This window comes from Carassius carassius, chromosome 45 (assembly GCF_963082965.1).
Source record: "Carassius carassius chromosome 45, fCarCar2.1, whole genome shotgun sequence".
NCBI lineage: Eukaryota > Metazoa > Chordata > Actinopteri > Cypriniformes > Cyprinidae > Carassius > Carassius carassius.
Window position 1 is genome coordinate 18,735,668 of NC_081799.1, and position 124,854 is coordinate 18,860,521.

Below are 124,854 nucleotides of genomic sequence, written 5' to 3' on the forward strand. Positions count from 1 at the left end.
TTAACACACCGCATACTCAAGAACATCAAAGCAAATGCTCAGCTTACATTAATGTGTAATATCAGAAAAGAAAATTCAGCTAACAATTGTGTGTACATGTGAGTTTCTCTGTTTTTTCATCAATCAAATCAATAAACCTGACCAGCAAGGAAGGCAGTATAGCACTGTTCTGACACACCTCTGAACCTGACCATGTTATACACGGAGCATAGAAGAGAAAATAATAATGATTAAAGAAAATCAGCTAATCAGCTGTGTTTAGGTCAGCGTACAAAGAAGGAAAAATTAAATTCAGCTCATTTGAGTGACAGTATTAAACCCCATCCTCTCACACTGACATACAGGCAAAGGAAGGAGCAAAATACTTTCAGCTGAAAAACACCATTCTCACACACACAATCTGTGTGTGACAACTCTCTCTCTCTCTGTGTGTGTGTGTGTGTGTGTGTACTGTACTTCAATTCAATCAAATGTCATGAAGTCTTTGGCGGAAAGCTAAAGGTGATTGCTGATAGGCTGTTTCAATCAGCGGCACCTGCACAATCCAATCACGTTTGAGAGGAAAACGAGGGTTTCTGAGATTTTTCTTGTTTCCTTTTTCTCCGTCCACACGGAGACGCGTTTCTGTGAATACGCACAAATTCTTTATCGGATAGGCATTTCGTCCACACGGATACGGCGTTTTGGAAGAGTGAAACCGATGTTTTTGTTAAACAAGTGGATAAATTTGAAAACGCCACCTTTGCGTTTTTGTTTGGACAGCGAATCCATAGTTTCTGAAACGATTACGTCATCAGCCCACGTCTCGCCCCTAGTCAGACACCGCTACGTCATGTAACAGCAACAAAAACATGAACAAACACTGAACGATTGTCTTTTTATTAACTAACATTAACACAGATTAATAAATGTATTGTTGGCATGGCATGTTGAATTAGAACATTGTCAAAGCCTATAAGTGTCAAAACAATATAAAATACATACACACATACACACACACACACACACACACATATATATATATCTATATATATATATATATATATATATATATATATATATATATATATCCTATGTAAACAAGTAATTGTTACCTATGATGTTACTTTATTGAACCAGCTTTGCATAGATTATAACACCTCTGACATTCTGACATTCTAACTCCCAATTCTCACCTTAAAACTGTTGCATCAGAATTGTGAGATGTAAATTTGCAATTGCAAGAAAAAAAATCATAATTGTTAGATGAAGTCACAATTATCTTTTTTATTTTCATTCAGTGACGGAAACAAGTTTCCATTTTATTTAGCCAAAACTATACTTAGATTCTCCATTTGGTGCTAAATGTCATCATCAGAAAGAGGGTGTGAGTGCTGCCCAATTTGACCTAGTCTAAAAAAAACTGCAAAATGGCAATAAAAACTACAGAACATGAAGTTACAGCAATAATGGATGTGCACTTTCTACCATTAAAACTGCTCAAACTTGAGTTTGGACATTTGGAGAACTCTGGAGGAAAAACAAGCTGTACATCACATCATCAATGTCACTATTAACAACCCAAAAGGGGGCTAAAAATATAAACAAGCATTAAAATAATACAAACAACTAAGGCTTAAGGGAAATCTTATTTTTATTCACCCCCTAAAGTGATTTTCTTTGAAGAATCTTGGTTCCCATCTGGACAATCCAGGATATAATAGGTATATATATTAGCGTGATTTTTACTTTCTACACCCTAAAGTTAAACATTTATAAAATCTTATAACTACAAGGCTATTATCCTCAATCCTTATCCAGTAAATCAGGAACAAGTGGAAAAGTCATGGGGCCTTTCAAATACATTGCATACTGTCGATAATGGTGGTTAAAGAACAATCTGGTTCTTCAAGTGAACATGATTTCTTGATAAAGACAAAGTGATGCAAGGATCCATTGAATAAGGTCACATTGATTTTGCCAAGTAAGACATGTTCCTGGATCAACATCTGATGATGATACTGGATCAACATTATTGTCCAAAAATATAGACTTAACCCAATCCCCATACCCCCAAACCTAAACCTACCCATAATTTATTCTTAAAATCAATGGGAAATTATAGCTAATTAACAATGGTGTAGAAACACCTAACCCTGATTGTAAGCCTAAAACAGATATTTCCTGAAAAGTTATATCTCAATTCTGATTGGTTGATTGTAATGTTGTTCCAGGATCAACAAGGATGTTGATCAAGGAACATGTTGTACTTGGTGAAATCACGCTCGCCATTGAATAACCTTCTCATCTAGTTTGTAGTGATTCAAATCCCAGTTCAGACACTTCTTTTTCCGCACTTCTGCTCTCCATCTAAGCGGCCCATATGGTGATAAGTGTGTCAACTGGGCTTGTGCCGGTGGAAGGCAACAGAGAAATGGGACACGCAATCCTTCTCAGTCCAACCCTTGGTGCCTGCTGTTGAGTTTTGGGTCGTGAGCTGGCCGCCGTCCCTTCACACATGGTGGGCTGTGGGGTGAATCAGAAATTCACACGGTCACAGAGCTTCCAGCAAACAACCCAGCTGACTAAACACTCACACAAGGTCACGGTATCAGTGCAACCACCTAAGGGCCAGAAAAGCGATGGATGGAACGAAGGTATGACAGGGTCACAAAGCAAGAACTTTTTCACATCTTAAAGGTATGTGAGACTGACTGAGGTTTTCTTTAAAATAGCATATTACCACACTATGTATAGCCATTGCATGTGAATGCACAGTATGCTTGGAACGACCTTGTTCATTTGCTTAAATGTACATAAAATCAGAACACTCTAAGTGGGCTATTGTATTCGATAATGAAATGCAATTTACCAATACTCAGGCAATGGCAAAACAGACAGCATTTTGGTTAGTAAACACCTATAGAAACTAGCTTTCAAGATATCTGTCTGGTATGAATAATTTTCAAGGTTTTCGACATGTGACAAATAAACCAGACGCAATGTCCATTTGCTTCTTGTCTCATTACTTGTTTGGATTGGCAGAAACAACTTAATGTTGAACTAAAATGCAAAATAACTGGATGAGAATATGCCTACACTAGAAATCCACTGCAAACATAACTTTAGATCAAATGATGTGAAGAGAGTACAAGACACAATAAAATCACAGCTGTATAGGCTTATTATTATTATGACCACAGCTATCTTTCTGAGAGTGAGTCTGTGGGTGTGTGTGCTTGTAGGGGTGACAATGTGTCAAGCTGAATGCATAATTCAGGTGGACCGTCTTCAGTGATGATGGGGGAAGCAACGGGCAGGTCAACACAGACTGAAACATGACAGGAAAGTAATACAGCAGCAAAGCATATTTTTCCAGTCTGACAGGCCAAAGTTTATTTGTGTGTGCACAGTTACATGTCAGGAATATTTGATGTGCCTGAAAAGCAGTGTTTAAGGTGAAGGTGGACTAGAGATGACTGGAAGTGGGAGAATAAATTGCTTAACTTGAGTTTGAGCATTTGGAAGACTTTGGAGGCAAAAACTATTAAATGTATGATTTTCTGAGATGCTGATCACAAATGTCCCTATTAGCAATGCAAACATAGTTATTGTGACACCAGTGATGTATTAAGAAATTAATTTTAACCTAAAGTGCGCTCTTTTCCATAAAAATGCTCTTTAATTTTGAAACAACAACAACCTAGTTTCAACTGTTGGTAGATTTGATATATACAGACTCATTTCTTTAAAACTACTACACGTATTTTGTTGGAAACATTCAAAACTTAATTAAAGGGATAGTTCATCCAAAAATGAAAATTATGTCATTAATAACTTACCCTCATGTCGTTCCAAACCAGTAAAACCTCCATTTATCTTCGGAACACATTTTAAGATATTTTAGATTTAGTCCAGGAGCTCTTAGTCCCTCCATTGAAGCTGTGTGTACGGTATACTGTCCATGTCCAGAAAGGTAAGAAAAACATTATCAAAGTAGTCCATGTGACATCAGAGGGTCAGTTAGAATTTTTTGAAGCATCAAAAATACATTTTGGTCCAAAAATAGCAAAAACTACGACTTTATTCAGCATTGTCTTCTCTTCCGTGTCTGTTGTAAGACAGTTCAAAACAAAGCAGTTTGTCATATCCGGTTCGTGAACGAATCATTCGCTGTAACCGGATCTTTTTGAACCAGTTCACCAAATCGAACTGAATCGTTTTAAACGGTTCGCGTCTCCAATACGCATTAAGCCACAAATGACTTAAGCTGTTAACTTGTTTAATGTGGCTGACACTCCCTCTGAGTTAAAACAAACCAATATCCCGGAGTAATTCATGTACTCAAACAGTACACTGACTGAACTGCTGTGAATGAGTCAAGAACCGGTAGCATCAGTAGTTCTTTCTGACAGTTCGATTCAATAAACCGGTTGAAGAAAACGGTTCACCGGTTCTTTTGTGCTCAACATAATGGCGTCATTGGCGATGACTGCAAGCCTTCGGTTTACCTGGGCTCATAACATTAGCGAAGAAATCAGTTCAGAATCAATCACCAAAAGAATCAGTTCAGTTCAGACGCTCTGTGTGTCAGTCTGCTTCACGCTGAATCACACATGCGCAGTATCATCAGCTCCTCGGTTCTTGAATCAGACACGTCTGACAGAAACGGTTCTTGACTCGTGAACAAGTCATTATCTGGCTCGGCTCGATGTTCATCTTCAGTTCTCTCTTCACAGCAGTTCAGTCAGTGTACTGTTTGAGTACATGAATTACTCCAGGATATTGGTTTGTTTGAACTCAGAGGGAGTGTCAGCCACATTAAAAAGTTAACAGCTTAAGTCATTTGCGGATTAATGCGTATTGGGGATGCGAACAGTTTAAAACGATTCAGTTCGATTTGGTGAACTGGTTCAAAATGATCCGGTTACATTGAATGATTCGTTCACGAACCAGATATGACAAACTGCTTTGTTTTGAACTGTCTTACAACAGACACGGAAGAGAAGACAATGCTGAATAAAGTCGTAGTTTTTGCTATTTTTGGACCAAAATGTATTTTCGATGCTTCAAAATATTCTAACGACCCTCTGGTTTCACATGGACTACTTTGATGATGTTTTTCTTACCTTTCTGGACATGGACAGTATACCGTACACACAGCTTCAATGGAGGGACTAAGAGCTCTCGGACTAAATCTAAAATATCTTAAACTGTGTTCCAAAAATAAACGGAGGTCTCACGGGTTTGGAACAACATGAGGGTGAGTTATTAATTACATAAATTTGCAAATTGGGCGAACTAACCCTTTAATGTGCAAGTACATCAAACCATTTTTTTTTTTGCCTTGCCTTTCCTTGCCTTACATTTACATTGTAGAGCTGTTAGAAAGTATTTCTATGGAAGCCTGTTTCTGCCACTGAATAATAATAATAATAATTATAAAAAAGGTAATTGTGACGTTTTTTTCATCGCACTAATTCTTCTCAGAATTGTGAAATGTAAATTTTCATTTAAAATATATCAAAATCAGAATCAGAATGAGCTTTATTGCCAGGTATGTTTACACACACAATTAATTTAGTGACAGAAGCTCAACAGTGCAACAGAATGAGATTGACAAAGACAGGACATGGATAAAAAGAAGAAGAATATAAAAATATACAAATGATGGTGGAGTAGAACTGTTTCAGCAGCTCCTGTGGCAGATTGAACTTCCTCAGCTGGTGAAGGAAGTACAGCCTCTGCTGGGCATTTTTCACAATGGAGTCAATGTGAATGTCCCACTTCAGGTCCTGGGAGATGGTGGTGCCCAGGAACCCGAATGACTCCACTGTTGTTAAAGTGCTCTTAATGATGTTGAGTCAGGGGAGAGCAGGGGGGTTTCTCCTGAAATCCACTATCATCTTCACAGTTTTAAGCAGACTTGTCAAATGACTTCATGACCACAGACGTTAGAGCCACAGGTCTGTATTAATTTAGTCCTGTAATTTTGGGTTTCTTTCGGACAGGGATGATGGTGGAGCATTTGAAGCATGAGGGGACTTCGCACAGCTCCAGTGATCTGTTGAAGATCTGTGTGAAGATCGATGCCAGCTGGTCAGCACAGGATTTAAGACCCTTCTGGGCCTGGTGCCTTCTTTTTTTGTTCTTTCTGAAGACCTGACGTATATTATCTTCACTGATTTGGATTGCAGGGGGGTCGGGGGTTGCAGGAGGTGTGAATGTCTTTCATTTGTTGATTCTGCACAGTGCTGGGGGGTGGTGTCTTGTAGTTGATGATCTCTTTCAGGCCTTTCCATACTGAAGCAGGATCACTGGAAAAGAATGGGTTCTTCAAAAACACTCCAATTAGTGAGGTCGAAGCAGGCTTGTAAATCCTGCTCTGCTTCATTAGCCTATCTTTTTACAGTCCTTAAAACAGGTTTAGCTGATTTCAGTTTCTGCCTGTAGGTCGGTATAAGATGAACCAAACAGTGATCAGAGTGCCCCAAATCTGCTCATGGAACAGAGTGATATGCATCCTTTATTGTGGTGTAACAGTGATCCAATATATTACTATCTCTGGTGGGACATGTGATGTTCTGTCTGTATTTTGGCAGTTCACGAGAGAGACTGGCTTTATTAAAGTCCCCAAGAATGATTAAAACAGAGTCCGGGTGTTGTTGTTCTGTGTCTGTGATCTGATCAGTGAGATTCTTTAAAGCTGAGCTCAAGTGCGCTTGCGGAGGAATGTGAACGCTCACAAAAATGAATGAGCAAAACTCCTGCTGCGAATAGAACGGCTTTCAGTTAATGAAGAGCACTTCCAGTTCAGGACAGCACATCTTCTTTAACACTGTTACATCTGTACACCACCTTTTGTTGATGTAAAAACATGTCCCACCGCCACGTGATATCCCCATTGATTCTGTATTGCAACCTGCTCTAAAGAGCTGAAAGCCAGGCAGATGGTGCTCGCTGTCCGGAATGGCGTCATTCAGGCAGGTTTCTGTGAAACACAGAGCAGCAGAGTTTGAAAAATCCTTGTTAGTCCTGGAAAGCAGAAGTTTGTTCATTTTGTTGGGTAGAGAGTGGAGATTCGCTAGATGGATGCTAGGCATCGGCGTTTGAAATCCGCGCTTTCTGAACTTGACGAGCGCCGGCTTTCTTTCCCCGTCTGGGCATCCTGAAGTGCTTGATCAGCGCAGCTTCTCCACCGACTACATCGTTCAGTAAAACGTCTAAAAAATTGAAATCCAGTAGAAGATGTTGTGGTGTGTTCTACCGAATGTTCAGCAGTTCATCCCTGGTGAAACTGATTGTGTTTGATAAACAAAAAAACAGTACAAACATTGGAGAGCCAAGCACTGAAGCAGCCATGTGAGGCGCCATCGCTAGGTAGTGTCTACTATTGTTAGTTCATGAGACCGTATGGATGATCTAATGTTAAGAAGTTTAACTTTATTGTAAAATGTTACCAAATTTTGACTTCAGAAAGCATTCCTGTATTAATCCATTACATAATACAACTGTTTGTATGCACACATAGATGTGAATATCCATGAGTGTGAATGTGTAAACAGTCTTGACTGCAGTGAGGTGCTATCTTACAAACAAACCTTTCGAAAATGCAATTGTTTTCCCACCTCTTTGTTTTATTAATTTGCAGCCTGGTACCACACACTTTTTGTTCTTTTTCTGAAATAACAAGAATTTTCTGCTCTCTCTGTCTTCTTCTGATAAAAACAGTGTTGGGCTAAATTATGACTTTGATTCAAGGTTCTAGGCTGTCAAACCTTCCCTGACAGACAAACCTAAACATATACAAAAAACACTGACTGTAATTTTGCCATTCTAGTTGACCTCCAGTCCCTCAAATCCGGTTCCTATTTCCAAGCCTGTAATCACATTCATAAATATACAAGGAATACATGCTATAACAAAATAAATACATTTAAATACATTTGCTAAGTTTCACATCACAGTGACATGCATTTAAAATTAGACACTAAAACAAAAAACTGGTTAGTGGTTTAGCTATGCAGCGAGATGTGCTAATGACTCAAGTGTTTACAGTGTTTTTTTTTCTCCAGTACTTAATGATGTGGCGTGCCCCTCTGATAGCAAAGTTTAGTAGAAGAGAGAAAGTCCACGTCCCGTGAGTCATGAAAACCGGCGTCGTCAGCAGTCCACTCCATCTCCCTGTATATTCATTATCCCTCTTTTCCTGGCAATTAGAACTGATCTCTCATCTCTTCCTGAACCAACACCATCCTTTCCTGTGGTGGCGGGAGAGCTCTTACACCTTCCTCATGTGTCATGGCTTTTGTTTGTGGCTGCAGTATGAGAGAAAGGAGCTGATGTGATGTTTACAAATCTATCTATCTATCTATCTATCTATCTATCTATCTATCTATCTATCTATCTATCTATCTATCTATCTGTCATTATGTCTACGTATGTATCTATCTGTATTTATGTATGTTTGTCTGTCATTATGTCTATGTATGTATCTGTCTGTCTGTCTATCTATCTATCTGTCATTATGTGTCTCTGTATGTCTGTCTGTCTGTCTGTCTGCCTATCAAAATATGAGTATCTATCATTCATTTATCAGGGAGTTAGTTTTTTCAGTCTGTCTATCACTTCATCTATCAATCAGCCCCTCACATATTCTTAAGGATACTCTGTTTACATGGTACATGCATATTGATTAACATATCTGTTGGGCGGTGTGTCACGGATGCCTGTAACCTTGGCAGAGCTGAGCGGGACTCCCACGGACCGCACAGCACATGTGCTGTAGCTAAAAGTGCACCAGTCGTTGAAGTTCACAAAATGACTCATATTTTTCCTCAGAAAGGAGCAATTGTATAATTTGGCAAGAAGAGTGAAGGCAAGAGCCCATCTGTTGAAAAGGTCGAGATCTAAGCTTCAAATTTGGATGTTAGGAAGCTAGAGTACAAAACATTCGTTATGAGGCAGAAGTTTGTGGGATGGTCAATGAAAGGTCACCAAAAGGCCAAAAACCCATCAAGATGATCACTTATATGCCAGGATAGAAAGTCATATTCACAGCATAGGCTGCAAAAAATGATTTCAAGTTCAAATCTCTAACAATTGCTCAAAAGCTCTGTAATATATTGAACATGAAAGTGAGAACATTCCTGGAGTCTGAATCCAAACCTTTTGCCTCTAGAGCCATAAACTAATTCTTGTTTATGAATAATGAGGACCTGCGGGGCTAACTTTTAAGAGTAAACAGCATTAGCTTGGTTCCCAATCATTTTAGTATGACGTGATAAAAACAAACTTGAGACTACTCTCAACTTAGTGTTCATAATACACTAGTTCAGTCTGTGCTACAGTACATATGGACAGTAATAAATGTGTTTTTTTTTTGTTTTTTTTGAGAGAGAGATTTCATGGAGTTAAACCAGTGGAAGAATGGGATCTACCTAAATTGACATGTTTATTGCCTTATAAAGCTATACAACCCTTTTTCTTGATCTTTCATATTTTGTAGACAGAGTACTATTTTTTTTTTTTAGAAATGAATTTTAAGTAAATAAAAAGGCAGTCAAAAGAGTCCAATCCCAAGTTTTCATAAGAAGAATAAACAGTGTAGGATGAGTTAATAGGGCTAATTAGAGAGAATATGGCAAGACCAAAGAAATAACAAATAAATTGCTTTTAAATTCAGATGGTGAACTCAACAAGACTGCAAGGTTTTCAAAACAAGCGAAAGGACAGACTGGACTCTGAAAGAAAATCAACATCTGACATCCCTACTGAGTTCACAGTTCTTAGTGCCCTGGAGTGTGACCAGTTTCTAAATGTCTTCATCAGCACTTTAAAACAACGGGTTTGTTGCTGCACCTCCCGGAGACAAACAATATTGTGTGTCAGTTGACCAGGTTCCTCTGGGAGGACAGGCACAGACTGCATGACTCCTCCTCTCATGCAATGTTGTTTGTCTTTCTTTTCATGCATGTCTCATGCTTGCTTGTAATTCAGTGTCTGTTTACTAATTAAGCACTGTAAATGACCATATTTAAGACAGTCTAAGACCATATTTACCAGTCCTCATTTATCCATTCTCATGTTTTTCCAAACCATAGTTGTTCAATGGAACAAACATAAAATGTTCAAGAAAATCTAGCCTGCTTTTTCAGTATAGTGCAATAAATAAGCGACCAATTAAATGTATTACGAAGTAGAATGTGATTAAACTGCAGCCTTACTTTTCTGCCTGCTGGAGATAAACCAAAATGGAGAAAGGAAGACACCACTGGGGAGGTAGAACAATTTATATTTATCAGTGTCCATCCTATACTGGGTCCCCTGAGGGAGAGGGAGGGAGGAAAGGAGGAACATCCTCTTTACTCTGGATTAAACCCTAGTACTTTCTGGATTGTGTGATCCTGATGTGACAGGTGCTTTTGTCAGATGACGCTGGATAGGGACATTAACCCTCTTTGCCCTACACAGAGACATACAGGAATCAGGGACATTAACAATCTCACCTTACACAGACACAGAGATTTACGGCTTTTCACTGTGGCCACTTGACAGTGGAAATACATATCCTAAAAAAAATACATATCCTAAAAACAAAACCATATATTAATTATGGTACACTATAAATTCATTTAAAACACTAATTTACCAATATTGATGAGATATTTATAATATAATAAATATTTCTTTCCTTGTGTCCTTTAAAGGTGCCATCTGTCATATCTGGCAAAAAAAATCAAGTCATACTCCACATTCCATACCAGATGGGGGCAGTATGCCTCAATAAAGTGAATTGGTCTACTCTAGAGTAACAAACGAGAAACGGCATAGGCTCTATGCTCCGCCCCTACCTTCACAACAACCCTAGAGCATAGCTGAAGCCTATAAGACAGCGGTTCTCAATTGCAGTCCTCGCGCCCCACTGCTCTGCACATTTTGAACGTTTCTCTTAGCGCTTCAGACATTTGTTCTATTCGAACATAAGTGCCCTGCGAAGTGGACATCACAGGATATTCAGCCATGATTCCAGTTCGAAGCGAACGTAGCTATATGTTCCAATCAAAGTGCATTGAAGTGTGCAAGACGTGAATTTAAATTGTATTGATTTACAGAGGTATATGATGTCACAGTTGTCCATGTTTAAAGACGCTGCACAGCACAAATCAGTGAATGAATGTTTCGATGTGAGGTAAACTTCAACAGATTTTCCCTGCTCAGAGAGTAGGGAGCAATGAACATTTGAAAAACAGTTCATGCACGGAGTTCATTTCTAACGAGCTGATTATCTGAATCAGGTGTGTTAAAGAGAAACGTGCAAAATATGCAGAGCAGTGGGGCGCGAGGACTGGAATTGAGAACCGCTGCTATAAGAGGACATTTTGCCTCCAGAGGAACGATGGGTGATGTCAAGTGATTTTGAAACATGACATCTTCAAGCTACTCCCCTTCACCTTTACCAGTGAATATGTTCATATTTGTTTTGTTCATATTACATTGAGTTGTATATACAAAATATTTGAATTAAATTAATTTGACACACAGCATTTTGTCAACATCATTGGTCAACATCAGACAGCTGATGTTGACCAAGCTAGCGCCAACCAACATAACCAGAGCAGGTTATTTATGATATAAAAAAATGGGTAAGTTATAGCTAGCTAATTATCAAACGCAGCTACGGTTAGCCATCGCTAACATTAGCACGTTTATAGAACAGCCTTCGATACATTTCTATGTTATAACTTCCCGAAAAAAAAATACACAAACATATAAAACAAACTTCTAGCGAAATACTAACAGCATCTAACTTACCAATCCAAAAGAAATGTTGCAAGTTCGGTGTCGAACCTCATTTCTTTCAGGTCCATCAGTTGTCTCCAGCGATTGAAAGCAGTGCCGATGTTTACTCTGGTTCGGCTCCTTTTCTTATCGGATTTGATTTGTGATTCCGAGCGCGGTTGTTTCCCTGTAGCGGGTGGTGGTCTCTTGCCAAGGGCTTAAGTCATCCTTCCGCTCTCTTCCCTGAACTGAAATGAAGTAGTGGGCTGTACTTTCCACACGATTGACATCAGGTTCAGGTACGCCCACAAGCCGTGCGAGTTATTCGTGTATTGCAGGTTGGCTGGTGGTTATGTTGCCCACATACCGCCTCCCATGGCCGAAACTGGTATTACGACACCTGTCGGGCCGGGGCTAGTAATGCTAATGCTAATTAAGGTTGATATCTCTGCAGCACTATGACTTGACATTTTTTTAATGACATCATCGCCCTTATTTCTTCTCATACTTTTGATGCGTGTAGATAATTTTTTGGATATTTTTACCTCAATTTTTGCACATGGCACCTTTAAACATTGGAGTGCATCACATGGATGACTTTAGTTTATCATGATCAAATACTCAAAAATATATCACTAAATCCCACCACACACATGATAGCTAATACAACTTAAGTGTTTATTTTTTCTTAAGACTGCATCTTGGAAAACAAAAGCCCTAAAACAGGAAGAGATCGCTCCTATCTTTCTGTCGTCAGCGGGCAAGTGAGAGCAGACAGGTAGTTTCATCTGCTCAGAAAGAAAACATTGGACCCAGATTTCCTTGTTGATGCAGGTCTGCCTGAGGAAGAGAGAGCAGGATGGAAACAATTTTAAACTGAAAGTGAGACGGGAGAGGGTCTCACTCCGTCTTTCATTTGGTCCTAAAGACTAGTGATGGGTCGTTCGCGAATGAGGCGACTCTATGAGCCGGCTCTTGTAGGTGAACGATGGGAGCTGGCACAACAGCGTTTGAAAACAAAAGCAGGAAAATGAGTCTAAAGCACAGCCGCATTTGGAATCATTTTAATGATCATCAGCCCCTCGAAAGTAAGGCAGCTTGCATTTCTGAATGCAAATCTCTCATAAAATAAAAATATGATCAGCATTGTGTGAGTGTTTGTGTGTTCATGCTAGTTATACAAAACATAACTAGTGAGATAGTTCATGCTGACTATATAACATGCCAAAAAAGGGACCAGTTTAATCCTTTCAGTTATTTATTTTTCTTTAATATGGGTTCTATTATGTTGTTCAGATTCAGATTGTATTTGTTTTGTAATGTTGTTTCTATACATTCAAAAGTCGTAATTTAAATGCAAATGTTTAATAGTATTCTTTTTTCATAACAAATCAATGCATTTTTAAAGAAATTGTGAGAAATTGTGAGTATGATTTCATTTAATAATTTAATTAGAATTGTTTGCACACCTATCTTAGTCAAAACATTATTGTTTTTTAAAGAGCCGTTTGTGAGCCAAAAGAGCCGGCTCTTTTCAGTGAGCTGAGTCAAACGAGCCGGCTCACGAAAAAGAGCCGAAATGCCCATCACTACTAAAGACTCTAGTGATGCTGATTCCATTCTGCTAATCGGTTCTTTTGAACTGTCCATTTTAATGAACGCTTTTAATGCGTCACAGCGTAATTGCGTCATCACGCGCTCACTGACATCCATATGCTAAAACGTTCCAAGAAAGCCACATTGATGTTTATGTTTTTCTGTTAAAGTTAATTCATTACGGTGTTTATTGCAATTCACTGTCTCTCAGATCAGTTTCATCATGATTTAGCTCATAAAACGTACTAAAATCCATTTGAACAGTTTAGGCTATTTTTGCAGTTTCTAGGCTATTTAGGCTAATAACATTAAAACCAACTCTTATTCACATTGATCAAACTTTCACGCCTTTAAGTCACAAACAATACGCTTTATTTTTAAACATGCATGCGATTATTAAAATGAATTACTTGCCTTTCAGTTTTCTTTACGAATCCAAAAAAAATCGACGGTTCTCTTTTCAAAAACTGCTCGAGATCTCGTCAGTCGCAGCCATTCAACTGATTCATTGAAAGGATCCGATTCGCAGGAATGGCTCTTTCACGAATCGGGCATCGCATATACCCTCCTCCACACCTCCCTCCCGTAGTGCTCCAGCTTTCCGACTCCTGAAGACACAGGGGCGCCTGTCATCCGTTAACCACCCGAGCATCTCTAGCATCCTAAGGCAGTTTCTAACCAGAACAGTCATTTGACTCATCGTTTAAGTGCTATACAATACCAGAAGGCTTCTTTCCCGTCACATCGACTGATATTGTAAAACTTTAAATGCTCGTCTGAAAGCTTCTTGCGGCAATTATAACTGCTAACTGAAGCTTATATGAAACATTTTTGTCTGACATCTCTCGGAGTCATCTCTCTTTTAAAAAAAGAAAATATTCGGGGATGTGAGACTTCCATGTCGGCGATGTTGTTTTCCATCTTAATCGATACCTGAGACCAGGGGTTAAGAGTTGAGAATTTGTAGCCTGTTTGATGTGGGTCGTCTGAAGATCATTAAAACAAATTAAACTTTTATCACATATGAAACGGATTATTAAAGATGAGACGCTTATTTTGACTATCACAGTGGGATAAAGTGCAGCGCATCATCACCGCACCTTCAGGATGTTCCGGCGAGGTAAGATCAACATTTTAGATTATATAATTGTATTTTTTGGTGCAGTTCAAGCAAATGCATGATGCTGAAAGTAGGTTACATTTCTATTCAATGTGCGCGTGACTGTTCCACGCGTATCCGAGTTTATATATCTGAAACTCGTTATGAGGTTTATAACCAGGTTAGTTTCAGGTATGTCTAGCTCTTAAAGCATTTGGCTGTGCCCCGGTGAAATATTATTACACGTAATATTATTCTTAAAAATAGAAAAGCGATGCCGCACTGCAGCTGACAACTACTAGAGCTTATTTACTGCACGCGCTTAACTAGTAGGCTACTAGCAAATAACACAGTTGGTGATCTTTTTTAAGACTAGAGAGGCGGTACATGGCGACAGGCGCCCATGGGACCACTGTTTGTGAACTCTTATATGCTGCACGCACATCAATAATTCATAGATGCGTGAATTTTGCTGTCTGTGTCAGTACTTAATACGTGGCATGCAATGTGGACACAAAATTGAAATATATTACACTACTGTCTAGATATCAAAACAAAGCACGGAATAATTCAAGAAACATCCAGGTCATGAAATTTGATGGATCAACATAAGTGTGCCCACAGAGAGGTGCTGTTTTACCTTTGTTGACATTTTACCCCCCGTGTATTTAATCTTACTTATGTCTTCTTTCTCTTTCTTGTTCTTATTATTTGTAGCTAATTATTTTGGATTATAATATTTGAGCAATTTACAATTTTCTTGACGTGCTCACACACACATACAGACTTCTGAAGCTGACATTGTAAGAACTTATAAGAGACTAAATGGTTTTCATACTAAAACAATATTTACTATATATTTGACCCAAATTTCACCCTCACTTAAACCTGTTGCATTATTATATCTAAAGCAAAAACAAATCCAAATGCCTTCACATGTTGGTTTTTGATGCGTTTTACTATATTTTAAAACCTTTACCTGTACACATAGTTTTTTAGCTACATAAGCGAAGACCTCTCACAGATTCAATGGTTTTCATATTAATATAATGATATTAACAATGCCCTAAACTTAGCCTCAAAGAAACTTGACATTAGTAGATGGAAACCAAAACATGATTTTGCTTGTTTTAAATATCGAACCACTTTATATGTCCTCACAAGTCAATTTTGACATATTTGTGAGCACAACCCCGACTTCTTACCTACACACATCAGTTTTATTTTAAATATTTTCCAGTATCAGCAAGAACTACTTTAATTTGCATATTTTGTCAGCGGCCTTGGCGTCTGCCATTCTGCTGTTATATACCTGCCTAAAAAAAAAAAAAAGTTCTCCATCCAGTTATTTTTTCCTCTGAGGAGTGACAGCGGAATCATAACACTTTTACTAATGCTCAGCCTGCAGCTTCAAACCAGCCTGCTCTGGGAACCGCTTCCTCATTTTCTCCTCATTACAAAAGAATGTGTGGGTTTGAGTTGAGGCTAAAGATGGGATGGAGAAAGAGAGAGGGGGGATTTGTTTTTGTGCTTAAAGCATTCTGCATCAGCGGTGGCACTGAGCCCCTCCTCAATGCAAACACAATACAAACAATAAAATGATAAGGAGTTATCACTGTTTAATGTTGCCGCTCCTAGCAGTAGGGGTCTGTGCTTACAGCCCCGGGGTACAGAAAAAGGTCTTGAATGCATAATAATGGTGAGCAGCACAGATGTGTTTACAGGAGAGCTGTATGTCTATGTCCGATAGTGTGTGGTTTTTACTGCTTACAGGGTTTTGACTGGTGGTGACACATTATAGATCAACAAAATTCCAATTAAACCTGCATTAAGTGGGTGTCTAAGTGGAACTGGCTGATACTTGTTATCGGTTTGTACATTCCTTGGGAATGAAACCCATGATCATGATGTGTGAGATGCCAGACAGACAGATAGATAAATTCATAGACAGATAGATAGCCATTTAGACTGACAGACAGTTATATAGGCAGTGAAATATGTACATATATGATAGATAGATAGATAGATAGGACAGGTAGTCATATATGTACATAGATATACAGATTGAAAGACAGGTGGATAGGTACATTACATTTACATTTATTCCTTTAGCTGATGCTTTTATCCAAAGCGACTTACAATTGCTATATATGTCAGAGGTCGCACGCCTCTGGAGCAACTAGGAGTTAAGTGTCTTGCTCAGGGACACATTGGTGTCTCACAGTGGACTCGAACCCGGGTCTCTCACACCAAAGGCATGTGTCTTATCCACTGCACTCTTAACACCACAGGGTTGCTCCAGAGGCGTGCATCCTCTGACATATATAGCAATTGTAAGTCGCTTTGGATAAATGTAAATAAATGTAATGTAGGTAGTCATATAATAGTTAGGAAGATAAATATACAGTATATAAAGGGAACGTTAACCCAATCCCAATGAACAATCCTTTTAAAAGGACAGGTAGAAGTAGCACCTTTTGGTAATAACTGCACATTTTACAGTGTGCTCAAGGTACTCACAATGGCACCATGTATGAAAATCACAGGTTTTTATAAGTGACAGATGAGCAAATTCATGTTTTCTTTCCCTAATGCTGCTTGCGAGTTCATCGAATCCCCACAGAACCATAAGATAGAGATGTCAAATGTAGACGAGATGATTCTGCGGGCCAAAAGGCTCCTGTTTTTTTGGCAGGTGAGACTGTGGATCTGAAGCAGCAGGAGGCCCACTAGCTGCTTGCCGTAATGAGCCTGTTTCTTTTTCTGCCCACTTCTGCGATACCCTCTCTTAACCCCAGATTGCTTCAGGTTCTCTACAATATGGCACCTTTTTTTCCATTATCCCTCTACCTGCGTGAGAGCCTCAGCCTCGGAGTAGAAGCAGCTGAGATTAAATAATGGTTTGAAACACAAAAAAATCTATTGGCTGAAGCGCAGTCAGGAAACAGGAGGCTACTTACCATACAAAGTGCTACTGGCTGGGCAGTGAGCCGGTGCGACTCGTTGGCCCATTTTAATAGCTCGTTCAGTTGAAAGCTCGTTTAGTCAGAGATTACACACACAGCCAGAAAGAAATAGAGCCACGTACACCCCCCACCTGTGGCCAAGAAAATCTCTCATCCCCGCCAGATTGTAAACCTGCTCTTAATGATGATTCAGTGCAAGTGTGCAAGTTCTCGCTCAATAATTTCTAAGCATTTCTATGTTTGTAGATGTCTGTGGCCGGAGGCATACATGCTGCATGTGACCAATATATATATACATACAGGGGTGCACATCATTTTTTCAGCTTGGTTCTCATAAGAGAACCTGGAGATTTGGTTTGGTCCTCAAACTGCATATAGCGTGACCCATTAATATAACTATAAAAAATGAATTAATAATAGGCATAATATTATTGCACTTTATTTCGTTTTTTTGAAAATAAAATAATAGTAAATAAACTAAATAACAGTGTGTGATAATATTATTAAAAATAAAAGGCAGTCCTAGTATTAAATACAAATACATTTATTTTACAGTAAATTTAAAAATAAAATGCTAATACTTACTACTAATTTCTTTGTTTGCCTCTTTAAGAAGAATCGCTTTATGTAATCCCCAATTTTAAGTCGCTTTGGATAAAAGAGTCTGAAAATAAATACATTAAAAACATTTTCATCATCATATTCAAACTTAAAATCAGCAGGCTTTTATTTTGGCGGGTAGTCGGCAAGTAAGTATACGCGCTTCCGGATTTAGCGCTGCTGATTAAAGAGCGTCAGTGGATGAATGTCACAGTTTTGCATTGTGCTTTGAAAACGGCATGACATAGCCTAGATTACAGTCTGTGTTCTAAAATGGTAATCGTGTATTAACAGCTGTCAAACATGTCGGTACGCAAATGCGCTCTGAGAACATATTTATATAACGCATTTTTTATTTTGGTCGCACCTGCGGACCACTTATTTGCACCCCTGTATATATAGCCTATATATAGAGATAGAGATAGAGAGAGAGAGAGAGACTACAATAAAAAAAAATATAGCTGCTATTATTGCTATAAAAATATTATGCAAAATATCACTGTTGCACTACTATTATTACTGTAATAAATCAGTATAAAATCACAAAATTGTATTTAAGAAAAATAATAATTAGAGATTGGGGGCACAAAAAACTTGGACATCCATAATAAAACTTTGAACATGTATCAGTCGAATTAAATCGAGAGAATTGCCTTGAGAATCAAACTAACCCATGTTGCAACTTCATTTTCATTACATTTTCATTAAAATATAAAGTGCAGTCACAGTTTGTGTAAAACAGGCTTAACTGCACAAGTATATGGGTAAATGCACTGTATTTCTAACATTATTCACTGAGTCATAGAAATGTTGTTCAGAAAAGGGCAAAGCCATGAACCCATTTGTATATGTGTCACATCTTCTTAAAAATGTTTTTATTCATCGCCGTTCACCTCATTGCTGGATAATCACCACAGTATGCTCATATTTAGTATTTCTAGAATCATAAAGATAGATCCCGACCAAGACTGACCCCTTTACTGTGTCATACAGATGATTATCCCAAACTCTCAGCAAACATTTGGCCCTCTTTTTCTCTTTGTAGTGTTAATTCAATCTGAAGGGTAGGAAGGCGCGGTCATTAGCTGATGATAATTAGGAGTCAACGAGAGAAAAAACAAACAATAATCTTTCGGCAGAGGTCTGCTGTGTCACCGCCTATTGAGAGATTAATGATGTATTAATGGGAGAAGAGGAGAACCGTACGGCGAAAGGTCATCTGTGACGTGAGCTCCCTTTGGAAATGGGGAGGCACGATGCTGGGTTCTGTTTGTGCTTGTCAGCTAGCCGTCTCCCTGTTTGTACAGTGGAGAAGAGTACTTCCTGCATAAGATTTCCATTTTATTAACTTGGAGTCGAGTGAGCTGGGGGTGAAGGTAGAAAATGATCCGGCTCTTTGTCAAATGCCTACAACTTTTAGAAACTTTACTTGACATAAAAGACGTAAAGGTCAAAACAAGGAGGTCTGCAATAGCTGGATAAAGCTGTCCATTAGTATTCCCATTCACCTCAGGCAGCTGTTTAGCCAGTGCAGGACCCCTGGATGAGATCCCTAAAAACTAAAAATCTACAATATATGAAACATTTGTGATTTTATATGTTCAGGGCTCAACAAGTAAGAATTGATCTACCAGTTAACCAGCCAAACTCTGACTCCTTGGTTTGCATAGTGTTTTTTTCCACTAAGGGACTACAAAGGTCTTGAGTTTATCTCTCTAAAGAATATTGTTGTTTTTATTAGACCGAGTGCAACTGCAGCTGTAAACACAGAACTGTATATCAGTTGATCTATGATAACACATTTTATTTTGACCATTTAGGGCTGTAGAGCAATATTTCAGGGACAAAGATTTTAATAAAATCGAAATCTAAATATTAGGTTAAAAAACCTAAACTTAAAAAACTTGCCTGGAAATAAAGTACTGTTTTTTCCGAAATATAAGTCACATTTTTAATCATCTGAAACGTGCAACAATTTATATTCCAAAGCAACTTATATAATGCAATTTTGTCAAGCAAGCAAAACACATATATTTTTGGCGAATGAGAGAGGTATGTGAGCCCAGGTTTATGTGTATAGCGCATTGCCCGCACGTCACAAGTTTTAGTTAAACTATGAATGAGTTTGTTTAGGCTTGGCGTCTAAAATGAATGTTGTTTATTAAGAATGCCACGATAATTTATGTTCGTATAATGATTAAAACTAATATACTAATATTTTGTAAAGCCAAAAATGATTACAATTGAACACTGTAAATATAAAAATGAAAGCTAATTAAAAAATATTAATAAATACTATTATAATATAAAATATTAGAGTAATACTAAAATAACTCTGAAAGGACTCAGTCGCTTCAACAATGGTCTAGGAATGTCTCTGCATACTTCACATTATAATAGTCACAAACTTACATGATGAACATCCCTGGACTATTTTGCCTGATCTGAAGTCTTCCCAGTCGATTTAATAAAGGTGAGTTAAAATGCAGAATGTGCTCATTTGAACTGCACCATCTGAAGTGAATACTTTGTCCATGAGGTTCTTAAATGATTTACTGCATTCAGAAAAGATGAGAGCTTTGCCTTGATCCCGACAGTTTAAAAACTGAGCGCTCATTATCACAGTGTGTTAAAAGACAGAACAAGGACGTCGGGTCTGGCACATGTATTTTACCCCTCTTTTCCTCCCAGATGTTTGTATCTCAACTGAAGGCAGGAGGAAAAACACACCTTGAACATCAAGAGCGTTTGACAGGAGCCATCCAGATCTGTGATTCGACATGGCAGCCTTCACTTTCCTTGAGACATGACGTAAAGACGTGTTCAAACACATCTCGGACTCCATAGAAAATTAGCTCGTGGAAATAATGAGAGGACGTTCTTCATGCCAAATCGGCGGCTAACATGTCAGCAGTCGCTTTGAGTGTTGGCCACGCTTTATTTTGGGAGACAAAACGAGGAAAGGACTCTCCATTTCTGTGGCATCTTTTCCTCTCTTCCCTCTATCTCTCTTGTCTTGTCTGACTTTTCCTGATGCGGCCTGACACCGAGCTAACAGAGATGGCTAAGCACGGCAAAGCACGCAGAGTTTATAGAACTGCCTGCTTATTTTCAACCTGTATTTTAGGGCACGTGTTACCTTCCTGCCTTAGGCCGGGCAGCCTGTCAGATAGTGTTCAGGGTGCTTTTCCCCAGTGGAGCCTTAGGCAGGCGCTAGTGCTGGTGCCAGAGCTGGTGCTCAGCCGGAGGATCTGACCTGACAGCACAGTGATGATGATGATGATGATGATGTACCTGACTCTGATACTTCTTAACCTACACACAAAGACATATAGCGCTTTACCTACACTGAAAAACAATGAGTGTAGGATTGACTTTGAAACAGTTTTTATTTAGAAACTGCTAGTATATTTCACAAATGATTACAAACTAACAGCACTGAATTAAAAGTGACAATTTGAAGCTGAAAAAAGAAAAAGAAAACATTATTGTAAAACACCTGTAATCAGCCATCACAGGTTACGAATTATAAATTAATATGGTTCTTCTATGGCCTCACTGCAAAAACAACTTTTTGGAAAATTTATTTTTAAGAGTGAAGGAAGTATTAAATTGATTAAAAACGACAGTTTAGACGTTTTTAATATTACAAAAGATGGCTATTTTTAAATAAATGGTGTTTTTTTAAAGTTACAATTTTTCAAACATTCTCATGGTTTTCTACAAAAATATTAAGCAACACAACTGTTTTCTTAACTGAAAACAATTTCTCAATTAGAATGATTTCTTAAGGATCGTGTTACACTGACGACTGGAGTAATGATGCTAAAAATTCAGCTTCGCCATCAATAAATTACATTTTCAAATATTTTAAAATAGAAAATCGTTATTTCAAATTATTATAATATTTCACAATATTACTGTTTTTCTGTATTTGATCAAATCAATGCAGCCTCGTTGAGCATAGTCTTTCAAAAATAGAAAACATTTTTAACTGGTAGCATACTCCTTTAACTTTGATATTGGGACTGTCTGACAGCCTGCATCATATTTTTAGGAGCCAGACAAACATTTTACGTCTTTAAGCATTTAGGACTTGATATGAAGGATGCCAGATTGCATTTTTACCTCCTGCCTTTAGATGTATGTAACAGTGCTTTTATATAAAAAGTGCATTTTAAGATACAGTACATACATGTGTACCATTTTTCAACTTGCCTTTAAACGATTCCTTAGAATTATTTGCTGTTGTATCACAGCTTTGAAAACTATTCTTCACTTTCCAGATGAAAACAGTGAAAAAACCTTGTTTATACTTTTAGCTTGCAGTTATCATTTTGTGTGAAATTTCATGCTGTTTTATGTTTTCTTCCTTGTTGAATTAGTCTGTCAAAGAGAGTCTCACAGACTAAAACCTCTGCAGAGAAGGAAGGCAGGAGGAATGTAAGTGTTGTTAGGTAAACAGGTATCAGCCATTTCAGGTTTTGCTCTGTTGATTTGGAGAGCATCCTTTGTAGAGGAATGCAAGCCAGGACAGACAGAGAAGGAGGGAAGAGAAAGAAAGGAAGCAATAGAATAAATTCTATCACACCAATTGGACCAGCTCAAAGCAAATAATACCCACCACAATGTTTACTCTGGTAACAAAGTTATAAATGGCCTTTTCTTCTGATATTAAAGGTATTGTACATCCAAAAATCACAATTCTGTTATCACTGAAATTTTAGTAATTGTTAACTTAAAATCTTAGTGTCATTTCAAATGTGGTACAATGCATCTTGACAAAGCAACTTGTTTGCACATGCAACTTTTTCCTCAAAAAAAAAGAAAAGAAAAAGCTATTGTATAAATTCAAAAGAATTGAGTCACTTGAAACGTATGAGTCGCTTCTTTATGCAGAATTATTTTAGTATTTTTATATACTATTATTGTTTCTATTGATATATTTTTAATTATAAATTTAATTTAAAGTATAATAATTATAATATTAATTAACCTTTTTTCAGTTACAAATAATTTTTTTTAGTTGTTTTAGTAATTTAGTAATGTGTGTGTAATAAAATAGAAATAAAATATAAATATTATATATATATATATATATATATATATATATATATATAATATTTATATTTTATTTTATTTCTGTTTTCCTTCAATTAACAAAGTTTTTTTTAAAATAGTTTTAGTTAATTCTAATAACATAATACTACTTTTATGGTCATATTGTTTTTTATCATCCTTATCTGAAAGAAAGTCATATGTATGGAAACCTGTTTCCACATCAGAGTAAAAAAAATAAGAAAGGAAATTATGAGCAGAAATTTGAAATAAGAAATACATGCACACTGAGAAATATACTGTTGAAACTGTGAGATATAAAGTCACAGTGAGCTGTAAGTTCCGAATTGTAAAATATAATATTTAGTCACAGAAATACGGGAAACAGAGTCATAATTGTGAGATATACAATCCCCACTTTGTTTTACTCCAAGGCAGAAACTGGTTTCCATTTTGGTTTCAATAGGTTTGAAGCAAATTTCACAAATCTTTTCAGTAATTATTATAATTTTTTTTAATCTCAGAAAGTTTGAACAAGGTGAAACTTAGGCTTTGATCCTGATGGGTTGCACACATTCTCTTAGGAAATGCAAATACCAGTAACAAATATTAAATATTATATATAGACTCAAACAGGTTACTGTGTTTGCAGCCAACTGATATGATCATTGTACTAGTGAGCACATTTTGTGTGCACTGCCGCGTTGCCACAGAGGCTGGTGGAAATTGATACTGCAACACCTAGATTAGTCCATCTAAAGGAGTTCTCACTAACAGATAGAGTCTACCAGGAGCTGCTTTTTATAAATGGGATACAGAGATAAAGCGAGAGTGGAGAGCAGTGCCTTCCCTGTAGATAAAGATGTGAAGCTTTGTCTTAGATAGCAAGAACAATGAGGTGGTTGGATGTGTACATTTACACAAGTGTGTGTGTGTGTGTGTGTGTGACTTACTGCATGTCACTGCGATACCACTCCTTAGGGGAAAGTGAGGCAGAGACTGCTGGGAAGGCCTTGGGGACAGCTGGTGCAAATGTCAAACTAGAAACATGCAATTCTGAACTAGATAGATGTAACATCAACAGCAACAGCAGTGATCTCCTGAAAGAGAGATGTTGTAGACGTGCAACAATGCTTAGTAAAATAGAGACTATAGTGGTAGGGGAATTAAATCATTTCATTGAATTGGTTTCTTTGAATCAGTTCAGTCAGTGAATCATTCTGTAGAATAAAATAATTAGAATATTGTGGAAAAAGTACACTCAATATATTCTATGTAGTATATATATATATATGAATGTAATCCAAGTATACTACATTAACCATGTTGTCATTGTCATATGATTTACCAAAATCAGTGGCTTTACTTCACTGCCATTTACAACTCCTCTCCCTTGGCTTCATGGGATAGTAAAGTGTCCATCGCATGCACATTTCAGCATCTCTTTGGAAGGAATGAGTCATCTGTGTCCTTTTTTTTTGAATGTGAACATACTACTCTTTTCAAATCTGTTTTTCACTCTTTTCAAATAGAGTAAGTAGGGAAGTATGCAATTTCAGAAGCAGGTACGCTCTTTGTTACTGAATCACTAAATCATCCACTCAGTTCATTCAGTAGGTCCAGCCAATAAAAAGCAGCTTCACGTTCCACACAAAATGGTTCTTGCTCAGAAGTGCATCACACTTGTTTTTGCAAAATGTTGTGGGCGGTATTCAATCATTTATATAGGTATCTGGATGATTTTGTGTTTTGCCAGAAAAAAAAATCATTTTAATTTGTTGGTTACACGCACCAACCAACAGAAAAATTTTGTTGGTTTAAAAGTGGCTTCAGCTGTTTACGGAGTTGTTTTAGAAAAAAAAAGAAAGAAAAAAAACATAAGTGTGGCATAAACAGTTAAAAATATACAAATGAGATTGTACAAATTCATATAAATTAGCCATAAATTTGCTAAGATTTAAAATTTCCATGAAAATAGTGAGGAAAAACAGAAACAGGGTCATTTTCCAAACCGAGACATATGGAAAGAGGGGGAGAGAGAGGGATTGTTCAGTAGATTGCTGCTTTTTCCTTACTCCTCTGAGACCTGGGGTTTCAGTTGAGTCTGGTCCCTGCAGATGCTAGAAAGAGAAAAATGACTGTTAACTAAACCCAGACATGTCTACATAGATTCAGGTTGTACTGTAGGATTGTACCAGTGTGTGTCTGGAGGAGAAAGAGAACAGGGCTAAGCTTATAAAACAGCCATGTTTAAAGCCTAGTAGTTAACGTAGCTCACATTGTTTTAGCTGATATGGTTTCAGCTTGTTGAAAACCTCTATAAAACCCATCAAACTAGCCAATCGGGGTTACCTGCCTTGCTATCCACCTTATTTTTCTCGTAAGAGCAGGCGTGGCCGTCTGGAAATTTAAGGCTTCCGGAGTCATCGGCTTGCAGCTATTTTTAGCTGTACAAAACAGAATGTTTTGCAGCTTAATGTTTCAAACTGGTGTGTCTTACCATATTATTTAAATGTATAAATTATGAACACACTGGTTTGTAGTGCTTTACTGTTTTACCATTTACTGCACTTAGTTTTTCTTCTCATTATTCCCCTAGCGGTTAATTAACATAAAGTCTTGCACATTGACAGGAAACGGCTTACTACCGCATTGAAAAATAAGGTGGATAAGCTTTTCAGACTGGTCTGTTTGTTGGTTTTAGATGGATTTTGGACATTTTACAGCTGCTCAGGCATGGAGACCGCCTGCAGACCAGATAAATATCATTTTAACCAGGCTAGGAGTCAGACCATTATTAATCAGCTAAGGCTATCAAACCACCATACTGGAGGCTAGTTTAAACAGAGTTTCCGCTCTTTTCCCATCTTTTCCTCTCTCTTCTCTTCTTTAAAGTTTCAAAACTTTCTAATCATGGTTCTACTACAAATAAAACCCCAAAACATCATTATTACAGTTAGACCATGGTCACCACAAATTAACCATGGTTTTGCTATAGTTTAACCATTTTATTTGTAGTAAAACTGTGGTTATACAAATGGTAATCAATATGCCAAAATTAAATGGTTACTACACTTTTACTATAATAAAATCATGGTTCATTTTCATTAAAGGAGGCAACGAAACCACATGTAGGGCACAGATTATTCCCAATTTAATCATGAAATAACTAAATATGCTAGCAGCGCTAACAGGTGCTAACTGCTTGACATTACAAAATGAGGCAACAAAACCCCAGTTAGGGCACAGATTGTTGTCAAACTGAGATTTTGAGACTTTACTCCCAATCTAATCATGAAAGAACTTGCAAATTGTCACTAGCTAGTGAAAGAAGCATCACAGAAGCAAATAAAAGTTCCCTCAGGCCATATATAGGCCTTCATGTGTATTAACACTGTAGCTGTACCCTGTTTTAAAAAAAAATAAAAGTAACTCTGATGTGCACAGAAGCACAATAAGACCTTATTAAGCTCTCTATGGATAAAATAAACCTTTAATTATTTAGTAATCAAATTTATGAGAGAAAAAAAAACTATCAGCAGAGTACAGGACTTGTGTTGCCTGTGCCGCTGTGGAAATGAGAGATAGTTAAGGGGACTCAAGAGACCATGTGTCCTTTCGAACACTCTCTGACCTTGGCTATCGATTCCTCTGGCTTTGCCTGCCCTTCCTTAGCTGTCAGCGTAACTTTATAGCCCTTTAATGACCACTTCACCATCATCACCATGGTTGGCTGACATACCAAACACAAAATATGGGATTGAGCATGTTTCAAACAATATTCATACAGAAGGTGAGACATTGGTGTTTGCAGTGGAAGCAAGTTAACTGCTCAGTATTTCATTGCTCAGGGTTTGAAGTGCTATATAAACAGAGTGGTTGCAGACAAGCATTAAACAACACAGCTTTTCATTGATTTTGCGCTTTTGTAGTATCTAAATTCCATTACTGACATTAGTGTGCTGCTTTGTTATTAATGCATTGGGTGTTTTATTCAGTGTTTTTAATGAGGCCTTGTTTATTGATTGAGACATTTGTGCTATCGATCAGGTATGACTTGTCTGTAGTGCTTTACACTGCGAACTTCTGCTTTCTTTACTTTCTTGTCTGCAGCCTCTGTGTCTCTCACCCACTTTTTCTCTCTCACTCTCTCTGTTCCTGCTGAATTATTAAAGCATGTTTTGATTGCCAGAATGATTGGCTAAAACATTCAACAGCTAAATCTTCATGCTTTCCTCTGCATCTTTTCACAACTCTCCCTTTCTCTGCATCCATCTGCTATAAATTTCTTCAAAGTGTATTTAAAAACAACATGAAACTTGCATTGACCCAGTATGCCTTCCTGATAAATATCCATGGTCTTACATGGCATGTATGATGACATGTTAAACTCGACAAGAATATGTCATAGTCACATTAAAAAAAATACATTAAAATAAATTATTAATTTGAATAATTTTGCATCAAGACATAATTTTTTACTTAAAATAATTAAACACATTTTCCTACAAAATTCTCTATAATGTGAAATTTTTTTTATTACTAGATTGCAAAATTAATAATGCTCTTATTAAAATTTTATTCATAATTTAAGTAGTATTTGTTGTACTACCTTTATTTTTTAAAACCTACCTTTATTAATTAAAAATGCTATAAATGAATAACTATGTGACTAATTTATGCTAAATTATTATAAATGAATTAAGAAATTAAAGTAATATTTTAATATTCAATTTTTTCTAGGAAAGAAGTGCTGTATTACACTGAGAATCATCATTGAGAAAATTGAGAATAACCATGAAACAAAAATTAAAATGACTCAAAACTGTGACCAGTTGTCATAAAAATAATCTCACAATAAAATGAATCTAAATAGTCCTAAAAATACATTTATTTTTCTCTATTTATGCAAATATTTTATATATCAAGTAAAGAAAAAAAAAGCTGAAAATAACAATAATATATTTTCCTTGATTTTGAGGTGAGCTATGACTAAGACAGGTTTCTTGAGTGTGCATGATACTTTATTAATAGGCTTTCATAATCTTTTCTGAGAATTTAAATGTGACCATATATCAGAAAAGCAATCTTTTCAGAGGACGAAACTGATGTAAGTCAAGCTTGGAAACTAAGAGCAATGATGAAAGCCTCTACCGAAGCTTTCAGTGAGTCTGTTACTCCATAGATTCAGTTTTACAAGACTAAATATAGATCTTCCATGGAAATACTCCCCCGTGTCTGTAATTCCAGCACGGTGTGTGTATTTAAACATCATAAAGCAATACACCGTTGGCGTCAGAGCCATTGCTTACATAATGGACCGCATTAACTCTACATCTGCCTCTAGAGCCGTGAGGCTGCACAGGGTTTACATGCTCAGCTGTGCTCGTCTGGAGCTCTATTGTTGAGCTGAACATGAGTTCAAATAGTTTGTTTCTGTAAAGGAGTTTGTATGTTTTCTTGAACTCATTCTAAGCTTGGTTATGTTTGGAACAGCATAATAATAAAACACTATATGTATATATTTCTGCACTATGCATAGCATGCACATGGGAATTTTCTGTATGACGCAGACAATGACCTACATTTGCTAAAATGTGCAGTTTGCAGCAGATACTTTGCAGCTGACTCCACTTGACCTTCCATTTACAGTCTGACAAATAAACTAGAAGCATATCAACCGTGATTTTTGTATTTAAGAGATGATAACTTCTGAATTGTTCATGCGATGTAGTGAGGTAATGTGAAGATGTGTGTTACATGTGCATCATTGCATATTTCATATTATCTTGCAATATTAAGTAAATAAGGTAGTGAGCTATATGGTGGATGACAAGTCTCATTAAAATCAGCAAGAAAAACATGAATTATAATTTTAGTTATATAAACAAAAATAACTTTTACATTATTTCCATGACAGTTAATCACATCTAGTTGTAATCACATCTAGTTGTAGCCTACAAACATTATAAAGAATATATTATTATAATTATTATTAATATTAATTGAACAGTAATTAAAACGTAAAGTGCATTTTTAAGGCATTAAGTACACATTGTAATTTTAATACTAAATGTAATCAAAAATGTTATAAAATATGTGTTATATTAATAATTAATTGTCATATTAATACAAATATAATAATAAATGCAATCAGAGAGAATTATTTTCAATGAGATTTTTATTTTACATACTATTAAATCCATTATGTGAATTTAATAAATAGTCACTTTATTTAGTTTTTACATTTTATTATTATTATCACTTTATAATGGTGTTATATGGTGAATAACAGCTAGAAAATGTGATATTTCACATTAAAATCATGAAGAAACATGAATGAAACACATTTGTACATTTGTAAGGTATAATTTAAGTACACATCACTGTAATTTTAATACTAAATGTAATTAAAATATAAGTATAATATAAATAAGTATTATATTAATATTAACTAATTATTATATTAATACAAATATAATAATAATTGCAACCAGAGATTATTATTTTAAATTAGATTTTTATTTTGCATAATACTATAAAATCCACATGAATTTAAATAAAGGAATAAAGTCAATTATTTTATATATATATATATTTTTTTTGAGATTCACCCGTGTTCTACATCTAACAGCTATTGTATTCAATAAACATTTTTACATAATACAATAAACCAGAACTAATGACTGATGACCTTTGTTTTTGTTAATTCAAGGTCAACAACGAGAGGGAGTGAAACAGAGAGAAAAGAGGAGAATAGAATGAAAGAAAGAAAGATCAGCAGAGAGAGAGCACATCGCCTATTTTTTTTCAAGTGAAGGAGTTGGTTTTTGGCACGTTTATATGAGAGATATAAAGAGAGCGTGGAAACAGATTTTGAATAGGTCAGTAAGCGTAAAGCATGAGATTCTCTTAAGAACGGATCAAACAGCCTGCATTGGACTGTGACAGTGCAGGGACAGCTGTGTGCTGACAGTAGATTTACGTGCTATATACTTACTGACCACAGGGATTTCTTCCAGTAATCTGTGATGTGTGTGTGTGTGTGTGTGTAGCTTAGTACTGTTGTGTGTTCACAGAGGTCAATCATCTTACGAACGCATCATGACTAAGCTGCTGGTATTAAAGTCTTGAACTCGCTAAACGCAAGAAAAAAACAGAAAGCACCAAGCGATCCTTTAAAAAGACCGTGATCTCCGCTCAGATCATGACTGATGTAAAATATTATTTCCTTGATGGAGTCAACGTGCAGATCTTTCCTTTACAAGTTCCTCCTCCGTCTCTAATTCTGGCTCTGCAAAACATTCTGTAGCATCTTGGCAGTAATAATTATTATTAAATCCAATCGATCAGCCAGTGACGCATATCTTTCTGCTGGTGGGAGGAATGACTATGGCTAGCAAATAAGATACTGGCCTAGAGACAATTGTACTAAATAGAGATTTAACAGAACATTTTATAAGAAATGAAAGGAGGTTTTCTATATTTGAATCCTTTTATGTGTTTTAAGGCCTTTTGAAAATGACTCAGCCTTCTGAATTGTAATTATGATGTGAATTTATTTCAAGATTTCAGAAGCGTGCGCTTCCTCCGTGTTTGTTTATACTCTGTGTTCCCTTATAATAGGTTTATCGCAGGATTGGGAGCGACTATAAAACATTATTGTTTTAAGGAGACCGTTTTGAGAGATTAGTGCCGCCAGCCCTCATTTAACCATTTACCCCTCCACTCCATCCTTCTCATAAGATTGAGACATATCTATAGTTTTAATCCTACACTGAAAACCAGCCAAATGAGATGAAACACAAATGAGTCACATTTCTATGAACTGAATTATTGACCAGAACAAGTAAAAAATAAAGCTTCTGGCATGATAGGAGAACTTTTTAAGTTCCATTTCTAGTGATATATGGACTTATATTATTGAGCCAATCTTAAAGTATTGGCCAATAATGTTTAGCAGATTCCAAATCGGGTTCCAAATCTATTAACATTTTCAAAAATGTTTTAGTAAATATTTAAAGTATGTGTTCTTTTAATTTTGTTTAGGTCTCATTTGTCTTTATAATGTGTATAATGTCAGCTCTAAATCCATAATTGTTTCACATCTAATTAGTTAAACCAGTGGTTCTCAGCTGGTGATGAAAATTTATATTAAATTATATTAAATTGTTATATAAAATTAAATAATAATAACATGGTACTTACCATATAATTGTTCGGAATTTTAATTTTGTGTATGTCTCATTTGCCTTTATAATGTGTATCAGCAACTATAAAATCCATTCTGGTTGATTTCTAATTAACTTGTCAGATCAGGGGTTCTTAGCTGGTGATAAAATACATAAATAATGAAATACACATAATAAAAAAAAAAACCTAATATGCTACTTACCATATAATAATTGGAATCCTGAACAAAAACAGTTAAGAACCACTGACTTGGAAAACCATTTATGGTGGTTTAAAGAACCTAAAAACTTTGATCTAAAGGTGTTTATAGTGAGATTATTTTTCCTCAAAGAACCATATTGCCAACTCAAGAAACCTGTAAGGTGAAAATTAATCAATCCGTGGTGCTGCAAAGAACCTTTTTGCACTTATACATCTGGAAGCCGCGTGATTCACGCTTCAGTAATAAATTGATGTTCATGTGAATTTGCTGTGGCACTTTGCTTAAAAGAGCATTTATAGTGAGCTGATGAGCTGACAGAGCGTCTGATAATGTCTGCCGCATGTGGCCTTTCCATCTAGGAAGGATAGACGTCATATATGACATTTGGCTGTGATCTTAAGCAAGATATATGGCATAATTTATTTCCAGTTATGGACAGGTGATTTGGCAGTTGTCAGGGCCAGTTGTGTGCCAGCGGGCCCTTCTCACCCAGCTCTGAGGAAACAGATGGTCATGTGAGCTGCCAAATCACCGGATGAATGCGTATTTACAGTACCTGTATCTGCATGGAAACTCTAGAAGGTATTCTTTATCCACACTGTACTGGCTTTTTCTTATCATGTCTTGCCATATGTCATAGGTTGGACCACAAAACCAGTCTTAAGTGTCAGTTTGTCAAAATTGAGATTTATACATCTTTTGTTAGGATCAGACAATATTTGGTCGAGATAGAACTATTTGAATATCTGGAATCCGAAGGTACAAAAAAATCTAAATATTGAGAAAATCGCCATTAAATTTATCCAAATGAAGTCATTGGCAATGCAAATTACTAAACAAAAATTATGTTTTTATATATTTACAGTAGGAAATTTACTAAATATCTTCATGAAACATGATCTTTACTTAATATCCTAATGATCTTTGGCAAAAAATAAAAATATATCATTTTGACCCGTACAATGTATTTTTAGCTATTTCTACAAATATATCCAGCGAATTCAGACTGGTTTTGTGCTCCAGGTTCACATATGAAGTATGTCAGTTTCTTTCTGGGCTTCTTAATTATATACTGATAATGCGAAAATAGTTGTGCCTTTCAAACCTGTCTTGAAGCGTAAAAACACTTTCTTGAAGTGCTGAAGAGTATGCAGCAGAGAGAAGGAGAACAGAATGTGTGTGTTTTGTGTATCAGTGACTACAAGAGGCCATCATTTCCCATAGTGCCTCAGCTTGGCTTTGGTATTTATTCTGGTGCGGTGAGAGTGAGAGGTGAGTCTCATATCAACAGCTGTGCTCAACCTAGATAACACAACACATTTAAAGCACAGAAATGTCAACCAAAACACATCTGAGAGACTACACTATTATACCATGCAGATGTTCATAATTAAGGGCAGGAGCCCTTACATTCACACTTTCTGGTTGATAGATAAAAAGTGCCTAGGACTTACATTGGGGTCCGAAGGTCTGAGACCACATTGAAAACAGGATTGAAATTACAAATATGCATGTTTGGGGTCTTTTAAGATTTTTTAAAATGTTCTTTCAAAAGGAGTTTCTTTATCTAGGCTGCATATATTTGATCAAAAGGAAATTGTGAAATATTATTACAATGCAGTTTATTCCTGTGATGGCAAAGCTTAGTTTTCAGGAACCATACATCATTTTTGTGGAAACTGGTTATTGTTTTTCAGGATTATTTGATTAATTTTTTTGAAATAGATTTTTGTAAAATTATAAATGTCTTTGATTATGTGTCCTCCTTGATTTAAAAAATTTGTTTGTTTCAAAAGAAATTACTGACCTCAATAGTATGCATATACATACATACACGCATATATAAAAATAGATAAAAAATAACTGGTGGATTTTCACTAGTGGTCTCGAGCTACAATATAAATGGAGGAACCTGTATGTTGCCAGTCCTTTTCTCATCTTTCTGTTCTTCTGTTTCAGGCTCTTTTCTTATTTGTGTGAGTAAACATTTCTGGCAATGGCTGCTCTAGATTACCAAGTCCCTCTAAAGATTAAGTGAAAATCACGAGAGGATATCAGTGCCACTGAAACACACACACTCACTCACTCACACACACACACACACACTGCGGATACAGTTGAGTTAATTACTTTCCATGGATAAAGGCAAAAGCAAGATAAAACGAATGAGAAAGTGAAAGAGAGTGGTGGGGGAGAGCGAGAGAGAAGCAGCGATGATGCTTTCAGGCATTCGTTCTGTCATTTTGTTAACAGCCTGATCGATAGTGTGTCAGTGTGTCTTGTAACAGCATAACCTTAGACATATCCTTATTCACTTACATGGGAAAGCAATCAGCTACAACATGGTGCAGAGCACACAAATGCACATAAGTACATATTCAGGGTCTGATATAATCCCCTATATACAGACCTGTTGTAGCGATAAATATTAAAATAATCAGGTTCATGTTTTGTTATCCACTAAAAAATACAGCTGTCCTCAAACGTGTATGACTGCAGACCTCTCTGCATCTGCTGCTGTGGTCTCCTTGCTGGAAAAACCAGGTCAGAGCTGTCTAACTGTGTCCTAACCAGACGCTAAAGTCATGCAGTATGAGATTCTAAAATATACTGCAGTGCCATATCATAATTGTGCAAATTTCAGAATCTGACCTAAGCAACACTATGCTTCTATTCAGCACAGTTTGCATTTTAACTATATCTTTAAAATGAATTTAATTATTACATTTTAATGAGTGGCACTAAAAGCATGTCCAGTTTTGTAAAAACAGGTGAATCTGGCAACATTTTATTATGTTAATTGTTTTATGTGTTGTGGCAAATCAGAAATAAAATGACCTGTCAGTGGTGTAAATACTATGTAAATATGTAAATACTATAACTTAACCTATCCTCAATCTAATTGATAAGTTAACTTAAGCAAACATGAGATGAAAATGCATTTACTTAAGTTACCATGCATTTTAGCTTGCTTCTTCAAATGTTTGAGCTCTTTTATATTGACCAGTGTTTCATGAGAGTGCAATGCAGTACCAGGTGAGCTGCTGAGCAAGTTTACTACATCAGAAAAGCCACACTTATCAAAATTTGGTTATGTAATGTTATAATGTCAAAATGTATAGTTTCCAAGTTTTAAGGTCATTTAACTCTTTCTGCGCCAGTGTTTATTTATTTATTTATTTATTTATTTAAGTTGCCTGCCACTGCCAGCATTATTGATAATTCTCACAAAAGTTCTATGGCACCCAGAAAATTTGTTCTATAAATATCTGCAATATGTCAAAAAAAAAAGAAAAGAAAGAAAAAGAACAGAGCCTCTCCTTTGAAAAAGTTTTATTCTAAGCTTCATGCAATCTTTTTTTTATCAAAACAAGATGAAGTTTCATCAGCCTTCGACAAGTTCATGAAAATACCACCCTGACACAGAAAAGAAGATATTGTTGAATAAAGTAATTATTTTTGTTTTCTTTGCACAAAAAAGTATTTTTGTAGCTTGATAAATTTTAGGTTGAACCACTGATGACTATTTTAACAATGTCTTTACTACCTTTCGTAGTACCTTGAACGTAGTAGTTGTGTTGTTGTCTATGGAGGGTCAGAAAGCTCTCGGATTTCATCCAAAATATCTTAATTTGTGTTCCGAAGATGAACAATGGGTTTGGAACAAAATGAGGGTGAGTAATTAATGACAGAATTTAAGAGCTTCAATCAGATAGAAATATTGTTAAACATAAAAAGCTAAGCTATGTTTTACAGTAGGACTTCAGAACAAACAAACACAAAAAAACAGCTTGTGCTGAAATGCATTTAGCCTCATTGCCGTTTTTCGGTGAAGTGCTTAGCTGTGCCTTGTTAGAGCCGTTGGTGGTTTAGCCAGCTAACTGAAAACTAGCAGCACATGTTTCCCTTAGAGAGCCATAAAACCATTCAACCCCAGAGAGAGTCTCCCTCAGACCCTCAATGGACAGCTCATAAACGTATTGATCGGCAGTTAGCTGTTAACATTGATATGTTTCTAATGCTATCTTCTTTGACTCCATCACCTCATTAGCTTAGATGCTAATGCTTACCCATGCATAGCTAGGATGAATGCTAGGATAAATGGTGGCACAACATACTTTAACATAAACCTTGCTTCAGCTAAACAGTCAAAGTAACAAAAAACTACATTTTCTCTTACAGGTTGTTATCAGTGACAAATACAATTAGCAAAATCACTTTATAATAGCAAATATTGCTGATCCCAGCTTAGCACTTTTCCACAGAATAATCCAATCACTCTTATTCTCAAGATGTATAAATGTAGCTCACTTTCAGCAAACAGGGTCCACATACGCAGGTGTCTGAATATGTCCCTCGATTCTGGAAAAAGAGTCCAGAGGTGAAACAGAGAGGGGACGTTTTATGTAAAGCTGCTTTGTTTTATGCAGGATGAGGGTAGTGCTCTGTGGTCCTTTTGAATAATGCAGAGACGGGCTGAGCCCTCTGGTCTGTCATGGAAAGGCATAGGGGGATGTGATTAAAGATTTATACCCTCTTGGCCACTAGAGAGAGTCCACCCTGTGGTCTAACTTGGCTGAGGTCCTTTGTACTCCTGTCAGTAGGGTCATATATGTCCTATGAAGAAGACAGAGAGGACAGGGGCCCTGAATAATACAGATGTGAGGCACTGAAGTGGCCAATCGCAGCAGAGCTTCCTACCTAGTGTCTGGGTCGAGAATGCTTCTGGTGTTTAGTTTAAAGTAATTTTGTCTGCTAGTTTTACACAGAAAAGTATGAAAAGTTGTTTGACGAATATAATTAATATGATGAAAGATGAATATCAGTAGCATTTTTATGCTTTGTCGGTACCGAAGTCTATTCTGTTGCAATATATATAATGTAAGTGACAAATGCATCTGGAAAGGGTATTGCTGTAATTGTGCTGATAATTGTAAACGTTTGTTTAAGCATTTAGCAGGCTTTTAATATAATAAAAAATGAAAAGATACAAGATATGAAAAACAGAAAAAAAGCAAAAAATATATACATATGTGTATTCAGTTTAACTTACTAATTATTTGTGTTTATTTGTATTTCATTATTTATTTTTAAATGTATTATTTTCTATGTCATGCATTTATTTATATTTTCTTTGGGATACACATTATGGGCTGGAAATGTATCAATTCATTCCTTCCTTCCTTCATTCGTTTATTCATTCATTCATTCAGATTAGATAAAGATTAGATAAAAATCTATAAATCTTTACTGAAACTGCTACTTTAATTTCCAATAACATATTTGGTGATTAAAATAATAATAATAATACAAATCTAAATGAAAAATGTAAATATTGCCTTATATATCAATATTACCAATTGATATACATTTTTACTAAAATAAGTAAAACTAAAATCAAAATAAAATATACATTTATAACTCGATTTTTCAGCAAGTTGATATGATTCTTTAGGGTTTTCATGAAAAGTCTATAACATACTTTGGTTAAAATTTCTCAGTGGTAGTATAAAAAAACCACCCTTTTTACAGTGTCAAAATCCAAGTATAGGTCTCTGCAGGAAAGTAATGGGAGTTACCAGATGAGGGTGTTTTTACACTATGATAGCTGATTGGTTGATGTCATAGTGACGTTAGGTTTAGGGGTGGGGTTGGGTAAGGGGGATCATTCAGATTGCATGATCTAGAAACACCCAGCAGTTTGAGAACACCCACAAGGTGATAAACACCCACTTTTGCTCTGCAGAGACCTAAGTCTCTCAAAATCAGCTCTGTTTTCAGCAAGTTAGTCCATGTTGCTTTAAATGCTAATGAGCTCTGCTGACCCCGCCCCTCTCTTCCATGAGGTGATAAGCAAAATGTAAACTTCAGCTGCGAAACTTGCTAACTAGTAAAGATGCACCGAAATGAAAATTCTGCGCCGAAACCGAAAATTTAGGATGCACTTGGCCGAAAACCGAAACTGAAGCCGAAAATGGCTTCTTTTAAAAACGTATATATATATTGCTTGGATTTAATGGATCTGAATTGAAAAATCACAATATAATAATCAAACTTTTATTAACAGTTACATAACAAAACATAAAATATTTTTTACAATAAATATAAATAATAATTATTCTTCAAGTTTTATGTTCCATCAAATAAAATAGTTTTTTAAAAATTGTGCAAAAAAATCCACAATTTTGGAGATTTTTGCAGAACAAATGTTACATATTGCAACTTTGGTGTCCTCTCGTATAGGGCTGTCACTTTTGTGAAAAAAAAATCCTGTTCGATTTTTGAGACATAGGCAAAGTGTTCATTGAATCGTTAGTAAATTGCCTATATTTGGCGTTGATCCGTTTTTCAACGCCAAATATAGGCAAATCCACCGACAACTAAACAGGCATTAGGGCGAACGTAAAGAGGGCGCTTGAGACGCGCACAAGTCAGCAATGTGGACTGCCATAACATCAATGAAAAACATTACTGAAGGCTACATTGATATTATGCACTAATAGGCTCTGTGTGTGTGTGTGTGTGTGTGTGTGTGTGTGTGTCAGAACCTGCAGTTGCTGTGTGACGCGCGTTCGCTGCGAGCGTATAGTGACGAGCTGGACGCGCTCCGAGAGAAGGCCGTTAAAATCGATTCCCTGTTTTCGTTTTCGAAACTTGTGTTGGTTGGTCCGATCGATTGTGCAGCTTTTGTGACAAGCTTTTTTTGATTGTGACAGCCCTTTGACATGCTTAATCTTTGATAGGCAGACGCGTGATAACAGCTCGACCGTGAGTGAAACCTAAGCGCTTGCGCACGGATGGGAGGGGCGGGTGACATTAATTTTCGGTTTACGTTTTCGGTTGTTGTTTTTATTTCGGCCCGAAACCGATAATGCCATTTCGGCCGAAAATTTTCGGCGGCCGAAATTTCGGTGCACCCCTACTAACTAGCATATATTAGGAAAAGCGATTTTCAAAGATTCATAAAAAACCCTTACACACTTCTGTAGATGAAGCTGGATCCCGAATGATTCGTGTGAACATAAACACATTTAGGCAGATTGGAGATCGGCGCATTCCCTTCAAAACTAAAGTAACATTAATCCTCTGTGTCTTCAGCGGCTCAGATGTCGGGACAGAGTAAATGACGACTGTTATGTTCATTATTACATACAACAACAGAACACCTCAATCGCTTAGGAGACATTCTTAAGATAAGATAATACTGCCTTGTCAAGCAACTATCGTGGGAGGGGCATGTACAGAACTACGTAATTCTGACAAGAATCTCAGAACAGCCTGATTTGAGAAAGGGGATTTTAAAATAGCTACTGGGTGGATTTTTATCATTATAGGGTGGATGTGTACACACACTTCTAACACACATTTATGTTCAAACAACATGTAAAGTGAATTTTGCATCTGATGGCCCCTTTAAAGTTGAATAGAAATCTTTGAAAAACTACTAAACATGACAAAAGTATATAGCAAAAATGCTAAAACTTAAACTAAAACAAATATACTAATAAAAGCTCATTTAAAATATGAATTCATACTATGGTAGTTCATAAATAATAAAAAATAATGATAATATAGACCAAAGAGTGATACACAGACTGTTTCTAACCAGACCATGGACAACCCCGACGAACTCACCACAATCTCCCAAAAAATAAAAAAATAAAATAAAATAAAAAAATGAATGAAAAATGGCCAATTCTGTTCATATTTGCATTTATTATTATTATATGCTTTGAGAAACATACTTTTTTTCAGTGTAGTTAGTGGAGCGACAAACAGTTAAACTTAGCTAGAAGAGATGCATAGTGTGACGAGTGGGGCGGGGCCGAGAGACGTGGGAACAGGAGCGAGGCCGGTGGAGTAATTGGAAATGAGCGACACCTGGTCGACCCATCGGTCTCGAGTCCCACGGAGGAGATGGAAGGATATAAAACTGGAGTGACGACAGTGAAGGACGAGAGAGGACCAGGCCTGGACTTTATTTTGTGTTTGCTTTTATTTGTGCGCAACAGTCGTCTGCGAAGGGCTGTTGCGCTGTTTTGTGTTTATTTTAATTATTAAAGTTTCATTTGATTGTCCGCCGGTTCCCGCCTCCTTCTTCCCGATGAATATGAAGTTTGTATCGTTACACATAGGTTGACTTCTGAAGTATTTTGACTGAAGTTGGTGGACCGTGGAAGCCTTGTTAGTGAATAGGGAATAGCCTAATATGGAGCAAAATTCAACAGAAGGGCCCTAATACCCTTAACCTCTAGCCATCCTCGAACTCCTCAGCCTCTATAGCCCTTACGCAGCATATGCTGATGGATTTCTTAAAGTAACAATTTTTCACCTGTCGGTTGTGATTCAGATCCAAGGCTGAGGACGCGTGTCAGTGCTGCACTCTGCTCCTCTACCTCAGCCTCACATCCATCCAATGGACAGATTTAGGGCTGGGAACCAGCCTGCACATCTTCTCAAAATAACACTCTGCCCTTTTCACACAAAATCTGCTCCTTTCCTCCCCAACCATTACTGAGGGCCCACCTCTGAAAACACACACACTCTTGTAATGGAAACAATGGCCACTAGCTGCCTCAAGCCTTGAGAGATAACGAGAGCGAGCATGGTTTGGGAAGGTTAGATGTGGTATCGATCAGTTCTCTCGGTCTGAGACTTTTTACCACGCTAGAGTAATTGAGGATGAAGCAGGCGAAACATGGTGCTTTCACCGGCCACATCACCAGCTGTAGTGCGCTAATGGAAAGGCAGCTGCTCTTGTCAGGGCTTTCCTCCAAGTGTCCTAAGCACAGAATACTGAACAGTAAGTTGAGAATGTCTCATATACACATTCTATTTTCCCTTGAACCAAATCCAATTTTTCATCAAGCTAGGATTAGTTTCTCCCTAAAAATTAAAATTCATCATTTACTCACCCCCTCATTCTGTTTTGAAACCCGCATACATTTCTTTCTTCAGTTGAACACAAAAGGAGATGTTCAGAAAAATGTATACTCTGCTCTTTACAGTGGCATTTTTTACATTTACATTTGTGTTTATAAATTTGAACTTTATCTGAGTTTTAGGTAATGGCAAAGGTAATCTAAAATTAGCATGTACAATTAAATATCCATTATAATAAAAGTAATTATTTGTACATTTATTTAATATATTATCTGCTAAATACAACTATAAGGATATTATAAAAATTACAAATATTTTATTTTACAAAGCATTTTCTGTAAAGCTAAACAAATACATTTTATTGACATTATGCATATATTTTATATTTTAATTAAATATATATATATATTTCATCTTCCACGCCAAATCTATGATGACATCCATTTCACATTTACTGTATGGAAAAGAGCAGCGTAAACATTCTGCCCTACTTTAGTGGCCTATAGAAGAAAGCAAGATTTGGAATGCCATGAAGCTGAGTAGATGATGTCAGAATTGTCATTTTTGACCGGGTATGCAGAGCTACATATTTATTTGATCAAATAATTGTTTTCTATTCAGAGTCACCATGAACGATTAATGGCCATATGTGAACTGACACTGAATGAACAGATGAATTCCAAGGGCTGTGAATCAGACATAAAGGAGGTGACCTTGTCAAATCATCAAAGTTGAAAAAAAGACATACAGCATCTAGTGACATTCTGTGGTTTGTGTAGAGTCCCATCTCTGATTCAGCATTCGATTGTTGGTATTTGGGAAGAATCATCCATCTTTCAGTAAAAGTCTTTGCTCTTATCAAACGTCAGATATAAATAAATCAAGCCCACGCACTGACTGTCCTGTCTGCCATTTTTAACACTAGAAAACTGGCATACTTAATCATGACACGACAAACGATCCATTGTGGATGGTGATGCCGTCGTGTGTCCTTGCAGGTTCGATAGATTCAGATAATACTGCCATGCAGTTGCTGTACTCTTTCACATGGCCATTCAATTAGCCAGTTAAACGCTCTGGCAGCTCTCATTGCCACCCAACATGCAGAAATCGGAACAAACTTTTTTTTTTTATTCAATGCATCAAATATTGCCCAAGGGCCTCATGAGCTTGTGCAAAATGAGCTTGTTGGTGGGTCTGCTGTTAAAGATGAAAGGAATAGTTTACTCACTGTCATCTGTCAGCATTCATGACTTTCTTTCTTCTGTAGAACAGGAACAATTAATTTGGGAAGAATATCATGTCCACTCTAGTCGGTGATAGATAGATAGATAGATAGATAGATAGATAGATAGATAGAATAACTGACAGACAAAACAATAAATGGATAGACAGAAATATGCCACAGTACGCCACCTATGCTATATAAATATGTATTTGGTTTATATATTTCATTGCATTTAATCAGTCAATTTTTGTGGACCAGAGAACATAATTTTCCATAATGCATTACCTGTGTTAGGTTTCTTTGAATTTCAGTCAGTCCAGATGTAATAAGCACTGCATTCCCACTGTTACAAAGTTGCTGTAGGTGCAGAGAAGGCAATAAAGTAAGGATTTCTGATGAGTCACACAGCAGTAGAGGATCATGGGAAAAGGGCAGAGGACACTTGGCTGGAGATAGGAGCATGGAGGGAGATTTCTGCAAACAAGGAAATTGAGCACTGAAGTGGGAATATTGCTGCACAGAACCTGCAGCTGGTGTTTCCATGTATATGAATGATATATACCACAACCGCTCTTTCAGAGGTGCCAGCCCTGCCACCCGCTGTGAGACCTGAAACATCCTGATCACGGATGCGGAGCTCCTATAGGTCCATTGTTCTAGCCAGCGAGCTCCCTCACAGCGAGGAAGAGAGAAAAACCGCAAGTTTTCCTCTATTACCCCCTGTACTCCGGCCGCAATCATCCTAGCATTCAGCCGTGAACGGGGCAGAGGGGTTGTCTGCTCCAGCAGCGCAGGCCAGGAGGGTAAAAACTATAGAGCAGAGGTGCACAAAATGAGCAACACAGAAAATTCACTTGTGGGTACAGTAACAAGCACAAACCCTCTCAGAGGAGGCATATTAAGCCAGGAACATTTCTCATGTGATGGAATAACGTGTGGCGAATGCATACCTCATGAATATTAATTATGTTTGCATAAATAAATAATTGAACATAACATGATCTTTCATTATATGTATATATGTATATTATATATTTTATATTTTAGTATATATGTATATATATTAATTTTAGAATATTTAATCAAGTACAGAAGAAAACTGCAGAATAAATAACGGGGTTGCATATTTAGAGTAAATGAAGCTAATATTCAATAGAGGTTATATGATTTGGGACCAAATGTTGATTTATTTGAGTTATTTATATTTCTCTTAAACTATGCAAGAAACATCTCATGGATGCACTGGGACACATCTTCAGTGATGTATCCTGGGATCATTGGGTGTTTCGGGTCTCGCAACATCCTACACCCTCGCCCAGGCAACCCAGCCGGGGTTGATCAAGCCCCGACTTGCGTCCCAGTAGCAGACCACGGATCAGCCCTCTTAATCCAAAGCCACCTTGTAGCTTTTTCTGCGGCTTCGCTTGCAGATTGAATGGCCCTCTTCTTGGCCGCCCCTGTCAGACCCAAACGGCTAAGGACTTTGCAATGTGAACACCCTGCAAAGCCTCTACAGCCGACTTCTATAGGCTCATAGAAGGTTTTCCAGCCTCTCTTCCTGCACTCCTCCACCAGTTCCTGGTACTTAGCGCGTTTCCTCTCATTGGCTTCCTCAATACGCTCTTCCCATGGCACCGTAAGTTCCAGCATGATCAGATGTTTTGAAGCCTCGGAAGTAATTATCATGTCTGGGCGGAGACTTGTGGTTGCAATATGCTGAGGGAACCTCAGCTGTCTTCCAAGGTCAACCTGCAGCTGCCAGTCAGAGGCTTTGTGGAGGGGGCCTGTTGTTAATTGTGGACGCGCCAGGGGTTTCTCTCCAGCTTTGATGAAGAGGACTGCCTTCTTTGGAGCATGATGGTGTTTGCTTGTGCTAATGGCTGAGGCTACACTCTCAGCAATTGCCTTAAGCACCTGGTCGTGGTGCCAGCGATAGCGACCATCTGCCAGAGTCTTTGGGCAGCTGCTGAGGAGATGTTCTAGGGAGCCTCCTCCAGAGCAAAGAAGGCAGAAAGGTGTTTCACTCTTCCCCCAGACATGGAGGTTCGCTGGGCTTGGCAGGGCATCGTAGACTGCTTGTACCAGGAAACGGACCCGATGGAAATCTGCCTGCAAGATGTTTGCCCAGGTAATCCTGCGCTGCAGTGTACTCTCCCACCTTGTCCATGCTCCCTGCTGCCGGAGTCCCACAACCCTGCTCACTCGCTCTTCCTCTACGCATGCTCGGACCTCTTCCTGGAGTAGATGGTGTCTTTCCTTGCCACGGACCTGGCTGACCAAAATCTTCGGGATGTAGCCCAAGCCCACTCTGCCTGTTGCCACGGTGCCCACCAATGCCTTTTGTCTTAGGCGTGACTCTGCCACCTCCACTGCTTTACCAGCCTTCCACTTCCTTCCTGTCCTCACCTCAATGCCGGCTGATGACACTTTGCAGTCTCTGGAATCCCTGTACTGTAGGGCTTCTCTGGTGCGTACCACCATAAATTCTTCAGTGAATTTATGTTACTTGTCCCATACAGTGCAGCGCTGGTAAGACTGCGTGGAAGCCCTAGCCATTTCCGAAGAAAGCCACTGATCTTCCTTTTCTAGGGACTCAACTGTTGTCATCGGGACTGCATAGACCAGCAGGGGCCACAGAGCTCGGGGCAGGATGGAATGCTGGTAGATCCAGGCTTTAAATCTACCAGGCAGACCGGACTTATCAACCTTGGTGAGCCAAGCTCCAAGTTCTTTGTTGAACTTCTGGATGGCGGCAGAGTCTTTCAGGCTGGAGTCAAAAAGCTTCTCCAAACTCTTGACGGGTTGCTCTGTGATGGTTGGTATGACAGCTCCTGAGATGGAAAAACGGAACTTGTCAATCACTTTCCCCCTCTTCAGCACCATGGACCTTGACTTGGAGTGCTTGAAACTCATCCTTGCCCAGGTGATGAGTCTCTCAAGTCCTTGTAGGATCCACCTGTTCCCTGGGACTGATGTTGTTGTAATGGTCAGGTCATCCATATAGGCTCTTATAGGGGGCTGTCGTATACCTGACTTGGTTAGGGGTCCCCTACATTCCACCTCGGCTGACTTCACCAACATGTTCATGGCAAGAGCAAAAAGAATAACAGAGATGGTGCAGCCTGTTATTATTCCTTTTCCAATGCGATGCCAGTCTGATGTTTCTGACCCAGAAGTGACCCGCATCCTGAAATTATTGTAGTAATCCAGGATCAAATCCTTGATCTTACTGGGAACATGATGGAGGTGTAGAGCGAGCTCGACCAGTTTGTGCGGTATGGACCCATAGGCGTTGGCCAGGTCCAACCACAGGACAGCTAGGTCGCCTTAAATTAAACAAAAAAATTGTTTTTACATTTTTCCTACAGCAACAGAGTGAATGAATGGGCTTGAGACAAACGCAACACTACAATTTGAGGACAGTGTGAAAAAAAATATTAATTAGAAATTAAAGTAAATTAAATTAGTCTAATTAAAAATTTATGAAATTAAAGATTTTGTAATGAAAATAAAATCATGGCACATGCATAGCATATGAAAATTAATTAGGTATGCAAAAAATTTATTTAACATGATTTTTCACTATATATATATATATATATATATATATATATATATATATATATATATATATATATATATATATATATATATATATATATATATATATATATATATATATAATTCATTTAATAAAAATTAATTAAATAAATAAAAAACTGCAGAATGGGTAACAGGGTTGCAAATTTAGATTAAAAGAAGCTGTTACTCAGTAGAGCCTGTCTAGTTTAGGACCATGAAATGTCAGTTGATATTTTTGAATAACATATTTTCCATGAATTAAACACAAATATTTATTAATTAATTTCTTACAGTAACCTGGTAACAGGGTTGAACAATTGGGCTAGATGAACTCAAATTTGTGTAAAAATTAAGTACATGTAAGATTTATTCTTTTTTTTGTAATGAAATTATTGATTATATTAACATTACTATATAGACAGACTCATGTATAGCTCATGAATATTAATTAGGTATGCGCATATAATTTAACATTAACTTTAACTGTTTTTTGGTAAATAGTTTTGTCAGTAGTAGAGGAATGCAAACTTAAATAAGCAGTAATAAAATGAAAAATGTGTAAAATGGTCTTGAAATGATCAACATATTTTTAACACAGTTTTTGCTATAAAATGTATTAACATAAACGCCTTTTAAAAGACTGTCAGAATATAGGTACTGCTGTTCACATTAGCGCTACCTGCATTAAGTATGTGTTGAAGGGAGGGAGAGAGTATAATTTACAGCTGGGCTGTGTGATATTAGCAGTTTCGCCCCATGATAACCCTCTTTAGTTGCAGACAAGACAGGAGTTTGAGCAGCAGGGTGTGCTAATTACAGGTTTGAATTAAACGAGCCCCGCTGAGACTAAAGCCCCCGCTTTCTCTCTAGCCTTTCACATTCTATTTTTTTCTCTGTTTATGTCATTTACCTTCCTTTTTGCTTTGTTCGTTCCACACTGGTTCGTTCAACCCTTTCCTTCTTTTCCAACTCTTGCAAAATCATCAGCGGTCTCTCCCAGAATAGAAAAGCCATTACTTACATTTAAAGCTCAAGTAATACATTGTGAAAATCGCAGGCAGGCAGATTTGGATTAACCTCGGCTTTCCGTACATCAAAAGAAAAATGCTGTCTCCCAGCGGTCGCGTTCAAGTTATGTGCCAGAAAGAAGGGGAAAAAACATATTTCAGAGCCATTTTTTTTGCATTAAATTGCTTTTCTGGTTGATTCTCGAGAGTCAAGCTGCTTTTCATGGCTCTACCAAAGATGTGCAGTCACAGGCCAAAAGTTCAGCAAGTTGTTTTCTGAAACAGCACATTCACACTGCGTCACGCTCAGACTGTGTGTGTGTAGATGAGTTGAAGTCTGGAAGACTGGAACAATATGAGAAAGGGGCAGAGAGAGAAGACAGATAAATCACAAATAGAGACATCTGTCTGTCTATCTGCAGGGTACTAAACTGTACAGTCTGTACTTTTTATTTTTATTTAAGGTTTAGAAAAATGTACAAAGATGTATTTATAACAAGATATATAAGATGTATTATAATAAGATCTCTCTCTCTCTCTCTCTCTCTCTCTCTCTTGAAAAATGGGGACATGGGTTATGTCCTCATAAGTCACCCTCTCCTTGTAATACCTGTGTCATACCCATGTCATTATACAGAGTTGTGTCCTGATATGTCACAAAAACAAGAGCACACACACACACACGCGCGCACACGCGCACACACACACACACACACACACACACACACACACATATATATATATATATATATATATATATATATATATATATATATATATATATATATATATATATATATATATATATATACCAATATTTATATATTAGTTTATATATTAAAAGGGGTCTTATGATGCTTTTTTAAAAATCATTATTTTGTGTATTTGTTGTAACAGAATATGTTGACATGCTTTAATGTTCAAAAAACATTATTTTTCAAATACTATACATTACTGTAGGTCCTCTATGCCCCACCTCTCTCAAACACGTTGTTTTCTACAAAGTCCCTCCTTCCGACAAGTGCAGTCTGCTCTGATTGGCCAACTGACACAGTGCATTGTGAATGGTCGAACACTGCACGCACTCGTCGGAAATGTAACACCCCTTTCCATAATCGCAAGCTTCATCTTTCAAAATAAATGTAAAGACAGTCAATTATTTCCTTAGTTTTACCATCAGTTCAAGCCCGCACACACAAAAGCACACAATGCACAAAACTCCACATTTGAACATTCAGTAGCAAATAATTAAACTAATAACAAAACATACTTACAGTAGCTGATTCAGAAGTGCCAGATTGTAATAGTAAAGTCAGAGTTTACTCCTCTTCTAGGTACATAAAACGGTCATCCATAAAATGCGTTGCTGTTCTGTTGTGAGTAAACTTAGTAAAGATTCCTAAATGCATCTACTTTCAGAAGGATAACATAAAGTGCTTTTGCTTTCGTCTAGATACACACAGCATCTCCCTGACATGACTGCACTAACTGCGGTTACTGAAACCACACCTTCTTTCTTTGCCTAAACATTGGGGCAGCATTACGCAAATATTTCCACATAGTGACGTAGACATGGGGGGTGTGTTTGAATGAGACATTTTAAGGGGGCATGGCAGAGTCTTAACTTTGATAAAGAATATCTCTTTGGATTTGAGATTTTTGTCTTTGCAACTTCACAGATCTTTTTTATGCACCAGGAGCTTGTAACACTCCAAAGAGAGAGAAAAAAAAGGAAAGTGCATCATATGACCCCTTTAATGATTATTTCTCAGAAACTGAACAATAAATTTGTTTTTTAATTTTTATCGTACAGTAAGTTTGGTAACAGAGTTGAATGGCTGGGCTTAACAAACACGTGCAGTGTTGGTTAAGTATACCAAAGCCTTGTAGTTCGGGACCAAATGTTGGTTTACAGTTATTTTAACTATAGTTATTTCTAACTTATATTTCTTATGAAAAAAAAAAAATATATATATATATATACAGTATATATATATATATATTTGTTTAGTTTTTTCTACTTGGGTAACGGGGATGAAGAGTTGCAGATGCAACACTACAATTTATGCAAATGATGCAACACTACAATTTACACAAATGTGAAAATTATTGAAAAATAAGATTTTTGTATCGAATATCATATCGTTTAAACATTGATCTATTTTATATATTGTTTCAGACATTAAATAATATAAATTAAATAAATTACTAAATAATTATATAACTAGTGTTATGTATTATAAAAAATAACAGTAATAATATAATACACATTAAAAAAAATGCAAAATAGAAGCATCTCCACTAGTAGTCTTTTTTGGATATCATTGTAGATAGTAAGTCATAATTTAATTAATTAATCAGTCAAAAAGACCCTCTGGGATTTGAGGGTTGGACCTTTTGCCTGGAGAAACGAAGCGAGACAAAGCTATAGAACGCATCACAAACAGCCTAGGGTTTGCAGATGAGACCAGATAGTTTCATGCTGACTGCAGAGAAAGAGGGAGGGAAAGCACATTGTGGGGGTAGCTGTATTATTTGCAACATTAGAAATGTGCATATCCTCAACTTCATTACAAAGTACGTGGGTGTTAAGTGTGCAATCTTATCTGACCCGGACAGCTATAACAGACTCCCACTGCCACTAAACATGTGTGTGTGTGTGTTTGTGTGTGATGAGGCGTGCGCGTGAGAAAAACAGAGCTGCTTCTTTTGTAAATATTATGTTCAAATACTCTAAATCTCCTGCCTTTATTCTCAACCGCAGAACATGATGATGATTTGCTTCCTATTCGAATCTGGTTGATATATTTAATCTATTTTTGATGACTTAGATCACTGAAGAGACATTGATCTTTAAAAGAAAATCATTTGTTTTCAATCCCTTTCTATCTGCTTAAACCCTTACGATATGTTTTTCTATTTGCACACATGAGATATCAAACCGTCCTTTTATTAATTCCCATCTCTGAGGGAGCAGCTGTAATCTACATGATCTTCTTAGCTACCTTGGGTCTGCAGCAGCAGTATCAAGGATGCAGAGCAGATCCGACAGCTCAAATGAGCATCCTCATGGGCTGTGAATCCCACAGCTGTCTGCCGTCCCAAAATCCTGTATTAATCAGCGCCTGAAATTGAGAAAATCCTGTTGAAGCAGCGTATTAGCTCTTCCTGGAGCTGTCCTTGGTGCTGATGTTTCACCATTGCATTCACTGCTCAGTATGAAGGACTAGTATAATGAGAAGTGCTATATTTCACTGTTTCTGCAGAAATAGAAGAGACCTGTTGCTGTATTAGTCACTAGAAGCTGTCGGTGGTATTGAAGTTTTTAAGGCAGTGCTGTTATTGATATTCATTTTTTAATGGTTTTATTCTTATTTGGGTTGAAATCATAATTTATTTTATTTTTGAAATTGACATCATTTCAATAATTATTTACCAATGTTGTAACATCTTAAAGTTGTTGCTGATAACTGATAAATGGGAGATATAAACATTTTATACAGGTTTTTTTCTGAATACATGAAAAATGAAACACTAAAAACAAACTATTTTGAAACGCATAATAATTATAATAATAATAATAAAAATGAACATACAATTATCTTAAAAGGTGGTGATTAAATTAAACTATTAAGATCTATCAACTGTTTTGCAGTTATGTTTGAAAGTATGACGTAATGTGAAAGACTGGCAGAGTTTAATGGACAGTCAATAACAGCTCCCTCCTGACTGTAACCCTGCATGAGCTGCTAAACCTGAATCCACCACGGCCTACACCACTCAAGGATCCCGATGTGTAAATCATGTACCCACACAAAGGCAAATGAGCCTGTTAAAGGGAGAGAGAACACACTAGTTAGGCTGTGTATTGAGTTGGTCCCTCAGGGAGAAGCAGGAGGGGTGATGTGACAGGCCCGCTGAGGCAGGGTGGATCAGGGTCAGCAGTGCTGCTATCGACAGGAACATTACGGATCAGAAAGAAGCCATTATGGAGAATGGGGGTCTAGGAAAAGTAATGCCACAAGAACTATCTCTGTAATAATAGGGTGGAGGAAAAACACAGAAAATAGCAACAGAGACAAAGAGGAAGATAACAAATTGTGATCTAGAGGAGGAGAAGAAGAGATTGGAAGAGTGGAAACACTAGTCAATGAGAGACTAGGGAGTGAGAGCACAATTAAGGACCTTGTGCAACTTTAATTTACTCTATGAATGTACTCCATTCACATAAAGCCACATAATGCTACTATAAAATAAAATAATAGGGAATACAGGGAATTGTGCTAACAAAAAAGAAAAGAAAAAATAGATTTAAACAATGGCAAGCATATAAAATGGTGCTCTAAAAGTTGTTACTTTATAAATATATAAAATAAGGAGCTTAGCCACTACTATTACCACTACTAAATAGTTTGAAACAGACTAGAAAACCAAATAAAATAATAGTATAAAGGATTTATGTATGTATGTATGTATTTATTTTTGTCTACTGTAATAATTAAAAAATGTTTTTATATATCTGTGCAATACCAGCATGGTATTACTGGTGTAATAAAATGGTATACATTTTCAAATGAAAATGTTGACAAATGAAAACGAATTTGTTGTTCTGTAGCATATGCAGCAAAAATATCTAAGATATGTTATTTAATTATATATATGAAATGATGTTATGTTATGACTTAGACATTTTTACATATATTAACAATATTATTTATTTTAATATTAATTGGCGGCCCACCTGCAATACCACCGCAACCGCGAATACCGGCCGCGGACCACAGGTTGAAAACCACTGATCTAGAGCTTCTGTTCTGACCCTTTTAAAATGTTTCTGCTCTGTGCCAATTTTATTTTCTGAACACCTTTGTGCAGGCTGTGTTAAAATAATTAAGGTTAGCCTGACTCTCTCTCTAATGTGGACATGAAATGCAATTATAACTTGCCTTTAGCTCCGTTGTGGCTTCTGCTGGCATTTAAACAGCTGTTGTAAGAGACAGGTGAGATTGTGAGGTGAAGGACTGGACAGGTGCATTTAGCTTGCAGCTGAGGTCTACTAAAGCTAGCCTCTTATGCTTACGGCGTGACCTATTTCTGTCAGTTTCTGAGAAAAACAGTGTCTAGATTTTAAAGGAGAAAGTTTTTTTTTTTTACTTAAAAGCCATTTAAACTGGACACATACTGTGTGTTTGCTGCTTCATCTGCAAATTTCTAAAGCCCAGTGCCAGAGCCCAAGCAATGGATTATGGGAGTTGCCAATGATCTTATGAAAGAATGTCACATTCTGCTTACTAAGGGCACAAGAGTCCGTGTTTCTTGAACAGATGTTGTTTAATAGGGGCTTAGCTTGTGTAAACACGTCCTCTGGCCGCAAAGTGCGTCTATTGAGTCGTTTGCATTGGACTGATGTGTAGACGCTTCCACTGCTGTGTGTTTATCTCATCCTAATGTGGGTTTTGCAGTAAGAACAGCAAAAAACGAGATCTATATGCTCAGAGAGGAAGATAACAGTATCTCATTCTGCAAAGCTTGTATAACAAACCAAAGCCTCCAAACAGGTTCTTGACATAATTTAAGCTTGTTTCAATTTTTAGGGCTTGTGTACTGTTGGAAAATACATTAAAATAAAAAATGGCTCTTAAGCTAACTCGACAATTGATGAAGGTGCATTATTATGAGAGGAATAAACAAAAGTTCACTCATAAAATGAAAATCTGTCATGATTTATTCTGCAGAACACAAGCAGCATTATTGAGGGCAATATGGATCTCTTGTGTCGATGTTGTTGTTTTTAAAATAAATACACAAAAGAAACACTAGGGTGCAGATATATGGCCAAATTGTGATTTTAGGTGAACTATTCCTTAAAGTACTTATTTTTTCCTGTAGTCATATTTTCCATTGCATCAAGCTGTGGTGCTCATATGGGTGATTTGAGTTCAAATCCAGCTGTCAACGCTTCCTGATATCCATCCCCTCCATTATTTCTTGGCCAAAAATTACTACAATGCAAAGAAAGACAAATACTAAAGAACTGCTGTGAATACAGTAAAACACGTCTTTGATTGTCTCCAACTTCGTCTACTGTTTGAAGGGTTAGTTTACCCAGATTGCAAAATAATGTAATTAATAACTTACCCTCATGGTGTTTCAAACCCGTAAAACCTCCATTTATCTTTGGAACACAGTTTAAGATATTTTAGATTTAGTCCGAGAGCTCTCAGTCCCTCCATTGAAACTGTGTGTACGGTCTACTGTCCATGTCCAGAAAGGTAAGAAAAACATCATCAAAGTAGTCCATGTGACATCAGAGGGTCGGTTAGAATTTTTTGAAGCATCGAAAATACATTTTGGTCAAAAAATAGCAAAAACAACGACTTTATTCAGCATTGTCTTCTCTTCCGTGTCTGTTGTGTGAGAGAGTTCGAAACAAAGCAGCTGGATATCCGATTCGCAAACGAATCATTCAGTTCACCAAATCGAACTGAATTATTATAAGTGTAGTATAAGTGTATAGTCAAAGACGTAGACTTTCAAAGTATACTTTATTAGATAGTGTGCTCAAATGCAGACGGTTGACACATGTGCGCAAGTTTTGACCGATAAATTTGTCTTTGTACTATAGTTAAACTAAAGTTGCAGCTTAACTAACTTAAAATCTAACTTGCTCTCTCACGCTTGTCAATGTAGGCATCTTTTTTTCAGACTTTTTTTTTTAAATTGCTATTCAAGTGACAAAATTTGCATCACATGCGCTGTAAATGGATGCTCACATACACTTAAAAAATTAAGTACAACTCTATAAATGATGCTTCAATAAACTCTGCCCCTTTGTAACTGTAGCTTATTAAGATAGACTTTATGGAACATCCTATGTGAATGAATGAATAGCAATGAATAGTAATTTAAAATAATAGAAGTTTTGTGAGCAGCACAGTTTCTGTGGCAACAGTTGCTAAGGTAAGATTGGTCAGTATTGCTTTTAAAAAGATACTCCACCCAAAAATGTCATGTCATTCCAAACCTGTTTTATCTCTACACTCTTAAAAAAACAAAGGTTTCTTTTTTGGCAGTGATGGTTCAATGAAGAACCTTCAACATCCATGGAACCTTTCCATTCCCCAACCATGGAAAAATGCTCTACCCGAAGAACATTAAAATACTCTTCATCCTAAGAAAAACATGGTTCTTTTAAGAATGGTTCTTTGAAAAGTTCTTTGGGGAGCTAAAATTGGTTCCTTGTGGAGCCTTTATTATTATTATTTTAAAATGGAAGTCAGTAGGAAGAAATGCATGTATAAGTGCTAAACAAACGCTGAAATGTTTTGACCCACACACAAAAGCAGATGTATCAGAGGTGATTGCCGACATGCATTCCTACGTTCATCCTCCAAAAGGAGCTCGCTATGTGGCTGTTGACCATCATCTCCTGTTCCATGTCTAATCTGGGCCACTGCAGCTTCTCATATTCCAGCTTCTTCAGCAGAAGATTCTTCTTCACACCCGCTCCTGACAAAGGGTGGCTGCAATCCAGGGCTCTGACAGGAACAGAAATGAGTAGATTAAATACTGCATGAGTTTGACAGAACCTGCTGTACTGTGTTTATCCCGTTTCCACATGCAATAAACAAGCTGTACTTTTGAATTTGCGCTTGAGAATGGTATTAAATAAATGAATAAATTAAATCATTCTCATCCAAATAAATACATTTGGAAATGCATGAAATTACTCTTGGGTTTTGCTGCAGAGGAAATGACAGCACGGCTCCCTCTGTTTGCCATGGTGCGGATAGAGACAGACAGTGACCCACTTAAAGTACATTGAAAACCATGCATCACACACATTTGCATACAGAGTCCAGAATTAACACTAACCAAGTGCCAAATGTGAGTAAAAGGTTGGAGATGAAAATGTCACAATATATTTGCTTTCAATCCATTTTAAGCATGTTTATTGATTATAATCTGAATCTTGATTATATTGTTCACATTATATAATCTAAATCTTGCTTATATTGTTCACATTAAACCACTATAATGAAATTCTGAGGAATAAGATCACAATGTACATATGCAAACACTGCAGACGTCATGCCAGATGTCCAAACCATCATGGATTTGTTTGTTTGTGTGTCAGAAAGCGAGTGTGTACTAGTTCCAAGAACTGAGGGAGTTTGTTCATGAGTGTTAAAGATAAAGGTACGGAGTGTGATGGATGTGTTTGGATGCTGTTCTGGCCAGGATGTGATGAGCAAGCGCTGAGATCAGCATGTTAGGATGTCCACTAATCCCAACATGTTTGATCTTCTCCTCCAACCAGCTTGACTCAAGGACACGCTCATTTTCAAACACACATACAAACACACAAACGTTTGTTTTTGTGAAAAGTGGGGACATCCCATAGGCGTAATGGTTTTTATACTGTACAAACTGTATATTCTATGGCCCTACACCAACCCTACACCTAACCCTAACCCTCACAGGAAACTTTGTGCATTTTTACTTTCTTAAAAAAAAACTCATTCTGTATGGTTTATAAGCTTTTTTTTTTAAAAATGGGGACATGGGTTATGTCCTCATAAGTCACCCTCTCCTTGTAATACCTGTGTCATAGCCATGTCATTATACAAAGTTGTGTCCTGATATGTCACAAAAACAAGAGCACACACACACACACACACACACACACACACAATAGTGGAGGTCATTTGATTCATGAATTAATCTTTTAAATCTGTTCACCAAAAAGATTCATTCAGATTTGTTCATCACCAATTGGTAATGACAAATGATAGCCTTTGAGTGATTCACTGAATCGTTCACTCAAACGATTCTTTAAAAATATATATATTAAAAATATATTTCTTGACAGAAACAAATTAACTACAGTAAATACTGCAAATAATGGAGTGAACAAAAAATATAAGTCAATTTAATGATTTGTTTACTTAAAATATCCTTTCAAAAACAGTTCTGTTAACAAATAAAACCCTGCTCACATATGCTCTCTCTTTTGTAAAGATTTTGATTGACAGCAGTGTTTAGCAAAGCTTTATTATAGCCTGTGCTATATTTGACCTCAGTCCCAGCGGGATGGTTTACTTGTCAGCTGGATGCGTGAGTAAACTTGTTTTTACAATGTTTTCCATATGTGCATTTGTTTTGTGGTTTTGTGGCTTTTGCTTGCAGAGAACGTCATGTGTTTCTAGGATGCAGCAGCAATCAGAAACATGACACTCATTTATAGGAAAAGGACATACACTAACGGTCAGAAGTTTGAAATGATAACATTTAAAAAAAAAGACTCTTATGGTTACTGAGGCTTATTTCAAATATGATAAAATATTAATATTGTGAAATATGATTACAAGTTAAAATACTAGTTTACTATTTTAATATATTTTAGAATGCTGTGATAGCAAAACTAAATTTTCAGCAAATATTACTATAGTTTCCATGTTATATGAGTTTAATATGCTTAATATTTTTGTGGAAACCATGTACCCTACCATTCAAAAGGTTAGGGTAAGTAACAAAGAAGGATCTAAAGGATCACATGACACTGAAGATTGGAATAATGGTGGTGAAAATTCAGCTTTGCATTACAGAGATAAATTACATTTGTAAATATATTTGTAATGAATTAAACTTCCTAATCGTCGGGAAGAAGGAGGCGGGAACCGGCGGACAATCAAAATGAAACTTTAATTACAAAACAAACACAAAACAGCGCACCAGCCCCTCACGGACGACTGGTGCGCACAAATAAAAACCAAAACACAACTAAAAGCCCAGGCCTGGTCCTCTCTCGTCCTTCACTGTCGTTGCTCCAGTTTTATATCCTTCCATCTCCTCCGTGGGCCTCGAGACCGGTGGGTCGAACAGGTGTAGTTCATCTCCAATCACTCCACCGGCCTCGCTACCATGTTCCTCGGCCCCGCCCCACTCGTCACATACCCCCATCGCCCCTCGCAGGCCGGGGGGTACTCCTGAGACTGCGCTCTACTCCCCCCCCCCCCCCCTCCGGGGGGGACCGCTCACGGGGTCCTGCGGGAACCTGGGGGTAGGACAGGCGAGGCGAGAGAAAAGGAGATGGAAGGAGGAGCGACAGAGACGAGAGAGGGGAGAGAGGAGAAAAAAAAAAAAAAAATCCGGTTCCCAGACGCACCGCTGCTCGGCCCTCCACCAGCTGGGCGATCTCCTCCGCGGTGCCTGGCGGTGGCACTGGACGGCCCTCGGCGGACGGCACGACACTCCTCCGCCGCCCAGTGGACGGCGACGGCTCCTCCGGTTTTGGGCAGCCGGCAGGAGTCCCCCGTTCCCTGCTCCTCCCCGTTCTGGCGGATGGCAGCAGGCTCCGGCCACCTGGCGAACGGCGCCGACTCCTCCGCTCCCTCACGGACGGCAGCCGCCCCTCCCTATCGTGGGCGGCCGGTAGCGAGCTCGCCCGTCACCGGCAACTCGCTCCAGCCCACCGCCTCGAGCGTCCATGGCGGCACACTCCTCGCCTGCTCGTTGGCACCGCGGATTCACCACAGCGGCGAGGGATCTTCAGCAGCGCGTCCCTCCTTCTCCCGGGCTTCGGCACCACTGTAATGAATCTAACCTTGCTAATCATCGGGAAGAAGGAGGCGGGAACCGGCGGACAATCAAACAACATTTTAATAATGCAAAATAAACACAAAACGCACCAGCGCAAATAAAAACCAAAACACAACTAAAAGCCCAGGCCTGGTCCTCTCTCGTCCTTCACTGTCGTCGCTCCAGTTTTATATCCTTCCATCTCCTCCGTGGGCCTCGAGACCGGTGGGTCGAACAGGTGTAGCTCATCTCCAATCACTCCACCGGCCTCGCTCCCATGTCCCTCGGCCCCGCCCCACTCGTCACAATATTTAAAATAGAAAGTAGTTATTTTAAATTGTAATAATATTTGGCAATATTACTGTTATTTCCCTAAATAAATAAATAACCTTTGACTATTAGTGTACACATAGAATATGTTAAGCCATAAGGGTTTGGAACGAAATGATTTAAATATTTATTTTCGGGTGAACTGTTCCTTTAAGTCTTTGAGGCCACTACTTGAAAAAATACATCACATCAACAATCCTGTGCATTGTTCTCCACCGTCAATATGATGTGTACGATGACAGATCAATATCTGCCCATGACTCTGAATCCAGAAACTGAGCTTGTGTTTCATGCACAAGTGCTTGGATTATAATTCTAATTAAAGTAAGTTAATCAGTGTATAGGGACACGACGACCTAGTGTGCATGTAATTCAGTAACACAAGTTTCACTGGACGGGTATCGCTAGCAGTTAAATCAATGTCATCTTTGCTTTGTGTCGCTTCATCCGGATGGGCTATCAGGTTCATCTGCACACAAAAATATAAATGCAAACAGGCAGAAAATGACATCGACAGTCAAATAAAACAAAGTGACAGCATAATAGAGAAATGAAAGACAAGGAAGTTATGAAAGAGAACAAGCTGGCATTTGTTATGACTGAATTACGCCAAGATTGCATAGAGAGATGGAGCGCAGAGATATTCATAGAGCCGAGAAAGTGGGAGGGAGGCAGGAAACTCTATTGTGCTCACTTTAACAAGACAAGGGAAGAATAAAAAGGAGGAAAGGGTGAATGAAATGGCCTAAAATTTGCCAACCCACTGTCACTTCTCTAGTCAGGCCCAGTATTTATCGCTTTTCCCTTTGCGTGACTCATCGTACCGATCGAGGCTTGATTTGACAAAAGCTATTGAAGTCTTTTCAAATCACGCTTTCTTTCCCAGTTTGGCAATTTTTGGGGAGAGACGAGCGTGGATGACAGTCAATCAGTTGCGAAATGCTAGCTGAAGTGACGTTTTTCTGATGTTACATGACCCCCCCTAGGATATGACTTGTTCTTTGTTTCACTATTCGCTATCATTTATCATTCAGCTCACTCTACATGAGCCTTTCGTTCATTTGGATGCGTTCGCTTCTTGTATCTGCTGTTTAGAACAGAGCACTCGCAATTTTTGTAATTGTAATTTATTAAAGAGATGGATCTCTCTTGCCGTCTTCTTCTGATGTGACTCAGACATGTTTCATGAGATCCACTCACGTCTTTACACCTTCCAATCTGTTAATGCCCTTGCAGGAAGTGTCATGTTCATGACACTAAATTGTCCAAACCATGAGTTGTAAAAGGGCTTTGGTGCCCACGCCACACTAGTGAGACTTATATAAACATGAGTGCAAATTTTGATAATAAATATGATAAAAAATATTTTGTCTCCCACACTGAAGTGCACTATTCACTTAACCTTGTGTTGGTGGTCCTGGTGAAGCTCCAAATTCACACTCAACTTGAACCTTATTTGCATTATTAATTATTTTACTTAATTGCTGGTCTTGTATTGCAAAGACCACACATATAAAACAGATAGTAAATCAGGTACTGATTATTTATGTTATATAAATTAACCAATCAAAATACAATAAAATAGAAATGGTCATGCAAAATGAACACACAAAATGTACAAGTTTTACAAAAGTAAACAAGTACCTGCCAACTGATATGGTACTGATATATTGTGCATTTCTACCAAACATGAAACATATTTTGGTTAAAGTCATAGAGTAAAAAGTAGTACACTTAAAAAGTATAAAATATTATGAAATAAAAAAATAATATTTTTATGAGTAAATAAACACCGCTAACTGATATACTGATATGGTACAAATGGGACACTTGCCCAAAATAAAATAAAATAAAATAAAATAAAATAAAATAAAATAAAATTAAATTAGAACAAATAGCATGCATAAAAAACATTTAAAAATATATATTTTTTTCAAATTAATAAATAAATAAATCAAGATAACTGGTATAGTATTGATATATAATGCATCTAAGTATACAAGCTGTTGGTTCACAAGGACTCAGGTTTGATATTATGAATGACCTAAAGTTAATAAGAAATGTGTTTACTGAGAAGAAAATTGAAATATCAATATTTGTATTAGAGGTAATATAAAACAGAGTGAGTGTGAAGAACTTCAGAGGCAGTTATTTATTGAAACAGACAGCATCCTGATCTCTCATACACAAATATTAAAACAGACACTTGGCAGCACCTTCCTAAAAACAGCACCATAGCTCCAAATTACATAAGCAATTCCAAGAAGAGAAAGAAAGAGAAAGAACTGTAAGAGCATTTTTAAGCTTTGTGCTTTCCACATCTGGCTAAGCTTTAAGCAAATTATACTAATGAGCACGGCCAAAAATCTAATCTCTCAATCTTTCTCTTTCCCCCAGACCATTATGCACCTTTCCAACCATTTACCCTGCACTCTCATTGGAATAAAGGCGTGTTAGATGCAGTTCCCATCACTGCCATCGGTGTTGGAAATGGAGCTAATGAATGCTAATGCATGCTAATAAATGCTAAATGGGCCGATCTATTAGAAACCAGGCAGCAGTGGCTAGTGTCAGCATCCTCACACATAACAAGACACAAATGCATAGAGGCCACGCATATTATCTGTAACCCTAAACACATGCTATTAATTTTACAATAATGACCAGAATTATTCAGCGAACAGATGCATGGGTGGTATTGTGTAGTGGTTAAGGAGATGGGCAAAGCTACAACAAATATGACAACAAAATATTTAAAAATGGCATTTTAGATAAAGGCTAAATGACAAATTAGTTTTCTGTAAGCATTGAGTTCAACATTATATAGGGACACTTGTGTCACCATTAACACCATACTGCTAAAATTCATCTGAACACATAAAATGATGCGAAAGTTTAAACTCTTAAAAACAACATGGTACTCAAAATTAGGTGGATGAACTAAAATATGGTTGAAAACATAATGGAAAATAATTTAGCAGATTGTTTTGGGGCTGGTTCATTTACATGGAAAACCCAAATGAACTGAATCACTAAAATGAAGCAGAATTCCCAAATACAAATACTGTTAATGATTACAGTTCGATGTATACTCAATACTCTATACATAGCAAAACAGCTTAACCCAGCCTAAGATTGTTTTCTGGTCTTATTTGGTTCTCCTAGTGTAGTCAGGCTGATGTGTTTGATCATTTGAATGATTTGAACATACATTTTATATACATTTTCAACTGAACATTTATCTAGGTGTGAGGAGGCCTTTAGCAGGCTAGCAAAACCAACTGAGCACCAGGCTGGGAGAATCTCTTAAACTAATTAAGAATGAAACAAACAACTGTAGGCCGGTATAAATGTGACAAAAAACATTTAATCCTACCATGCTAATTGTCTAGAAAAGTAGTTTACTAGAAAGCTTCTAAGTAAAAAAAAAAAAAAAAAAAAGCTAATATTATGCTACTGTAAATGTAGCTAAGTTAGCGTAGCATCTTTACTTCCAATGAGAAAGTGTGAGTGCATGGTAAACCCAGCACTCATAAAAAAAAAAAAACATAAAATTTTAAGATAATCTGCTAATTGTCTAGAAACGGTCGCCGTGATTTTGCCAAGTAAGACATGTTCCTGGATCAACATCTTAATCAAAAATATAGACTTAACCCAGTCCCTACCCCTAAACCTAATCCTACCCATAATTTATTCCTAAAATCAGAGGGAAATGATAGCCGATTAACAAGAGTGAAGAAGCACCTAACCATGATTTTAAGCCTAAAACAGATATTTCCTGAAAAGTTATATCTCAAATCTGAATGGTTGATTGGAATGTTGTTCCACGATCAACAAGGATGTTGATCCAGGAACATGTTGTACTTGGTGAAATCACGCTCACCGTCTAGAAACGTAGTTTGTCCCTGTAAAGTCACTTTGAGCTAATATGATGCTACTGTAAAAGTTATCATAGCATATGCACTTTTGTTGAGCTGAGCAGCTGGTATTCGAGTCGATTCCAAAAATATTAAATCTGCACACAAAACAAACAATACAACTGTTCGCTAACCGCTATGTCAATGTACGCTGATGGTCTGTTGCTGCAGAGTAAACCTTGCACTCTCTAAGCGTGTAGGCCACATAGATCAGCCTCGTGCAGTGTCTTAAAAAGCTGTAGTGAAATATGAGGGCATCTTCTGCTTGCGCTGATGAATGAGCTTGCCGCTATTATTGAGGTCCTGCTCCGCTGTTCCCCTCCACAGAACGCAGGCTTGTGTACCCAGCGCAGCGGATCATTGGCAAATTTAATTACCTTTCTGAGAGCTCTTCAATCACATGGATTAGTGTGTGTGTGTGTGTGTGTGTGTGTGTTTGTCTGTGGGGGAACAGAGGGAGAGAATGACAGAAGTGAACTTGCAAGTGTATATTTTTAGAAGGTGTGTGTGACACTGTGGAGTCAACTATTCCTGTAGACGCAATGAAAAACTCTCGCTGCTCTAATAAAGTCTCACAGAGCGACATTCCCAAAGGCTCTCTGACTGATACAGTGCTTGTGATGGTGATTCACATTAAATCCATAAGTTTTTAACAACTGTTGAGAATTAATATAGCCTGAGGTCACTGGTGATGGTGTACTTCCAAACATATGTGAAATCCGCAAAAACTCAACAGAAAGTGACTCATATTTCCACTCATTAAGTTGTACATATTACACATCCCATGTGTTTTCTTTATTAAACATTTTGACTGATTTAATTATGCGTTCAATTACCAAGTGAAGTACTTTTCAAATAAAAATGATTATAATCCCACACTTCTTCCCACAAAATGTAACAGTAGCTGCCTTCACGTGCTATCGCAAATTTCCTACTTCCCACTTATGAAGTCGTGATTGCGAACTTGTCGCATTCAAGTGCTTTGTTGTCAGAAAGAATAAAATGTAGCCACCCATTGGTAGACAACTACATAAACTTGCACTGCGCTAGATAGTCATCTTGCTGACAATTCTGGAATTTCGGTGAAATACATGCTTATTTCAATGTTTATAAAACATACAATATGCGTAAAATGATTCATCATATAACAGTACTTTAGCGACAAAATGATGTAGATGTTGTGGAAATAACTCACAAAGAATAGCATTGGCAGCAGCAATCGTTGTCCCCTCCAACATGTTTAAAGTTTATGTCCCGTCCAACTCGGGTATCAAAATTATTATTGTTTCCCAGTAGTAAATACAACTTGAAAGGCCGTTCACGTTTAATTTCTGATTAGGAACTTGTATTAACAATAATTTCAATATCTCATGAAGGCATTCTGTTAAAGTACTACTAAACAAACAAACAAACAAAAATAATAGTAATAATATTTGGAAATTTCGCAGACTTTTGGACATTTTTCACCCCTTTGCAACCCTAGTCTGACTAATATTTTGGACAAATTAGATCAAATTCATATTTAAACCAAATAACCTAATAACTAAAAAATAATAATAAAAAAAATGTATTTGTATTTTATTCTACATTTAATAATTGTTTCGTATAAAGCTACTTAAACTACTACTGTACAGAAATGTTGCGTTCTGGTCCTTTTGATAGAGAGAGGATTTTCTTTTTCCTGAACATGCTTACAGAGGGTATAACTTCCCAGGGGATTTTATTATTATTATTATTTTACTTTATGGGGGGATTTTTTTCCTCCTACCTTTTTACACAGCCTACACGAATTGTAAATAATTGTCATATGCTATATTATTACTAAATATCGTATGCCTCATTGATCTGAGTTTATGCACCTTTTTGAGTGAACATTGCCAAAATTATCCACACACACACACACAGAGAGAGAGAAATTGGTCTTGGCTTGAACTGTTTTCTGATAAATATGCCAAGTTTCCTTTCATTATGCAGGTTATTTTGTACTGAAAGTCTGTCGTCTAAGCATGAATGTGTGTGTGTGTGGTTAATAAATTCCAGGATTCTGAAGGGCATCTTCCTCTATGAGAGTGAAAAGTGCTTCTCCTTGATGCCCGTCCTTGCTTTAGTGAAACGTGGTCCTCTGTCTGAAGACCTTTATAAACAGCTTATTAGCGCATTTCTCATGTCTCGCAAATATCCCCCTCAAGTTCACACACACACAGACACACACAAACCTTCTTGTACCGCATCTATTCCTCTTTAAACTGTCCATCTCACTCCATCGTGTTCTGTTCCTGGCTTTGTTCTTCTTTTTCTTGTTTTCATTTGCTGTTTTTTTTCTCTCTCTTCGTCCTCTGATCCCTGGTTCAGAGTGCCGGTCACATCGGCTTTTCTACTTACAGTTCTGACAGAGAAAGAAAAGCCACCGGTTTATGTCACCTCATTTTCTCTTACGTTTTCACCCCGTCATCATAATGGTGCATGGTGGTGAGGCTGATTTTGGTAGCTCATTAGTTGCAAACCAAACCAACTTAACCAAAATGGTCTGTCAGCTGAAAACCACTTAACAGTCCAGCTGATCAACCATCTAGACCAGCTAGAAACCATGCAAAACCTGGAATTTCCAGCATGAATCTGATCAGGAGTGACAGCACTGACTTTTCATTTATGTGGGTTTTATCAACGTCAAAGCATAAAAGAATAATTCACTCGCAAGTAAAAAATACTGTCAATTTTACAGACCCTCATGTCTTTTCGACTTCATGTTATACTCTGAAACACTAGGAGTTCATTAATGATTCTTTTGAGGAAACACCAAATAATCAATTATATACTGTAGATGTGTTGTAGCAGGTTTTCTGTCCGTTTCATTGACCGATTACTGATCCGACAGCTTCAGTAGCAGTCTTTGTGCATCATGATGTTCCTAGCACCTCAAACACAAAACCCATTGGTTTTCGCTAATTCATGCTCTTCTGTGTGCACTGCTTTTATGTGAAACTCCTTCTCAGCTGCTTTTCCCCCCATGCCTCCGAGCTTTGCTGTGAAAGCATTCTGGTGTGAAATAGCCAACAGGAGAGAGATATTAATCCAGCGGCTCTCGTCTCAGGAACTAAAGTGAGAAGCTCACCAGCACTGTGCTAACATTAGGATATTTTCGTTCTTCTGGGTTCATCTCGTTCTGCTGGTTTATGTCTAATATTGCAACAGAGTAGGGTTCTAGCATATACAATACATTTTTGACAGTACATGTATTGACAGCATCTAACATTGCAATCCTTAATCAAAATGTTATATGTTTTAATACATCCTTGCTGAATAGAAGTATTAATATTTAATTCCACAAAAATATTAAGCGGCAAAATTGTTTTTTAAACATTGATTATAATTATAAATGTTTCTTAGGAACCAGCATATTACAATGATTTCTGATGTGACAGTTATTTTAAATTCTAACAGTATTTCACAATATTACTGTATTTATCAGATAAATGCAGCCTTGATAAGTGTGGATAGTGAATAGAATTTTTTAGAAAACATGATACATTTTCAATATTCTTTGTTGAATAGAAAGTTCAGAACCTACAAGTTTTGATCAGTATGAATACATACTAATACTAAATAAATACATTATGCTTTTTTTTGCAGTGATCTTAAAGTCAAAAAGTAGTCTTTTATTTTTCATATCCTATTTTTCCTGTGGCATGATACCTATTACCTTGTGTGATATCCCCCCGCAGTAATATCTATACATATTCACGTAGTCAGTCAAGTTAAAAGAGGAATATTCATGCCTGATATCAATATTTATAGCATTCGAACTAGAGTAGGACAGTTAGCAGGTGCAGACAGAAGTACATAAATGTAATGCCATGTGACATTTTACACCAATGACTCAGTGAATTCAAGTATAATTTTCAGAGCGCTTGCAAGCACATTAAATTCACTCCGTGCCCGTTTCCCGTCTTGTTCTCTCTCTCGTCTCATGCACACACACACATTGATAACCTATAACCAATGTCAAGCTTCATTAGGGAGCCATTTGTATGCCCTCGGGACTGACTTCCGTCAGCCATTAATTCCGACCTCTGCTGTCGCTCATAAAAACATTATTCTCTGGCATTAGCCCCCTGCTCTCATTACAGCCGCACTGACCAATAGGTGAAGAGAAGCAGGTAGAGTGTGTGAGGACAGATTACAGTAATCTAGCGTGTAGGACAGGCCAAGGAGACTCTATACTGCTTCCTTTTAATGGAGTATTATATTATCATTTCAAAGGATTATTGCTTTGAAAAAAGGTCTGCTATCCGCTTATGGTGGCTGACCTGCCAATCAGCAGATATTAATGTAATAATTATGTATAATTTGAATTATTATGTAAGAATAATTATGCAATACTTTTTTAAAGTCCTGGTGTTATGTGTGCTATACTAAAGCAATAAGCAATGTCAAGTGCTAAAAACACCTAAAATCTTGATAAAACGTTTCGACTTTTATAAAATGCAGCAACAACAACATGATAAATAATAATAATAATAATAATAATAATCCAAAAGTGTGAAACAACAAATTGAAGTACTTCTATTTTATATGCTTTTCAAATTAAAATAGATAAACTGATCAGGTTATTAATTATAGGACTAAATAATTTAGATTTCAGTTTTTTTTTTAAGTACAAAAAGGGAAATATTTAAATGTAAATATAAATATTGAAATATTTATATTTTTTGCTTTATATATATATATATATTATTCCATAATATTAAAATTTTATTGTAATATAAAGAAATTTAAATACAGTTGTGAATAAAACCGATTATTAGAGTAGGTTTTCAGTTTTTTTACATCAAAATTTGAGGTTTAATTTCCCATTTCTTTGTAGTTATTTGTGAAATTTACTAGCAATTTCTGAGTGAAAATGGTTTCAAAGCCTTTTTCTCCAGTGTATTCCTGCTGTTGCTTTATTTCTCCAAATAAATCCTCACATAAATGGGAAAATTCTATATAAATCACCCAGCCCATGTAGTACAGTTACTGCACACTTGCTTTTTCTCTCCAACCTTCATTCACACATTATAGTCCTGTCTGAACTTTTTATAGGTGAAACGCGTTTTTGTCCTTTATCAGTGAGGTACTCATAATTACTGTCTCTTTTTCAAACTAAGACACGCTGCCACAAATCACCCAGTTCTCCTGAGGATGACCAATTTAGTCTTTAACCTCTAGTCCTCATGGAGAGAAATAAAGAGGGAGGGAGAAAGAAAGAGGGTGGAGATATGTATGAGAGGTATATATATAGAGAGAGTGAGTGCATGTGTGATGGAGAAGGGAAGAAGGAGAGATAGAGGGAGGCCATCTGGGAGGAGGAGGCGTAGAGGAACATGTTGTTGAGAAGGGTTTATAGCCCGCTGTCTGCGCTCAGCCTGTGCCTGCAAAAACACATCAATTATACAGTGGTGCTTTTAGACAGCTGGCCTGTGAGAAAAAAAAAAAAAGGCATGAATATAACATAAAAGAGTGGTGTCTTTTAAAGGCCCACTGATCTCTCCTCATTGGACACAACAGAGTTATTGCCACACTTCATGGAATGATAGCTTCTGCCGCAGCCCCGACATTGTATTAAAGATCACATTCACCCACCATCTACTGGATTAAAAAAAATAAAAAAAAACTTTTTAGAGCCACGGTAGATCACATTCACTGAAATTAAGAGAGGGGTTTGAGGTACAGCCGGGTCCAAAAGTCTGAGACAGCTAGAGGAAATGCTTGTGTTTGGCATTATTTTCTAACTGAAATAATTAAACTGAAATTATATAATTATATAAAATATATTACTTAGAATTATATATTTATTTTTCTTTCTATCTATCTATCTATCTATCTATCTATCTATCTATCATTAAATATAATAATTTAATATAATAGTATATAATAGTATATAATATATATATATATATATATATATATATATATATATACTCAGTTTTATATTAATTCTTAATATTTTATGTAACATTAATAGTAATAATATTGCAGTAAAAACAGTATTTATTATAAAATATTTTAAAATGTATTTACTTCAGTCATTAGTGCCACACAGTGTTTCAGAAATAATAAGTTATAAGCAATTACTATTGATGCTCAGTTATTAATAATGCAATAATGTAAATTAAAAAATTAAATGAAAAATTAAATTAAAAATTAAATTTATGCATTTAGCAGACGCTTTATCCAAAGCGACTTACAGTCCATTCAGGCTATTAATTTTTACCTATCATGTAATGTATGTATAATGTAATGTAATAATATTAACAATAATGTTTCTTATTAATATTACTTTCAGTGTTTTATATATATAAAAATGTATACACACACAAACACACTCACACTCTATCTTTTTTACTTTTTGTATAAAATTCTAAAACATTTTTATTTCATCATTATTTATGTTTAGTTTAAATGGAACCTGTGACTGTCACTGTGGTCTCAGACTTCCACTAGGTCTTTGGTCTTATTGTCCAACAGTGTTGGCATTCACAGTAGGGTGACGTTAAAGGTTTCCTTTGTTCTATTAGCGCAGGGTGGGCTGGTAATAATGTGTGGAGAGTTGGCAGTTGTTTCATTGTGTTCAGTCAGCTCAGAGCTGACATTGCAGTTCAGCTGTCTTGAGAGTTTGCAGATTGTACCGGCATAATGGAAAGTCCAGTCACTTGTCGCTCACTTATGTAAGACTGGGCCATTTGAACTGACAGGAACCACTAATGTGTACTTAAAAGCATGCCGTGAGCCAGAAGTATTGAAATGCAAATCAACGATCTGTGCTGGTTTGTTCAGAGATAAATATGTCGCGACACTGCTAAAGTTTCAAGCAGAAAGTGCTTCAATATTATTCACAAATAGCTAGGAAACAAATTTCATCTGTGAACTTCATGAAAGACGCATCTGTGTGCACACACCCACGCAAACTCTGATCGACCTGGGAAAAAAAGAATGAAATTAAATTAGATGAAATACTGAATAAACCACAATGCACAGAGGAAGTTTCTGGAAAGCAAGAGACAGGATTTGAACTATTATAATCTCCAGCTGGCAATACCATGATTTAGGTGCCCTTGAGTGAAGCATCGAACCCCCAACTGCTCCCCGGGTGCCGCAGCAAAAATGGCTGCCCACTGCTCCGGGTGTGTGTTCACAGTGTGTGTGTGTGTGTGTGTGTGTGTGTGTTCACTGCTGTGTGTGTGCACTTTAGATGGGTTAAATGCAGAGCACGAATTCTGAGTATGGGTCACCATATGTGAATGTCACTTCACACAATATAACACATATATCAAATGTATTAATAAATATTTATACATATCATATTTAATTTTATATTTGATATTTAATTAGTTTTTGTTTTATATGTGCCACAGACTTCTATTTTTTATTGTATTATTCAAAAAGTATTCATTGTTTTCCATTTGAGGGTATACCATACTTTATTTATTTTTACGAAGCCAATTATATCTACTAACCTGTCCCATAACCCAAACAGATTCATATCAAAAATCCTGAATTTGTCTCTCTCTCTTGCGCTGTATCTTTCTATTTGTTGCGTTCTCTCTGCTCATCTCTCTCACTCACTTTTTCTGTGTGGGAGATAGACAGGAAGAGTCTGGGAGCTTTGTGATTACTGAACCGGCCAGCCGTGATGTACAACTCCTTCTGCTCTGCCAACACACACGTACTGCCTGAGCGAACCAGGAAGATTTCTTTTGTCGAGATGAAAAGAAAAACTCTGTAACATTTGATTTGGTTGCTTTACATGCTTTTTGAATGCTAATTGGATGAAATTGGTGCATGCTGTCAGACTTCTGCTGATGATTCATGCTGCCCCATAAACGCCTTTCACGCTCATGATCGTTAAATCAGGATGAACCCACATAAATCAAACGCTAAACCTACGATAGGATCAGACACACCTGCAGGTGGCGCTGTTCGGGCAGGGCTAGATCGAATGTGTTTTGGCTGAATCCCTTGTAAAGTCAAGCCGAAACAGTTTGACTTTCTCATCAGCTTTTGCCAGACAGAGGGAGAAAGAAAGAAAGAGAGAGAGAAAATTACATAAATAAAAGGAGGCAGGTTACAATCAAGGGCGGGAATTGATTTCAGAAGCCTATTCAAGCAGAACACCACAGAGAGCTAGCACATCAAAACAGAACAGTTTTGATTAGCTTGACATGCACAGAAGCACGTGAACACACACATACACACACACACAAATGTGAACATAGACAAACAAAGACTGCCAAGCAATGACAAAATGTTAATGTGGACATTCACTTTGATTTGCATTTTTCCAGGAAATTCTTCATTTATCATTCACTAGTACGACTTCATTTAGGCTCTGAGATACAGCAACTTGTCAACATTTTCTGCTAATACTCATTTTATATGGATAAAGTGCATTTAGAATTAAAGCTAAATACCATGTCTATTATGCAGTAACTGTATTTTTTTACTGCTATCTGATGTGTTAGTTATAGAACATTTAATCCCTGATTTTATCCCACTTCGAAATCCATTAGATTATAGTCATAAGAAACTGATGCTTTAAGCAGCCATGGCTCTTATCAAAAAGAATTACATTAAAATCATTTGTTATCTAGTCTAGAATTGTTTTAATGATAATTGATAATACAATTATAGAACAAAACAATAATAATCCATTAGTTACTGAAGCGCAAAATTACAAATGAGGCCTTCTTAATGTTTCTTCAATAGCAATGAGATTAAAGTGAGAGCAAATTGGTGTTTGCTTGTGCCTCTCCTGAGAAAAAGGCCCAAGTAATCTCACATGAGCCTCCTTTAGAGAGTTTAATTTCTCAAACTGTGCTCATTTCAATATGAAAGAAAAACCCTCAAATTTGTCCTGTTACAATGATTGTTTCATACAGTGTTGTTATTGTTAAATAAAATGAAAACTATTAAAATTATATATAAATATATAATATATATATATATAAAACTGAAATAAATCTGAAATAAAACATATCAGATGAACAATTTAAACAGCAGAAATAAAACAAAAACTTAAACTGAAGTACTAATTAAATTAAAGCTATATTGAAATATTTACAAAACAAAAACTTAAAATTGACAGTACACATAATAAAATTACTGAAATGTAAACAAATTTGAATTTGAAATATAAAAATAAAAGCCAATTAAAAATCTTAATAAATCTTTAATAGTATATAAAAACAATTTGGGGTCTTTTCATCATTATTTATTTGGGATCTCCTACATTTTTAAGAGAAAGATCTAGGACGAAGCTGTCTCTTAATGAAAAGTAGATGACTGTGATCATTCTTGTTATCTAACCTGCTTCAGTTTAAATATCGGATTCAGACATGGGACAAATGTTGCACTAGCTTTTGTAACGGTTGCGTTATAGAATGTGACGTAAAAGAATATAGAAAAACAGATTGTTGAAATTGTTGAAATCTCCTGGGCATTGCGAGCAAAGGCAGCAGGGACTTTGGCAGATGAAGAAAGAAAGGATCGCAGCATAAAGGTGATGCTCTTAGAAAGAACAGAAGAGACCCCTTTCCCATGAGCGATGAGGTATAAACCTCAAACGAATGTTTAACTATTCACATTTTTATTTTTCACGAAGGTGACTGACTTATTCATGTCATGTAGCGTCTTTGGGATAATTTAGTAAGATCTTTTGTGAAAAGGTCTCTCTCGACTTTATTGATCTGCAGCTCTTGAGCTCTTATGTTCAAGTCTTACAGCTTTGGAGAGTGATACCTGCTGATTGGTTGCCGCCTGCATCTGATTGGATGAGCACAACAGGCTGGACTCTGTGATTGGTTGCGTTCTCAAAACTAGTCACCAGGCTGTTTTCTGCCAGAACTCAGTGCTGTTTCTCCAGCTAAACATCTAGACAGATAGAGATGAATGGAGAGATAGAAAGAGCGAGGGAGAGAGGAGGTGTTAACAGTCATTTTCAGTCCACAGCAGTTTATAGAGCGAGATATTACATAACCAACACCTAAGGAGACTCTCCAGTGCTTGTGGGAAAGAGTTCCTCCTTTGTAAGACATGCTGACTGAAGCCAAACAGCTTAATATCGACAAACTACTGAATAATAGAGAGATACAGTCCTCTGCAATCTTTCCTGCATGTAAATCCTTTTCTGTGGCTGAACTAGCAAATATATGTCAGATAAGGACGTAGACATTTTTTACATAGGTTTTACATAATTTAGTCTTTATATCTATTTATCTATCTGTCTATCCATCCATCTCAACAGGATGTTAGTTGCTAAAATTGTGTCACAATAGTCATGATACACCTTTTTTCTATCATGTCTGTTGTTGATAAAAAAAAAAAAAAAAAAGAAGAACATTAACAACTATAAACATTGCGAGTAAGTCAGTTTTATTGATGCGATTAATTCTGCTACAATGGAAGTCAAAGATCGCGAGCAGTATCTGCAGTTAGATTATGAGCCGCAGGGATTCAAATTAAGATCACTGAGATTTTTTCACCATGTTCTATCTCAATCCATGCTGATTCCACCTATTCATTTACATATGGATATATATAGATCCATCACGTATGCTATGGGGGAATTCATCATCTATTCTCCAACCCATAGAGATCAACAGAAACATGAGAGAAAAATCACTCAGAGATCTATTTTCAGAAGAATGCAGTAGAGCGAAAGAGGGATGGCAGAATGCTTGCATAAAGATTAAATCAAGGAATGCCTATAGCCAGAGCGAAAGTCTGTTTATTAAATTTTCATTAAATACAAAAATGCCTTCATCTGACCCAGAGTGCATTGAGCTGCACTAAAAGTGCTCTATGCATGCCTCGATTACCTCTCTCTCTCTCTCCCAAGTCCAAAGTTCAAGTTTCTTTATTTATACCTGAAGGTAGATTTTGTTTGCAGTAGAGTCCTCATACACACATATGAAACATAGCACATATCACACATCATCAAAAACTACATCATCAAAAAGTTGTTATCGGTCCAGAATAAATAATACAAACATAAAAAAAAAAAAAAAAATTGTTTCAGTAGTCTCCTCATAAAAAAAAGGAAGTAAAATACATAAAAACCAAGTACACTATAAGCTTATTCCTCAAAGTAATGGCTGCAGGAACAAAACTGTTTTTGTGTCTTTTTGTTCTACACCTTGGGATTATAAACCTACGCCCAGAGGGTAGAAACTGGAATTCTGTGTGCAAAGGATGTGAACTGTCATTTAAAATCGAACTAGTTATGCGCTGTAACTGTTTTGTGTACAAGGTCTCCACATTAAGCTGCGGGTCACCTATCAGCCTGCTGGACCACTTTACTATTTTATTGAGCGAGTTTTTGTTTTTCAAAGTGAGGTTCCCAAACCAGGCTGCTAACGCAAAGGATAAAATTGACTCAATGAAAGCGTGATAAGAAAGGGTCATGATGGATTTATTAATTTAAAATTGATTCAGTTTCCTCAAACAAAACAAACGCTGATGCCCTTTTTTACAGACTTGTTCACAGTTAGTTCCAAATGTAAGTTTAGAGTCTATTACCATCCCCAGGTATTTATATGATTCGACAACAGTTTGACCTTTAAATGATGTAATTTCTTGTGCTTGGATTGTTTTTTTCCTAAAATCAATAAGCATGTCATTTGTTTTAACTACATTTAGTTGAAGGTGAGACGCCTCACACCATTCAACAAAGTCATTGATGACTGGACCGTGACCTGTTTCACTATCTTGGAGCAGGCTAACAAGTATGGAGTCATCTGCATATTTATGCATATCTCTCTGTTTCAATGTGTTCTAGTGTATGTTGTCATGAAGGGGTCAAGGGACAAGTAGTAAACAGAAAATAACCAGAAAATACAGTATTTGCAACATATGAAACTATGAATATATTGACATTGTTAGATATATTTACAATATATACAATATGTACATTTTAAAATATGCAGATATTATTTTATATAAACACTATTGCTTTTTTTTAAATTTGAAATATGTCTCTATTAATATTATGAAATATTATTACAATTTAATTTAATTTTCCTTTTTGAATATATTAAAATGTAATTTATTCCTGTGATGGCAAAGCTGTATTTTCAACATCCTTACTCCAGTCTTCATTTGTTGCTCAAGAAATAAACTGTAAAATCCAAATGTCTATCGTGTAGAGTAGCCTCTCTCACATAAATACAGTTATGGATTAAGTGAATGTGAACAGGTGGGTGAAAACTAAGGAACAACATTCCTAATTAGGTACCTATTGTACTTAATCTACTGCACTGTATCTGTGAAACGAGTTTAATTTGTATCTTTCGTATTTGTCATTGTCTTTTTCTGTTTCTTTTTAAAAAATTATAAGTTATATATATTAAATATATTTTATACGAACAACTATAATTTTTATGTCACTACCTTTTCACTACTGTTAAAGAGAAAGTTCACTCAAAATTGAAAATTGTCATCATTTATTCATGTTTTTCCAAATTCAATCCTTGATTCAAATTTCTCATAAACTTAATTGATTTGGTCTAAAGAGATAAGTATTCATGATTATTTTTGTTTGAAGACTACATATAAAATATCTACCAAAATAAATGTTGGTAACTGCAGCTTGACTGAAAGAAACGACTAAAAGCAATGATTAAAAGTAATGACTAAAAGTTGACAAAAATGCAATGACTTTTCGTCGACTAAAATTAGATTAAAACTATGAAAGACTCAAATGACTAAAATGTGACTTAAGCATTTTCTATGAAATTCAACTTTTTTCTGTCTGTTTTAGTGTTTTAGACCTAGAGTTTTAGATATCAAGTGTTTTAGAAGCTTAGAGCTTAGCTGGTTTAACCTGATTTATTTGGTCTTGATTTGGTGTCCAGCATGACAACTGTCCAAAACCCGTCTAGAACCACCAAAACAGCTTGTTGGACAGCAAAGACCAGCAAACCACCTTCGGCTGGTTTAGGCTTCTATTTTTCAGTATGTATCACTTTCACAATATCTGTAAATCAGCCTTGTGGTGAAACACTGTTGTCAATACAGATAATGAACATGCCTGATGGTGAAAAAATCAGTGCTGTTTTGTCGTTGTGAAGTCATGCCTCCCCGATTAAACACTTGTCTTGAGGTGCTCTCATTGGCATGTTATTGTGAAGTCCTTGGTTTAGAACAAGCTCCCTAATTAAGCCATAATTAGTTAGACTGATCAAGCGTTCAGTCTTTGCGGCTACACTGACCCAGTTGGAAATGGAAAAAGTGGCAAAGCCCAGCTAAAACTGCCTGATTCAGTGCAGATGACAGTGTAAACCCTCTGGGAACAAGTCAGGAATGAGATGACATTATGTCCCATGGTCAGCGGGAAGCCTTCAGCAAAGGCTTTAATCCTTTGGGTGTGATTCTTAAATGTGGCATTGGAAGAAAATAGGAGGATATTAGATGCTGCGCATGACATCGACCAGAGCCCAGCAAAAACCTGCCAATCTATAACATCTGGCCATTAATAGCACATACAACTTTCTTAGGCCTCATTGGAGGCCTTTCTTCTGTTCGGCTTTTGATTTATTTGTTTCTTTGTTCTCTCGTTGATCATTTCATTAACTGCCTGATGCAAATACCAACAAAACCCCCCTGCAGGGACTCAAATAGTGAGGCTGATTACCGCTTGTCAACCACTGCTGAGAAAATACACACACAAAAAGGTTTTTTATATTTTCTGAAGAAAATATGAAGAAAACAAGTGGTACTGTATGTGCATGCAAAACTCACTGGCATGATGATAGAGTGTTGTGGGTGGTTGCAGGGCATTGCTATGTGGTTTCTAAGGTGTTCTGAATGGTTTTTAGCATGTAGCTCCATCAAGATTCATCCTTTCTTAACCAGGAGCAATGTGAAAAAATGTTCACTAGGGCTGCATAATTATTCAAAAACCAAACAACTTGTTACAAATGTTTAATTATAAAGGATGTGATTTATTTAAATGTACATGCTGCATGTTTCATAGTGAAGCAGTGGCACTGTGTTCTTTTACATGCAAGCAGCTCCTGATCATGATGTTTTCAGTATCTCACAGTTAAATGCTGCTCCAAACAAACTCATCTCTGCACTGCTGTGAGTTTGGATTGCTTATAACATGCAACTTGTAATGAGAAGTGCTTATAAACCAGCTGTTGCCAGCAAAAGAGAAGCTTTAAGGATTTCCTGTGAAGATATTAAAATAGGCATAGATATTTGTTTAATAATTTTAGCCAAATTGTGCAGCTTGGAACAAACTGTTAATCACAGATTTTCTTTTATCAGAAAAATCACAAAAAGATTTATTAATATATAATGGTTATACATTGACATTTAGCAGATGAAAATCACAAATTTAAACTCTAATCTTACCCAATGCCTAAACGAAATAATGACCTTAGTAACTATTAATGAGCAGCAAATTAGGAGTTTATTGAGGCAAAAGTAGCGAAAATTGGACCTTAAAATAAAGTGTGACCACAAATCCATTAACTACGAATTTTGCCTCAGTTAACTCGTAATTTGCTGCTCATTAATAGTTAGTAAGGTAGTTGTGAAGTTTAGGTATTGGGTAGGATTAGGGATGTAGAATATGTGCATTATAAGCACTTATAAACAGCCAATATGTTAATAATAGTCATGCTAATAAGCAACTAATTAATAGTGAGATTTGGTACCTATACTAGAGCGTTACCTTTATTAGTAGTAATATGTATCTTTGTCTTAGCATATACCACTAAAAACATGGATACACAACAACAAGTGAATAAATATGGCTGTTTTTAAAGATACTCAAAATGTAGAAAAATGGAAAGAAGAGGCAGTGAGGGAGTTTAAGTTTGACAAATATGTCTGAAATGATATTTACCAAGAGAGCAGAGTGAGACAGTTGGTGCTTATCTAGCAATATGCCATGATGCCAGCAAAGTTTAAACAAAAAACCTGTCAGGAGGGATTGAAATAGAGAGATATTATAAATGTAAACAGAGAAAATACTATCAGCCCCAGCGTTACCAATGGATAGGGGCTCAGACACAACGTACCACACACAGCTCCAGTCTGTGTTCTCTGTTATGATTACACTTTATTTCCTTGCTATCAATCAACATGAAGTCACATGCTTATCTTGCGTGCGGATCTATCATCTCTGTCATCTTAAAGGGCTATTTTAAGACCTATATAAATCTCAATGTTGCCCGGCTATCATGATACGACAGGATCCGCTGATAAGGATGTAGGACAGACCGCTTGGCTTTATTTATGTGCAGATGGGGTCAAGTATGTATCGATATCTAGATCTTCGTGAATCATGGCATCTTGTCACGTTTCAGCTCATCTGTCGATCAATCGCCTGTTTGGCGCCGCAGCAATTAGCAGCCGACATGACGGTGACCTTTCACATGCTAATAAACTGTGATGATGACAGTGTTTGACTAATAGGACACTGACAGCCCGCTATGAGCATGCATGAACGAGCAGGAAGAAGGGACCAGGGACTAGTGTGCACTTCACCGGAGGGGACAGCACATGAGTGACGCAAACAAGAAGGAGACTGGGATGCTTCCTTAGAGAAGGAACACTTGTATGTACTGAGCATCATGGGTATAAACCTACATAGTGCACACTGCTAACAAGAGACAAAACACCTGAGATATTGTCACAGTACAAAAAGCCAATGATGTCAGTTGACCTTAAATAACTGAATAAAGGGTGAATCACTAGGGGGTCGGAGATACTACTTATTTTCTTTTCGATCTGATACCAAATCCTAGAAAGGATAATATCACACATATTGATTTTGTTACTGATATCTAGATGGAAAGTTTATTCTTAGAATTAAATGGGTAATTATACCCACAAAGAAGCATTTTGAATAGATGAAAAGAAAAAAAAACTCAGCACAGGTAAGCCGAAGTTTAGTTTTTTTGTGAATAAATAAGTATATAATATACGAGATAAAGGAAATGTCAAAAAATCACTTTGTTCCACCGAAAAGCTGCAGAAGTTTCTCCAGGTATCAAGTGTATGTCCTCGAGTGTTATATCATCAACATGATTCTCTGCAGGAAATCTGCAGAACAGAAAACAATCCTCCCAGTGGGGGAAAACAATCCCATCAGACGGAATTAACTTATTTTACCTACAAAGTTGTGCAGGTGCAAAATAATTAAATAATCACATAACAGCTTGCCACGCTTTCCGTTCTAAAAATACTCAAATCTTTTGGAAACATCTCTTCATTTTCCCCCAGGGTGAAAAAAGAGAAAAGAGGAAGAAAAAAAACTACAAAACTATACTCATAGAGTCAACGGCCTGCTGTAAAATTAAAATTAAATAAATTAAAATAATTTCTGATAAATGATAAAATTAGAAATAATGCCTATAATTTGGGGTGCACTGGGGCAGTAACTCCCTATAGGTTTACATTGTTCTGAACCATATGGCTAAAACAAAATAAACAGTAGTTGAATAAAACATTAAGTAACCTTAATGGTACACATTTGTTGCTTATCCTTATTTACCCTAGAAGGGTACATATTAGTTACTTAGTAACTTTGTGTAGATATGCCACAGATGTTAAAGTTAGACTTGAAATGTAGTTACACGTGTATCACTTCACTGAACTCTCATATGGAGTCAATGCTTTAACTGTGAGTGTGTGTGATTTAAAAAACAAAAACTTCGAGACACACAAACACGCCAATGTATCTTACCCACAACCACACAGCACAGTGCAGTTGGGTTTTAGTGAAAGTCTTGATCTGTGACACACACAATCACATACACACTAGCAAGTTGCAGAAATCTCTCGGCCTGGCATATAGACTCTGGAAACAATCCTATCAGGCTGCTGCCTATCCCTGTTCCCTGTGCGCTTGAATATTGAAAGCGGGCTGTGGGGGCCATGACAATGTGGATAATGGTAGCAGACATACCTCCCACAGCGCTTCCAGAACAAGCCTTCAGAGGAATATATGGAACTCAGAACCGTTACAACAGAGCAGAGGATAAGCAAGAAGAAGACAAAGAACAAGACAGCAGGAGAGACAGACAGGGACGAAGAGACAAAGAGGTATACATTTGAGACTTTACCTATATATAAAAAAACACTGATGTACGATCTTCTTTCCTTTCTCTTTCTATATGTTTGTTCATTATTAGTCACTAGTATATTAGGCCTATTTATCAAATGATTTTTACAACTTAAAAACAATCATTTAACTCCGTTTCCATCATTTACTCCATTTAGCTAAATTTACAGATTTTTCAAATCATTTAAAATTTTAATTTGCATTAAATTAAGATAAGATAATTTTATATTAAAATCAAAACCATACATTTTATCTCCATAATTTATAGTTAAATCTCCTGATTTAAATTAATTTTAAATGGAAAAACACCATAATGCTATGTCCATAATTTATTTCATTTAGTTACATTTCCTAATTTTAAAACATTTCCAATAATTTGCATTTAAATAAGATAAAATGATTTTAAGTTCATATAAATCTATTTTAAATTGAATTGCTCCATTTGTAACTGTAATTCAATGTTTTAAATTAAAATAAAACTACTGTATAATGTTATCTCCATGATTAATTTCATTTAGATTTCAGGTCAGATCTTTAATTTTGCTAATTAAGAATATACTTAAAATAACACCAAGACAAAATTCTATTCTTTATGTTTGTTTATGTCTGCACACTGATGTATATGGACTCATGGCTTGCGTCTTAAAGGGATAATACACGTAAAAATGAAAAGTCTGTCATTAATTACCCATCCTCATGTCATTCTAAACCCATAAGACCTTCGTTCATCTTCGGAACACAAATTAAAATATTTTTGATGAAATCCGAGAGCTTTCTGACCTCCCATAGACAGCAAAACAACTGAAATGTTCCCAGGTCCAGAAACATAGCAAGGACATGGGTAAAACAGTCCATGTGACATCAGTGGATGAACTGAAATTCAATGAAGCCATGAGAATACTTTTTGACTGCAAAGAAAACAAAAATAATGACTTTATTCAACAATGCAGGGTCTAGGAGTCCTCGGAATTCATCAAAAATATCTTGATTTGTGTTCCAAAGATGCACGTAGGTCTTACAGGCTTGGGGTTAGTAATTAATGAAAGAATTTTCATTTTTGGTTAAACTATCCCTTTAAAGAGAGCTGAACAATGTTGGTGACCTGAACACTGGTCGTATGACAGAGCCTCAGGGGAAGTGACACATCATGCATGTGGACAGGTGGTGACGTGGCAATAAATCCTCACTTCTGGCCTCTTCGTGTCTGAGACAAAAGTGCAACAAAAGACCTGAGCACAGCATCAACAAACAGATGTGTCAAATCGGTGTGAAGGGCCTGTTTGTGATTGCTAGTGTTGGTTTCAGGCTTGCAGTTCTTAAGGCTTGCTCACACCTAGCCCGATAAAACTAAATGACATATACGAATGAATATTCACAAAACAATATTTCACAACAAAATACTGTTTGGCATCTGAACACCTTTAGGAAAGAGATGTCACAAACAAGTTGTTTCACCTAGACATCTAAATGTATGAGAAAAATCTGAGACAATTCTGATATTTAAAGGGGTCATATGATGCTTGTTTGGTGTATTTGGTGTAACAGAATATGTTAACATGCTTTAATGTTCAAAAAACAATATTTTTCAAATACTTCACGTTATTTTAGGTCCTCTATGCCCCGCCTCTCTCAAACTCGTTGTTTTCTACAAAGTCCCTCCTTCCGACAAGCACAGTCTGCTCTGATTGGCCAACTGACTATGACTATTCCAACTAACTATTCCAGATTGGCACGAACACCGTAAGCACTCGTCAGAAATGTAATGCCCCTTTCCATAATCGCAAGCTTCATCTTTCAAAATAAATGTAAAGACAGTTAATAATGTCCTTAGTTTTACCCTCAGTTCAAGCCCGAAAGGGGAACAGAGTCGTGTGATAGACACAGTGATGAAGCTCATATGTGTTTGCAGTATACAAGCCACTGAAGGTTAAGACAGCAGACTCCACTGTGTGACCATCTCTCTCTCTCTCTCTCTCTCTCTCTCTCTCACACACACACACACGCGATGCGCAAAACTCCACATTTGCACATTCAATAGCAAATACTTAAATTAATAACAAAACAGACTTACAGTATCTGATTCATAATTGTCGTAGCAAAGTCATAATTACCTCCTCTCCTAGGTTCACGAAACGGTCGTCCATAAAATGCGTTGCTGTTCTGTTGTAAGTAATCTTAAAGATTCCTAAATGCGTCTACTTTCAGAAGGCCAAATAAAGTGCTTTTGCTTTCGTCTAGATACACACAGCATCTCCCTGACATGGCTGCTTCAACACTAACTGCGGTTACTGAAACCACTCCTTATTTCTTTGCGTGAACATTTGGGTGGCATTACGCAAATATTTCCACATAGTGACGTAGAAATGTGGGGGGGTGTTTGAATGAGCTGTTTTAGGGGGTGCGTGGCAGAGTCTTAACTTTGATAAAGAATATCTCTTTGGATTTGAGACTTTAGTCTTTGCAACTTTACAGATCTTCTTTATGCATCAAGAGCTTGTGACACTCCAAAGAGAAAGGAAACACTTAAATCGCATTATATAACTCCTTTAAAAGAAACTTTACTGCAAACCGTATAAAGTCTTCTAAGAACAATAACCTGTTCTATTAGGCAGTTAAAAAAAAAAAAAAACTTCAGACATGGTGTGAACAATTTACAGTGAGCCATTGTTTCCTTTAGAATCTTATGAATTTTCTTTCTGCACAATTTCAGAGCAAACATGGCCAATTTCTGATCTTTGTTTGAGACCACTGTGTGAGGTCAGTCTTACTAAGTGATAGAATTGTTAAATGAGAATACTTGCATTTTCATCTATTTAAACTTTCAAACACACTATATACTCTCAATGAGCACTTATGTAATGTAATGTTAATGTAAAGTCAGCTTGTCCTAATAAAATAATAAAACTAAATATGTGATGTTGATAATAATATAAATGTATCTTTACAAAAAATTATACTGCATTCTGAGGTCCACTTAAAATGATAAGACGTTTGCATCAAAAAACATAATTTAGAAGTAATTGGCTATTTTCTATCATATTTTATAGGCTAATTCCAAAACGAGTTGTTTTAGCAGGTTGACTTCAATTTTTTTTTTAATAACAAGAAAGTTTTGAGTTCTGAAACTTACAGGATGTTTTTATATACAATGACATCTTATATGTAGAAACAGGAAATTTTGATATCTCAGTTCATGACTTATTATTGACTAAATTTTATTATGTGAGAGAACAAAAGACAAAAATCTAATCTAATAAAGATAAATAACACTCGAAACATGCATTGCCTGTGCCATCCATCTTCATTAGCTGGTGAGGCCGAGAGACACCGCAGACACTCTTAACAGTTAATAACATGAAAAGCACATCACGGGCCTAGGGGAGAGCCAACACAAGGTGGAGATAGCTATTAATATCCAAACACACATTTAGTATGTACACCCATGCTCATATGATCGCTCCTGCACATTTGCACACACTAACCAACCATAAACCCTGAAGACACAACAGCCTTCAACATTATGAGTCAGTATGACCTTCATTCATGCTCACAAACTCGACTCCATCATGAAGCAGCAATCTTACATCTGTTTTTCAAATAAAAGCATTTTGAGCTAGACACTAGATTGCACTTAGCACAGTTAAGAGCCAGTTGCAGAACTACATGTAATTAAATTTAATAAATTTGGACTAGCATGTGTATTGCTGAAAGCAAAGCATTAGACATCTTGAGCTCCCAAACAGAGCTTTAAGTGCATTATATGGGTCTCTTGATATTGGGTCTCTTGTATTTTTCACCATGTTTTCATACATCAAAATGGTACTTTTTGAAGTACAATGTACGTACCATGATACATACTGTAAATAGTGTACTTAGTCAGTACCATGGTGTGTGTGTGTATATACATATATATATATGTACATATATACAGTACAGACCAAAAGTTTGTACACACCTTCTCATTCAAAGAGTTTTCTTTATTTTCATGACTATGAAAATTGTAGATTCACACCGAAGGCATCAAAACTATGAATTAACACATGTGGAATTATATATGGAATTATATACATAAAGTGAAAATATGTCATATTGTAGGCTCTTTAAAGTAGCCACCTTTTGCTTTGATTACTGCTTTGCACACTCTTGGCATTCTCTTGATGAGCTTCAAGAGGTAGTCACCTGAAATGGTCTTCCAACAGTCTTGAAGGAGTTCCCCGAGAGATGCTTAGCACTTGTTGGCCCTTTTGCCTTCAGTCTGCGGTCCAGCTCACCCCTAAACCATCTCGATTGGGTTCAGGTCCGGTGACTGTGGAGGCCAGGTCATCTGGCGCAGCACCCCATCACTCTCCTTCTTGGTCAAATAGCCCTTGATGCCTTCAGTGTGACTCTACAATTTTCATAGTCATGAAAATAAAGAAAACTCTTTGAATGAGAAGGTGTGTCCAAACTTTTGGTCTGTACTGTATATACACATATACATATACATACATACATACATACATACATATATATATATATATACATACATACATATATATATATATATATATATATATATATATATACACAGTAACACACACACACACACACACACGGCACTGAATAGTTGATTCCTTCAAAAACACATACTATACTTCTTCCACCCTTTTTTTCTGATTGTTGTGAAGAAGATTGACTCCCATGCCAGACTGAATGATTGACAAACACCCTTTCATTCCTCATTCAGCAGATTCTCATTAACGAATGAGATGCATCAGTATGTTTACTTTGTTGAAGGCAGGAAACTGACAAACTGCAAAAGAGATGCATCAGTGAAAGAAAAAGATGAATCCGCTCATGGAACTTCATGGCAATGATTTGTGCATCTTTTGAGTCTATTGATTAAAAAAGTTTATTTGTGAGTCATTGAATCATTCACTGAGTTGATTACTTCGAAAACTTACTGTGGATGCAATCCCACCCACCCCATTCTTTCATTGTTGTGAAGATTGACTCACATGCCAGACTGAATGATCGACAAGAGACCTTTTATTCAGTCAGACAGCAGATCCTCACGAACAAGATATGTCAATATGTTCTGTTCGTATAAAATGTCACGCAAATAAGATTCCTAACTAAACAAACAATGCATGGAGCATCATTAGAATTGTTCACCTAAACTGACTCATAACAATTTCACAGTGTTACTCTATATATGCAGAGCTTAATGTTAAAGAGTGTTTATAAAATATCCTTCAGGGTTACTAATCAAACATGGATATGGAGTTTTCATGGTATTTAATCTATATGAACCACTCAGCATGGAAGGCTTCTGCAGGATTGCACATTACAGTTGGTGTCTTCAAGGTGTTTTGGATGTTTTAACCGTTAATAAGTACCGATTTCTTTTGTTCTACTGTTCCTATTTTAAACCACGGAGCTGCCAAGTAATTAAAAAGGAGAAATCTGAAACGCCAGTGTCCCGCAGAGAACATGCATCAAAGGAGACACTGTTTTTTATTGTTTCTTATTCATCCTGTTGTCCATCACCATATTTTCTCCCTCTTTCCTTTTTCACATTTATATCTCAGTGGGGAGTGACTTTGCTCTATCCACCGGTGTGGGCCGGTGTGGAGAGTGGCTGTGTTTCTCCACCTGCTGGTTCATTATGTATGAGCACGGCAGATCCGCAGATCTGCAGCAGGAAGTTCCGAGATGCTATCTTACCTCCATTTCCCCAGATACAGTTCAGGCATGATTATATCACAAGCCAGAACACGTTCCAGAACAAAAGTCGTATCCAGCAGCGCTTCTGATGTCAGCACACCTACAGCAGTGACGCCCATCCTGCTTCAATAGCGAGCAAAACAAGATGATTATCTGAAAATGACATGCAAATAGGTTTTTGAAAATTAGCCAAAGCTCCGCTTTTCCCTTCAGATTCATCACAGCAAAATTTCCAATTGCAAGGATATAATTAAGATGAGTTTCCACAGTTAATGTACTTGATGTGAAAATTAAGCTGAAGTGCAAAACGAAAAATGCACACTTTATTCTGACACACTATTTACTATCAACAGTTTACATCATGTAATCTGTAACAGACTAAGTATGCATGTAATCTACCTAGCTTGCAATAGCTAAACAAAAAGTGTAATATGCATTACCTGCACAAAAAGAAATATGTGAGAATTGAGGCAGACAAATATAAAAATAAATGGGCAGGCAAATAAATATCTGTTTGTGTTTGATGGCAAATAAATATCAAGTAAATATCAGGGCACTGAGCAAAATAATTTGAAAAACTGAAGGGAAGCAACGAATTCTACTGAAATTAGAACGTCAAACAGTGAGACAAACATCTTGAGATTTGTCTTGAGTAAATAGCGCCGTCTTCCCTGAGGAGTTTACCCAAACACACAAAGCGAACAGTGAACATCAAAGTTATTCTCAGCACTTTACATATGTGGCTGTTAAAAAACACCATAATCAGATGAACTGAATATTATCTAACTACAGCTGGTAAAATTACATAAGGTTGTCAGTCAGATCAAAATTTTTATGAACTGCATGGAATACTGACTAATTAATCAAATGAATCGCACATATCAATCTGTGCCCTCAAATGAAAACAATTTAAAGATATTACGCTGTAGCCATTACAAAAAGTCAATATACTGTTTATTCAATCAAGTTTGGTGTTCACACTTTCCATCTAGTCTGTAAACACAATAGCATCTGCTAAGAACACGAATGTAAAATTCAGCAGTCCTGAGAGAATTCATGGAATTTTCTTGCAGCTCCAGCAAACATGAATGTTCTCTTCTTATTTGTTCTTACTGTTCTTACATGTTCTTATTTGTTTAGTTAAACTGCAACTCTTCAAACGCTGCAGACTAAAGTGATAAAGATGAGAAAAGGAGAAGGAAACACAAATCTCAGAGACCGAGACAGATAGAGAAAGAGTTTGATCTTTTTTTTTTTTACCTTTCTGTTAAGAATCAGATTACAGCAGCTGGCTGTGTGTACAGGCAACTAGTTAAACACACTCAGCATTTTTTTTCTTAGCCCGAAAAGTTTTTTAAGTCACAGATCAATGAATCAGTTCTGAAAGTTAATAATCGGAAAGTTCATAATTAAAACAAGAAAAATACTTTGCCAATGAGGGTAATTAAAGCATGCCATTTTACTTGTTAGGTAAATGCAGCATGTTTTAAGGGTGTTTAGTGTTATTACAAAACAACACTTTTATGTTTGCATAATTGTTTTTTAACACAATTATGTCTGCATTTAAATATTGAGTATTCGAAGTATGCATCACAGTGCCGTGGTGACAACATTAGCTTTTTTGTAGAGATGTACAACACACAGACTTTACCTGCTGAATCCTACAGCTGTTTGTGGCACTCTTACAGAGGATGTTATAAATCTTTCTTCTCTTCTAAACCTCTGAGCTTTATTATCTTATATCTGAAGGTCTCCTTGAAGCACTGATGGATGACCATATGCTTCATATCTAGACACTTTAGAAAGAAAAGCTGGAAGACATTTGGAGGGGATAGAGAGCCAAAATGTACATTTAAAAAAAAAAAGAAAAAGATAAGAAAAACACTAGCTGTTAGCATGTTGTGCTACAGACATGAATGATAGCTTAAATTGTGTGGCTTGTGGAAGAGAGATGTGCTGTTATTTTTCTAAATGACAGGACCTACAATTTTCACCTGGCGGGTGATAAAATGGTAAAAAAAAAACACTGAAGGAAAAATATGAGCCAGAACTATCAACCAGAAAATCATAGAAACTTGAACCTACTGATAATACAAGAAACACTCAAATTTTATGATAAATATTCAGAACACCTGATTAACCTTAGCAACACCCTAGCAACCACAAAGAAATATGTACTGTAGTAACCACCTAACAGCCCGCAATCAATCAATCAATCAATCAATCAAAACCCAAAACACTTTTGCAAACATATGGCCAAGATTTTAGCAACTACCTAAAAATGTTAAAAAAGAAAAATATCTTCAATATCTTAACTTTAGCAACCATATAGCGACACCCTATCAACTACCAAGAAATACCAATCTAAACTACCAAACAACTTAATAAACACCCATAACAATTTCACAAACATACTATATAATCGGACAATAGCAACCAAACAGAACACCCCCCCCCCACACACACACGCACGGGAACGCTTCAGTAACCGTATAGCAACATTCTGGCAAAGTAAAATCAATGTGAAACATTGCTTTCCATGATGGTGAATTCTGTGTAAATGCATTTATGTCAAAATTGAAATTTGTGTAAACACATGACATTGATCACTTGTGCTGGCATCTGTGCAGAGTAAAATAGCTTTAAATGGGCTGATTTGGCTCGGAACAGCACAAGGAGACCCCTGGGGACGGGGGTGTCCCATACACCGGCGGTGTGGCTTTGGAGCAGCATCTATGATGTGTTAAAACTGTGCTGGCAACAGTGGGTGCCCGAGAGATACAGAGAGAGGAGGAACAAGAGTAAACCATGCATCAGTAGTTTGATATCGTCCTCCCACACAAACAGCAACATTTGCCTTCCTTGTGTCGTCAAGCACTTATCGAGAAAGCCTGCAGGCTCCGGGGGATTGGCGGGAGCGATTTAGCCTCTGAAAGGAAGAGCCGGTTCCTTATCCTTATCCTGCCATGCTAATCTGATCTCAGGTCTGAGGTTCCCTGTGTGTGCTGGCTCGCTCTCACAGTCTCTCACCTGTCTGTCTACAGCAGTGAGGTTTTGTTTTATTGCTGAGGTCTGAGGTGGTGACCTGGATGAGAGCTCGCCTCGCCTCTAATCTGTCTATGACAACTGAATTATTATTAATAAGGGTTTTTAGGGTCTAATAGAGGCAGGCTCGTCATAATATGTGCTGGTTTTTACCTCACCAGCGAGAGGCTGTGTGTGAGAGAGTAAGTTGAGAGCAAAAATGAAAAACGTGTGAGAAGAAAAGTGGAAAAAGATAGCATAGGGGCCAATAAGAAAGTGTACGAAGAGAGACAGGATGAGAAGATAAAAATAGACTGTGTGAGGGAGTGAGACATCCAGAGCAAGAGACATCAAGTCAATGAGAAACGGCAATGACAAATGGTTTGATAATGAAGGCTAAAGCTTTAGGAAGGAAATTAAAATTTAATCAGGAACATAGACACATTGAAATTGAGTGCATCTTTCATCACTATCACAAGAGCTTCATCAGTATAGAGATACTCTAGGAAATAAAATACATCTGAAGAGTTCTTAGATAATAAAAACAACTAGCTGTCTAGAATGAAGATGTCTGGATAAAGTACTCTCAAGCTTTTAATAATATAACATACACTTTTTACATTACTGTATCACCACCAGGCTGCCATATTGGGCACCAAATCCAATCAACATGCCTTTTGCTGTGCTTTTTTTATAAAGCTTTATAAAGTGATACTGCTGTTTACTTGTCATGTTTCATTATTTATAAGGTTCATAAATAAAATAAATGATTAATGATTAACTTCATCATAAATATTTAACGTTAAGATGCTTTAAAGCGTTGAAATTTTACCTTGTCAACTAAAACATCAAACCATCATTACAAATTGTCAATTTAAATTTATAACATAATTGAGTCGGAAGGAGCTCATACTTTATAATTTTGTGGAGATTGCAATTATAAATAAATAAATAAATAAAACACACACACATATAGGTTATATATATATATATATATATATATATAAATATATATATATATATATATATATATATATATATATATATATATATATATATTATATACACACATATATGTTTTATATATATATATTATATACACACATATATGTTTTATATATATATATATATATATATATATATATATATATATATATATATATATATATATATATATATATATGTCTCAACCATATGAACCTTGACCGGTTAAACAATAGAAGGATAGACATGAAACTGCTCTCTTCATTTTTTTCAAATTAATTTTCATATTAATAAAATAAAACTGCATAAATTATTCTTGAACTGTCCAAAGTATTTGAAGGGAGAAGGTTACATTACTGTAATTAAATTACATAAAAAACGGAGTAATCATTTATTAATTACTATGCAATGCAATAAACCCAACACTGTTTATGTAAATATAAAGTTGTGTTTACTGCAGTACTAAGACGACAACACACACACACACACACACACACACACACACACACACACACACACACACACACACACACACAGTGTAGTGTTCTTTGTATTGCATTTTATATATATATATATATATATATATATATATATATATATATATATATTTATATATATATATATATATTAATGTGTCAGGTATGTAAATGTAAATACAGGGAAATATTTGCATCGAAACGGGATTTTTTTTTAAATAACACAGAATACAGTTTCATAGCAAGCTAGAAATAACCATTCTCTTGAAATAATTTCAATTCAGGGCAAAAAGCTATTTTTGTACCTTGTATATAAATGTTAAGTTCAATTAATCGCGGTGCTCTCTCAGGGCCTGTCTCTCTGCATCATTCCACGCAACATCACAGCAGATTAATGTCAAACCCTCAAACGCTACTCTGTGTAACGAAAACACTCCCCTCCGGTTCGGGAAACTTAATTTCGTTCAATTAAAAAAGGACCATCATACGCATAGACATGTATGAAGTATGAGTATATGGATGGACAGACAGGGCTGTCAGTCATAATGGCTTGAAAGCCCCGCCACCCAAACGTCTGCCGTCTTGTCCTTTTTGAAGCGGTGAAAAACTGACATCTGAATGCTTCAATCCTGACATCAGTCCATCATTCATTTCTATCTTGCTTCTTCCTGACTCCCTGACGGTGTTGCGAAGAGAGAGTGAGTGAGAGAGAGTGTTTGTGTGTGTGTGTGTGTGAGAGAGAGAGAGAGAGAGAGAGAGAGAGAGAGAGAGAGAGAGAGAGTTGTGATAGTGTGTAAGCTGATAAATGACAGATCCAGGACGGCCTATTTCAGATACTTTGTAATTGGACTGTGAGCACAATGTAAAATATGGATCATGGTGAGAGAGGGACATTCATGTTTAAAAGCTGCTTGTAAAAGTTTTTCTCAGAGCTAATGGTTTGGGAGGATCAGCACCTCGTAGTTTGCAGTGGAGAGGTGTAAAATGATTTTTATAAAAGAGAATGATATCTTGAGAACAGCAGCAGCAGGACATAAAGTACTGTTTCTTTAATTCTACACATTCCTAGCTACTGTAGTTCAACTGTACAAAAGAAATGATATTTACTGTAACTATAAATTATTAAAAAAAAACCCATAAAAATACATAATTACAAATTATGCAAATATTTATTAAGCACATTGCAACAATGCACAGTATTAAAATAAAATTCAAACTAAAAATTTATCCCACTCATGTGTATGTTAAATAATAATGTACAGGCCTACTGGCCTGCAGAAAGGTTTTAAAATTAACTGTTCTCTCATAAAAACAAAGTGCATTTAGGTGAAGTGCATTTGAATTTTTTCTCTGTAGGACTAGAAAGTGCATTACTTCTCCAGTAGGCAAGACTGTTATCACTTCTGGGGATGGGGACTTCAGACAGATAACCATCTAGCTGTTGAGCATTTGAGCTTGTCATCTGCCTGACATTTGAGAAATATTTGAGAGAGTGTATTTAAATAGGGCCAGGGCATAAATAAACATTTTTATCAAATTAAAGCAGAAATCTAGCAGAAAATCTAGCAGAAAAATGGCTACAATCTGATATTATGTATGTGTGTGTGTGTGTGTGTATATATATATATATATATATATATATATATATATATATATATATATATATGTATGTATATATATATATATATATATATATATATATAATGTCACATATATAGTAGCCAAAGAACAAAATAGCCAACGTATTATTATTATTTGAGGCACTTTCTTGCAGAATTCCACTGAACACATCAGACAACGAGGGTGCATGCCCCTCATCTGGTGCAGAGACGAGTCTTTTTTTCTGCGCTCTGATCTCAGTCTCCTGCGCTTGGCGCTTCTCCGTCTCCACGCGGGTTCTCCGCATCCAGCGCGGCCTGGATCATTTCTCGTGCGCGCTGCCTTATTTCCGCATCCAAGTAATGGTCTTTATAACGCGGATCAAGCACATTCGCGATGAAGTGCAGAGGATCCGAAAAGATCTCAGTGAGACGTGTGCTAACAGACTCTATAAGACTGTACTTTTCTTTGTTTTCACTTCGTGGTCCGTCTTAATCTCTTTGTTAGGAGACGCTTTAGTGCTGCGAATAAAGGAATAAGAAGAGAGAGAATGTTCTTACTGGTGTGAAGTGAATGTCGCGTGAAGCTCGTGGTCTGCGCTATGCAGGTGCACGTGCAGGTCATGGTTTCTGTTTGCGTCATCACAACATTTCGGCCATGTTGTTTCAGTGATAAAAGTCTATCGGCCGAAAACCGAAAATGCCATTTTCGGCCGAAAATTTTCAGTGGCCGAATATTCGGTGCATCCCTACCTGTAACATATACTGTAGCAAATAAAATTGGAGCTCATTAACATTTAATGGAACAACTGTTGAAGTGGGACGTAGCAAATAGGTTAAAAAAATTAAACAAGGGGGAGTGGCATTCTCAGTCTAAAGAGCATCTGATTGGGCAAAAATGTGTGTAGTGCAGGATGAGTCATCAGAATAGTTCAAATTATAGTTCAAAAATGTACTGACCCTCAGGCCATCCAATTTGTAGAAGAGTTTGTGTTTTTGTTTTTTTAGGGTGAGTGAATTGTCATTTTTGGGTGAACTATACTTAAAGATATCTGCTAAAGCATTTTAAAGTGCAGTCAAGGTGTAGGTTCAATCAGTATGTGTATTCTCCTTACAATCAATTCTATGACCCCGCTGCTGCTAGCGCCAAGCTCTACCATTTCAGCTTTAGAAACCTAATCCATGATTTAACTTGTGTAAAACTTTCTGATGTGCGTAGAATAAGTGCATTTAAGGGATTAAAAAAATCAAATGGAAAAAGTCTAGCATAGTTGAATAATTATATTCTGTACTATGCAACATACAGTACTGTTAAACGTCATATCATGCCAGTATGCACTAGTTATCAAAAGTGATGTTTTTGAAAGCCAATGTTTTTCGAGTACCTGCTAATAAGGGAACTTTTCAGTTTCTGACAGTACTGACTTACAATAGAAGCGGTTCATTTTACGTGCGCTTTTTTGAGTTAACATCAAATGTTGGAACCGGGTTTGGATATGGTTTCATAACCATAGACTGTCTACAGTGTCACAGAGGCTTAGCAAAAACTACTGTGATGATCCTACAACTTTCTCATCACTTGCTCCAAAGCGTGCGCTAACCCGAACCGTCTGTCCTGTCTGTCTCTGTCCTCATTAGCGAGCGGATTCCCATTTCTGGCATGTTTTTCCATCTCTCCAAAGTCATTTTGGTATGTTGGATGCTGCAAAATCTTCAGACAGTTAATTCAATAATGTCATTCAGAACACATCAGTGTCATGTCTGGGCAGTCGAGCATGATTGTTGAAGGAGCTGCAGCGGCTCTGTAATAGTCTTAATTAGCACAGAGGTTCGAGGACGCTGGGAATACAGCGGCGTTGTTGGGATCCAAGTCCTGCGGAACAGCACTTGCCAGCTTTGGATGCGGTACAGTGGATTCTGTGGTGTACTTGAACTTGTTCTAGCTTTGTTTAATTATGCAGTCTGTAGCCATAAATATGAGTGAAATAAGTTCTGCATCTTTCTCTGTAAATTCATCAATGTTTCCTACTTTCTGTCTTTCAATTGATGTTTTTTTTAAGTTTGCCTTAAAGGAAATAGTTCAAGCAGAAATGAACATTTGCTAAAAATGTACCCTCAGGCCATCCAAGTTTTTTCTTCATCAGAACAGATAAGGAGAAATTAAGCATTACATCACTTGCTCACTAATGGATCCTTTGCAGTGAAAGGGTCCAAACAAACCTCACAAAAATACACAAATAATTTACATGACACCAGTCAAAGTTTTCAACTGTTGTTTCTAGACAAAATAAAAGTCCATAATCCAGAATAATTGAAAGTAATAATATGGATAAATGACTCGTATTTTAGCTGAAAATGTTTTTTTTTTTTTTTTTACTTTTACAAAGTTACTTGATGGATTTGTTCCTTTCAGTGATGTTTCTTATTGTAATGTTTTTATCAGCTGTTTGGACTCATTCTGACGGCACCCATTCACTGCAGAGGATGCACTGGTGATCAAGTAATGTAATGCTAAATTTCTCCAAATCTGTTCTCATGTAATTTCAAACCTGTATGACTTTCATATGTCATGAAAAAAAAAAAGAAAATACATTTTGAGGAATATGCTGGCCACTCTATTCAATATATTGTTATAAATAGATTGAAAAAAAAAACACTGCTGATATATTGTTAGTGCTTGTTTTGTAATTTTGGAGTTCAACTGCCCCATCATCATTCTCTTTAATTACATTGAACAGAGCGATGAGGAAAATTTCTCTTGTGTTTCACAGAAGAAGAGTCATGTGGGTTTGAAAGTAGGTTCGTGCCGATAGATGATAGTATCGTGTATCAACGATAGTCAGAGATATCGACAATATTAGATGTCTTTGCCGATAGTCAAGACGATATTAGATTGGTCCTCCTATTAATGTATTAAATAACAATAATAACGTTTAATAATTAATAGTTATAATTCGGCTATCAAATTGCCCCGCTATTTCACGTCAGCACCACATTTCACACACATGCGCAAAAGAGGATTAGAGCCTGTAGCCAGTGAAGGAGTCTCCAACCACAAACAGACGTACAACATCTGCAGATATAAGGTAATTCGTTGCACTTTAACTAGTAATCTGAATGGCCTATATATGTGCAATATTTTAAACGAGCCCTCACTAACTGAGTTTAATGCCACAGTTCTGTTAGAATGCATCTCATTCTTGTTTCTGTGGCGGTGCGTCCTACAGTACTTGTCATGTGCCGCACGTTCCGGAGAACTGTATGACTAATGTATCTGTTCAATTTAACTTTACTCTAAATATATGTTACATATACAGTAACCAGTAAGATATACCTGTTTTAAATACTTTATATTTAACCTGTTATATTTAACCTGTTATATTTAACGTTAACGTTATATTTAACGTGTAACGTTTTCAGCCTGATAGATGATCATCTATTTTCCCGCCATTACTGTCTTTTTCTTCCATAATCTTCTAAGTCCCTTTCTCAATTTCTCTCTCTCTCTCTCTCTCTCTGTCCATCTCTCCCACTCTCTCACTTTTGTTCTTGTTTTCCTTCTCTCTTTCTCTCTTCTGTCATTTGGCTCTGTCATTGATATAATCTTCAGTCAGACAGCGCGCAGGCCATTAAAATCAGCTCAAGCTCTGTCATTGCTTTGCTCACTTCCTGTCTTTCCTCTGTCTTGTTTCCTTGTCAACTACAGTGACAGCGGCTGAAAATATTTTCATGCAAACACACACTTACACATGCTTATGTTTTATGCACACACATTCTAAGGGGACATGGATGGAGCCACACACACACGCACAGAGACTTACTGTCAAATAGCTAAACCAGCAGTGAAATACATGCAATTACTAGATTCCAGAAAGGGGGGTGGGAATGGAGTTTGAGGATGCGCTAACAGTTCATTTATTTTAAATTAAAACCAACTCATATAAACATCTACACACTCACACAAACACACAAACACTATCATATGGGCTCAGAAACATGCAATTACTGTTAATTGAGGAGAGGAGTCTCACTGAGGCAAAATTGATCAATTTCACACTGAGTGGAGAAACAGATGCAGCGATAGGAAACGAGAGAGATAACAGTGAAGGGATGTGGTGAGGGAAAATACAAAGCGAATGAATGAATGAAAAGTACAGTCAAAAGTTTGGACACCCTTGAATGATTATGTTTGTCGTAAAGCTTTTTTTAAGCATTAACTAAAAACTTATGCATAAATGTTTTGCATACCGATATAAATTGTGCCTATATGGATTTCTTTACAAAACAAAACTAAAAACTAAAAATAAAACAAAAAACAAAACATCTTTAAATTATTATTTGTAATAAATGAATTGGGGTGGATCGTGGAGAAAAATACAACTCATTAATTAAAAAAGCAAAAATAAAATGTTTAAACATTTAGAAATTTCATTATTAATAATAAATTGAATTCACTATTTTAATCAAATATTTTTTACCAAAACCTTTGGAGTGGATCATGAAGAAAATACAATCATCCATTAATGAAAAATAAATAAAATGTTTATACATCAAATAATAATAATAATAATAATAATAATAATAATAATTACTAGAATTAATAAGATTCACTTACTTGCCATCAGGATTTTCATATACCTCTGCTCTTAAAAGTGCTTGAAGCAATGCTATTTCAAAAAAATGCTACAAAATATAATAAGAAAATTAAATATTAATACTTCGCTTCAGTGTACCGAGTCAATATCATGATCAAATACTATCAAAAGTAATTTTATTCTAGACTTTTTATTCATTTTTATAGAGGTGCCATTTATCTTAGGAGTGAATGGCCTGAGTTAAAATAGCATGAGCTCAAATTGAATAGCCCTCTAGAAGATTACAGAGACTCATATAATCATAACGCACAGAGAGCATTTATTGGGCAGCAGTGTTTCAATCTGATTCTGCAGTGACACTACATGGGCATAATAAAATAAGAGCGGCTATTAAAAATGAATTAAAACATTTGGTTATCAACCGCATCTAAAATTGTATTATTGCATGCTATAATAGTGATGCTTTAATAGAAAGGCCTGATAATTTGTTACTCTCCAGTTACTTTCAAAATCAAATTATGACTACACATCTAATGTAATGATCAGAAGATTGCTTTTAATTTAATATTGCCATCTTTGCTCATGCATTGGCCTTTAAAGTGAGAATACGTGACTGAACATACATAGGGAGACCAAAATAAAAATAGGACTTTATGTCTTGCATAAAAGAACAGTAACTTTGGGACTCAAATAAAAGGCACACATCGTAACTAGGACAGGAAGGTTGACCACCCTTCTCATCACACACCTGACACATGGAGACATGAATGTGCTATATCCTGTGAATTTGAGCATGATTTCACTCCCCGCTGCTAATTAGGAGCCTTAATTTGTGTCTAGATGGAATTAGCAATCATCCAAATGACCCAAATACATGGTATAAAGAGCATGTTTTATTTTTGCTCAGTTTGTGCCTAGTGTCCTGAACAGAAACTGAATGAGAAGGGTTCACTGGCTATTACAGCTCTATGAGGAGAGAGAGAGGGATATATCACATTCAGAAAGTGAAATTAATGGCATTAATTACAAAAATGTAATCAGTTTGGATTTTTAAAAAGAAATTAAAACTTATTCGGCAAATTATTCAAAAGAATTTCACATTATTTAAAAAAAATTAACAAAATAAATTCTATTGAATTATCTACTGTTTTACTTTTTTATTCTATTAAACTTTCTTTTCATCAAAGATTCTTGAAAAAATGTGTTACAGTTTCGACAAAACATTAAGCAGCAATTGTTTCCAGCATTTATGAGATGAAATATTTCTTGAGCACAAAAACAGCATATTAAAAAATTATTCAATAAGTTACAACAGCAAACAGCTATTATAAATTGCAATCATTTTTCACAATGTCACTGTTTTACTATAAATATATGCAACTTTGGTGAGCTTAGAGGACTTTTCAAAAAACATACAAAAAAATAATAATAATGACCAAATCCAAATGTTTAAATGCAGAAAATTTGTTTAAAAAAAAAAAAAATCATTGCACATGAAAATTTATTCAATTACATTTTAAAATATTTTACAATAAAAATTGTTATTTTCAATTTTAATATTTCGATGCAAGGTCAGCATGAGAGCTCTTTCAAAACGTAAAAAAATAGCACTAAGCTATTAATAATAGCATGAAAACACTATTGCAAAGTTTTTTCCTACTTTTAAGTATACAAAACGTAAATAACCACCGAGAAAAAAGTGGTAAGAGGAAAAAAAAAAGCATGCAAGAGATACTATAAACCACTGGGAATCAGAGTGGTGGGACACATGCGGAAATGCCATTCAGAATGATTTCACAGCTGGATGCCTCTATCCTCACGTACACCTACACATCTGTCTGCACTCCACGCTTCAGAAAAGAGATAGGTGTGTGCGGTCACAGTATATGCACAAACACACACAGCATTTATTCACAAATCTCACTGATATGCATACACTCCAGTGTGTTCCTGGAAACCCAGTGTGCTTGTTACTTATTTCATTGGTTGTTTTGTGTATGGACTTGTGTTATCACAGTGGGTACATTTGTCCTGTGGTATCACTTTATAATGCTGCTGTTCATATTGATATTCTTTATGTATCAGATTAGCGATGAGCACAGATTGGAATAAAGCAGTTCGAACAACAACAGAGTATTCTAAAAAATCCATTAGATCTAAAGCATCTGGATCTGCAAATCAGCATTTATTAAGAGCTTTATATCACAATAGATTATAAAAAGATTATGTACATATTACAGAGCAAATCAGATAATGTTTTTTGCTGGTGGGAAGACTTTTTATTCTGTATCATTGAATCATTTCTGTATTAAATTTATTTCATGGCATCTTCTTTTCATTGTCTAAAACAGTGAGTTTAGTCCATAAAGCATTTTTTTTTGTCAGGGAAACTGAATGAATAAATGATGAATGACTACATGATGATGAATGGGGTGAGTGAACTGACAAGACCATAACATAAGCTGGTTTAGAATTAGATTATGATGACAGAACATTCAAAGATATTAAATTCTATAAAAGGAATAATTCACCCAAAAATGATTGTTTACTCAGCGTCATGTTGTTCCAAACCAGTATGACTTTCTTTCTGCTGCAGAATGCAAAATAAGATATTTTGAAAAATGTTTCAGTTGTTTCTGGCCATATACTGAAATTCGAGTCCAGAACTAGATTGGACCCAAATGACTTGACAAGTCTCAGGTATCCCCAGATTGTGTCATTTATTATATCATTCCTTTATATTTCTTATATATCATTATTGTATCATTAAACTGTCGAATACACACAAGTTTATGTTAAAAAACACACATAAGTTACAAAAACACGGTTGTCTGTGAAGGTAAACAGCATGTAACCCTAACACACAAATATGCCAGCAAGCTATTAGCAACACAGTTCATTCTGAGTCCATTCCCCACTCAGAGTTCTCGAACAAGGCCAATGTGTCCTCAATACACACATCAGTCATCTAGTACACATAGAGTTCCGCCACATCCAGGAGATTACAGAACGTCAAACCATTAACCTTGAGACAGGTGCTCAGACTGCACTCCCATCTCCATCCATTAATACACTTTGCCTCACACAGAGACAAAAAAAGAAAGTCTTCTCCGTTCATGTACAAACATTAATTGGACGTTCATCAGTTACAAGACAGTTATGATTAAGGTCAAAGAAAGAGCGCAAAAAGCAGAACTAGAGAAGACTATTAGAATCACTCATTACCCAGAGAGACTTGACGTAGTCTCTCAAGGAGCCCCACAGGTGCCATTGTGGTCACTCCATGTGACCATAAAGTACACCAATTACACAAGCCTGAAAGCCTGAGGGTCCATTTGGTTGGCAGACATCAGTATGATTGACCACTCACTGTGTTTGGAAAGCTTCTCTGAGTGAGAGCAACCATCAACTAAAAGAGACTTTCACAAGAGTGACTGTGGCTTTGCGTCAAGCTCTGGACTATTAGCAGTGTTTGTTAAGACAAGCATAGCTATATTGCTGAAGCTCATATAGTACTTCACTCATACAGTGATTTGGACAAACCTGTAAACTTAATCTTTAACTTCTGATGTGTAAGTCTTGCCACACTGTGATACAATCACACAGCTTATTGAAGAAAATTGTGCTTTTACGTATTCAAGTAATTCAACTTTGAAAGAGTTCACCTGGTAGATGATAGAATGGAAAAAAAAAGAATCCCACAGAGTTATACTACTATTTAAATAGCTGTGGTCAGTAAGAGTTTTATTTGAAAGAAATTAGTGCTTTTATTCAGCAAGAACATTCAACTGATCAAATATGACCTGCCACTTTCATTACAAAAGAACTTTCATTTTCAAATGAACGCTGTTCAAATGAATTCGCTGTTACAAAACAAGATGTGTACTGTGGGAAGTCGTGGCCTAATGGTTAGAGAGTCGGACTCCCAATCGAAAGGTTGTGAGTTCGAGTCCCGGGCCGGCAGGAATTGTGGGTGGGGGGAGTGCATGTACAGTTCTCTCTCCACCTTCAATACCACGACTTAGGTGCCCTTGAGCAAGGCATTGAACCCCCAACTGCTCCCCGGGCGCCGCAGCATAAATGGCTGCCCACTGCTCCGGGTGTGTGCTCACAGTGTGTGTGTGTGTGTGTGTGTTCACTGCTCTGTGTGTGTGCATTTCGGATGGGTTAAATGCAGAGCACAAATTCTGAGTATGGATCACCATACTTGGCTGAATGTCACGTCACTTTCACAAGTGTGTGTCAAACTTACTTTGAAGGAGGAAGCCTTATAAGGACCAAATTGGATAGTAGATACAAACTAGATACACTTTTGATTTGAGCCAATTAACAAGAAACCTACAGTAGTAACTAACTACTGTAGAATTCACTAACAACCACATACAGTAGTAAAGCACTAAAACACACTCAAAAGTTCCCATCTTTCTGTGAGTCAAAATCTACTTTGTTCTGCGAAGTAGTTTGCAGCAAAAAGTATTTCAGAGAAAAAAATTTCCATCGACATGCTCTTCACAATTATAATTGCAGCAATTGTCATAAACAAGAAAATAATTCTTACAGATGGAATCATTTTGATGCCTTGTCTTTGAGTGTTTCTCTTAGGTCTTAAAAGAGAAATGAAGCGCTGACTGTTTGACACGTGTTTTAGTGATGTGCACTATACAATGTTTCTTTTGAACTCAAGTGACAAGGATTTCACTTTGAAAGATAATTGATTTCCCAATTATATTATACAGGCAAAAATGGTGGGATAGCATACAAGGAGTTTCAATGGTCTATTGTACTATCATTTATACAGAGACAACTATAACTAAGCCAACTGTCAATTGATTCCCTCAAAAATGTAAACATTGTGGCACTTTCAAAGCATTGCTCTTTGTTTGAGTATCTCAATCTGCCTGACAACAGCAACACTGGCTCAGCCAATCTTATCTGACAGTCTGACCAATGGCAGAATTTGAGTGTTTGGGGAAACCTGTTTGAAAACATAATATTTTTTCAATTCTATTGGGTGCTGCTTGTGGTTTAGACATAGTTCATTGTTACAACAGGATCATTTATTATCAAACATTTTTAATTTTTTTTTATGTTATACTGTTTTATAAGCAACAGACACTATAAATAAACCAATCGTCAGATTATTCTGAACAAAAATGCAAACACTGTCACTGTGGTGCAAAACATTGTTATTTGTTTGAGTATGCTGGCCTGCCCGACAACAATATTGGTTAAGCCAATTAAGTGAATTTTGGGTTGGGCAATCTGATTGTCTGACCAATGGCGGAAGAGCAGACTGTTTGAGAAACCTGTAAAATCATTATTTTTCTCAATCCCATGTGTCTCAGAAACCACACACTTCACATTTAAAACATGAGGATAATTTATTTATTATAAGGCTTGAAAATACACCTGTCATCTTACTTTCCTACCGTTTTCTGGACACACTTTTGTCACTGTCCTCTTATTGATGTACTACAGTGACATTTACCTTCTCGTTCCCTGCTCCATTTTTCAAACTTACACGATTCCCCCTGGCATTTCTGCTTTTTTAGCTGGCTGAACAGACAGACATTCATTCCCTGCTTGGTGCAGGAGCACAACATTTCTTCCTCTCTCTAAATGCCACATTCCCCAACTCAGACAAGCAAAACAATCAGCGTGAGACAAAGAAGACCATCAGGTCCAGTCCAGAATGCTCTGTGGCCTTTAAAAAAAAGAGGTTGAAAAGGCTGAAGTGCATTTTTTTTTTTTTTTGTTATTGTTTTGTTTTTACAAATGTTTAATGCAGAGAGTCAACCAATTCGTATAGAATACAAAATAATATGTTTGAGCATACAGTAACTTAGCTGCTATGCACATGCAGGCTAAATTGTTGTATGGTATTCAGGATGGCTTTTTCCCAAGAGCCCTAACTCCCCTTTACTTCCCTAAAGCTATCACAAAAAAAACACACACACACAAAAAAAAACAGATTGTCATCCACTCCCTCCAAATATTTAAGAGAGAGATGGGTAGACAGGCTGATATGGAGGCCGTGTTTGGCATGATGCAGTGGTGTGCGAGGCTTTGATGTTGGCATGTGGCGTGGGGTGGGATTGCCCTGAGACGCAGAGGATTCGGAGGATAAGTGGCTATCTTAAAGGTCCAGACTCCAGATACCTCATGCTAAAACAAGAGATGGGCCACACCAGAAATAAAACAATATTGTAGAAACAGTGTTTGTGCTTCTGGTTTTGAATCACTTTGAATAACTCAAGAAGTCATTAGGAAGGGGGATTAAAAACAGAAATAAGTTGGTTGCTATAGTTGGGAGAACCATTTACATGCATGTAATACATGATCAATCACTTAGGAATACTTCATAATTTATTATTAATTTATAATAAATAATTATTATTTACATAATAAACAAATTACATAGTGTATTACAAATAAGAAAATAATAATAAATGATTATTTATTAAAAATATAAGTAATATATGTGTGTGCATATATATACATACATATACATACACACACACAGCGTGCATTTTTATTATGCAAGTTGATATTCTTTTTTTCCAAGCACATTTTACCAATTCCAATCCCCATCAATCTTAACAACTACTATTGATTTTGTATTTAATAATTTATAAGTGGTATATCATTCTCTATTAAGACTGGAAGTGAAAAACTCCTTATATTCAGGTGTGCATAATTATTAAGCAGGTTTTCTTTATAGATAAAATGAGCCAAAAAGAGATTAACCTGAAAAGTAAATGTTTAAATGCCCATGAGAAATATTCAGAACTAATGCAATACACTGTAGAAATTGCAAAGTTAAGGCATGACAGTTGCACAGTAAAATGCTCATTGGGTCAACATATAAAGACAGACTTTTATTTTGGATGCGATTAATTGTGATTAATCGATTTGGTACAAAAAGGACTTGTGGAAACAAATTAAATATCCCAAATCTATTTATCTTGTAAAGTTTAAATCAGAGAAGATATTAAAACATGCTTTAATGCTCTCAGTCACGACACAAGGAGGGGGAATGAAACTCGCTCATGGCGCAGTCTTTACAAAGCTTAATGGGCAAATAAAAAGCACATTAAAGATCATTACCATACTCACGATGCAGCTCAGTTTTATATAACCAAACTCGTGTCAAATATATGGTAAATATTCATTATATATTACCCAAACCTAACAGAATAGAGAGTTTTTGATTTATTGTTTGACCCTGTTTCCAAATTTTCCATCACAAACATCAATTCAAAGTATTTGTGTGCACGAGTGTGTGAGTGACAGATGAAGCCTACAGACAGAGCTCTGTCCTGATTAGCAGTGTTAAGCTCTGTGAAGTTAATGAGTAGACATTACAGCAAGATCAATGGTGCCTTTCTCTCAGTCTCCATATGAACAGGCCTAATGAAAAGGAATTACACTAGTCAAACCAAGGCCTCTGTCTTCCACCTATTCCTTGTGCTCTGACTCTGCCTCTTCTGCCCTCTCTTGCTTTCATCTCAATTCTCTTCAAGAAAGACAGAACAAAAACTAAAGCTGCAAACTCTTAGATCAGCTAGAATAACAGACCTGCTAACCTCAATCTAATTTTCTCATAATGTACTGCACAACCTGGTCTAATGCTCCATTCACACTCATAGTGATTTTATCACCGAAGGTTGGTTGATAGTAGGCGGAAATCTTTTCCCAAATGGGATGTATTGCCGATGTGATTCAAATTTGATCTGTTCTCTTGCCCCTAAAAATGAACATTCTGCAGGGGAAAGCTTTTGTGCAGCTGTGCATAATACATCATATCATGAAAAAGATGAGCGATTATCAATGCAAGAATCAAACACACTCAATGTTGGCAATTTCAGACACACATTTTTCCACACATTTTTTTTATATTGCTCTATGTGGGCAGAGATAAATCATATAGAACTGTGAAACCGCTTGCGGTAACATGAACATCCATCATGGATACAGTATCTTAAAGGAGTTGGATCATGTCTTCAATTCCATTGGTAGTTTCTATATCATCTTATTTGCATAAAATCAAACCGAGTAGCGGAAAATTGGTTACTCTTATTCAAAACCAAACTTCTGGCCACATTTTTCCTGCACAATGCTCACACTGATAGATGTGGGTGTCGAGAAAAGCTTAACTCTATGCAAATGAAGAGTGACGTGATGTGACAGCTACCAGTGGAAGTAAAGGCACTGGAGGAAATATGATCCATCTCTTCTGAGATAGGCTACTCGAGTCGAGCGTAGGCAAGATAGAGGAGTTAATAGTAACTGTGAGCAATAACCCACAAGGATATTGTTAAAAAAATAAAAAATGATGCATGGAAAATCATGCTAGAAATAGTGAGCACTGGGAGCAAGTTGATTTGTGCATTGGTAATAAATCATCTTGTGCATGATGCATCGTACCACACTTTCCCTTCCAGAATGTCCTGTTTTATTCATTGTCAAAATGGAATGACATTGTAATTTTTACACCCCATTTGTGATCAGATTTTCGAAAGTTATGGTCATTTATGCAGCCCACGAAAAACATTCTTGTACTAGAAAAACAGGCAACAATATATTGTAAATGGGGTTTAAACATCCATTTTTTCTTTATAAATTACATGGCACAAAATGTGATACAATCTTGTGTGTTTGCATGCTGAAAGTTGCTCGTAATTGGCTTTTGATTTTATTATTTGCAGTCTGAATCAATTTTCCTGTGTTAAACGAGGCGTAAATGAGAATGTGAGGCCGAGCATGTTTGTGTACCATGTGTCTGGTCTGAATGATGCTTGTAAAGACTTAAGCATAAGCCAGTAAGTTGCTAGAGTTCAGAAAGGTTTTTCCCTAGTTGCTAGCATTTTATAACTACCAAATAAATTAGGGAAAACAATTTCAACTCTAGTCAGACAATGTTAATACATGTTAATAAATTTTAAGACTGTACGCCAGTGCAATCCCATTTAACAGACATATGATTATTCAGAACTGATTCTTTTTAATGAGTCAGTTAAAAGATTATTCTTGAACTCCCTCATTACTTGTTTGAATCGGACTCATTTAGTCAGTGATTTGTTCAAAGTTCATAACTGACTCCCACTGAATCAGTGGTGTGAACTGAAAAGAAGCATGAACCACTACTGTGATTAAACTTGAGATTTATATTTCAGATTCATGAGACTTACATGGTGCTTATTTTCACTATTTAAAAATACAAAAAATAATGACTTGTCCTCACAGTTCTGAGAAAAAATGTGAGATACACTCTTAAAAATAAAAGGTTCCAAAAGGGGTGTTTCACAGCGATGCCATAGAAGAACCGGTTTTAGTTCCCCAAAGAACCTTTCGGTGAACCGTTCTTAAAAGAACCAATTTTTTGTGAGAGTGAAGAACATTTTGATAATCTAAAGAACCCTTTTCCACTATTAAGAACCTTTGTGGAATGAACAGGTTCCATGGATGGCAAAGGTTCTTTGTGGAACCATTGATGCCAATAAAGACCCTTTATTCTTAAGAGTGTAAAACCTCAAAATTAAGAGGTATAAATCCAGAAATGCCAGATATAAAAAACAATTTATTTGAGATAAAAAGTTGAATCAATTCAAATGTGTTATTCAATGCCACTCTCACTTTGTTTTTCGGTATGCAGAAGATAAAACAATGCAATGATAATAAAACACTTGCCATAAGCACATAACACAACACACTGATAAAGAAACAGACAGCGTCCCACTTCCTGCTGACAGGGGCAGGAAATTGAGTTTGTCCAGAACAAAGGGAGAGAAGGCGCGTGAGAGAGAGACAGCGAGGTTCAGTACTGCTTCTCATTAAGACAGATAGTCAGCGCTCATAAGCGCTGTCATTGATATGCATGCGATCGCCTCAGCCTGTCCATCTGCAGCGGCACACGGCTGCTCGTCTATTCACTTAGACATGAGAAAAAAATTAAAGGAGCTTTTATATGTTTTATCTCTCTCACTGCTGAAAGGATGGAAAGACAGACGAGTGCTGAGGGTCACTAACACATCCTCGGCACCAGCCTTTCTATTAGTCTCTCTGCAACAAGACATCAGCTGTGTCACACAGGGAAGAAAAAGATCCCAAATACAACCCACAATAATACAATCTCACTTACTTGCATTTAAAGTTGAGACTATTTGATAAGCAAAACAGTGAACACCAAGACAATTCAATCAGTTTAAAGCTAAAGATATTCCACCACCTTACTTACTTTACTGCAGGGATAGCATCAAATGGAAATATATAAAAAATAAAGCTGTATTCACTCTAGAAATAAAGTTATATAGCGGATATAGACATATTGCATTCACATTCATGTCTGCTATTGTATGGCTTTCTAGGTTCTCTATATTCAGACCAATGAAATCAAAAACTGTGTAACTACAATTTACTCTTTTTCTTCCAATCGTGCACATAGAGTATGTCCTGGCTTACTTTGGTGCTGTAGGTGAGATTAGACAAACAGTCATTAGTCATGTAAGTTGTATTATTATGATAGCTGTATTATTATATTGTTAATGCATTATTCAATTGGTACAGCATTGGTTTTAGCATGCCAATGGAGGACAGTTCAAAGACGGATTTTTTTAAAATATTTATTTATTTATGAAAATAAAGCTTAAAAGATATGTTTTAATAACATTTCACAGTTTATATATATATATATATATATATATATATATATATATATATATATATATATATATATATATATATAATTACTATTTTTATTCAGCAAGGATGCATTAAATTGATCAACGTAATGGCTGCCTTCACAGGAATAAATTACATTTACAGCTCTTTTAAATTATAATATTTCGCTGCTATTACCGTTTAGTATTTTTGATCAAATAAATGCAGCCTTGGTAAGCATAAGACTTTTAAAAAACATTCTTTTAAATAAAATCTTTGGTAGTGTATTTGTCAAAAACTTTCTTTTTGTAATCCAGTTAGTGAACTCACTGTCAGATTAACTCTTCATATAGAATTTGTGCTTTGGGAATCCAGTTTACAGTTTACTTGCTTAAATTCTTGCTCTTTCTACACCTTTAAAATGGATCTTATGCATGCCTATCCATAAAATGCTCCACCTTAACTTTCTCAAGCATCTAGTACTGTAAATGTGGAAGAGGAAAAAAAAAACAGTGTCTACAATACTACTGGCAGCTGTACATCACAACATGGCAAAACTCAATCACTCCCATTATAATCAACAAGCTGTCAGTCATCAGAAATCAATTTTGCACTTTTGCACAGTTCTTCTGATTGTAATAGGAGTGATCTTGTTTTATTGTGTCGCTCAGATAGAATGTGTGTGACAGACAGAAACAGTCCAGCTTTAAATGGAGGGACATGAACATTTTGACAGACAATAATACATGCTGGCACACAGACAGAAACTCGTTCTTATTCTTTGACCATTTCTGAGGTCAAAGTGAATTCTGAGATGGAACCACAACAAGCGGTCAGGGTTTGGCTGGTTAACATAGCCCAGTTAACCCCTTCAGGCTGAAAGCTGTAACTACAATATTCACATGACATTTACAACTCAGGTGATTGGCTCAAAAACATCTCTGCTAAGTTCCCATGAGCAAAGATCAAAATATCAGATGCACCAGCCAGAGGTGGGTAGAGTACCCAAAAACTGTACTCAAGTAAAAGTAAAAGTACTTCTAGAAATATTTACTCAAGTAAAAGTAAAAGTACTAGTCTTGAATAGTTACTTGAGTAAGAGTAAAAGAGTATCGGATAAAAAAATCTACTCAAGTAGTTAGTTACTAGTTACTTTGGGTCATATATACTGTACTGAGCCTATTTTTATTTAGATATATAGATAAAATGTATGTAATGTATGTGTGCGTGTATAAATGTATATATTTCATCAGCCTTTACTCCAATTTATGTAATTTATTATAAAACCCTGTGAATTTAACATTGAAAGTTAATTTGCTACTAATCTTTCATTGTTCAGAAAGAGAGCAAATAACATTTACATTATTAAAGATAATTTTCACTGACAGTCTAGATTTCAATCACTCTCAGAAACTCTCATTAAAATCAATGAAACTGTTAACACTGTGAAATCAATATCTTAATTAAAGATTCGTACACACATTTGCACTTTGTTGTTCCTGCGAGAGAATTCGCCAGAAAGAGGTATTCAGTCAGTGAGCGAGTGAAGGAAGCACCGGCATTTTAGCGATGACTCATCTGAACGCCTCTGATTGGCCAATGTTTTAATAAGCTCAAAAGAATCATGTGTGATTTGTTATAATGCGCAGCGCTGTATAAACGCATCTATCTCTGGCTAAGCGCCAGCAAGCAATCACAGATCTGAATTTAGCAGCTGATGACATGTATTAAAATTAATAAAATCTTAATCGGCTATTTTTTGTCTTTTGGAAGCTGCATTCAACTTGACTCCCCTCTAAGCCACACACGTACAACAAACTAATGTCACAGTGGTATCGTGTACTGTAATCGAATGTAGCCCAAGTTATTACCTGTTAAACAGTAGACAGCACACGCGGTGTTAATCTAATAAGGATCTCCATCGCTAGCAAATAATTGCCTTTGCAGATTTTAATTCAGTGCAGTTCCAGCCATGTTTTCAACGCTCTTTCTGTTCTTAAACGTTACAACTCCGAGTGAACCACTTCAGATGCTCAGCGCGTGCGGCAGGGAACTGAACGACTCATTCAAACTGATTCATGAACCAATTCACTCGTTTGCCAATTGGTTTGATCAAGGCTTTGAACAGAATCGACTCAAAAGAATGAATCATTCGCGAATGGGCATCGCTCATTGCCCAGAGAAAAGTAGACGGCGCGTTTGGAATAAACTGAAGCATTTATAACATTTATTGCATTAAGATAAAGTAACGAGAGGAGCGTCGCCCACAGTAACGAAGTAAAAGTACAGATTTTCCCCCAAAAATTTACTCAAGTAAGAGTATAAAGTACCCATCTTTAAATATACTCCGAAAAGTATTCGTTACCCCCAAAAATTACTCAAGTAAATGTAACGAAGTAAATGTAACTCGTTACTACCCACCTCTGGCACCAGCCAAGAAACAGCCATTAAGATAAATGGGAATTCTAGTGGACTGCTTCCTATTACAAAACTCCTTGTACCATACGGCCCACAAACAGATCCTCTCCATTTTGATATTTCAATCTTCCCATTCTCATTCTCTGCTAGTCTGTAGTCTTTCATCTCAGTGTGGATCTTTTCTCTTTGTCATTCTGCACAACATTACCCCCAGCATGTGTGTGTCCTCTCTCCGCATGCTGTATATTCAGACTGTCACCACTGCCTACACCCACTCTCGTGTTCTTTCTTGTGCGGATCTTTTACACCAGCCTCCTGCAGGGTAAAAAAAAAAATAATGTAGTTTGATGTATAACATCCATAATGGCAGATGCACTCAGGAGGAATACAAACTCAGATAAAACCACAAGTGAGGGTTCCCGAGTAAGCCATGTTTATAGCAGCCATTTTCTACACTAATTTTGGACCATCATAATTTGGAATTCAGATCAATTTTTATTATCAGATTCATACATCACAAAATGTGTTAAAAATTCACCCAAAAATGAAAATTTGCTGAAAATATACTCTATTCAAGAATCAAGTATAGATGAGTTTGTTTCTTTATCAGAACAAATTTGGAGAAATGTATCCTCTGCAGTGAATGGGTGCCATCAGAATGAGAGTTCATAACGTAGGATACAATTTTTCCAGTAAAAAAAGTTGTCTCATCTGAATCGAGAGAGATTCTGCATTTACAAAAATGGAGATTTTCACTTCAAAAGATGTTAAATGATCGACTGGAGTCGTGTCGGTTACCTGTGGATTATTGTGATGTTTTTATCAGCTGAATGGACTGTCATTCTGACGGCACACATTCACTGCAGAGGATCCATTGTTAACCAAGTAATCTAATGCTAAATTTCTACAAATCTCTTCCGACGAAGATACATTTAAATAGGAATCTGTACATTCAAGAGTTTTGTATGAGGGTGATAATTGTTCCCATGTTTTTAAATTATTCAAGTAATTTATTATATTATTATTATAACCTTTATTTTACCAGGAAAGAAGCACATTGAGATTAAGAATCTCTTTTACAAGAGCGTCCTGGCCAAGACTGACAGACACAGCACGTTTGAGTGTAACAAATAACATCCAACAATACATACACATATACACACACACAAGCAAATCCATTTAATTTCAATATCAATACATAACTAGCTAAAACATCTACAACCCGATGTTTCATTCTCCAAATCATTTAAAACTACTTTAAAACGAAATCAGTTCATTCAGTTTCAATATACTTTGCAAAGAAATCCAGGCAGAGGGAGCAGCAAATTTTAATGTTTTTTTCCCCAACTCCGTACGTACCACTGGAACAGACAGTAAAAATATATCCTGTGACCGGAGGCTATAGCTACAAGCATACCTTTTACAGATGTATGTACAAAGATAGGAAGGAAGTAAACCCAGTATAGATTTATAAATAAAAACATGCCAGTGTTTTTGTCTTCGAATGGACAACATAGACCAGCCAACCCGAGCATACAACACACAATGATGAGTGAGGGTTTTAAGATTTGTTATGAACCTCAGTGCACCATGATAAACAGTGTCTAAAGCATGTAAACTCTTTGAAGGTGCATGCATATATATAACATCACCATAGTCCAGTACAGACATAAAAGTGGCTGCAACAAGCCTCTTTTTTGCCTCAAAGGAAAGACAGGATTTGATTCTGAAGTAAAAACCCAATTTCACTTTCAATCTTTTCACCAGTTGCTGAACATGAGGACCAAAGGAGAGAGCATCATCAATTAAAATCCCCAGATACCTATACTGAGACACAAATTCAATTTCTGAACCTTGGGACGTAGTAATAGGCAGAAGATTATTATGGGGGATTGATTTTGATTTAGAAAACAACATGAATTTTGTTTTATCAACATTTAAAACTAGTTTCAATTCAAGTAAGTTACGCTGAACAATATCAAATGCAAGCTGTAACTGAGAAAGAGCCAGATTGGGTGTGGCTGCTGAACTATATATAACTGTATCATCAGCGTAATAATGAAAATTTACATTTTGAACATAATGATCAATATTATTTATATATAGAGTAAATAGGAGTGGTCCAAGGACTGACCCCTGTGGCACACCTTTAGTGACATTGAGTGAACCAGAGATAAAACCTTCTGCCTGTACATATTGAGTTCTGTTTGAAAGGTAGTTTTTAAACCAACCAATCGTATGTTTAGATAATCCAATATTGACAAGTCGTTGTATCAGTAAAGTATGATCAACTGTATCAAATGCTTTTGATACATCGATGAATAAGGCTGCACAGTGTTTCTTACTATCAACTGATTCAATAAAATCATTTAGTGCCTTTAAGGCTGCCGTAGTTGTGCTATGTTGTTTTCTGAAACCAGATTGAAAATCAGACAGGGTATTATTAATAGACAGAAATTCTTTTAATTGATTGTTGACAAATGTTTCAAGGACTTTGGCCAAAACTGACAGCTTGGAAATGGGCCTGTAATTATTTGGGTGTGTGGGATCTCCACCTTTAAACAGGGGAAGGACCAACGCATTGACCAACAGAAACCTGCTAGGCTTGAAAGTGACTTCTGTGTTTTATTCATTGCTACACTACTGACAATAGTCAATTAATATTTTTTGTCTGTTAAATTTGCTAGTGCACCTTAATACTGTACACTACATACTTGTGGTAACTGAATGCATAATCAGATTAATCAAAATATTTATTAAATGAACAAGCAAGAGATGTGGAAAATGCAGAACTTGACAGGTGTTTAAATTATGTTGAGCTTTCTCCACATGAGGCTACTTGCTCAGCTTACATCAACATTCTCAGGAAACATTCTCTGTGACTTTGATGGCTGGGGCCCAACTGGTAGGGGCCCCTGTGGCTGGATCTTTTCTAATGAGAAGAGACATAATATATTTAATGCACTTATTATCAACCAGAGTTCAAATCCAAATGTGAGTGACAGAGAGGGCAAAATGAGAATGGGAACAGAGCGAAAGGTGACCGGAAGGTTTTTCTCTGCATTCCAGAATGTGGAGAGCCTTCTGCAGCCTCTGTTATGTGATATGAGAAAAAAAGAGGGTCATTATAAAAGAGCGAATGAAAAATGAGAATAAACGACAATGGATAATAAGGAGTAAAGATTTGTATGTGGTTTGTCATGTGCATATTCAAGTCAATGGACAATAAACAAGTACACAAATGCACACAGTCACATAATTAACTGTGCTGACGGGAAAAATATCCCAATAAGATTTGAAACGATTTGAAATCCATCCGAGAAAGGGGGAGAGAGAGAGAGAGAGAGAGAGAGAGAAAGAGAGGGAGAGACAGAAAAGGGAGTTACATTTATATATTTATAAAGTTTGGGTTGGTATGATTTTTTAAATAGTTTTTTTTTTTTTTAAGTTTCCTGTGCTCACCAAAGTGGTGTACTATTCATTTATTTGAAAAGTGTATATTTTATAATACTGTAGAAATATTACTACAATTAAAAAAATAATAATAATCATTGCTTTAGTCTTAAGTGTGACATAACTGTTCAGAAATCATTCTAATATGCTGATTTGGTGCTCTAGAAACGTTTCTAATCAATGTTGAAAAGAGTAATGCTGAATATTTTCGTAGAAAATTTTGATTTTTTTTTTTTTTGGATGAATAGAAGGAACAGCATTTTTTGTAACAAATGTCTTTACTGCTAAATAAAAACTAATTTCTTTCAAAGTAAATGGAAAAAACAATAATTAAAACTCCTAAACTTTTAAAAGGTAGTGTAAATATAACATATAATAAAAAAATAAAAAAATAAATTTTCAGGTGATATCATCAAGTGCTTTTCATTACAAATGACACTTAACTACAAGCTGTCAGAAAATCAATCCAATCTGGAGTTTTCATTACAAGTAACATAACGATCTTTGCCCAGAGGGTTAAATTAAAATTGTTTGAAATCTTTCCAATATTTAACGGATGCTAGTTCTCGCCAGTAGGTGCTTAGATGTCAGGCGGTCCTTAATCAGGCCAGTTTAACCTTTCTGTTACCTGCAGAACTGATACTCAAATACATTTTCATTTGCAAGTGCTGCTTAGGGGGAAAAAGAAGACGTGCTTTGACCTTTTATTTAAGCGTTAGTAATCTAAAGCTCCTAAACGATTGTATTCATGCTTGCCGACCCTTCCTATGCTTTACGTGTTGTGTGTGTGTGTGTGTGTGTGTACACACCAGGCCGAAAGAATGACAATGAAAGCGATAAAGAGACACACTGTCTAGAAGAGTTATTCAGGTGCAATACAGCATGGTAATACCGGCTGGTTTGACTTGTGTCCATTTTCATAATCAAATAAAGAGAACCCTATATCAGACAAATTCAATTCATACTGCCAGCAATAGAGCTGTGTATTCATTCAGCATTTATTTTCAGAAGAATACACTTCATTTCACCGGCCAAAGAGTGTAATTTTGTTGACGTTGTTGGACTGCTGTAATAAAGCAAAGAGAATGTTTGGGATAGAAAAAGTCACAAAAACAACCCAGTGTCAAACAGCAATGCAAACATTTAAATGCAAAGGATTACATGTGTCATCCAAGGCTGTGTGCGTTTTCACGCCGTATTAGGCATCGGGAGCTATTTGAAACAAAAGCTTGGCTGGAACAGGTCATCTGTCAACTCTGTGTATACCGAGGAGATCAGTGTAATCTTAAATAAACACAATCATGTATGTCGAGGTATGTTCAAACACACGCATTTGGAATATAATGACCCGATGACTGTTCTAGGTTATCGCTAACGCTCCTATACAAAAATAGTTCACCCAAAAAAAAAAAACGTTTATCATTTACTCACCCTTATGTTTTTCCATAGGAAAATCAAAAGGAATATCATGGAGAATTAAAGGGTTAGTTCACCCAAAAATGAAAATTCTGTCATTAAAGGCAGGGTAGGTAAAAAATGTATAAAAAAATTTTTTTCCAAATTTTTTAAAACTTTATTTATATATCAATACATAATTAAAATGTAACTACTCTTAAAAAGAAAGTATAAAAATCGAGTGTCTGTAGACCTCTCACGACTGTTTTAAAGACAGCTCATTATTTCCATTCACTCCACCCCCTCCCTTCTGGGCTCCTTCCAAAGCCTCTACTAAGGCTCGCTAAGTAATGTTATCTTAGCTATATTACGCAGCTACGTGTGCTAATGACACATGCTTCATGAAAAAATAAACAAAAAAATATGTATGATCAAAATACAAAAAGAAAGATTTACCTGTCCAGCAGAAATAAAGCCATCAAGGAGTCACTTTTCAGCCCCTTGAGTTCCCTCAGTTCTCGCCATCGCTGGAAAGCCACGCCGATATTAACTTGCGTTTTATTTCTTTGTTTATCCAAAGACTTTTTGTTCATTGCCTTTTCTTGTACTGTTACTGTCTTCCTTTTTTTGCCTGGTTTGCCTTCACTAGCTGCATAGGCCGGTACTGTGAATTTTGCTTGTTGTTTCTCTGCCATTGTTTTGGTATTCCTAGGATCCGTGCCTCTTGAACGTGCGAGCGCAAGTGGGCAGGTCATGTGTGGCAAAAGGGTGGTTGCCATGGTTGCGAGAGAGTGACAGTCGCCTAAACCAATCCTATGTTTCGTCCCGAATGGAAACAATGAGCTGTGTTTAATACAGATTAAACGGTCTAGAGTCACTCGATTTTTATACTCTTTTTATCAGAGTACTTACATTTTAATTATGCATTGATATATATAGAATGTTTAAACAAATTTGGAAGAAAGTTGTTTATATATTTTTTACCTACCCTGCCTTTAATTACTCACCCTCACAATGTTCCAAGCCCGTAAGACCTTTGTTCATCTTCGGAACACAAATTAAGATATTTTTAATAAAATCTGAGAGCTCTCTGACCCTCCGTAGACAGCAGTACAACTGCAATGTTCCCAGGTCCAGAAACGTGGCAAGGACATGGGTAAAATAGTCCATGTGACAACAATGATTCAACTGTAATTTTACAAAGCTACGAGAATACTTTTTGTGCGCAAAGAAAACAATAGTAACATCATTTATTCAACAATTCTTCCGCCATTTTAGAGTGTACCCCAGAACGTAATCAACATAATCAGCGTTGTTGGAGTACTCTCCAAAATTGCGGAAGACTGTAATTTTTGTGTTTTATGATTTTAAGATACTTTTTAAAGCTTAGAAGCATCAGTGTTCTTAGAATAATGACTAGAATTATAAAATTCAAGAGTCAGGCCCTATTAAGTAAAAACCTCTCCATAAGCCAACTGATTTTTAATGACAATTGATGAACCATTACAGACAGAACTATAGTAAACGCTGAAGATGTTAATTGATGGTATGTGTATTTGTTGAAGCCATATGATAACAATAATTCAACTTATTAAAAAATAGTTTTGTTGAACAGTGGAAATCCAGGTGGAAGACAACATTATGAAACTACATTATAAAACTAAATTAAAACTTCATTACCCAAGACCCTGTACAAAAAATTCCACCAATCAGACAATTGCAGTGAGCAAAGCAAATCAATAGAGATCCGCCCACTTCCATGAAGCACCATGAACGACACAGCTTTTTTTGTCTTCCTATAAAAATCTGCTATAAAAATACTTAAATATTTGTAAAATATTTTCAAATAAACTTAAAATATATTGTTTGTTTGGGTACAACCAATGACTTCAAATTAATATTGCAGTTTCAATTTTGCAATGGGAATTTCTTCACTAAATCTGTTAAGTACACAGCTTTCTGCCTTTGTTGTTTTGTCCAATTTTCAAATCCAAGTTTGTAACGTTGTTATTCACTTCCTCAAACACCTGTTTGGTTTACTTTTTATGAATTATAATGCATTAACATGTTCCTGTGGGGAAAATATAGAACTAAGTCACACAAATTTGGAGGGAGAATGACAAGATCTTTTTTTTTTTTACTTTTTAACACTACCCATGCTAAAAGCATCAGTCTCCTGTCATGCTTCCTGCTGCTGAATGTGTGAGAGCATGGTAATGTTTCATATCAGTGTCAGAACACCCTGTATTACACCACATCACTCAGCTCTCTGCACAAGTTCACTGTCTCCGTCAATATCAATCTCTCTCCGTTTCTCTTAGCGAACTGATCTTTTTAGTTCTTGTGCATCCGAAATGACTCACACGTTCCATCTCTTCCTCGAAACTCTTCCCACTGCAGTGCACCTCTCTCTCATTCCCATTTCAATTCGACATCAAAGAGGTGAATCAATGCTGAGCCACTAACGTTCACTTCTTCAACAGCACCCTTCATCGCAACCTCATCTTCATTGTTATACCATTTATTCTCATTCCTTCCCTTTCTCCCTCAGACTTGCGAGGTCTTTCTTTCAATGAGGTTTTCATTCTGATTTGTTGCATGCACACACAGGCACAGTTAAGCTCATGTGCACATGCATTTATTTCCTCTGTAACCTTTAACATTGATTTTCTGCTTTTAAAGTATAGCCTTGTGGGTTGGGTGTATTCAGAGATGGCTATGGATGGAGGCAGAGACTGCATCTATATAAATATCACATTCATGTCTTTTTGGCTGGATTTCAATTGTATCTATATAAACATCATATTCTTTATGATTATTCTTCCTTTTGTACTGCTGATATTTACTGCCATGGTGTAAAGTTAGGATCAGGGGTCAACAGACTTGAAAGTGATAATTTTAGTAAAATTTATAATAATTTTGTTATTCAGTGCAATCAATGGTATCTATACTGGTCAAAAGTTTGAAAAGTCTTTAACGTTTTTGAAAGAAGCCTCTTAATTTTAAATTTTAATACATTTAAAATTCTTGTAATTGCAAAGCTGAATTTTCAGCATCATTACGTCAGTCTTCTGTGTCACATGATCCTTCAGAAATCAATCTAATATGCTGATTTGCTGCTTAATAAACATGTATTATTAATGTATTTATTAATTATTAATTTAAAATTTATTTTTCAGAAAACAGTGATTTTATTTATTTATTTCTTTAGTCAGGATTCTTGGATGAATTAAAAGAAAAAACTTTATAATTAATGTCTTTACTGTCACTTTTGATACATTTTGATCAAAAAAAGTATTAATTTTTATTAATTTTATATATTTATAAAAATTTAACACAGACTTTTTAATGGTAGTTTATCACAGTTACCAAAAATCTTGAATAATTTCAGACTTGTTCAGTCTGTGCAATCAGTAAGCCTTATATTTCTAACGTACTATACAGTATATAATAAAGGTGTATTAAATTATTTTAGAGAAGTAGCAATGTCTGATAAATGAATGAGTCATTCTTTTGAGTCAGAATCAGTTTATCCATTTAGAAAACTGCTCTGAATTATTTGTATATCTACTTTGGTATTTATAATATAATGTAGTATATAGAATTAAAAGCTACTTCAGATTATGCATAATATAATTAAACAAATCATGTAAAGGTTTTTTACACACACATTTCCCACCCGTGTTAATTCTGGACCTTCTAATTATTACTAAAATTGACAATCAAATAAAATAATAATCACATACATTAGTAATTCTGTATCCCCTAGTAACATGGATGCTGTTTTTATAAGATAGCCTCACTGAAAATAGCCTTAAATAAAAGCATTACTAACTTCTTTATCTTGACTAGCAAAGTCAACCAGCTGAGATTTGCTGAAGGTCCATCAGCTAGAACAGTATGAGCCTGCATAAACTATTCAAAAAATGCATAATGTTCCAAAGTGGTCTTTTTTTAAACTTGCACTGATTGCATGTTCTTTTCCTCACCTGTCTTTCCATAGGCTGTGGTCTGGAGTTTCTCCTGGTGCTGTGTGGTTTAGAGTTGACCCAGGCGTGTCCCCGTGACTGCATCTGCTACGACTCTCCCAGCACGGTGAGCTGCCAGGCCCACAACTTCCTGGTGGTTCCAGAAGAAATCCCGGCCCAGAGCGAGCGCGTCTTTCTGCAAAACAACAAGATCCAGCGACTACTGCAGGGCCATTTCAGCCCCACCACCGTCATGCTTTGGCTCTACTCCAACAATATCTCATACATCCAGCCCTCCACATTCATGGGCTTCACCCGCCTGGAGGAGCTCGATCTGGGGGACAACAAACACCTCCGCTCTCTGGCTTCTGACACTTTTCAGGGCCTGACCCGACTCCATGCTCTGCACCTCTACCACTGTGGCCTAATCACTCTGCCCGCTGGCTTATTTGAAGGGCTGCACAACCTGCAGTACCTCTATTTACAGGTTTGTGTCCCTCAAATACTAAAACAATAACAGGAAATAGCTGGTGGCATTATTTATAATGTGCTACTATAGATATTTATTTAGAAGCTATCATAACATCACTACACATTATATATATATATATATATATATATATATATATATATATATATATATATATAGAGAGAGAGAGAGAGAGAGAGAGAGAGAGAGAGAAATAAAGCAAATAAGTGCCAGTTCTGCTAGGTCTGATTTTTATGTATATATATCATATTTAGGTCCTTCTCAGCCAAACTGAGTGTGAATTTATAAGACGCTTGGCTTGGCATGGTTGTGCTGACATTTTGAAAATCTGACTGGATACAATACCATTTTAAAGAAATCAAAAATGCCCTTCTTGAATGGATACCTTTTTTTTTTTAGACTGGCAGTGCTCCCGGTTTGAACTGCTGCTTAGGAATCATCTGACTTGCCAAATAAATCCTGATAAGATCTGCTCAAAATGTTCAATATCAGCCTTGGCAGCAAAAAGTGCTGCACTAAAACGATGACCAGAGACTATATTTTGTTCTAATGAAAATGTCAAAAAAGGAAACATACTGTACTATTCCGGTGCAAAGAACATTGCAGACACACGACTCTTGGAATTTGATTTATGTTTAAGGTTAAGTGTTTCTGACATTTCATGAGGTTTCTTAAGGCTATAGTCATATATTCAAGATTATGGATATTGTGGTTAATCTGATAAAGATCATAGTGCAATAAAGGGCTCAAATAATAAAGACAATCCAAAATGTTTTTGACATGAAAGCCTGTATGTCCTTAATTATTTTTAAATAATATTAATAAAATATATCAGAAAAAATCTCTATTACTATTCTCCAATAAAATGTGCCAAGAAAAGTAGTATCTTGCAGTGCTTTCCGCTCAGCTTCTTTTGCCCCACTTTCACAGTATTTAGCTTCCCATATAGCTCATAACCTGATAAAGATGATGCGTACTGATGAGGATGGATTATTGTAAGAATAGTTTGGCATACATATGGAAATTACTACCAAATTTATAATCAAAAATTAAATAAAAAATACACACATTAATTGCTCTCATACCAATCTTTGCAAAGCCTGCATTGTCACGCATGCTTTTTCATCATTAATACCAATGCAGAGGTAAAGAGTTCACATATTGTATATAAATATATTTACCTTCAACCCACTATGTCCTGAGAACACCATGTATATTGAAGGCACTCTGGATTTTGAAAAGATTCTTATGAAAGTAAAACATAGTCCAGTATGAATATCCAAGGTCTTACAATTTTATGATTCAACTTTGAACTCCCTTATGAAAAGGACACAGAGGCAATTGCATGAGTTGATTTGCTTCTTTCCTTGAACATGTTTTGCTGTTTTATTTATTTATTTCTCAGACAATGACAAAAATATTAATGATTAAGCTATTTTAAATTATGAAAAAAATTTACAAGTAATATTTTTCAAATACAAACACATCTACTGCTGAGAGATATAAACAATACACTAACAATGTTTTAAGCGTTTTATCAATGTTTTTCATTCAAATAGTCCAATCATAGTTATTTTAGCTGATTGAGCTGTTTTGTCACAACATGATTTCAGTCAGAGTAAAACAGACTAAAAGGAATCCATACAACATGATGAAATATTCACTAACTTTGCAAGGACATTTCATCAAAAGACAAAAACAATAACACTGTCACATTGGATATTCATATCTGTGACTCGTTTTTTCTGTGCCTGTTACTGACTGTTGGTTTATCTGCTGTTCTACAGAACAACCAGTTGGAGTTTCTTGAGGATGACATGTTCATTGATCTTCTGAATCTGAGCCATTTATTTCTGCATGGAAATCGCCTGTGGAGCCTCCACCAGAACACTTTCCGTGGCCTGGGGGCCCTTGATCGCTTGTTGCTCCATCAAAACCGGCTCCAGTGGGTTCACAAACAGGCTTTCCACGACCTGCGCCGCCTGACGACTCTCTACCTGTTTAACAACTCTTTACCTGAACTTCCGGCTGAAAGCTTGTCTCAGCTGTCAGCGCTGGAGTACCTGCGGCTCAACGACAACCCTTGGGAGTGCGACTGCAAGGCTGTGCCGCTCTGGGATTGGTTGCGGCGCTTCCGTGGCTCCACCTCCTCATTAATATGCGCAGCTCCACCGGAGCTGGCGGGAAAGGACCTGAAACGGTTGACAAAAGAAGAGCTGCCCTCCTGTACAGGCTCAGAGTCGCTCCACCAGAGCAAATCCAGCCAGGGGGACGTGGGGGTGTCACTGAAGAAAGATCATCATCATCAATCACGCAATCATCATCATCATCATCCTCACCTCCCGCATCAGGATCAATACTACCCCACCTCCCCGTCGCCACTTCCTCGACTGCCCAAGTCGGGACGCAACAGGAACTGCACAAGGCATCGAAACCGCAAGGGCAATGCTCAGAACGAGGTGTATAACCTAAAGGAGTTAGCCAACAAGGAATCGGACGACAAATATGACCCATCAAAACCGAGACGAAAGAACAAATGCATCCCACAGACTTCGGTGGGTCCCCCTAGTGGTGTGCAAAGAGTGAACAGTAGGGCGGCGGCCCTCTTGGCACCTTGTTTCATCATCCCTCTTTGCTTATTGGTTTGTCTCACTGCCCTTATTTTCCGCTGAGCCTTGCGGAAACATCTACTAATGGTTTTAATGAACAAACTCAGCCCTCTGTCTACTCTGGCTCCTACAATTCAGTGTGCGAATGTGTGTGTGTGTGTGTGTGTGTGTACGTTTGTGTGTACATGTGAGCCCCTTTCGAGGGACAGAGGACTTGTGCGAAGTTGCAGGCCTGCATTTAAAACCAGAGATGTTAAGAAACTCTGGGATTTGTGGCCGAGAGACGGGACACTAGATGGACTACTCCTCGATCATCACCATTTCCTGTTGCTCCAGGGCATATTCAATAAAAAAAACAAAAAAACAAAGAACAAACAAACAAAAATAAAAATATATACAATTGTTAACTACATTCGGTTGTACATCACACCTCTGCAGAATAATTAGCAGCTCATTGTGTTCAAACTCATCACCATTAAAACCTCGGAATCCCTGTCATGACCTCTGACCCGCACTAAAGCTGCGGCACAGGGTGGGAAAAGAGTGTGAATGAAATACATAAACCAAGCATTTACACAAATGTACACTGGGGCTACTTTACTAACCTGTTAGCATCTCAGCGGCTTCTGTGGGAGGGTTGTTGTTAACACCTTTAGCACCTGACAACATAAAAATGGAAGCAAAGCACACAAGAGAGCAATTTTGTTAGTTCTGAGACTTTTACATATAAGACATATAATTGCAGTTGCAATATTCACACATTAAAGCTGGTTCACACAGCCCCAACGAATGCTAAAAGGGTTGATACAAAACCATAAGAGCTCAAATTCTAGTGTCCTAAAGCTGCTATGCTGGCGATGTCAGTAAAGAGAAAGTAGAGTTGATGAAGGATTATGGGATGGCTTTGGGTTTGTGCGTGTTGTTATTCGTTGATTGTGCCCTTAAGATAGTATTTTGCATAAAGAGCGGAAGAATAAAAAGTTATTAAGACATGAAAAGGTCAAGTGGAGCTCATGCAAAAAGCATCATGCGTTATCTGTTCCTCAGCTGCAATAATGTGCTAATCTAGAAGGGAAATAACACCAACACTACATTAATATCTTCAAATGGCAGTTTGGGAAAATGAAACAACAGAAATACAGCTGTTAAGTCAGAGGTCAAGTCTAACCTGGAAGGGTAATTTGCCATAGGTTCCCTCAGGAAGTTCTTAACGTATTTTTTAGCGATTATTGATTTAAAGGGTTAGTTTGCCCAATTTGCAAAATTATGTCATTAATAACTTACCCTCATGTCGTTCCAAACCCGTAAGACCTTTCTGGACATGGACAGTATACTGTACACACAGTTTCAATGGAGGGACTGAGAGCTCTCGGACTAAATCTAAAATATCTTAAACTGTGTTCCGAAGATAAACGGAGGTCTCACGGGTTTGGAACGACATGAGGGTGAGTTATTAATGACATAATTTTAATTTTTTGGTGAACTATCCCTTTAAACCATCATGGAGAAAGAAAAGCATCTCAAACAGTTAGATATACTTGACATTTTAAATAGCACTAATGAAGTAAAGTGTAAAGACTGTGCATCTGTATATATTGTAAAAAACAATATATTTCCAAACTGGGGTTTGGGGACTGGGGGCCACATCTGAGCGTGCAATCAAAAGTTCTGAGAAGACAATTCAGAGAAGAAGTAAAGTAAATAAATAAATAAGATAATAAATAAATAAATATTATATAATGTGTAGTAAATACTGTATGTTAAGGGAATGGTTCACCCAAAAATGAACAGAAAATAAGTGCATACATGTTTGAAATGACATGAGGAGGACTTAACTTTATTAAAGCACTAAATAATTACATTAAAAGACTTGTTCTATGAACATAATTTACAAAGTCACACCCACATCGTGGATTGTTTTATCAATACATTGTAAATAAGCTGATAAATAAGGACTGCAACCAACTAAGTATCACAAGTACTGTATGTGAGTTTACATGCTCAATAGGTCAAACAGACTCTGTAGGCCTTACGTAGCCACAGGTTAGCAATTTTAAATATATATATATATATATAAAAAAGTTATAGAAAAAAATGTGAAGAATAATGTTATCCACAGGCCTTATTTTACCTATAAATCAGAAACTACTTTCTAAAAACACATTAGAAACTCCAGAGGGAACCCATTGTCCAAAAATGCCAATTGTCATCCAGGTTTTTTGAAGTAGGCTACAAAGTGAAAAGGTCCATATAAAAAGTCAACACAAGTTCTGAGGTAATAATCCTTGCAAGCCATAAAAAACCTCCCAAAAGTCTGTCACTCACTGTCTTTGACCCCTGCTGCTGTGGAGCCATCAAACATGCGTCTGTTTTGGGATCCTAAAGCTGAGTTATATTGTCGATGGAAAAAGTCACAGAGCCCCCTTCCTGGACAGGTGGGGTAATAGCACTTCCCCTACCTCTACCTTGTCCCTCATCAAAGACTCTCTACCTTTATACAAAAGTGAACTGAGAATATAAGTGTCCAATGTGAACATTTATTTTGTTTGAGAATATATGTCACTTATTGAAAAAAAACTATATGTATGACATTGTTGAGGGAAGGAGGAAGTTATTTTGTATTCATGTACTTTTTCTTTGTACACTGTCGTTAAACTGCAATCTTGAACATACAAGTGCACCATACTGACACCTTCCTCGTATTCCTTGGTCTGTTCTTCATCTTTCTTCCTCCCTTTGTCATAGCTCAAACTTTCTGTCTGTTATGAAATACCACCAGACTCAAAAGCTGTTTCTAAAGAACATTAAAGATGCTGATGGTTTTGGATGCCTCTGTTTGGATTCTGCTTGAAAACTAAATAAAGTAGAAACCAGATGCTGTTTAACCAGGGAAATGATCACACAAGACAGAGCTTTTCATTTTCTGGAGTTACTGCAGAAACATTTCATAATAATTCACATTAAATCTCTAGGCTGATTTAAATTCTGATCATTAAAGGCAGACGAGATATAGCGCTTTCTCAATTGCCTATATTTTACATATTCACACACACACACACACACACACACACACACACACACAGTGGGAATAATTGAACGGATATATATTTCAAGAATAATTTCTTCAGGGACTTGCAGAACATCTCCTTTCAATAGACAGACATATTTTATTGAACCCTGAGGGGGAGTTCTGTCACCCAGACAGACAGTGAAGCCTACTCAAACTATAGCTACAGTATGTACACTATGAGAGTAGTTGGTCTGAAATGGAAAAATGAGTTTATGCTAAAACCTGCTATAGCTCCCCCTGTGGTTTGGGCCAAAGCTAAAACACTTCAACTGTGTTCGTTGCTGTTTTTTCCTCACACAAGAAACAGACAGCTCAAATTGGTTTGTCAATTCACCTTTTGGTGCTTAATCATGTTCACACATAGTGCAGTAATTTACAGAAGGGACAAATACTTGTTAACGAACTATTTGAACGTGTATCAGAGTTGTGTCTTTTCTGTATGTGCAGTGCAAGAAATCAAATCTCAAATTCAAATGCGTTTATCTTGGAAATAAGCTGCATACCAAAATATAGCAACTCCATAAACTGGATATCTTTATGAGGCGAGCCCCAAACAACAAGTCCAAAGATGCTTAATATGTGTTGCTCATAATAATTGGACATGGAATCCTTCAAAGCGGCCTTCCAAACAAACAAAACATGATGGATCTGTTAACAGAGGTTTAGTTCAAATCACTGAACGTGATGAGTCTTTGATCACTTTAATATTACTTTAAAATGGTAAATGCCAATTCGCAAGATGCCATAACGTTGCTATGGTTATCATGCTGTCAGTCATCACAGTTTCAAGAGTGGGATCTGATCCATACCCACACGAATCTAACATTTAGTCTAATAAATGTAGCTGTCACTCCCACAAGTGTACAGTGTATACATGGTCAATGTAATACAAAGTAGAATAAAATGACACTGTTTCAGGACAAAAAAAAAAGGTTGACACGGAAGGTCAGGGAGACTGGTAATGGAAATTGTGGTGAAAAATTGCCTTCTGAAAAGTGGTCTCAGATTTGGGATAAAATCAGGTTTAGTTTTATCATTCACGAAGAGAAGAACATTATGCAAGACTGCAGTACAGACAGGCTCTGAACTACATGAAATATCAGCATTCTGTATCTCTTTCCTAAGCAACTGACCTTCTCTTTCTGTTATGCTTATTCCCATGTTAAATATTGGTGAAACTTCCAATATTTTAATGAGAAAGAGACATGATTAAAAGTCTGCAAACAGTATGATATTGACTGGAAAAGCAGTCCATGCATGTAACATTTCTGCAGTAGCCTATATACACACTGTGCACAGTTAGCAAATTTTCTGTGTGCATGGAATATGACCTTCTGCATTTTCCAGACTATGCAATACACAGTGAGTGCACACTGTGAAAATACAGTTTCCCACAATGTAATGCACCCAAATCTATCTTTATATTGGCACATAAATGCCAATCTCCTTTTAAAAACAATTACTTGATTTTTTTAGACATTTTTACACCAAATTAATTTAAAAATCTAGAATAACTGTTTTTATTTCTAACTTAATACAATGAATTAATGAAAGATGCAACATATAAAGATGTGTGACAACAATAAAACATTTCAATGTTTTATATAGTGTTTCACATGCTATTAAAAAAAAAGAAAATAAAAAAAAATAGCTTGCAGTATACAGTGGCTATATTTGAGATATTGGCATGTACTTAATGAAGTGCAGTATATACTGTAAATGGCCTACTGTCTACTATATTTTTATAGTTTGTAAAACATTAAACATTATTCCACGATAAATTAACTGTAGAATACATTGCTGTCATGTGACTCCAACAAAAGATGTACAATAAATACAATTGTATAAATAATAAAAAAACAGTTAAATTAAAATAAAATGTATTTGATCAAAAATAATATTGATAATATTGTGTAATATTATTTCAATCAAAATAACTGTATTCTATTTATAATAAAATTATATTTTAAAATGTAATTTATTTATTGGTAAAGCTGAATTTTCAGTAGCCATTACTCGTTTTTAGTATCATTCAGAAATCTTTAATAAAAAAAATACCTGGTGTAGACACTATATGTATATGATTTGTATGATTTTCCATATAAAGTCAGTATAGAACTAATATTCAATTATATCTATTTCTAATTTAAAATTCAAATATAAAATTATTTACAGAAGAATTTATTTGATAATTATTTCATAAATTATTCCATTTCATTCACATCCCAAATTAAACAAACCCTTACTTGCCATCCCTGAAAACAAAACCAGAAACTGCATTCAAATCGAAAGTT

The 124,854-nt window shown here is 36.4% G+C and overlaps 1 protein-coding gene across 1 annotated transcript; it reads left to right on the plus strand.

Moving 5' to 3' along the window:
- Positions 1-13,940: 13,940 nt before the first annotated feature.
- LOC132127667 (reticulon-4 receptor-like 1) lies at positions 13,941-120,723 on the plus strand. Its single transcript, XM_059539650.1, has 3 exons — positions 13,941-14,476; positions 116,427-116,878; positions 118,669-120,723. Exons 1-3 carry the CDS (start codon positions 14,464-14,466, stop codon positions 119,551-119,553), a joined length of 1,350 nt encoding a protein of 449 aa, XP_059395633.1. The 5' UTR covers positions 13,941-14,463; the 3' UTR covers positions 119,554-120,723.
- The last annotated feature ends 4,131 nt before the right edge of the window (positions 120,724-124,854 follow it).

Excerpts from the sequence above, each read along its gene's own strand:
- LOC132127667 (XM_059539650.1), top strand. Across the intron at positions 116,879-118,668 it reads TGCAGTACCTCTATTTACAG|AACAACCAGTTGGAGTTTCT; the intron begins GTTTGTGTCCCT and ends GCTGTTCTACAG.